The sequence below is a fragment of the Zingiber officinale genome, chromosome 9B (genome assembly GCF_018446385.1).
Source record: "Zingiber officinale cultivar Zhangliang chromosome 9B, Zo_v1.1, whole genome shotgun sequence".
Lineage (NCBI taxonomy): Eukaryota > Viridiplantae > Streptophyta > Magnoliopsida > Zingiberales > Zingiberaceae > Zingiber > Zingiber officinale.
Genome location: NC_056003.1, coordinates 111,081,886 through 111,226,064, shown reverse-complemented (window position 1 = coordinate 111,226,064; position 144,179 = coordinate 111,081,886). Strand labels below are relative to the sequence as shown.

Sequence of the window (144,179 nt, the reverse complement as noted above, 5' to 3'; positions counted from 1 at the left end):
CTAACATCTTCATGTAACGTTCTATTTTTTCATTCTACTAGTCCATTTTGTTGGGGAGTTCTAGGGCATGAGAACTCATGTTTATATCCATTAATTTTACAAAATTCAGTAAATTTATAATTTTTGAATTTTCCTCCATGATCACTTCTAATTATTTTAATTTGAGTATCTTTTTCATTTTTGATTAAATTGTAAAAAATTATTAAAGATTTTAAAAGTTTCATCTTTAGTTTTTAGAAATTTAACCCAAGTAAATTGAGTAATCGTCAATTATAACTAAGCAGTATTGGTTTATACTTAGTGACTTGACTCCATGTGAATCAAATAGATCTAAATGTAGGAGCTCAAGTTGAGTTGGTTCGATTTAAGTTTGTTGGTTTGTGAGTTGACTTAGTTTGTTTACCTTGTTGGCAAGCATTATAAACTGCATTTTCTAAGTTTTTAGTTTGGGTAAACCTCTAACTAGGCCATTTTGACTCATTTTTGAAATGAGTCTGATATGAGCATGACTCAGTCTTCTGTGCCACAACTTAGTTTTCTCTTGTTGTCTCAGAAGACACTTTAGTGAGGAGTTTGGTAGGTTAATTGTGTAAACATTATTTTTCCTAATTCCCTTAAATGTAACTTCCAGGTATTCAACATTTCTAATTATATACTCAGAGTTGGAAAAGGTAACTAAATAACCAGAGTCACACAATTGACTTATGCTAAGTAATTTAAAGTTAAATTTATCAACTAATAAGACTTTTCGAATAATAAAATTGGAACTCAGTTCGATATTACCTATTCTAATTATCTTAAGTTTTCTGTCATTGTCAAACGCAATTGACCTTAAGTTCTTAAGTTTTAGCTTAGTAAACTTCAATCTATCTCCAGTTATGTGTCTGGAGCATCCACTATCCAACGTCATTATGTTCTTACACATAAAGTATTTGATTTGGATCCAATTTTGACAGATTAAAAGATAGTTTGATTGAATTCAGCTCCTTAATTTTTCATCTCACCCAGTTTAGATTGTTAATCATGTTATACCTATGGGTGATTGTGAGATGGTTAATAATAATTTTTTTAAAGTTATTTTGATTTGAGTTTGGTTTAACTTAAGTTTAATTAAGTTTTAGTTTATTAAGTCTAAGTAATTTTAATTTAGTTTAATTTAATTAAGTTTAAGTAATTTTAATTTAGTTTATTTTTAATTAAGTTTAAGTAATTTTAATTTAGTTTATTTTTAATTAAGTTTAATTTTAATTAAGTTTAATTTAAGTAATTTTAATTTAGTTTAATTTTAATTAAGTTTAATTTAATTAAGTTTAATTTAATTAAGTTTAAGTAATCTTTGTAACGACCCGCCTCCTACTGGCTAGGCTGCGAGGCCGATCGCTACAGTTCATGCTTTGCTAAATTACTATTGCGGAAAATCTGGATTGATTAAAATTTTACTAAACTAATTACTGTAAACTGAACTTAATATTCTAGGTGTACCTAGGAGTCGTACACATGCTAGGGGAGATATTCTATGCCTTTCGGATGTCCTGCTAGCTGTAATCAGGCATTTCAATCGATCCATGGATCGATTGGGCTGTCGGATCGATCCCGTGATCGACCCAGCTGGACACTGGCACGGAAGAAGGCTCTGGATCGGTCAGCTGACCGATCCAGAAGCTGTATCACTTCTGTACGCGGCTGGATCGGTCTACCGATCGATCTAGGAGTACACTGATCGGTCGGTAGACAGATCCAGTAGCTTACTGATCGGTCGGCTGACTGATCAGTGAACCTCGGTACTCACTGTTCGCCTCTGGATCGGTCGGCTGACCGATCCATAAACTCTCTGTTCGCGCTTGGATCGGTCAGCTGACCGATCCAGCGGCACAACTCGACTCTGATCGGTCTGTAGACCGATCTGGGTTCTGATTTCACCCTGAAACTCTGATTTCAGCACTCTGGCGTGCCAAAACCTCACACAACAATTCTAAAATCAATTGGAATATATTTTAGCAACTATTAACCAGCTTTCTAACATAATTACTAACAAACTAAATAACTCTCCCATGGTTTAAACATTCTAAGGTCAAAAAATGCATGAAAGAAGAAATACTAAGAATTCAACTATTTAAGCTTGCTAAAACCCATGAGGATCTTTTGTTCCAGTTCCTGCCACACACACCATCTTTGCATTGAACTCCAGCTTCCTCTGCTAGTCCATTTTCCCTTTACCTTTATCTGCAGTATAAGGAAAGTAGAATCTGTAAGCTTAAAGCTTAGTAAGAAATCAACTACCTCACTAAAACATGCAACGATGCAAACATGCTTTTAAAGAATGCTATTTGAAAACATGTACTGGCATGACATACTATGGTTGCAAGCATAAACTGAAATAACTGAACATGTAAGCTGAAACATGGCATAGCAAGCTAATCACATAGAACAATAATAGAGAACTAAGCTAACTGAAGCCAACCTGAAGCTGAAATCAAACTCAACTAACATAACTGATTTTATGAGTTTTGAAAACTAATAGCATAGTAGATCAAAATAATAATCATGTGCTGTTGGGCCCGGCAACTGTACTTACTGTGCGCGCATCCCTAACTAAACCCGGGTTTGCAAGTCCCGAATTTAGTAGGGTTTACTAGGTTATCTGAACCTAGGGACGACTGTGGGAGTCCAACCCAATGGATATCTAATCCGGTACAGTGCCAACTGAAAAGTAAAATACTGAATATAGCTAAACTGTTTTAAATTGTTGTTTCTAGGTTATCTGAACCTAGAGCTAGGTTGTCTGAACCCAGAGGCGACTGTGGGAGCCCACCCATTGGACCGTAGTCCCATATAAGCTAGAATAAACTGATTTACTGATTTAGATGCTTCTAATGCATTCAACTGAGCTGTTAAAATGCCTAATTTGCATTTTTACTTAACTAGCTATTTTATCGAACACTTAGTGTGCCCCAACTCTCCTCTCTATTAGGGAGACCACTTCTAGGCACCCGACAACGTCTAGAGACCCCCACTGAAGAGGGATTACGTGTCCGGCCCATCTAGAAGTGCTCACTAAATCCCTAAACCTGCGAGGAGGATCAATTTCACGCTATGCGTCGATAAAAATCTGCATATAGCTAAACTAATGCGTAGAAAACCCAAACGGAGCTACTTATACTGCAGGTGAGGGGTTTCTTACCTCGTGTGCTATATTTCTTACAAATCTAAGCGCTAGTTTCCGGTGGAGAAGGTCCCTTCGTTGATCTTCTCGCGTCTACGTGTTCCTCTCGCGGAGGGGAGCGTCCTCGTGTCTGAGATGTCACCGGAAGTCACTCCTATGGCCCTAGGGATGAAACCCTAGGCTTGCTTGGGTGTTGGCGCCGAGAGAAGGAAAAGAGAAGGAGGGTTGCGACGTGGCTAGGGTGAGGTCTCGGTGGAGAATTCCCGAACCAAGGAAAAATAAACCAAACCCACTCAAGTTTTCTATTTATATTAAGTGGGTATTTTCAGCCCAACTCTAATATAAATTTAATTGATTCCTCTTTCTTTCAGCACGGGCCTGCTGGGTTCACCGGTTACTAAGGCTAACTAAAAGTTATCGGATCCGAGAGGTTCCGGGTTCGATTCCCACCTAAGCTATTTTGCGGTTCTAATTATTTTTGCTGCTTCTGCTACTCGGAAAATTCTGGAAAAATATCTAAAAATTCCAGAAAAATCATAGAATATTTATAATGCAGTTTCGAGAATTTTCGGGTGTTACAATCCCCCATACCTTATAAAAAGTTCGTCCTCGAACTTAGAATAATTCTGGGTACTTCTGTCTCATGCTGGCTTCTATCTCCCAAGTTGCCTCTTCTGCTGTGTGACTGTGCCAAATGACTTTGACTAATGGTACTTCCTTGTTCCGTAATTTCTTAATTGCTCGGTCTATTATCTGAATAGGCCGAGTATCATAGCTGAGGTCTTCGCGGATCTGTACCGACTGGGGCTCAATCACCTGGGTGGCATCTGGGGTATGCTTCTTCAGCATAGAGACGTGAAATACGTTGTGGACAGCTGACATTTCCTGGGGTAGCTCTAGCTCATATGCTACCTTGCCCACTCTTCTGCTGATAAGGTATGGTCCCACATATCTGGGACTTAGCTTGCCCTTCTTCCCAAAACGCATTACTCCCTTCATGGGAGCTACTCGAGGAACACGAATCCCATGAAAACTCTAAGGGTGCAGTGTTTGACATAAGCGCTCTCAGCGGCTCATCTCTATCCTCTGGCGGATCTGCTGTATAGCTGCTGTGGTATCTGCTACTAGATCTGTCTGAAGCTCTAGTTCTTTCTATTCACCACTCTCAAACCAGCAGATTGGAGATCTACACCTCCGCCCGTAGAGAGCCTCGTAAGGTGCCATACCGATAGTGGCCTGATAGCTGTTGTTGTATGCAAACTCTGCTAAGCTCAGATATTTGCACCAACTTCCCTTGAAGTCTAGGGCACATGCTCGGAGCATATATTCGAGTACCTGATTTACTCGCTCCGTCTGTCTGAGGATGGAAAGCTGTGCTAAACTTTAACTTCGTGCCCAAAGCTGACTGTACACACTCCCAGAAGTGTGATGTGAACCTACTGTCTCTGTCTGAAATAATGGTTCGTGGGACTCCATGCAGCCTGACGATCTCCTTGAGATACAACTGAGCTAGTTGCTCCATGGAATAGGATATTCTGATAGCTAGGAAGTGGGCTGATTTAGTCAACCTGTCGACTATCACCCAGATGGTATCAAAACCATTTGTGGTCCTGGGTAATCCCACTATGAAGTCCATGGAAATATCCTCCCACTTCCACTCTAGGATCTGGATGGGCTGCAAAACTCCTCCTGATCTCTGATGTTCTGCCTTAACCCTCTGACAGGTTAGGCAGGTGCTGACATATCGAGTGATGTCTCTCTTCATCCCAGGCCACCAAAAACGTTTCTTCAAGTCCTGGTACATTTTGGTGGAGCCAGGATGCATCGCATAAGGAGTCTTGTGAGCCTCATCTGAAATCTTCCTTCTGAGTTCCTCCTGATCTGGAACACATAATCTGTCGCCAAAATACAACACCCCACTAGCTGACACTCTAAACTCTCCACTTTCTGTTTCTGCTTGATTTTCTGAATTTCAGGATCCTGTTCCTGAGCTGTCTGGATGTCACCAAGCAAGGTCGACTCTAAGGTCATAGTAGAGAGCTGCCCAACTATGAGTTCGAGACCGAAATCTGTGATCTCTTTCTGTAGGGGTGGTGACATAGCTGCTAAAGATAATAGGGTAACGCTGGACTTTCTGCTGAGGGCGTCTGCTACCCTATTTGGTTTTCCTGGATGGTAGAGGATATCTATGTCATAGTCTTTGACCAGTTCTAGCCATTTGCGCTGTCGCATATTCAGATCCTTCTGAGTGAAGAAATACTTCAGACTCTGATGATCTGTATACACCCTGCACTGAGCTCCATACAAGTAATGTCTCCAAATTTTGAGAGCGAACACCACTGCCGCAAGCTCAAGGTCATGAGTGGGGTAGTTCCTCTCATAATCCTTGAGTTCTCTGGAGGCGTAGGCGATTACCTTGCCATCTTGCATCAGCACTGCTCCTAGTCCCAACTTAGAGGCATCACTATAAATGTCGAAGCTGTCTGTATTTTCTGGTAAAGCTAGAATAGGTGCACTGGTCAATCTCCTCTTCAGCTCGCTGAAACTGTTCTCACAGTCCTCTGTCCACTGAAATTTTCTGTTCTTTCTGGTAAGAGCTGTCAGTGGGGAGGCTATCCTGGAGAAGTCCTCTACGAATTTCCTGTAGTAACATGCTAATCCCAGGAAGCTTCTGATCTCACTGGCGTTCTTGGGTCTTTTCCAGTTACTCACAGCTTCTATCTTACCGGGGTCTACCATGATACCATCCTTTGAGATGATATGACCCAGGAAGGACACCTGATCTAACCAAAATTCACATTTTGTGAACTTGGCATATAACTGGTTCTGCTGAAGGGTCTGCAATACTGTTCTCAGGTGCTCTGCGTGTTCTTCCTGAGTTCCTGAATAGATAAGAATATCATCGATGAACACGATGACAAACTTATCTAAATATTCCCTGAATACTCTGTTCATGAGGTCCATGAAAGTAGCTGGAGCATTTGTCACGCCAAAGGGCATGACTACGAACTCATAATGTCCGTATCTGGTCCTGAATGCTGTCTTGGGTATATCCCCTTCTTTAACCTTCACTTGATGATAACCTGATCTGAGGTCTATTTTAGAGAACACTGCTGCTCCCTTTAGCTGATCGAACAAGTCATCTATTCTGGGAAGAGGATACCTGTTCTTGATTGTGACCTGGTTCAGTGCCCGGTAATCTATACACAGGCGCATGCTTCCGTCCTTCTTCTTCACGAACAATACAGGCGCTCCCCATGGTGAGTGACTAGGACGTATGAAGCCTTTGTCAAGCAGCTCCTGTAGTTGTTCATGAAGTTCCTTCAGTTCGGCGGGAGCCATGCGGTAGGGTGCTTTGGAAATAGGGTTGGTACCGGGAATGAGCTCTATCTCAAATTCAATCTCCCTGTCTAGTGCTAATCCTGGTAACTCTTCAGGGAAGACTGCTGGGTAGTCACTTACGACTCGGACTTCTGCTAGCTGTTGGTCCATGTCCTGACTGGTGCTAACTACGTGTGCTAAAAATCTCGTACACCCTGAATCCATTAATCTCTGTGCCTTCATAGCTGAGAGAAACCTCTTGGCCTTTCTTTTAGGTTCTCCGACAAATTCGAACTGTGCTTCTGCTTCAGGTTGGAATATGACTTTCTGCTTACAGCACTCGATGGAAGCACCGTATCTGATCAAGAAGTCCATTCCAAAAATGATGTCGTAGTCAATCATATTTAGCACGATCAGATCACAGAAGAGTTCTCTGTCTGCTATAATGACTGGCACTGCTCTGAGCCAGTGCGTGGATGCCATAATTTCTCCTGAAGGTAGTGTCATCAGAAACTGACTACTGAGTACCTCTGGAGGTATTGCTAACTTGTTTGCGAATGCCCTGGCTATATAAGAATGGGTTGCCCCAGTATCGAATAAGACAGTTGCTATTTGCTGAAAAATACTAATCTGACCTATAACAACTGTCGAGGCATTTGCTACGTCCTCTCTGGTGAGTGAGTAGATCCTCGCATTGGTCATAGCTGGAGGGGCTTCTAATCTGCCCTGGCTGATGTGTGGACCATCTAGAGCGGCCTGCATCTGATGCAACTGTGCTGGCTGGCCTCCGTACTGAATCGGCTGTGGCTGAGGAAGACTGGTCTTGTTTGGGCACTGCTTAGCCATGTGCCCTTCTTGTCCACATTCAAAGCATCCTCGTGTGCCCTTGCCAAACTCCAGGATGGAATTTCCCACAAGTAGCACACTTTGGATAACTGGGCTGCTTGCTGGCTGGTCCTCCTTTTGGGTAACTCCCTGGTTTGCGCTTGTTACTGGAGTTCCCTTTCCAGTTAGAGCCATGAGAGCTGTGGCCCTGCTGCTTCTGGGTACTTGAGCCTCCTTGACCCTTAGGTTCTGAGGGGATTTGCTTCTGCTGCTTGATACTATTCTGGTAGTGCCCAGTGGTCAAGGCGCTGCTGACTAGTTCTTCGGTGGTTTGCGGCCTGTGGATGCCGCCAGCCACGTTCATTGCTATTTCCGGCCTCAGCATCTTGAGCATCAACCAGACTCGTTCTTTTTCTGTGCTGACTAGTTCTGGGCATAGACGAGCCAACCTGTTGAATTTCTTCACGGCTTCCTCCACTGAAAGGTTGCCCTGACGAAACTCTGTGAACTCATCGTAGTGGCGGTTCGTGACCCGCATGTGAAAGAATTCCTCAAAGAACTCCTTCTCAAAGTCAGCCCATAACATCTGGTTCACTGGGCGCTTCGCTCTGATTCTCTCCCACCACATGCGTGCATCCCTTGTCAGGCAGAAGAAGGCACACTTCACCTTCTCGTGTTCTGACCAGTCCAGAAGCTCCATCGTACTCTCCAGTGTTTTGAACCAGGCTTGTGCATCCCATGGTTCACTAGTGCCTGAGAAATTCTCTGGCTTGACTCTCTGCCACTGGATCAGATAAGCTTCTCTCCTTGCCTTTGCTGCTGGGGCTGCTAGTGCTGGTGCTGCAGGCTGGACTGGTGGAACCTCTAAGACCACTGGAGTCGTCAGATTTGGTTCCGGGGTGACTGTGGGGGTATTCTGCTGATTAGCCCTAAGGGTGGCTATCTCCTGTTGCTGTTCAGCTAGCTGCTGCTGTAACTGAGCCACTAACGCTATAAGGTCTGGGGGAGGCACTGAACTGCCTGCCTCATGCTGGGGCTCAGTAGCTGGTGTCCTTCTAGCTGGGCGTCCTTGTGCCATTTCTAAAGACATAGAGGACAGGACATGTATAACTAATACAATTATAATTGTATAACTATTGCTATCATGTTATATACTATCACATACTAACATGCATCAGTTATCTATAAACATAAGCTATAACAAGAAAGCAAGAAACATAAACAAAGTAGAGGCATTCTTACTTGGAAGCTGCAGGTTCAATGCTGATGTGTGTGTAGGAAGTATGGAACACTGCTCTGATACCACTCTGTAACGACCCGCCTTCTACTGGCTAGGCTGCGAGGCCGATCGCTACAGTTCATGCTGTGCTAAATTACTATTGCGGAAAATCTGGATTGATTAAAATTTTACTAAACTGATTACTGTAAACTGAACTTAATATTCTAGGTGTACCTAGGAGTCGTACACATGCTAGGGGAGATATTCTATGCCTTTCGGATGTCCTGCTAGCTGTAATCAGGCATTTCAATCGATCCATGGATCGATTGGGCTGTCGGATCGATCCCGTGATCGACCCAGCTGGATACTGGCACGGAAGAAGGCTCTGGATCGGTCGGCTGACCGATCCAGAAGCTGTATCGCTTCTGTACGCGGCTGGATCGGTCTACCGACCGATCCAGGAGTACACTGATCGGTCGGTAGACCGATCCAGTAGCTTACTGATCGGTCGGCTGACCGATCAGTGAACCTCGGTACTCACTGTTCGCCTTTGGATCGGTCAGCTGACCGATCCATAAACTCTCTGTTCGCGCTTGGATCGGTCAGATGACCGATCTAGCGGCACAACTCGACTCTGATCGGTCTGTAGACCGATCTGGGTTCTGATTTCACCCTGAAACTCTGATTTCAGCACTCTGGCGTGCCAAAACCTCACACAACAATTCTAAAATCAATTGGAATATATTCTAGCAACTATTAACCAGCATTCTAACATAATTACTAACAAACTAAATAACTCTCCCATGGTTTAAACATTCTAAGGTCAAAAAATGCATGAAAGAAGAAATACTAAGAATTCAACTATTTAAGCTTGCCAAAACCCATGAGGATCTTTTATTCCAGTTCCTTCCACACACACCATCTTTGCATTGAACTCCAGCTTCCTCTGCTAGTCCATTTTCCTTTTACCTTTATCTGCAGTATAAGGAAAGTAGAATCTGTAAGCTTAAAGCTTAGTAAGAAACCAACTACCTCACTAAAACATGCAACGATGCAAACATGCTTTTAAAGAATGCTATTTGAAAACATGTACTGGCATGACATACTATGGTTTCTAGCATAAACTGAAATAACTGAACATGTAAGCTGAAACATGGCATAGCAAGCTAATCACATAGAACAATAATAGAGAACTAAGCTAACTGAAGCCAACCTGAAGCTGAAATCAAACTCAACTAACATAACTGATTTTATGAGTTTTGAAAACTAATAGCATAGTAGATCAAAATAATAATTATGTGCTGTTGGGCCCGGCAACTGTACTTACTATGCGCGCATCCCTAACTAAACCCGGGTTTGCAAGTCCCGAATTTAGTAGGGTTTACTAGGTTATCTGAACCTAGGGACGACTGTGGGAGTCCAACCCAATGGATATCTAATCCGATACTGAAAAGTAAAATACTGAATATAGCTAAACTGTTCTAAATTACTGTTTCTAGGTTATCTGAACCTAGAGCTAGGTTGTCTGAACCCAGAGGCGACTGTGGGAGCCCACCCATTGGACCGTAGTCCCATATAAGCTAGAATAAACTGATTTACTGATTTAGATGCTTCTAATGCATTCAACTGAGATGTTAAAATGCCTAATTTGCATTTTTACTTAACTAGCTATTTTATCGAACACTTAGTGTGCCCCAACTCTCCTCTCTATTAGGGAGACCACTTCTAGGCACCTGACAACGTCTAGAGACCCCCACTGAAGAGGGATTACATGTCCGGCCCATCTAGAAGTGCTCACTAAATCCCTAAACCTGCGAGGAGGATCAATTTCACGCTATGTGTCGATAAAAATCTGCATATAGCTAAACTAATGCGTAGAAAACCCAAACGGAGCTACTTATACTGCAGGTGAGGGGTTTCTTACCTCGTGTGCTAGATTTCTTACAAATCTAAGCGCTAGTTTCCGGTGGTGTAAAGCCCGAAAAATTCCTGAATTTATTTTAGAATTATTCTATGATTTTTCTGGAATTTTTAGATATTTTTCCGGAATTTTCCGAGTAGCGGAAGTAGCAAAAATAATTAGAACCCCAAAATAGCTTAGGCGGGAATCGAACCCGAGACCTATGGTGTAAGGGATAATGCTAGTAACCAGTTGAACCCAGCAGGGCCGTGCTGAAAGAAGAGGGAATCAATTATATTTATAATTAATTTTGGATGAATTAATTAGTAAATATAAATAAGGATTTAAGTGAGAAGTTTAGATTATTTTCTCACCGCAGCTTTTCCTCACCCGAAACCTAACACCACCGCCGCACCTCTCCTCTTCCCCTTTTCCTCACGCACGACACACACCAAACTAAGGGTCAAGGAAACATCTTCCGGCGACGACTCCAACACGAAAAAGGTTCTTCTCCGCGAGAGAAACGCGAGGACATAAGCGGTTCGTCGAACGGAGCAGTTTTCCGGAAAACCTAGCGGTTAGAATCGTAAGAAAACCTTGCGATTGAGGTAAGAAACCCCTCACCTGCAGTATAATTGCTCTCGCTTGTTAGTTTTGGCGTTAGTTCAGTAATTTTACAGTTTTCAGTTTTAGGGTGTGCTTTTAGTGCACACCAAGCATTCGGTAGAATGCCCAGTTCAGAAGGATGCACTAGTAGGCGTCCTAACAGCATGTAAAATGTATTAGAAACATTTTATTCAGTTTATTATCAGTTATTACAGCTATATGGATCAGATATCCATTGGGTGGGCTCCCACAGTAGCCTCTAGGTTCAGATAACCTAGCTCTAGGTTCAGATAACCTAGCTCTAGGTTCAGATAACCTAGAACAGCAAAGTAAAATAAAACAGTATTCAGTATTTTACTTTTATTCAGTTGGCACTGTACTTGGATCAGATATCCATGGGCTGGACTCCCACAGTCATCCCTAGGTTCAGATAACCTAGTAACCCTGCTAGATTCGGAACTTGCAATCCCGGGTCTCGTAGGGATGCGCGCACAGTAAGTACAGTTGTCAGGGCCCAACAACATGTTTAGTATTTTCATCTATTATATGTATAGTTTTCAAATTTGAAACTAGTGATGAGAACACTAATTTAGCTTTCAGTTCAGTTCAGGTTCAGTTTACATGATTTGAGTTCATGTACAGATTTAGATATATGTATGACTAGTTCAGTTTCATGTTCAGTTTATATGCTATGCCATGTTTCAGTTCCAGTTTATGCTTTGTATGATACCATGCCATGCCATGCTTGCATATTCAGTATGTTTCAAACAGCATGATTTAAAAACATAATAGCATCGTTGCATGTTTTAGTGAGGTAGATGGTTTCTTACTAAGCTTTAAGCTTACAGATGCTACTTTTCTTATACTGCAGATACCGGTAAAAGAAAAGTGGACTAGCGGAGGCTGGAGGGCGATGCTACGATGATGTGTGTGTGCAAGGGGTTTGGAATAAAGATCCTTGGGGATCTATACGCTTCCATTTCAGTTTTGATACTTAACATGACTAGTTTTATGACTTAGCCTTGTTGCTAGGTGTTATAGCTTAGTGAACTATGTTTTGTTTAGATTATCATGCTTAGAATGTTATTATTTACGTGCTAGAGTGTTTTCATGTATCTAGAACTTGTGTATGCGATTTTGGCACGAATCGGTCGAAATCGAAATTCGATGTCGTTTCAGACTATCGAAGCTGGATCGGTCGGAGACCTATCGATGCCATTCCTTCTCTGGATCGGTCACCGACCGATCCGGATGAATCTGATAACCTCTTGTCTCCACAGATCGGATCGGTAGGCCGATCCGACATCAAGCGAAGGCATCCAACGTTTCCAGGTGCCTGGATCGGTCTGCAGACCGATCCAGACACACCTGGATCGGTCTGCCGACCGATCTAGCCTTTGCTGGATCGGTCCGCAGACCGATCCAGCAGGGTACAAAATCGCGACAAGTTTGATCGATCCGTGGATCGATCGGCAGCTAGCTGGGAAGTTAGTTCTGAGTTCCTAGCTCAGATGGGAGGTCAAGTATCCTCCTTAGCATATGTACACCAACCGGAATGGGGCTTGAATCCTTCCTTATAACAGCATGGGTGTATCAGTTGTCAGATCAACTGAGTCAGTTAGTGAAATTTTATTTCACCCAGTTTTCCGCACAGTAGCTTCAGTAGTTAATGTAGCGATCCGGCTCACAGATTAGTACCCAGGAGTTGGGTCGTTACAGAGTGGTATCAGAGCAAGTTCCTTACTTCCTACACACACATCAGCATTGTGCCTACAGCTTCCAGGTAAGAACATCTCTCACTCAATTTTGTTTTCAGCTTTCATATCAGTTATATGTGCTTTCATGTTTGCTCTCATGTTGGTAGTTAATTAATTCATGTTTACAGTGATAGTATTTAACATGTTACCAGTAGTTAACTATAACATGCATGTGTTCTCTGCTATTTATAAAATGGTACGAGGACGTCCAGCTAAGAAAGCATCAGCGGCTGAGCCCCAGCATGAGGCAGGCAGTTCAGTGCCTCCCCCAGACCTTACAGCACTAGTGGCTCAGCTACAGCAGCAGCAGCAGGAGATAGCCTCCTTAAAGGCTAACCGCAGACTACTCCCCCAGTCACTCCAGTATCGAACCTCACGACTCCGGTAATCACGGAGGTAGTACCAGCTCAGCCTGCAGTACCGGTCCCAGTAGCGGGGCTAAGAGAGAAGCTTACCTTATCCGGTGGCGGAGAATTGCCCGAGAACTTCTCAAGCACCGGTGAACCATGGGATGCTCGGGCATGGTTTAAAACACTGGAAAGCACGATGGAGCTTCTAGGCGGCCGAGCACGAAAGGTGAAGTGTGCCTCACATTTAACAGAGACGCGCATGTGGTGGGGCGGATTAAATCGAAGTGGCCATGAAACCGGATGACATGGGCCAACTCGAGAAAGAATTCTTCGAGGAATTCTTCCACATGCAAGTCATGAACCGACACTATGACGAGTTTACAGAATTTCGGGCAACCTATCGGTTCGGGAGGCCGTGAAGAAATTCAAGCGAGTTAGCCGTCGTGTCCGAACTAGTCACCGTCGAGAAGGAACGAGTACGCTTGATCTTGAAGATGCTCGAACCGAGATCGTGATGAATGTGGTGGTGGCGTTCATAGGCCACAAACCACGAGAGGAGCTAGTGAGTAGTGCTCTAATCATCGAGCACTATCAACACAATATCACCCAGCAGGCAGGTTTCCACAGAGCCCAAGGGACAAGCTAGCTCGGTACTCACAGAAACAACAGGGACATAGCTCCAACTGGAAGGGGAAACGCAAAGGCAAGCGGTGACCCAAAAGGAGGACCACTGAAAACATTCCAGACATCCCAAATGTACTACTTGTGGGAAACATCATCCGTGAGTTTGCCGCAAGGGTACGCGAGTTGTTTTGAATGTGGACGGGAAGGGCACATGGCTAGCGATGCTCGAACAAAATCTTCCTCACCTCGGCCGATATGATATGGAGCTCACCGGCGCAACTACACGGATGTATGCGGCCTTAGATGGTCCACAGATCGGTCAAGGCGATTAGAAGCCCCCACAGCTAACACAAATGCCAAGATTTTCTCACTGACCGGAGAGGACGTAGCAAATGCCTCGACAGTTGTCAGGTCAGTCAATATTTTACTGATAATGCAACTGTCTTATTCGATCTTGGGGCAACCCACTCTTATGTATCCGGGGCATTTGAAATTAGCAACACCTCGAGGTACTCAATAGTCGTTCGACAACACTACCCTCGGGAGACATTATGGCATCTACACACTGGAGCAGTGCCGGTCATTATAGCGACAGAGAACTTTTGGTGATCCGATAGTGCTAGAAATGACGGACTACGATGTCATCTTTGGAATGGATTTTACGATCGGATACGGCGCTTCTATAGAGTGCCGTAACATAAGGTCATATTCCAACCTGAAGCAGGAGTATAGTTTGAGTACATGGGAAAACCAAAGAGAAAAGCCGGAAGTTTCTCTCAGGCACAGAGATTAATGGATTCAGGATGCATGGGATTTTTAGCAAATGTAGTCAACACCGGCCGGGACAAGAACAAAAGCTTTCAGAGGTTCGAGTCGTTTGTGACTACCAGCTTTTCCCTGAAGAGCTACCGGGCTTAGCACCAGACTGGGAGATTAAATTTGAGATAGAGCTCATTCCCGACAAATCCAATTTCCAAGGCACTGTACCGCGTGGCTCCAGCAGAACTCAAGGAACTCTCCAGGAGCTTCTTGACAAGGGTTTCATATGCCCTAGTCACTCACCATGGGAGCACCTGTGTTGTTCGTGAAGAAGAAGGATGGAAGCATGCACTTATGCATAGACTACCGTGCCTTGAACCAGGTCACAATTAAAAACAGGTACCCTCTCCCCAGGATAGATGACCTGTTTGACCAGCTAAAGGGAGCCACAGTGTTCTCTAAAATTGACCTCAGATCAGGATATCACCAGGTTAGAGTCAAGGAAGGTGATATACCTAAAACAGCTTTCAGGACCAGATACGGACATTATGAGTTCGTAGTCATGCCTTTCGGCGTGACAAATGCTCCAGCTACTTTCATGGACCTCATGAACAGAGTATTCAGATAATACTTAGACAAGTTTGTCATCGTGTTCATCGATGACATTCTTATCTATTCAGGCACTCAGGAGGACCATGCAGAGCATCTGAAGACAGTTTTGCAGATCCTTCAGCAGAACCAACTGTACGCCAAATTCACGAAATGTGAATTTTGGCTAGACCAGGTAGCCTTTCTCGGTCACATCATCTCCAAGGATGGTGTTATGGTAGATCCCAGCAAGATAGAAGCAGTAAGTAACTGGAAGAGACCCAGGAACGCCAGTGAAATCAGAAGCTTTCTGGGATTAGCAGGCTACTACAGGAAATTCGTAGAGGACTTCTCCAGGATAGCCTCCCCACTGACAGCTCTCACTAGGAAGAACAAGAAATTTCAGTGGACAGAGGACTGCGAGAACAGCTTCAGCGAACTAAAACGGAGATTGACCAGTGCTCCTATTTTAGCTATACCAGAAAACACAGACAGCTTCGACATCTACAGTGACGCCTCTAAATTGGGATTAGGAGCAGTACTGATGCAGCAGGGCAAGGTGATCGCCTATGCCTCTCGACCCCGCAACGATTACGAGAGGAACTATCCTACTCACGACCTTGAGCTTGCAGCAGTGGTGTTCGCTCTCAAGATTTGGAGACATTATTTGTACGGAGCTCGGTGCAAGTGTATACAGATCATCAAAGTCTGAAGTATTTCTTTACTCCGAAGGATCTGAATATGCGACAACGCAGATGGTTAGAGCTAGTCAAAGATTATGACATAGATATCCTCTACCATCCGGGAAAGCTAATAAGGTCAGACACACTCAGCAGGAAGTCAGTGCTATCTTATTATCTTTAGCGGCTATGTCACCACCCTTAAGGAAGGAGATTACGACCTTTAGTCTCGAGCTTATAGTCGGACACTTTCTACTATGTCCTTAGAATCTACCTTGCTTGATGATATCCAGACAGCAGGATCACGAAATCAGAAAATCAAGCAAGGTTAGCGAATCGAAAATGGAGAGTTGAGTGTCGCGGTGGGGTAGTGTCGTGGTGGCGAGACTTTGTGTTCCGGATCGAGGAACTACAGCAGATTCTAGCGAGGCTCACGGACTCCCTATGCGATGCATCCTGGTTCCACCAAAATGTATCGGGATCTAAAGCGATTTTGGTGGCACAGGATGAGCGAGATATCGCCGACATCGATCGGCTCTAACTCGGAGGGTTAAGGCGAACATCGGCGACCGGAGGAGTTGCGGTAGATCCAGTTCAGAATGGAAGTGGGAGGATATCTCTATGGACTTCATAGTGGGATTACCGAACCACGAATGGTTTTGATGCCATTTGGGTAATAGTCGACGAGTTGACTAAATCACCACTTCTTAGCTATCGAATATCCTATTCCATGGGCGGCTAGCTCGGTTGTATCTCAAGGAGATAGTCGGTGCATGGAGTCCCGAACCATTATATCAGAGAGGCAGATTTACATCACACTTACGGAAGTGTGTGCGATCACTATGAGCACCCGGTTAAAATTCAGACCTTCCATCCTCAGACGGATGGTCAGAGTAAACCGGTACTCGAAGATATGCTCCAGCTTGTGCCCTAGATTTCAAGGGAAGTTGGTGCAAATATCCGAGTCTAGCGAATTTGCATACAACAACTATCGTGCCACTATCGGCATGGCTCCTTATGAGGCACTCTATGGGCGAAGGTGCAGATCACCAATCTGCTGGTATGAGAGTGGTGAACAGAAGGAACTAGAGCTTCAGACAGATCTAGTAGCAGATACCATAGCAGCCATACAGCAGATTCGCCAGAGGATAGAGACAGCACAGAGCCGTCAGAAGAGCTATGCTGATACACGACGCAGACCCTTAGAGTTTTCGGTACAGTTTTCCTCGAGTAGCTCCCATGAAGGGAGTCATGCGTTTTGGGAAGAAGGGCAAGCTAGCTCCCAGATATGTGGGTCCATACCTTATCACGAAGAGAGTGGGCAAGGTAGCATATGAGCTAGAGCTACCTCAGGAGATGTCAGCTGTCCACAATGTATTTCATGTCTCCATGCTGAAGAAGCATATTCCGGACGCCACCCAGGTGATTGAGCCCCAGTTGGCATCAGTGATCTCATCTATGATAGTCGGCCTATTCGGATAATAGACCGAGCAAAGTGAAGAAATTACGGAACAAGGAAGTACCATTAGTCAAAGTCACCTGGCAAAATCACCAGCAGAGGCGACTTGGGAGACAGAGGCGAGCATGAGACAGAAGTACCCAGAGTTAGAGGACGAACTTTTATAAGGTATGGGGATTATAAAGCCCGAAAAATTCCTTAATTTATTTTAGAATTATTCTATGATTTTTCTGGAATTTTTAGATATTTTTCCGGAATTTTCCGAGTAGCGGAAGTAGCAAAAATAATTAGAACCCCAAAATAGCTTAGGCGGGAATCGAACCCGAGACCTATGGTGTAAGGGATAATGCTAGTAACCAGTTGAACCCAGCAGGGCCGTGCTGAAAGAAGAGGGAATCAATTATATTTATAATTAATTTTGGATGAATTAATTAGTAAATATAAATAAGGATTTAAGTGAGAAGTTTAGATTATTTTCTCACCGCAGCTTTTCCTCACCCGAAACCTAACACCACCGCCGCACCTCTCCTCTTCCCCTTTTCCTCACGCACGGCACACACCAAACTAAGGGTCAAGGGAACATCTTTCGGCGACGACTCCAACACGAAAAAGGTTCTTCTCCGCGAGAGGAACGCGAGGACATAAGCGGTTCGTCGAACGGAGCAGTTTTCCGGAAAACCTAGCGGTTAGAATCGTAAGAAAACCTTGCGATTGAGGTAAGAAACCCCTCACCTGCAGTATAATTGCTCTCGCTTGTTAGTTTTGGCGTTAGTTCAGTAATTTTACAGTTTTCAGTTTTAGGGTGTGCTTTTAGTGCACACCAAGCATTCGGTAGAATGCCCAGTTCAGAAGGATGCACTAGTAGGCGTCCTAACAGCATGTAAAATGTATTAGAAACATTTTATTCAGTTTATTATCAGTTATTACAGCTATATGGATCAGATATCCATTGGGTGGGCTCCCACAGTAGCCTCTAGGTTCAGATAACCTAGCTCTAGGTTCAGATAACCTAGAACAGCAAAGTAAAATAAAACAATATGCAGTATTTTTATTCAGTTAGCACTGTACTTGGATCAGATATCCATGGGCTGGACTCCCACAGTCGTCCCTAGGTTCAGATAACCTAGTAACCCTGCTGGATTCGGAACTTGCAATCCCGGGTCTCGTAGGGATGCGCGCACAGTAAGTACAGTTGCCAGGGCCCAACAGCATGTTTAGTATTTTCATCTATTATATGTATAGTTTTCAAATTTGAAACTAGTGATGAGAACACTAATTTAGCTTTCAGTTCAGTTCAGTTTACATGATTTGAGTTCATGTACAGATTTAGATATATGTATGACTAGTTCAGTTTCATGTTCAGTTTATATGCTATGCCATGTTTCAGTTCCAGTTTATGCTTTGTATGATACCATGCCATGCCATGCTTGCATATTCAGTATGTTTCAAACAGCATGATTTAAAAACATAATAGCATCGTTGCATGTTTTAGTGAGGTAGATGGTTTCTTACTAAGCTTTAAGCTTATAGATGCTACTTTTCTTATACTGCAAATGCCGGTAAAAGAAAAGTGGACTAGCGGAGGCTGGAGGGCGATGCTACGATGATGTGTGTGTGCAAGGGGTTTGGAATAAAGATCCTTGGGGATCTATACGCTTCCATTTCAGTTTTGATACTTAACATGACTAGTTTTATGACTTAGCCTTGTTGCTAGGTGTTATAGCTTAGTGAACTATGTTTTGTTTAGATTATCATGCTTAGAATGTTATTATTTACGTGCTAGAGTGTTTTCATGTATCTAGAACTTGTGTATGCGATTTTTGGCACGAATCGCCGGAAATCGAAATTCGATGTCGTTTGGACTATCGAGCTGGATCGGATCGGCGCAGACCGATCCGGTTCCGTGGGTCGGTCCCGACCGATCCAGATGCCTTAGAGCTCCCCATGGATCGGTCACCGACCGATCCAAAGATCGAATGTAAGGCATCCAATGCTTTCGGTGCCCGGATCGGTCCGCATCGATCAGACACACCTGGATCGTCGCCGACCGACCTTTCAGCTTTGCCGGATCGGTCCGCGACCGATCCAGGCATGTAATCGCGACAAGTTTGATCGATCCGTGGATCGATCAGCAGCTAGCTGGGAAGTTAGTTCTGAGTTCCTAGCTCAGATGGGAGGTCAAGTATCCTCCTTAGCATATGTACACCAACCGGAATGGGGCTTGAATCCTTCCTTATAACAGCATGGGTGTATCAGTTGTCAGATCAACTGAGTCAGTTAGTGAAATTTTATTTCACCTAGTTTTCCGCACAGTAGCTTCAGTAGTTAATGTAGCGATCCGGCTCACAGATTAGTACCCAGGAGTTGGGTCGTTACAGGTGGAGAAGGTCCCTTCGTCGATCTTCTCGCGTCTACGTGTTCCTCTCACGGAGGGGAGCGTCCTCGTGTCCGAGATGTCACCGGAAGGCACTCCTATGGCCCTAGGGATGAAACCCTAGGCTTGCTTGGGTGTTGGCGCCGAGAGAAGGAAAAGAGAAGGAGGGTTGCGGCGTGGCTAGGGTGAGGTCTCGGTGGAGAATTCCCGAACCAAGGAAAAATAAACCAAACCCACTCAAGTTTTCTATTTATATTAAGTGGGTATTTTCAGCCCAACTCTAATATAAATTTAATTGATTCTTCTTTCTTTCAGCATGGCCCTGCTGGGTTCACCGGTTACTAAGGCTAACTAAAAGTTATCGGATCCGAGAGGTTCCGGGTTCGATTCCCGCCTAAGCTATTTTGCGGTTCTAATTATTTTTGCTGCTTCCGCTACTCGGAAAATTCCGAAAAAATATCTAAAAATTCCAGAAAAATCATAGAATATTTATAATGTAGTTTCGAGAATTTTCGGGCATTACAATCTTAATTTAATTTAATTTAATTTTAATTAAGTTTAAGTAATTTTAATTTAGTTTAATTTTAATTAAGTTTAATTTAGTTTAATTTTAATTTAATTTTATTAAGTTTATTAAGTTGTCAACTAATTATAACCTAGATTCATCTTAACCTTTTCTAAATTTTCAATCAGGGAACCTTATAGGTTTTTGTGAGATGGTTAATTTTATGTTTACTTTATATTAAAATCTAGGGATTGTTTCACATTTGAGTTAGACTAAGATTTAACAGTTAGTTAATTAAATATCCATTTCAATAATTGGCTTTCAGGCTGTGGTGAGGCATTAGGCTTTCTTGGGTATGGATCATCAATCACTTCTAGACAAAGCCTTTTAATGAAATTGAATATTTAATTTCCTTTTTAAAAATCCGAGGTCTAACTAGTCAAGTGTGAACCAAGCATAAGTTCTTATCTACCCTAATCTAAACATGAATAATAGAGAGCAGTAGAACATACATCAAACAAATTTATCTAATGAATATGATTTTTCTATTAGCTCCCCTGGATTATAGCCTTGATAGGGTCTATCAAGGTAATGGATTTGATCTTTGGAAATCCAATATTGACCAAGCCCAACTTGATTAATCAAGTTAGACTTGGGGATCCATGCTTGGATTATTTTTCTACTTGTTCTATTCACCGGTGCTAAATAAGATCTAAACTTGTGGTTAGCCTTATATCCAAGTCCGAATCCATTGTATACGGCTCTTTGTTTTTTAATAATCAAATCAAGATTCTTGGAACCCACGGTGAACCATTCCAATGTATCTTTCAGTTCCTTAACTTGACTTTTCAGACTAAAATTTTCTTCCTCAAGCTTTTGGACTTGAGTTGAAGTCCCATCCTGAGCTGATTTTGTTAAGGAACTTGGGATAGTCACTTCCTTGAGGGCTTTGACCTCCTCTTGGAGTGACTTGACCCGGAGGTTGGAGTTCACTAACTTTCTCGATAAGTAAGAGATTAAGTTATGTGATCTAGTTAAAGAGATACTTACATTGTTTTGGGAACCTTCTAAACCGGATACAGATCCGTGGCTTCACTCGGACTCAGCTTTTGACTCTGTCTCAAACTTGGATTTAATGACTTGCTCTTGGGCCGAAAGTGCGAGGAAGCTTATTTGTTCGAGGTCTTCATCGGAGTTTTCCGATGAAGATTCATCCAACATTGCTTGTAGTGCCTTCTTTCTTCATTGCTTCTTCGCTTCCTTTTGATTTGGACAGTTGACTTTGATGTGGCCTTTCTTGTTGCGGCCATAGCAGGTGACTTCAACCTTCATTTTGGAGCTTGGGCTAGGTTGCGTTATCTTTAACTAGATTACCTTTCTGATTTCCCATTTTGTGAAGCCCTTCTTTTTCTTGTACAGTTTTCATACAAGGTTGACGAGTTCGGCGGTGATCTTATCGTCGTCCTCTGAGTCTGACTCATTTTCAGGCTCGGGTCTAATTCGACGCTTGACTTTTGGTTCCTTTGTTCTGTTTGTACCTACAACAAGAGCAATACTTTTCTCGACCAAAGGTATATTAGTCTGTTCATGTAATTTAAATTCTGAGAATAATTCATCTAATCTAATTAAGGAAAGGTCCTTAAATACCTTGTAAGCATCCACCATTGATACCCACAAGGTGTTCCTAGGAAATGTATTTAGTGCATATCTGATGAAATCGTAATTCTCCACTTTCTGACCGATTCCATGCAGGCCATTGAGAAGGTCTTGGATGTATGTGTGTAGTTGACTTGATGATTCATCATCCTGCATTTTTATATTATATAACTTATTTATAGGTAGGTCTCTTTACTTACATTAGTATCAAAGATCCCTTCGTGTAGCTCGATTAGCTTCTCCCACAAGTCTTTGGCGCTTGAGAATGGGCCAACTCTGTTCAACTCTTCTTTTGTCAGGTCGCATTGTAGAATACATGTTGCCTTGGCGTTGGCTTCGATCTTTTTCATCAAATTTGTGTCCTAGTTCTCACATGATACTGGTTTTCCGGTGTCGTCGAGTGGAAGTACCAGGCTGGTCTAGATAATCATTCACATCTCGACTTGCGTCTGGAGGTGGTACTCCATTCGACCCTTCCAGTAGTCGAAATCCTCGCCAGAGAAAAGAGGTGGACGTGCTATGTTATACCCTTCTTGGTGGGTCATTTAAGAAATAAATCTTGCACACAAAAAAAATAATGAAACTTGTTCCAAGACTTAGTCTTGGATTAGTAATGCGGGAGATAAAGAAATTACTTGAGTAATAATGCATGAATTTTGAGAAAAATACTAAAATAATAATTAAAAAAATATTATGAAAAAATTTCGTAAAATGCACTATTTCACAACTTTGGACTAATGATGAAAAAATGAAGGTGAATTTTTCAAAAAAGAAATTTGGAGGGAAAAAGACCTGCTCAATTGGTAGTTTCATCAATTTAGAACGACCTAGTTCTGATACTAATTGTAGGATCAATGATGTGTTAGGGAGGGTGAATAGCACTCGTGACTTTTTCACTCATTTTGGAAAACACAGAATAAATGCAGCGGAATAAAGGACAAGTAAAACAAAAGCAATGCCTTGATTCAGAGACTGTGATGACTCATACTCCAAGGTCCTCAATCGTTGATCACTTCCATTGGTTAATCACTATAGATCTGAAAAGGCTTTGTAAATATGAAAGTATAAGTATTAATAAAAACAAAGTATATCAACAACAAATGATTAGTAGTTCACTAATTTTCGGAGCATCAGTTAGGCGTTGTTAAGTTGTTCCGGAGTAGCATGCATGTAAGAAGATCGTTCTGAATATGTTTTTTTGGAGCTGCTAGTCAACCCTCCTTTTATATCCAAAACAAACCTGATCCAGATCCACTAATCTCGGGATCAATCTTTGACTCAAAGCTAATCGATCGACCGATCCAGATATTCGGCCAGACCTTATGTAGGATCGATGACGTGCTAGAGGAGGGGGGGGGAGGGGTAAATAGCACTCATGGCTTTTACACTCATTTCGAAAAACATAGAATAAAGGACAAGTAAAACAAAAGAAATATTAACATAATTTCTTTTACTTGGTTCGGAGCATGTGACGACTCTTACTCCAAGGCTCGCGATTATTGATTACTTTCGTTGGGCAATCACTATAGATCTGAAAAGATTATACAAATATGGAAGTACAAGTATTAACAAAAACAAAGTGTACCAACAACAAATGATTAGTAGTTCGTTGATTGTCAGAATAGCAGTTAGGCGTTGTTGAGTTGTTCTGGAGCAGTGCGCACGTAAGAAGATCATTCTGAATGTGTTTTTTAAAGTTGTTGGTCAACCCTCCTTTTATAGCCGAGCCAGACCTAATCTAGATCCACTGATCTCGGAATCAGTCTTTGACTCGAAGCTGATCGGTCAACCGATCTAGGTGTTCGGTCAACCGAACCCTCTGAACCTACCTAGCTTTTCATCCACATGCTTTTGCTCGGATAAGAGTCTTCGTTCGATCGATCAATCCCTGTGTTAAATCGACCAATCCCGCCGATGATCTCTGACTTATCTGATTTGATCAACTCGGTCCGAAGCTAATCCACATTCGGTCGACTGAACCTCCCTGTTCGGTCGACCAATCCCCAAGTCAACACTTCACCGAGAGTTGGAATCTGATCTGTTCACTCAGTGGTTCGGTTGATCGATCCAAAGGTTCAATCAACCGATCAAGGCTTCAATCGACCGATCAAGGCCGACTCTTCAACCTACAACATGTTAGTTCCCTGCAAAATAAACATTAGGAAATAGGCAGATAACATGTGAAGTAAAATCCATTTTGATAGTCACCAGACTATCCGGTTCTAACTTTCGAATTTTACCAAAAACCCTAGGTCGAGTCGAAGCCTACTGTTCCCTCTTCGGGGAACGTGTCCTCACTTAGTCCTCTCAGGAGAGCTTACCTTTTACCAGACCAGTCCTCCAAATTGTCTGGACTTTTTCTTAGCACCCGAGACTTCAAGTCTTCATGTTGGACATCCGCTCCACAACTCGTCCAGACTTTCACCTGGTCCACAACTACCAGGATTTTCACCTAGAGTCCCCGACTCTAGGATTTCGTCCAAAGTTCACTACCCGCTAAGACTTTTCTACCTAGGGTTACCACCCCCTAGGACCTAGGGTTACCTCCCCCTAGGGTCACCACCCACTAGGACCTAGGGTTACCTCCCCTAGGGTTACCTCCCCTAGGGTTTTCCACCTGCTTAGTATCCACTAGGACTTTTGCCTAAGAATACTTAGGACTTTCCTGCAAGCTCAATCACACTTGTTAGATAACAAGATAATTTAACTTTCAACCCTTTGCCATTATCAAAACATAGGTTCGATCGTCTGGTGCTCACTACACCAACACCTTATAGCAGTTAGAAACTCAGACTTTGACATAACATAAATAGAAATAAAAGTACAAATGTATTCTTTACAATTAGCTCTAGGGTTCTATAATTATAACTCACTAGACAAAGTGACTATTTTGCTGACATGGCAATTTGAGGTACCTTAATTGACTAGTGGCCTCTACTTGGATGAAGTTTGCTAACATTTGGCTGATCTAGCAGAATGGAGGTGCCTCGGTTCATTGGAGGCGCCTCGGTTCATCGGAGGCGTCTCAGTTCCAATTGAGGCATCTCAGTTCAATTGGAGGAGCCTCAGTCCGGCTGACGTGGATTTCGTTACTTATCTCTTCACCGACTATCTCTAACTCTTTTATGGTACCTATTGGTGCAACAGGGTCGGCAAGATGGGAGGGGTGAATTGCCTACAAATAAAAAATACCCTCCTCAAGACTTTTCAACTAAAAAATTAATAACAACAATAAATTGTAAAATAGCAGTAATAAAAGGGAGACAGGAAATTTAACTTGGTTACAACCCAGGGGGTTGTTTATCCAAGGTAATTGAACAGCTCTACTAGAATGTCTCCTTCACTGTAGGCGGAGAAGCCTTTTGTACACACTAAGAATGCTCAGAAGTTGCTAGGAACTTAATACAAAGTTGATTGATTTATTCCTAGCTCCAGGGGCCTTTATATAGCTCCTGGAAATTCTATCTTGGGTCTTAAAGGTGCCTCTAATGAATTTGACTAGATAAAACCTTATTTGCTTCGCAAACGACCATCTAGACTGGTCTGAGGCGCCTCCAATGCCCTTGAGGCACCTCGGACAAGGATGAGACGCCTTCATGGTAATGGAGGCGCCTCCAAGACTGCAGTCAGCGTAGGCGCCTTCAGCACTTTGTTGAAGGCGCCTCCAATTAGCTTTTTAAGCTCCTTTTGACTCCTTTTCCTCTTCCGAAGCTTTGATTGCTTGAGTGATTGTGGTCAACCGAAACAGGGCTCACCCGAACCCAATTTCCGGCCTTCTCCTCGAGCAGGCTTCCGCTCCGGGTTCTCGTCCCTCGGAATCGTCGCGTGCTTCCTTCTCGTCCGCTAGTGTACTCATCCGCAGTGTTCATCCCTCAGTCGCTCCCTGTGCCGACCTTCTCGCTAGCTACGTCTCTTGCTCCCCGAGCAATCTTCCGCTTCGGCTTCTAGTCCCTCGGAACCACCGCATGCTTCCTTCTTGTCCATCGGTGTACTCTTCCGCAGCGCCTCATCCCTCGGACGCACCACGTGTCGTCCTTCTCGCTAGCTGCGTCTTCCGCTCGACTACCTGTGCTCCTAAGCTCCTGCACACTTAGACACAAGGATCAGATAACAAACAGGACCTAACCCAATTTGGTTGATCACATCAAAACAACCATGGGATCCAACAATCTCCCCCTTTTTGATGTGCATCAACCCAAGTTTAAGTTAGGGAATAATAGACAAACAGTAATTTATAGAAATTACTAAACTAACAGTTTAAGCATAAAGATTGCAATAATAGAATTAGCAACACAAAGAAAAAGAAATTTTTAATTCTTAATTCTCCCTAATTCTTAACTCTACCTAAACTTGTAACTCTTTCTAAACTTGTTCTTATCTCTCCCCCTTTGATCACAGTAAAAAAAAAATGGGGTCATAATTTCAAGTAGAAGTTTTCTAAAGAAAAGTTCAAGTTTTTAAAAGAAAATTTTCTAACTTAGGCAATTTTTTGAAAGAGATTTTGCAAACATAACTATTTTTAAAATTTTTCTAAGTACGAGAAAATTCTAACTTAGGTAATTTTTTAAACAATTTTGAGAATTTTTCTAAGTAAGAATTTTATGCATGAAATATTTTTCTAAGTATAAAAATAATTTTGAAGAATTTTAAAAAAAAATTTGAAAAAACTTTTTAAAGCATTATTTAATTCTCATTTTAATGTTTTACAAGAAAGTTAATTAAACATTTTATTTCAATATTTTGGCCTCCAGGTCATGGCGAGGCACTAGGCCTTCTTGGTTATTGGAGCAACAACCACTTCCTTAGACAAAGCCTCATAAATAAATTTTAACATTTAATTTTCTCGCTAAAAGCTTTAACCAAAGTTTTAATTTGGATCAAATTCTAAAGTTTACATTGTGATATTTAAATTTCCATTTTGGTTTATCATAATTTCTCAAATCTAAAGCAGGGAATTTTGAACATGTAAAACATTGCATAATCTATATTTGTTCCTTTAACATGTCATTTTTTATTTTTAGTTTGTCTAAATCCTTTAATCGATAAGCTATTGCTAGAGATTCTTTTAATTCACTATTCGGTGTTTTATTTTTAATTTCTAACACACAAAAATATTTTGATAATATAATTTCTGGTTTGCAAAGATCTTTTGACAATATATTTTCTAATTCAAATTTTTTTTTTCGATAATATAACTTCTATTTTGAAAAAAATCTTATGATAATGTCTTTATTGAATTAATCAACTGGTCAGGAGGTGGAGGTCATACCTGACTCACCTTTTTGGCTATTGATTCTCCCCCTATTGATTTGTTTTCTTCTGAAGACACTCCCCCTTTATTTATGCTCATCTCAGATGAGCTTTCTTCGTCTTTAGGTGGGTCCTCAGCTATGATTGCTGTTTCGACAATTTCCTCGGTCTTGGATTCTTCTAATGACGACTCAGTGTCCATCGAAGAGTCGGCTTCTAAAGGTTTTTCGTAGAGCTTCAAGAACTTTTCCCAAAGTTCTTTTGTACTTTGGTAGTCTCCAACTCTATTGAGATCTTCATCTGGTATTACGCTTAGAAGGTGAAATTCAGCCCGAGCGTTTGCCATAGACTAGTTGCGTTGCTTATTGGTCCAGAGGTGTGTCTCGAGTTCTTCTCCATTCGTTGTCTTTGGTGTTTCATAACCAAATTTCATTATTAATAAAATATCAAAATCTGTGTTAAGATATACCTCCATTTGTTGCTTCCAAGAAACTTCCACTCGAATGCTGGTGGGTAGACGTTAGCTCCGACCATCATTTTGTTGCTTCAGTCGGCAATTAGTCCTTTTGAGGCATCCTTGCTCTGATACCACTTGTTGGTGCAGCGGGGCCGGCAAGAGGGGAGGGGTGAATTGCCTGCAAATAAAAAATACCCTCCTCAAGACTTTTCAACTCAAAAATTAATAACAACAATAAATTGTAAAATAGCAGTAATAAAAGGGAGACAGGAAATTTAACTTGGTTACAACCCAGGGGGTTGTTAATCCAAGGCAATCGAACAGCTCTACTAGAATGTCTCCTTCACTGTAGGCGGAGAAGCCTTTTTTACACACTAAGAACACTCAAAAGTTGCTAGGAACTTAATACAGGGTTGATTGATTTATTTCTAGCTCCAGGGGCCTTTATATAGCTCCTGGAAATTTTATCTTGGGTCTTGAAGGCGTCTCCAAGAGGGTTGAGGGCACCTCCAATGGATTTGATCGGATAAAATCTTATCTACTTCGCAAACGGCCATCTAGACTGGGTCTGAGGCACATCGGACAAGGATGAGGTGCCTTCAAGGTAATGGAGGCGCCTCCAAGACTGCAGTCAGCGCAGGCGCCTTCAGCACTTCGTTGAAGGTGCCTCCGGCTAGCTTTTTAAGCTCCTTTTGACTCCTTTTCCTCTTCCGAAGCTCTGATTGCTTGGGTGATTACGGCCAATCGAAATAGAGCTCATCCGAACCAAATTTATGGCCTTCTCCTTGAGCAGGATTCCGCTCTGACTTCTCGTCCCTCGGAATCATCGCGTGCTTCCTTCTCGTCCGCCAGCATACTCATCCACAGTCTTCATCCCTCGGTCGCACCCCGTGCCGACCTTCTCGCTAGCTGCGTCTCTTGCTCCCCGAGCAATCTTCGGCTCCGGTTTCTCATCCCTCGGAAACACTAAACGCTTCCTTCTCGTTCACCGGTGTAATCTTCCGCAGCACCTCATCCCTCGGACGCACATGTGTGCCAATAGGGGGAGAATGAAAGGACCTGTGAATGGGTGTAAGTTAGGCTTTCATTACCTAGAGGGAGTGTGCCCTCTTAGGGGGAGAATGAAGAGCTTAACTTATGTGTTCATTGCCTAGTGGCATGAAGATTGAGGCTATAGGATTAGCCTAACTTACATGTGGTATTGTAAGTGTTATTGTGGTATTATCAAACATCAAAAAGGGGGAGATTGTTGGTGCAACATCCCTCAGGTCAAGGTTGACCTGGTCAACCAAGCTGAGTCTTGGTTTGGGTTTAGATGTTTGACAATAAGATATTGATTGAAGAAGAGTCAAGTAGGTCAAGGATGACCGGATACTTGACTGGGAAGTCCTAACTGGGATGTTAGGCAGGAGGAAAATCCTGGTGAGTGAAGCCAGGTGAAAGACCTAGTGAGTGAAGCTAGGCAATTGGGAAGTCCTAGTTGTTGGTGCAATATCCCTCAGGTCAAGGTTGACCTGGTTAACCAAGCTGAGTCTTGGTTTGGGTTTAGATGTTTGACAATAAGATACTGAAAGAAGGAGAGTCAAGTAGGTCAAGGTTGACCGGATACTTGACTGGGAAGTCCTGACTGGGATGTTAGGCAGAAGGAAATCCTGGTGAGTGAAGCCAGGTGAAAGTCCTGACTGGGATGTTAGGCAGAAGGAAATCCTGGTGAGTGAAGCCAGGTGAAAGTCCTGACTGGGATGTTAGGCAGATGAAAATCCTAGTGAGTGAAGCTAGGTGAAAGTCCTGGTGAGTGAAGCCAGGCAAGGGAAATCCAGATGGATCAAGGATGATCGGACATCTGGTGTTGGGAAGTCCAAGTAGGTCAAGAGAGTGACCGGATACTTGGCATGAAAGAAAAGTCCAAGTAGGTCAAGAGGATTGACTGGATACTTGGCATGAGGAAATCCAGATGGGTCAAGGTTGACCAGACATCTGGTGGAAGTCCAAGTAGGTCAAGGGAGTGACCGGATACTTGGCACGACTAGAAAAGTCCAAGTGGGTCAAAGGGATTGACCAGACACTTGGTGGGAAGTCCTAGCAGGTCAAAGGAGTGACCAGATGCTAGGCATGATGTACCAACGGGTCAAGGTTGACCGGATGTTGGTTTGGGAGTCTTGGAACTTGGTTTTGGGCAAAAACCAAGTGCTGGATCGATCAGGGGATCGATCCAGCTTTCCCAATCGAGCCTTCGATCGATCCGTGGATCGATTCAGATGTCCCAATCGATCGGTGGATCGATTGGGACGCAATGTCATAAGCGCCGGATCGATTCGTGGATCGATCCGCGCGCTTCTGCACGAGGTGCTCGATCGATCCGTGGATCGATCCAAAGCCTCCCGATCGATTGGGAACATTTGAATCGATCGGGTTCCACCGTTAGCGTCGATTTAAGCCGCAGCCGATCTTCGGTATCTCTTCTCCGATTCACTCCAGATCTTTCGCCAACTTCTCCACAGCGCTCTCAAAGATCAGATCGCCAGTTCTTGAAGGATCTTGGAAGCTTTCCAAGTCAAGAGGCGGATCAAAGGAAAGAAGAGAAGCTAGGGTTAGGGTTTTTCTGTACTCATTGTAAGCTTTGCGCTTGTATTTAGTTTCCCTTTCCTTTCTTCTTGTACTGAGAGTCTTGTAGGGCTTCTCCACCCTCGGTAGTTACCGAAAAGGAGTGTTTTCATAGTGGAGGGTGCGTGCGTGGTGTGGATCCTTGGATTAGTCACCTCTTGTGAGGTGGATACCAAGTAAACCAACCTTGTTAGCGTTGTGTGTTTGTTTCTGTTATTTTCCGCTGCATATCCTTGAAGAAACAAGCCACGCCGAGCGACGAGCACGCGACGAGCTATTCACCCCCCCCCTCTAGCTACTTTTGGTCCTAACACTAGTGAGTGAAGCTAGGCAGATGGAAAGTCCTAGTGAGTGAAGCTAGGCAGATGGAAAACCCTAGTGAGTGAAACTAGGTGAAAACCCTAGTGAGTGAAACTAGGTGAAAGTCCTGGTGAGTGAAGCCAGGTGGAAATCCTGGTGAGTGAAGCCAGGTGAAAGTCCTAGTGAGTGAAGCTAGGCAGATGGAAAGTCCTAGTGAGTGAAGCTAGGCAGATGGAAAGTCCTAGTGAGTGAAACTAGGCAGATGGAAAACCCTAGTGAGTGAAACTAGGTGAAAGTCCTGGTGAGTGAAGCCAGGCAAGGGAAAATTCAGATGGATCAAGGATGATCGGACATCTGGTGTTGGGAAGTCCAAGTAGGTCAAAGGATTGACTGGATACTTGGCATGAGGAAATCCAGATGGGTCAAGGTTGACCAGACATCTGGTGGAAGTCCAAGTAGGTCAAGGGAGTGACCGGATACTTGGCAGAAAAGTCCAAGTGGGTCAAAGGATTGACCAGACACTTGGTGGGAAGTCCTAGCAGGTCAAAGGAGTGACCAGATGCTAGGCATGATGTACCAACGGGTCAAGGTTGACCGGATGTTGGTTTGGGAGTCTTGGAACTTGGTTTTGGGCAAAAACCAAGTGCTGGATCGATCAGGGGATCGATCCAGGAGCTGGATCGATCAGTGGATCGATCCAGGAGCTGGATCGATCAGTGGATCGATCCAGATGTCCCAATCGATCAGTGGATCGATTGGGACGCGGCTGCTTCGCGCGATAAGCGCTGGATCGATCCGTGGATCGATCCAGGCGTTTTTCCTAGAGCACAGAGGCGCTCTGGATCGATCTGTGGATCGATCCAAAGCCTCCCCGATCGATTGGGAACATTTGAATCGATCGGGTTCCGACCGTTGGCGTCGATTTAAGCTGCAGGCGTACGATGGCTGCGACATCTCTTCTCCGATTCACTCCAGATCTTTCGCCAACTTCTCCACAGCGCTCTCAAAGATCAGATCGCCAGTTCTTGAAGGATCTTGGAAGCTTTCCAAGTCAAGAGGCGGATCAAAGGCAAGAAGAGAAGCTAGGGTTAGGGTTTTCTGTACTCATTGTAAGCTTTGCGCTTGTATTTTGTTTCCCTTTCCTTTCTTCTTGTACTGAGAGTCTTGTAGGGCTTCTCCGCCCTCGGTAGTTACCGAAAAGGAGTGTTTTCATAGTGGAGGGTGCGTGCATGGTGTGGATCCTTGGATTAGTCACCTCTTGTGAGGTGGATACCAAGTAAACCAACCTTGTTAGCGTTGTGTGTTTGTTTCTGTTATTTTCCGCTGCATATCCTTGAAGAAACAAGCCACGCCGAGCGACGAGCACGCGACGAGCACGCGACGAGCTATTCACCCCCCCCCCCTCTAGCTACTTTTGGTCCTAACACTTTTGACTCCTTTTCCTCTTCCGAAGCTCTGATTGCTTGGGTGATTACGGCCAATCGAAATAGAGCTCATCCGAACCCAATTTATGGCCTTCTCCTTGAGCAGGATTCCGCTCTGACTTCTCGTCCCTCGGAATCATCGCGTGCTTCCTTCTCGTCCGCCAGCATACTCATCCACAGTCTTCATCCCTCGGTCGCACCCCGTGCCGACCTTCTCGCTAGCTGCGTCTCTTGCTCCCCGAGCAATCTTCGGCTCCGGTTTCTCATCCCTCGGAAACACTAAACGCTTCCTTCTCGTTCACCGGTGTAATCTTCCGCAGCGCCTCATCCCTCGGACGCACCGCGTGCCGTCCTTCTTGCTAGCTGCGTCTTCCGCTCGACTACCTGTGCTTCTAAGCTCCTGCACACTTAGACACAGGGATCAGATAACAAACAGGACCTAACTCAACTTGGTTGATCACATCAAAACAACCATGGGGTCCAACAGTACCTTGGACCATCAAAGGCGCCTCAAGTCCTGCATGCAACAATAACTTCTTTGGGTATTTGAGGTGCCTCAAACTATCCAAGGTACCTCAAGTCTTCAAGGCACCTAGGGTCATTCGAGGTGCATCAAATGGTCAACATTAGCAGTTGACTATTCTTTAATCTGCTTGCTTGGGCTGATGTTTTGGTTGTCCAGAGTTGAGATCACATAAACTCAACTCCAACCTTCTCCTCAAGAAGACTTTCTCCCGGCTTCTTATCCCTCAAATATGCTGCGTGCATCCTTCTCACTCTACCGGTGTACTCTTCCACAACTCCTCATCCCCCTGATGTACTAAGATCATCGACTCCCTTCGTGTGTCATCCTTCTCGCTCACTGTATATTTTGATTAACTTTTTATCTTCCTAAGTCCCTACATATTCAGACACAAGGGATCAAATACACATGGCTTAAATTAGCTCAGTTGATTAAGATCAAAACTAACCCGAGGTGCATACATGTATGCCAACTTAAATTGGAAAGGTAGTTAACTCAACCATAGTGAAGTTGACATTGCAGGACATTTTCAAGGTATTTTGATATTTTAAGAATGAGAATTCAAATCTTATCTTGGAATATTTTTATAATGTGCCAATCAAAATTGAGTTCTTACGTTGATCAAAATTGATAAAAAAAAAGTAGGAAAGAATTCAAAAGTCTGTCAATTATTTGAGATTTTTAGCACATTCGGGGAAGATAGGTCACTTATGTCAAATCATGTATTTAGCATAATGATTAGTTTATAACACTTAGATAAAAAATTTAGATATTTTCTTTGTGCCATAATTGTCATGCTTTGTGTGCATTATCACATGCCATGACTGTAGGGTTTATTTTAGAAAACTCTAATTCATGCTATGGCATGAGAAGAAGGATGAAGAAGAAAAGTTGGGCTAATGAGTTAGTCTAACTTAAGCATATTGTTAAATATCAAAAATGGGGAGATTGCTAGTGCAATCATCTCAATTCAAGATTGATCAGGTTGACCAAGCTCAAGTAGACTCAAGTTTGAGTTTTGATATTTGATCAATATGTTAGTAAGATGTAAAGTAGGTCAAGATTGACTGAATACTTGACGATGTCAAAAGTCCAACATGGAGTTAGCACGAGAAGTCAATTAGGTCAAGGTTAACCGATTACTTGACGATGACGGAAGTCTAATATGGCATTGGCATGAGGCGAGAAAAGTGTAGGTGATTCATGGTTGATTGGACACTTGGTGATCCGAAGACCAACAAAAAGTTGGCACAAAGATAATAAGTCCAAGTGAGTCACAATTGACTAGATATTTAGTGATTAGAAATCTAACGGAAAGTTAGCATGAGAAAAGTCCAAGTAGGAAACAGTTGATCAGACACTTAGTGATTAGAAGTTGATAACAAATATTTTGATACATTATTTTAGCTCTTATACTTAGCATTTTTTATCCTCTTGTATGTTTAATTTCGTGCTTATATCATGTTTTATGAGTATGATCTATTTTCGAGCTCATCATAATTTTTCTCTAAATTTTGGTATTATATTGTGATTTTATAGGGAATTCAAGAAGAGTCATGGATATGAGTCAAATTGATTGGACTCAATGCTAGGATTGAGGAAAATTTGTTCAAGTGTTGAAGGGGTTCCTCAATGAAGAGACCTGGTTCATCTCAATTCTGCTCAATGGGATGAGGTTCAAATCAATTGAAGCTTGGTTAAATGGAGAGTTGGGTTCATCCAACCAAATCAAGAGCCTTCTAATGGTTACAACCAAGAACCCAAATCCTCAAGCCCAATTTGACTTATGTCCGAAAAGGAGAAGTTCATAGTAAAGGAAAATCACTAGGAGTAGATTTTGGATTAGTCACCTAAGAGACAGATACTAAGTAAAATCCTGGAATTGTGCAAGTGGAGTCAAGTTTGAATCAAGGTTTCTACTATGCATTCAAACATCATGCACAAGATTGAGATGAGAAGCGATTAGAGCTATTCACTCTAGCTCTCACTGACCCTAACAATGACATCATGACATACATGAGTACCACATCTTGTCATGATATTTTTGATACATATCATATCATACATACATTATCTAAGTTATGGTAAATTTCTTGTGAAAAGTTGTGCATTTTCTGTATGTTATACTCATTATCATGTATTATTTTAATTCCATGTAATTAAGAACAAATGACATTATTTGATATCCTAGGAAGGATGATCAAATCTAGAATTCCTAGATAGAAATGTATGATCTCTTAGTTAAGGGAAGAATAATATTACATCTCAAAAAGAACCATAGGATTAATTTTTATGTGTATTAAGATATATTAGATAAAAGTGAGAAATTTGGATAATGAGCAAAGATCAAGATGTTTACTAAGTGCATCAATTTGAGATAAGTATTATCAAAACACATGGAATTTGCATGACCAATTATGGAAAAAGTTAATGTGAAAGTGATGTGCATTTAGCTCATAGATCATCGCGTGTTTTCTCTAATAGGTCTTGGGGTCAATTCCCAACAGGTAGAAAATGGCTCATTGGATGCCTTGCCTCTCTTATACAAAGGGTTGTTGAGCTAAGACAAAATGCACCCCATAATTTACTTGTCTGTATCTTGTCGTGCGATCGAGGATACTAAGCCGCTTAGGATTAATGATATCATCTTTTGCTCAAATGGTTGGAAATTAGGTTTGAAAATCACTTTGAAAAACCTTGATGAAGTATATTTATTGATAGGAATCACCATTAATTAGATTGATACAAAGTTAGAGTGAAACATTAAAATTTTTAATGATTTTTAATTTTATGTCATTCTTTGAAAATAAGATGTATTTTATAGAAAATTATTTTCCTAATACTATTTGATATAAGTAATGTCTGTATGAAATTTTATATTTTTTCAAAAATCATAGAAAATTGAAATTGCACTTTTCAGTCCATCAATCAACTAATGTCAATCATCAATCAATTGATGGCTATGTTTTTTTACTAAAATAGGGATGTTTAAGTCGACAAGCTCACTTTTAAGGATCTTTATAGTGTCCGAAAATTCTCAAATCAATTTTAGAAATATTCTATGATTTTTCCGGAATTTTAGAATATTTTTATGGAATTTTTGGAGTAGCAGAAGTAGCAAAATTAAATAAAAACGTAAAATAGCCTAAGCGGGAATTGAACCCGAGACCTAGCGAACCCTACGACTTATAGATGACTTTAGTAACCAAGGGGCCCCAGCAGGGGTGTCCTGAAAGAAGAGGAGAACAATTCTATTTAAGATTTAGTTGGGTGGTATTAATCACTTAATATAAATAGGGAATTAAGAGAGGAGTTATTATTTCCTAAACGACAACTCTCTTTTCCCTCACCCTCACCCGACGCCATCTCTCTCCTCCGCACCCTCTCGGCGCCCAAAACCCCAAGGAGACCTAGGGTTCCATCACTAGGGTCGTAGGAGCACTTTCCGGCGACATCTCGGATACGAGGGCGCTCCTCTCCGCAAGAAGAACGCATAGACGCGAGAGGATCGCCGAAGAGATCATCTTCTCCGGAAACTTAGCGATCAGATTTGTAAGAAAACTAGCGCAGGAGGTGAGTAACCCCTCACCTGTAGTATAAGTAGCTATTTGTATGCTTTTATGTTCTTAGTTCGCTTTTATACCCGTAGTGCAGCCATATGCAGAATTAGAGCATGTCAGGTGCTCGATAAAATGCCTAGTACAGTTATACGCTACAGTAGGCATTTTAGTAGTTCAGTTAAATGCTATAGTTGCATTTTTAATAGCATACATAGCCTTACTTCAGTTTATATGGGACTACGGTCCAATGGGTGGGCTCCCATAGTCGCCTCTAGGTTCAGATAACCTAGTTCTAGGTTCAGATATCCTAGTCAGAACAAGACAAAATAGTCAGATTAAAAATCAGTATTTTACTTTATCAGTGGCACTGTACTGGACTTCAGTTGTCCTTGGGTTGAGCTCCCATAGTCGTCCCTAGGTTTAGATAACCTAGTAACCCTACTAGATTTGGGACTTGCTACCTCGGGCCTAGTTAGGGATACACGCACAGCAAGTACAGTTGTCGGGCCAAACAGCAGCATGTTTATTATTTTTATCTATTTATGGAAATAGTTTTCAAACCTCACAACCAAATATGTAAATACAGCTTAGCTTCAGTTTAATTTTCTTAGTGTTATACCACATAGCCTCGTTTATGTATCAATTTAGTCAGCTTGTTGATACAATGAGTAGCCTTTTTGTTCAGTAATTGTTTAGTATGATTTAGTTGTCCATATGCCATGTTTTAGCTTTTTCAGCATGTATTGCAAATAGCATCTTTTTAAAGCATGTTTTTGTGAGGTAGATGGTTTCTTACTAAGCTTCCAAGCTTATAGTTCCTTTTTCCTTATACTGCAGATAAAGATAAAGGGAAGATGGATTAGCGGAGGCTGGAGGGCAATGCGATAAAGATGTGTGTGAGAAAGATTTAGAATAAAGACTCTTGGGGAGTAGCCCATCTAAAGACTTAGTATTTCTATTTTTGGTTACTTTTCTGCACTTTTAGAGTGTTTAAGTATCATGAATTGTGAAGGTATACACTACGCCATGCTTAGACTCCTCGTTGTCTTGATAATAGATAGTAATATGTGAGTAATGTCATGCCTAGTGGTAATGTTTATGCTTTTAGTGGTTTTCTGAAAGTTCTGTATGAGTTCGGGTGGAATTTTTGCAAAATCAGAAATCCAATCGATTGAGGAGTCCTCAATCGATCAGCCGATCGATTGGAAGAAATCCCCGCATACAGAACGTTACTAAATCAATCAGCCGATCGATTGAGGAGTCCTCAATCGATCAGCCGATTGATTGAGGAGTCCTCAATCGATCAGCCGATCGATCGGGAGTAACACCCCGCGAACAGAAGGTTGCTGAATCGATCAGCTGATCGATTGAGGAGTCCTCGATCGATCAGCCGATCGATTGGGTCGCGACCTGCGCGTACAGAGAGCTGCTGAATCGATCAGCTGATTGATCGGTCACACTGGATCGATCAGCCAATCGATTCAGATGGTTCTTCTGTGCACAGAAGCACGTTGAATCGATCCGTGGATCGATTGACATGTTTCAATCGATTGAGCCTCGACCTCAATCGATTGGGGAAGCCTGATTTCGGCTGGAAACCTCTGATTTCAGTTCCTTGACCATATGGAAAGTTTAGATTCCATTCCTTAGTATATGTACAACAATGAAAAGGTATTTTGAACATAAGTTATAGATTTTAATAGTCATTAGCAGAGTGAGATTTTAATTAGTTCAGTTTTCCGCATACAATAGTTAGACAATTTAACCCCCGGCCTTACAGTTTAGTCAGTAGAAGGCGGGGCGTTACAATCTTAAATATCCCTAACCCTCTGATATGCATCTATAAGCATTTAAAAAATAATTTCTTGATGAAAATAAAGAGGGATGTTAAAAAGAGAGAAATATGGAATTGAGAAGGAGGTTTCATTTTAAGATTGAAATTATTTAACCTCATAATTTAGATTTCGAAACTTCCTAAAAGTTTAGGAACTTCAAATCATTGTTGGTATAATGATTTAAGTTAGAGCATACTTTTAGGGGGAAATCCTTCTTAAAGATATGATTTCGATATGAAAGTAGAGAATATAAGAATTTGAGGATGAGTGAACAAATGAAGGATTGTGTGCTCATGGTTAAGTATTAAAGACAATGGAAGGTAAAAAAACCTTCATTGTGATGTTGGAATTTAGGAATGAAAGAATAGAATAAATTTTCATAAGTAGTTTTTGATGTGTGCTAAAGGGGGAGAATGTTGGTGCAATCGACTCTTGGTCAAGGTTGACCAAGCTTGAGTTGACTTGAGTTGGGTTTCGATATTTGATCAATATATTAATTGATCGAGATGTCAAGTAGGTCAAAGTTAACCAAATACTTGAAAGTCGATCAATAAGTTAATTGGTTGAGGAAGACTCAAGTAAGTTAAGGTTGATCAGATACTTGATGAGACGAAAAGTTCATGTGCGTCATAGTTGACCAGATATTTGGTGATCGGAAGTACGACATGGAGTTGACACAAGAAGAAAATCCAAGTGGGTCATGGTTGATTGGGTACTTGGCAGTCAGAAGTCCAACAGGGAGATGGTATGAAGAATAAAGTCATGGCAAGACAAGGTTAATTAAATGTTAACAATGAGTAAGTTTCAACAGATCAAGATTGACTAGATGTTAGGCAACGGGAAGTCTCGACAAATCAAGCTTGAGTGGATGTTAGACAAAAAAAAGTCCTGATAGGTTGAGGTCAATTGGATATAAGAAAAGACCAGAATTCAGCTTGATAAGGTTGAAATAGGGGTATTATCCATTGATAGAGTGAATCAATCGACAAATGGATGCAAAACCCCCAAAACTTCAAAAATTATGATTGTTACAATACTGTTACAGTGTTGCTATAGTACTAATATAATTATATAAACAATGTTTTTCTACAGTAAAATTCTACATTGCTTCTACAGTAACAATCGATCAGCCGACCAACGACTTCATAAATTGACCAGAAACTTTAGAATTTTACTATTTGACTTGACTGATGACATCAATTGACTGATGTTAATCAAAATTGAATATAAGCAAGTCAATTCGGTTGTTCGACTTGTCTATTGATATCAATTGACTGATGGTTGATATTAGTTGACTAATGTTAATCAAAATATGAACAAAAGCATGTCAATTCTATTGCTTGATTTCACTTATTTCTATTAGTTGATTGATTAGATGAATTAGTTGACTGATATTCGAATTATTGATAAAATCAGTCAGATTGAAGAAAGTTCAAAGACCATTGTTAGAACATGTATAAGATAGAGAAGGGGTGAAGAGCTTGCTTCTCTTGTTTGAACTTGATGTTGCAAAGGAAATTGGAATTAAAGTGGAGACTCCACAATGCTAACTCTGAGATTTTACTTGATATTCATCACTTTGAGGTGACTAATTCAAGGGTCTGGTTCTTTCTCATAGTTTCACTATGAAAACTTCCTTCCTAGAGGCGAAGAAGCATCATATAAACTCGAGCATGAGAATACAACAAGAAATGAAAGCAAATACATGAATCTTGCTTTCTTATTGCTTGGAAATGCTTCTTGATCAGTTGGAAATACAGCAACACTTCACTTCAAACTTCTCAAGAACTGACTTCTTCAAATGTCCATGAAAACACCTTTTCTATGATTATTTCGACGCCTCCTAATCAATTGGCCTCATACCCAATCAATAGCGACATCAACCAATCATTCAAAATCTACAGAATGCCTCTTTTTTGCCTAACTAATCGATTGATGAGTCATACCAATCGATTCAAAAGTTTCTAATCAAATTAATCGAATCGATTTAGAAGTTTTCTATTCTCGTAAAAATATTGTCTAATCGATTATCCTAATTGATTGACATAGCCTCAATTGATTGCCCAATCAATTCCAAAACTTTCTGTTTTCACTCGAAAATGTCTCCAATCGATTAGCCCAATCAATTGGTGAAGCCTGAATCAATCGTGTCAATTGATTCCAGCACTTCCTTTACTCTCGTGAAAACCTTTGCTAATCAATTGGCTCTCAATCAAATAACCAATTGATTCCGAAGCCTATTGTGCTTAGTGAAAAGCTCCCAATCGATTACCCTAATCGGTTGCTTTGGGCCAATCGATTACTCTAATCAATTGCCTAATCCTAACACCTGAAATCTAGTTTAGAATTCCTTTACCTAACATCTGGTCATCCGTGACTCGTTGGGACTTCCCTTTGCCTAGTATCCAGTTAACCTTGACCTACAAGGCTTCTTCATCAAGTGTCTGGTCAACCTTTGACCTACTTAAACTTTTCCCTTACTAACTTTTCATTAGACTTTCAATCACTAAGTGTCCAATCAGCCTTTGACCTATTAGTCCTGATACGGCCGACAAGAAGGGTGAATTTCCCTGAAATAAATTCAACACTTCCTTTTGCTTTCCAAATTTAGCAAAGATAGACAAACATTAGTTAATCAAAATAAACATAAAAGAATGTAAGAGAGAAGAATATTTTACTTGGTTACAACTGGGTAGATAGTTAGTCCAAGACTTTGAAAGCTCCACTAAAAATCTCCTTCTAGCACAGTAGCCTCTTACAGTAATTAAGTACAGAAAATAGAAAGCGGTAAACAATAAAAGCAAGTGTTTCATTTTTTAGTGTTGTCCAGAATGAAGAGTACCAGGGTTCTATTTATAACCTACTGGTCAAATATGTACATGGAAACTCTAGACGCTTGGAGTGGGTCCGGGGTCCCCAGCGATGCATTCTATCTTCTTCGCAACGTCTCTTCAACAACTACAGAATAAAATTTTATCCTCGCTCGGGCACCTGGACCAGTCCAAGCGCCTAGAGTGTTGCTATCATGGACTTCGACTTCATCCTGCTGTAATGGCTCATCAAGGTGCCCCTACTGTACCAGGGTGGTCTGGGCGCTCGAACAAGTCAACACAGAGTTGATTTGTCCAACTGCTGCTTCGCTCACTTGGGTGATTTTGCGACCATCTAGAGTTAAGCTCACCCGAACCCAACTCCGATCTTCTCTCCTCGAGCAGTCTTTCACTTGCTTCTCGTCCCTCGGAAGCATTGTGTGTGTCTTTCTCGCTCCACTGGTGTACATTTCCATAGCTTCTCGTCTCTTGGATGCATCGAGCCCGTCTACTCATTTCCCGTACCATCCTTCTCGTCCGCTGCATATTCCGCTCGGCTTCTTGTATTCCTAAGTCCCTACATATTTATACATTAGGTATCATAAATATAGATTTTAACTTAACCTGATTGATCACATCAACTCACCTGGGGTACTTACAATCTCCCCCTTTTTTATGTGTATCAACACAAATTAAGTTAGGGTAAAGAAAATAATAAAATAAGTAGTTATTGCAAGTTAATACAATAATTTGGAAATTATAACAAGTAAATAAAAATCTCAAAATTTTTACCTAAAATTCATACCTCCCCTGAAACTTAATCTCTAATTTCTCTCCCTTTGATCACATAAAAAAAATATAACAAAAATAGTTAGAAAAATAGTAAAGCTTTTTTCTATGGATGTAAGATAGAACAATCAGTTATATATCATTTTATGAAAATTAAAATAAAAAATTAATTTTTAACCAATTAATCAACTATTTTGGAAAAATAATTTAAAAATTAATTCAATGTGTCAAAAAATCTTAAACTTTTTGTTAATGATAATCATAATAATTTAAAATCATGATAAATATTTCAAGTAAAACATATTTTTATTTTAACCATAAAAAAATATTTAAAATAGATAGAGTTTTTTTAAAATAAAATTTAAAAATAGTTTTCCATGTCTAAAAGTCTAGCTTATTTTTCTCAATATTTAAAATACAATGGTAATCCTCGAAAATTTTCAAAATTAATCTCCAAAGGAATCTTAAAATTTAAATTATATACTTCAATCAAAAATTTAGAAAAACTTATAGAATCTTTGAAAAATCTCAAAAAATTTTATACTAACAGAATATTTATTTGTGCAACACAAAAATAATTTTCAACAAAAAAATATGAACAACAGGTATAAGAACTAATAAATTTTGTAAATAAAATTAAAGCATGCATAAAAATTTATTTAAACTAACCATGATTTAGGAATCCAAAATACCTTCTTACCTATTGGATTAACAATATAATATTTTAGAATATTTTTACATGTTACTTTTCTAATCTGACCCTTGTGATATCTAAATTATCAATTAAGCTCCCTATTATTTCTTAAATTTGAGATTGGCGAAAAATTCGAACATGCATCATTCTTTTTTAGTAATTTTATTTGTTCTTTTAACATTGAATTTTCCATTTTTCAATTTTTTAAAACTTTCTAGCAAACATGTATAATCTTTTTTTAGATATTTAGATCTAGTTTTACACAAAGACCTATTTAGCATTTTAATACACTCACACAGTTGACCTGGGGAAGCTTACTTACCTAACTTACCATGTTGTACTCGTCGGTAGACGCTCCCCCTTCATCAAGGCGCTCCTTGGAAGTGGCTTCATCTTTGGTAAGTATTCAACTATTAGTGTTGTGTTGGTGATATATTCGGTCTTGGATTCCTCTGAAGTGATGTCCATCGAAGAGTTAGATGACGAAGCGATGTCCATCAAAGAGTCAGATTATTCTTTTCTTAATTATTCGTGGAGTTCCAAGAGTTTTTACCAAAGTTCTTTTGTATATTTGTAGGCACTAAATCTATCAAGTTCTTAAGCAGGTAGCACACTCAAAAGATGAAACTTGGTCTTACCATTTGCCATAAATTCTTCCTGTTGCTTGTTAGTCCAATAATTTTCTTCAAGTTCTTTTCCATCTTTACTTTTGGGCACTTTAAAATGAAATTTAATTGTTAATAAAATATTAAAGTCAGTTTTGAAAAATATTTCCATGCATCTCTTCCAAAATACGAACCCCCCCCTGAACGTTGGTGGATATATGTTAGATTCGACCGTCTTTCTTTTGTTTTAGTTGGTGGTTAGTCGTTCTAAAGCGAGTCTTACTTTGATACCAATTGTTGGTTCCGGTGGGGCTGACAAGGGTGGGTGTATTACCTTGAAATAAATTCAACACTTTATTTTTCTTTTTTGAATTTAGCAAAGACATACAAATATTAGTTAATCAAAATAAACATAAAAGAAAGTAAGAGATAAGAATATTTTACTTGGTTATAACTGGGAGGTTGTTAGTCCAAGAGTTTGAAAGATCCACTCAAAATTTCCTTCTGACGGAGTAGCCTCTTACGATAATTAAGTACAGAAAATAGAAAACAATAAATAATAAAAGCAAGTGTTTTATTTTTTAGTGTTGTTCAGAATGAAGAGGACTAGTGTTCTATTTATAGTCTACTGGTCAAATATGTCTGTTGGCTGATGTGGTAGCTTCGGGGGCTTGGAATGGTCCGGATGCCGCTAGTGGTGCATTCTATGTTCTTCACAATGACTCTTTAATGGCTGCAAGATAAAATTTTACCCTCACCCGGGTGTCTGGACTGGTCCGTGCGCCTGGAGTGTTGCTGATGTGGACTTCAACGTCATCCTCACAACAACGGCTCACCGAGGCTCCCTGGTCTGCTATACCAGGGTGGTCCGAAAGCCCAGACCCTATTTGAGCACTTGGAGTTTAGGTGCCTGGACTTGGTCCAAGCGCCTAGACAAGTCAACACAGAGTTAACTTGTATAGCTTCTGCTCTGGTCGCTTGGGTAATTCTTCGACCATCCAGAGTTGAGCTCACCCGAACCTAACTCTGGTCTTCTCTCCTCGAACATTCTTACACTCTGGCTTCTCATCCCTCGGAAGCACTAGGCATGTCTTTCTCGCTCCACTGGTGTACTCTTCTGTAACTTCCCATCCTTCGAATGCACCGAGTCAAAAACATAAAGTCTAACTTAACCTAGTTGATCATATTGAAACTCACCCGGAGTACTTATATTGCCTAGCTCCACTAGGACTTCCTTTGCCTAGCTTCTCTAGAACTTCCATTGTGTAGTTCCAAGTAGGTCTTCCATTGCCTAGCCCCGCTAGAACTTCCTTTGCATAGTTTCCAACTAGATCTTCCACTATCTAATCTCGCTAGGACTTTCATTATCTAGTTCCCAACTAGATCTTTCATCGCCTAGCCCCACTAGGACTTTTTATTGTCTAACCTCCAGTTAGGACTTTCTAGTCAAGTATTTTATCCTCCATTGACCTATTTGACTTCTCTCTCATATATTGTAAAACATCAAAACTCGAGTAAATCCAAGCTTAGTTAACTTGGACAATCTTAACCCGAGAATAAGTATACCAATAATCTCTTCCTTTTTGATGTTTGATAATATATTTAAGTTAGGCTAATACATTAGCCCAACTCCCATTTTCATCCCATGTTAAAGCATAAATGAGGGTTTCCTAACTTAAATCCTATATTCTCTCCCTTTGACACACATCAAAAATCTTCTCTCAAGATTCATCTAACCATGACAATGAAGGTTCTCTACCTTCCATATTTCCAAATACTCAACCTTAAGCATTTCTCAAAATTCCTCTTATCATAATGAAGGTTCCCAACCTTCCATTGTTTTCAATGCACAACTTTGAGCATACATCCATCATCCTTCTATAGATCTCCTTTCTTATCCAAATTATGCCTTTAAGAAGAAACTCCCCCTCAAAGACATGCTCCAACTTTTATCATTGCACCAACAATGATTAAGAGTTCCTAAATCTTTAGAATCCCAAAATTAAAGTCACGAGGCTAAAAATTCAATCTTGAATCTAAACCTTCTCTTTAACTCCACATTAATCCCCTTTAATTATTCTTTTCTCATTTTCATCAAGAAAATATCCTCAAATACTTGTCCAAATATTTCATAGGATTAGGAATAGTTAAATAAGCTAAATATAACTTAATCACCTAAAATAAACTCATTTCAACCAAAATTAGTCACAACTAATCGAATGATTTCAGTTAACAATCGATTTTGGCCTGTTCTAATCGATTGGTGTTGAATACAAATCGATTCCACAAGTTTTTGTACTCATGGAAATTCATCACCAATCGATTGAACCAATCTATTGGTGTGTAGCAATCGATTAACCCAATCGATTGCTATATTTGACATTTCTGATTTCAATTTCAGACCAAAATTCATAAATTCATAAATAATTCTATAATTTTATAAAAATCATAAAATTTCATGTAGATATTATTTATATTATATACTATCAGAAAAAAATAATTTTTTATAAAAATATACATTATTTTAAAAGAATGATATAAAATTAGAAATCATTTAAAACTTCAATGTTTCACCTTAACTTTGTATCTAACTAATCATTGGTGATTTCCATCAAAATGATTTTAAAATTATTTTCAAAAATAATTTTCAGCCATGATCTTTAGGCTTAATGAACATGACTTACATATTAGCTTTCCTCATTATTGGACTTCACAAAATCTATATGTTTTGATAAAATTTAAAACTCAAATAGATGCATTAAATTAACATCTTGTGTTTTGTTAATCCTTCTAACATCTTACTTCTATCTAATATGTCTCAATACACATACAAGTCATCTTATGATCCTATGAGATGTAAAAATTAGTTTTCCCTAAATTAAGAGATCATGTATTTATATCTAGACATTTTAACTTTGATCATCCTACCTATGATGTTAATTAATGTCATTGTCCTTAATTATAAAGAATTCAAAGTTTATGCATGTAAATGAGTATGTCATATATCAAATGAACAACTTTTCAAAAGGAAATTTATCATATTCAAATGATACATGTATGACATGATATGTAACATTTTCATAATAATATGAATGTAACTGATGTCATGGCATGTGATAGGGCACACAAAACATGACAATTTTAGCACAAAATTCAATACTAACCATTATACCAAATTAATATTTTGATATAGATGGCCCTTAGCCCCTTAGAAAGTGTCAAAATCCTAACTTGGCATACAATTTGTGTTAATTTGATTAATCTCAAATCCTCAAGTTCTTATTAGCATATTTCAAACTCTTCAAAAGTAAAAGTCAACTTCTCATTTTCAAGATATCACAATATCTTGAAAATACCCTAAAATGCTAATTTCACTATGATTGGATTAACTACTCTACCAAATAAAGTTGACACACTCTAAACCTATTTAGTATGAAGAGAACACTGTTGGTGCAGCGGAGACTGGCAAGAGGGGGTGAATTGCCTGCAACTAAAAATTATACCTTTCTCAAAGCTTTCCAACTCTTAAAATAAAGCAACACTTAATAACAAAACAAAAAGACAGAAAGGAAATAAAACTCAAAACTTTAACCTGGTTACAACCAAGAGAGTTGTTAATCCAAGGCGATGAAAAGCGCAGTAAGAAAACTCCTTCTCTGAAGGCGGAGAAGCCTTTTACACTTTGAGATCACAGAGGTTGCTTAAACAGGAATTACAGAGTTACTTTTTCGTATCAATTCGTTGTTATTTAAAGCTGCCTGAGACCCTCCTTTATATAGGGGTTCTAGAGCTTATCGGATGACCTGATCTTCGGGATCAGGTTTTGACTCGAGAGGGATTGGTCGACCGATCCCCAGGTTCGGTCGACCAAACCTGTTGTACCTGCCAGGTCTTCCATCCAGGTGTAGTCTCTGAGGATAAAGCTTTTGTTTGGTCGACCGATCCTTATGTTCGGTCGACCGATCGGCCAACGGTCTTCCAGCTGAGTTGACCCGATCATCTTGCTCGACTAAGTCTCTGGATTAACTTCGGTTCGGTCGACCGATCAGGAGATTCGATCGACCGATCAGCTTCACCAACGGTCAGCTTCTGACGTGGCATTCGATGTGTCTGCTGCGGTTGGCTTCGGCTATAGAAGGGTTCGGTCGACCGATCAATAGGTTCGGTCGACCGAACCGTTGACAAGTCAACTTCTAGTTGACTTACTCCGGTTCGGCTCCTTGGGTGATTGCGACCATTCGGAATAGGGCTCACCCGAATCCAGTTCCCGGCCTTCTCCTCGAGCAGGCTTCCGTCTGACTTCTCGTCCCTCGAACGTCGCGCATGTTCTTCTCGCTCCACCGGAGTACTCTTCCGTAGCTCTCTCGTCCTTCGGACGCACCGAGCCCGTCGGCTCCCTTCCCGTGCCGTCATTCTCGCTAGCTGCGTCTTTCGCTCGACTTCCTGTGCTCCTAAATTCCTGCACACTCAGACACAGGGTTCAGACAAAATGCAGGACCTAACCAACTTGGTTGATCACATCAAAACTACCACGGGGTCCAACAAATTAAACACACTCTTAGGAACTCAAAATTTATTAGTGCTTCTTGGGTGTACTAGGTAATCACTAAGGATAACTTCCCTAAATACCTTCCTAATAACTTTTATAGACTTCTTAGAAACCTTAGTCATGCTAGTCTCCTCAAAGTCAACTCTAGGGATAACTTCCCTTATAATCTTGATTTGACTCCTAGACCTAGAGTTACTTCCATAGTTATATGGAAGTCTATGATGTGATGGCACATTCTCCTTGGCTTTAGATTTGTATCCCAAACCTTTCTTACCATTGAATGACTCTTGTCTTCATAAACCTAGGTTTTGCTTCTTGGACCCTTTGACATTATTTGTCATTTTCTCTAGGGTCTTCTCCAATTTTTCAAATCTTGATCTCAAAACTTAATTCTCAATTCTTAAATTTCCAAATTTTGATTTTTCTTTATTGTCTTTGACATTTTTCTTTTTAGGTACATATTTAAATTGTTTTGAGATCTTGTCTAAATCATTTTCTACCTTCCTATCCGTAGATAAGGTTGTTCTAGCATGGTATTCTTTATAATTCTCCTTAGGATTATCATGATTTTTATTTTCATGATAGCAAGCTCTAAAATCATAAAAATGTAAATCTAGCATGCTTTTTATCATGAAATAAAGAAGTATCATTAACTAATAGTACCTTAGCTTTGTTCTTAGAAACTCCTCCTTAATTTGAGCTTCCTCCTTTGTTCTTAGTCAGAATCCTCCTCCTTGGACATTGATTCTAATAATGTCTCTTTAAAACAAGAGAAATACACAATGTGCTCCTTGCCCTTTCGTATCTTGGGGCCAACCTCTTTTGACTTTTCCTTCATCTTAGGTGTCACTTTACCATCCTTCTTTATTAATCTTGGGCACTTGCTCTTATAATGTCCATTCTCCCTATACTCAAAATATATGATATGATTTTTATTTTTACAAATGGAAATAGTTATACCTTTATGATTTGTAGAGGTGGCACATGCTCCTTCATTGATTCCGGATGTAGACACTTCTTCTTATTATGGTGTCAATAAACTAAGCTCCCCCTCAATCCTTGAAATGGATGCATTTTGGATTGCATCCTCAGATGTTGAGTATCTCTCAACCTCCAAAATCTCTTACTCTTGATCCAATGAGTTTCCCTCTTTCAATTTGGCTTCATTTTGCATTAAGGTAGGATGTTCATGAACCTTTGGATCTTTTGACTTGCTCTTTGGTCCATTTGTTCTTTCCAAGAGGTTCTCCCTTTTTATCTTTGGGAGCTTCAAATCCTTCCATGAGAGCAAATCATTGTTCTATGTCCATCATTAAGAAATTCTCCAATCTTGATTTCCAAAGATAGAAGCTTCCTATTGTTGGTACCCCAAGGTTGTTTTGATGTGATCAAACAAGTTAGGTTAGGTCCTATTGTGTTTAACCCTGTGTCTAAGTGTGCAGGAACTTAGGAGCACAAGATGTTGAGTAAAAGACGCAACTAGCGAGAAGGACAACACGGGAGAGAGCCGACGGGCTCTATGCATCTAAGGGACGAGGTGCTGTGGAAGAGTACACTGGCGGACAAGAAGGGAGCGTGCAGTGTTTCCGAGGGATGAGAAGCTAGGAGCGGAAGATTGCTCGAGGAGCAAAAGATGCAGCTAGCGAGAAGGCTAGTACGGGAGAGAGCCGACGAGCTCGGTGCGTCCAAGGGACGAAAAGCTGTGGATGAGTATGCTGGTGTACGAGAAGGAAACACGCGGCGATTCCGAGGGACAAGAAGCCGGAGCAGAAGTTTGTCTAGAAGGCCGAAAGTTGGGTTCAGGTGAGCCCTATTCCGGATGGCCAAAATCACCCAAGTGAATGGAGCCAGAACGGAAGACCTGGATCGAAGAAAGCAGAGCTGAAGCTGGAGGCCCGGAGAAAAAGTCAACCAAAGGTTGATTTTCACCTTCGGGTCACCCGGAACCTGAATTTTATCCATAGTGATGTGGCATTGGGACGTTGCATTGGGGCTAGATTTCTATCCCATTCTAGGTGCTTGAAACCATTCCAGGTGCCTGGAACCCTTCCAGGTGCCTCGAGCATAGCTATATAAATAGCCCTGCTCTTAGAAGCTAAGTCCAACTAGAAATATCTAAACAACACTTATGCGCTTTTACTTTTCTGTTTAGTTTCGACTTTCTGTGCGTTCATTGTTGTAAAGAGGTTTCTCCACCTGAAGGAGATTTTTAGTGTGCTTTAACTTCCTTGGATTAACAACCTCCCCGGTTGTAACCAAGTAAATTCTCGGTGCATCTTTTCTTTTAGTTTCTTTATTATTCTTTTATACAAGTGTTATTTTAATCAAGTTATTTGTCCGAGAAAGGTTGTATTTGCTTGATTTGTGCAGGGGCTATTCACCTCCCCTCCCTCTCTACCCAACCGCCAAGCGTCCTAACAAGTAGAGCTAGGATGCTTCAAGAGGACTAACCACCGATCGAAACACCTAATCAATGGCCGGAGCTAGCATCTACCCACTAGTATTTGAGGGGGAGTTCGTGTTTTGGAAGCGACGAATGGAGGTATTTCTTAAAATAGATTTTAATGTTTTATTAATAATGAAATATGGTTATGAAGCACCAAATAATACAAATGGAGAAGAAATTGAAAAACACCTCTGGACCAAAAAGCAGCGTGATGACTTTACGTTAAACGGTAAGGCTGAATATCATCTAATAAGTGTACTACCAATGGAGGATCTCAACAAAATCGGCAACTACCAAACTATGAAAGAACTTTGGAAAAAGTTCTTGAAGCTCTACAAAGAACCAATTGAAGCCGAATCTAACTCCTCGATGGACACTGAGTCGTCGTTAGAGGAATCTGAGACCGAAAAATTGTCAGGACGACCCTTATAGCCGAATTTCTTCCTAAAGATATAGAAAGATCATCCCAGATGAACATCAATGAAGGGGGAGAGTCTTCAGAGGAAAGTAACTCTACAGGGGAAGCATCAAAAGTCGACAAGGTAAGTCAGATACGGTCTCTACCTCCTAACCAAATGTTTAAACTTATAAAAATATTGTTGAAAGATACTTGCAAACTAGAAATTGAAAATAAAAAATTATTAACAAAGAATAATGAGTTAAAAGGAACTCTTGCAATAGCTTGTCGATTAGAGGATTTCGACAAACTAAAAATATAAAATAAAATGTTAAAGGAACAAATACAAACTTTAAAAGTTTTTGCATGTTCAAAATTCTTTGCTTCAAATTTTAGAAATTATAATAGACTAAATTGGAAATTTAAATATCATAATGGACATATTAGAAATTTGTCAAGAAAGCATGTACCTAAAAAATTTCTTGTTAATCCAGTAGGAAGAAATCTATTTTAGATTCCAAAATCATGCTTGTATTAATTTTTTTTTCAATTAAATTTCTTTAACTACTAAATTCCTTCTGAGTTCAATTACTGTTAGAAATTAATTTGATCCTAATTTTTTTTTGAGAAAGAGGAACTCAATATTCATCTATAGAAAAATCTCATTTTTTTAACACTTGAATTTTGTTATTCAAAAATTTTTTATTTCGCAAGACTTATCCCTGCTAACTAAGAATTTTTTTTTGAGTTATTTATCTAAATACATTTTTTTTTAAAATAAAATTTTGAAATCTTGAAAATAGATTTTCTCTGTCAAAATGCATGCTCTATTTTTCAGAAAATATTTCAAGATTTCCAAAATTATCTTAAGGCTTTCACTTTCTATTTTTTTTTTTAGAGTATTCTCTTAGGCTTATATTTAAGATTCACAATTTTTTTTCCCAAGTCATTTTAACTTGATAAATTGATTTTTTTTTAAATGAAAAACTTTCTTATTTTTTAAAATTACCCTTAGATTTTTTTTTTTGGTACTCCATTTTTTATGTAATCAAAGGGGGAGAAGGGAAAATTAAGTCTAGGGGGAAGTAGCTTAACTTTCATTTCAAATTTTTGCATTTAATTACAAATTATTATCTTTACTTTATAATTGGTTTACCCAAACTTAACTTGGGTTGCTCACATAAAAAAGGGGGAGATTATTGGTACCCCTAAGGTAGTTTTGATGTGATCAAACAAGTTAGGTTATGTCCTGTTGTATTTAACTATGTGTCTAAGTGTATAGGAACTTAGGAGGATAGGATGTCGAGCAAAAGACATAACTAGTGAGAAGGACAACATGGGAGAGAGCCGACAGACTCGATGCGTCTGAGGGATGAGATGCTGCGGAATAGTACACCGGCAGATGAGAAAGGAGTGTGCGGTGTTTCTGATGGACGAGAAGTCAGGAGCAGAAGATTGCTCGAGGATCAAAAGACGCAGCTAGCGAGAAGGTCAACACAGGAGAGAACCGATGGGCTCGGTGTGTCCAAGGGACGAAAAGCTATGGAAGAGTATATTGGCGGATGAGAAGGAAGCACGCAGTGATTCTGAAGAACGAGAAGCCGGAGTGAAAGCTTGTTTGAGAAGGCCAGAAGTTGAGTTCGGATGAGCCTTATTCCAGATGGCCGAAAATACTCAAGCGAGTGGAGCCAGAGGAAAAGACCTGGACCGAAGCAAGCGGAGCTGAAGCTGGAGGCCCGGAGAGAAATTCAACAAAAGGTTGACTTTCACCTTCGGGGCGCTCGGAACCATTCCGGGCGCCCGATGCAATCCGAGGCACCCGAAACCCTTCCGAGCACCCGAAACCTAAATTTTATCCACAGCGAGATGACATTGGGATGTTGCGTTGGGGATAGATTTCTATCCCATTCCAGGCGCCTAGAAACCTTCCAGACGCCCCTAGCCGGGCTATATAAAATAGCCCTACTCTCAGAAGTTAAGTACAACTAAAAATATCCAAACAACACTTGTGCGCTTTTACTTTTCTGTTTAGCTTCATCTTTGTGTACGTTCATTATTGTAAAGATGCTTCTCTGCCTGAAGGAGATTTTTAGTATGCTTTAACTTCCTTAGATTAACAACCTTCCCGGTTGTAAATAAGTAAATTCTCGGTGCCTCTTTTCTTTTAGTTTCTTTATTATTCTTTTATGTAAGTGTTATTTTAATCAAGTTGTTTGCCCGAGAAAGGTTGTGTTTGCTTGATTTGTGCAAGGGTCATTCACCCCCCTCTAGCTGGCCGCCAAGGGTCCTATCACCTATTCCAAATGATGGAGGTGCTCAGATGTCAAATCCTAATCTATCTTGGAATTCCATTTTCGAACTTGAGCTCCTTTGATGATAAGTATTTGACATTTTGAAATTTAGGGCTCTTCTTCTTCCTCTAGCTCTTTGCTCCTTCTGGTGATTAGTCCGGTGAAGAACAGTCTCACTCTGATACCACTTGTTAGGACACGTATGAGCTAGTGAGGGAGGGGAGGGGGGGGGTCAATAGCTCGCTTCACTTCTTCGAACTTAATTTGTAGTAGAAACTTGAAGCGCAACCTCCACAATGCTAACTCTGAGATTTTACTTGGTATCCACCTCCTTGAGGTGACTAATACAAGGGTCCGACTCTCTCTCACAACTTCACTATGAAAACCTCCTTCCTAGAGGTTGAGAAGTCTCATACAAACTCGAGCACAAGAATATAACAAGAAATGAAAGCAAATATAATGAAGACAAACAACTTTATGTGAATATTACTTACTTATTGCTTGAAAATACCTCTTGATTAGTTAGAAATGTAGTAACACTTCGCTTCAAACTTCTCAAGAAATGACTTCTTCAAATGTCCATGAAAACCCCTTTTTTAGGGTACTTTTGATGCCTTCTAATTGATTGGTCTCATTCCCAATTGATTGTCATATCAGCTCAACCATTCAAAACATACAGAATAACTCTTTTTTTGCTCGGCTAATCGATTGGTGAATCATGCCAATTGATTCGGAAGCGTCTAATTGATTGCCCCAATTGATTCAAATGCTTTCCATTCTCGTAAAAATGTTGCCTAATCGATTACCCTAGTCGATTGGCATAGCCTCAATCGATTGCCCCAATTAATTACAAAGCTTTCTATTCTCACACGAAAATGCCTGCAATCAATTGGCCCAATCGATTGGTGAAGTCTGAATCCATTGTTCCAATTTATTCCAGCACTTCCTTTGCTCTCGCAAAAACCTTTGCTAATCGATTACCTCAATCAATTGGCACCCAATCAATTGACCAATCGATTCTAAAGCCTACTGTGATTAGTGAAAAGCTCTCAATTGATTATTGATTGCTTTGGGCCAATCAATTACCCAATTGCCCAACACTAACACCTGGAATCTGAGTTTAGAGTTTCTTTGCCAAACATTTGGTCATTCGTGACTCATTAAGACTTCCCATTGACCAAAATCCAGTCAACCTTGACCTGCAGAGCTTTTTCACCAAGTATCCCGTTAACCTTTGACCCACTTAAACTTTTCCCTTTCCAACTTCCCAAGTGTTTGGTCAGCCTTTAACCCAATTAAAATTTTCCATTGCCTAGTTCTGCTAGGACTTCTATTACCTAGTTCCCAACTAGGTGTTCTACTGCCAAGCCCCAGCTCGGACTTCCATTGTCTAGTTCCCAACTAGGTCTTTCACTACCTAACCTCATTAGGACTTCCTTTGCCTACTTCCCAACTAGGTCTTCGACTGTCTAACCCCATTAGGACTTCCATTGCCTAGTTCCCAACTAAGTCTTCCACTGCTTAACCCCATTAGGACTTTTCGTTGTCTAACCTCTAGTTAGGACTTTCCAATCAAGTATTTGGTTCTCCTTGGACCTACTTAACTTCTCTCTCACATAGTGTCAAATATTGACACTAAAGCTCAAGTCAATCCGAACTTAGTCAACATGGTCAACTTTTACCCGAAGACAATTTCACCAATAACAATATCAATCAATTGATGGGTGAGATCTACTAACTCAAAGATGGAAATTAGCTTCGACATAAAAGCTTTGAAAAAGGGATTTTGAGGAGATTTTCAAGGCTAATTCTTGAGGGTTTGAGGATGAAGTACTGTTGTATTTTTAAACTAATAAGAGGCAATTCCAAATAACAAGAGCATCTAAAGTCAAGTTCTCTCAAATTGTAAAGTATTTTACTTTTATTTGTATTTGTTTTCTTTATTTTATTTTATATTCCTGGTAAATGACAAGTGTACAAGAGGCTTTTTTACCTTAGGAGGTATTTGAGAAGGGGATTATTTAGTGATGGTAAATCGTTAGTACTAAACCTTAAATTATTCATTAGAGGTAAATACCAAGTAAAATTTGAAATAACACAAAATAACACTGAGTGACTTCTTGTTAACATTTCAATTAACTTTGGAAACAATATTTTTTTAATTCATATATAATGAGCAAAAAAAAAATATGCAGCAAGTATGCTTAAATTCACATTTAAGCATTAAATAGTCATTTTAATTGCGTGATGAATGAAATTGTTTAATAAAAGTTAATTAAGTTTGTAATCAACAAGCTGGAATAGCTCAGTTGGTTAGAGCGTGTGGCTGTTAACCACAAGGTCGGAGGTTCAAGCCCTCCTTCTAGCGTTTTTTGCGTTTTCACATTATAACCACATTGGTACATGTTTTATTTTACTCTCAACTTAAATCAAATTTGAAAATGCCTACTTACGCGGTGTTATTTTTTAATATCTTTCTACTTTACTCAAATTTTTTGTCTTATTATAAAATACCTCGTCCAAGTCCTCCAAGCGTTATTTCCTATTTTACAAGGTATTGATTATCTCATTTTAAAATTCCTCTTCGAAATATATTTGACACCAAAAATTATTACTTCATTTTGGATCTCTCAAAGTCTTAAAATTGATAAACTACAATGTCAGTCTTTAAACTAATATAATCGTTTCAACCTCTCCCCTTTATTTTTATGATTTTAAGCTTATTTTTTACTTAAATGTTTTCTTTTAGATTAAATGATTTTAGTTATTCAAACACTTCCTCAAATTTGATATAAACTCAATGATAAGAACATTAAGAAATTGAAATATGAGGCATGCAATATTTAAAGAAAAAAATTGGGACAACAAGCCCTAAAAAAATCAGGGATATCGATAAAAATATCCATCGAAATTCTGTCAGTAAATGATTATATCGATGAAATTCTCAATGTCGAGGGATAATTTGTCGGGAACAAGATTTCCGACGGAATTTAGTATTCCCTCGTTAATATTTTACCGACAGAATACTTTTTCCGTCGGTAACGTTGCCAGAATAGTTCTCACAAGCAGAAGTTTGTGATTTCCAGAATACCGGCGAAATCATTCTGATTCCGCCGGTAATTACCAACGGAAAAACCATGTTTTGTTGGTAATTACCTATGGAATATGGTTTTTCCGTCGGTAATATATCAAAATACCGACAGAAACAAAGAATTCCGTCGATGATTAATTTCGATAATCACCAACGGAATCCATATTCCGTCAATATTATGGAAAAAAAATTACAAGCATCAATCTATTTTCACTGCTCTGTCATATTTATAATTTCCAAATATACAACACCATCACAGACATATATGCATCATATATAATCCACACGCATAATCCACACATAAAAACACAATCCATACATCCACACATACATCATATAACAATCACATACAAACAATCACACTTATAAAATTCACACATAAAAATACAATCCATACATCCTAACAATTCATTCTTCTTCATACAATCCATCCATATAAGTACAAATAAACTAACATTTATAATAATAAAAACAATAAATCATCTAAAACAAACAAAACTAAACAATTCTACATAAATCAAAAACAAATTTCCATATATAAATCCAAGTTTACAAAATATATACCGTAATAGAAAGTACTACAAATAATACAACACCAGATAATAAAGGAATCCTGCAAAATGTCAATATCAAATGATCATGTTGATGTATAAATAAATAAATATATATATATATATATATATATAACGAATTTTAAAATAATACCTGAAAAAAATGAGCATATGATAATATGAAGAGTCAATATGTAAATAGAACCGAACGTGACTCCTGAAACATATACTAATAAAATATTTAGAAATGAGCATATTATAATATCAAAACAGAATAAAATATGTTACTACGGTCTATGTATAATAAATAAAAAATTAAATTGTAATTGAACATACCTCAAAAAAAGCTAATCATCACTATCTGATGGATCTTAAGTCTCTTGTGACTCAGAACCATGTGATATCTGGGTGAAAGAAGCCACGATCGCCCGCATTGGGGCCATGAGAGCTTCATTACTCTTGTCACGTTCGAATCTCTTATTCTCCTCACCAGCCCTCCATTGATCCATATCGGCTATCTTCTGATCCATTGATTTCAATTGAATGCGTAGTTCTTGATTTTCACGTTTTAAAGACTGTATCTCACTAGAAGAAGAGGAACTAGCACGACTCATTAGACTCCCCAAACAATCAAATGCAACTTTAGCCTGGGAGCCAAGGCCGTAGAGGGTGAAGTTTTTGGTCCTTCCACCAACAACATCATAATAAATCTCATTTAAAGCGTCGGTAGATAGAGACTGTGACTCTCCCCCCTCTGCTGATGGCTGAGATGCCTGAGTCACCCTATCTATCATTTGTTGTTGTATAAAAAAAATATAATATCCAATTTGATCATTATTACTAAATACTAATCAAGATAGAAATGAACAAATATATTAAACTTAATAATCTTATATGTAGAGTCTAAGATCGAGAATCAACAAATGACTCATCTTTCTTCTTGTGGGTCTTGAGAAATATCTCCATACATGTGGACTATCGGGCAAGTTCACGTTCCTACATACAAAATAATTTGGGATAAAATTATACAAGTTTGTTAATAAATACAAAATTTGTTACAAAGTATAAATTTAAATTATACTCACCAGATCCATGGTATGCTCAACAATAGATCTGAATCCTAACATATACCGAGCAATTTCGGTGCTCATGTCACATGGCTCTGTATTTCTATTTACTTTTATCTTTTTAGCATTTGCTTGCCATCTTTTTGCAACCCAGGTGATCGTCCATGCACTCCATATAGCCTTAAAAACATACACAATCCTAGTTCCCTTCTTTCTCATATAGTACATATGATCTCTGTAAAGTTTGGCACAGTAAGTATTTTATATAGCTTTAAATTGCTCTTCTTGCCCATCCTCCCATGTATATCTTTTCTGTAATTATAAATTAAATATTTAGTTTAAATCATAATTATATTGTAGAATATTAAATATATTAAATTTACTTATCACAAATTTATTATAATAAAATAGTTTCATCTGCTAGTCTACATGTCTCCATGTAGTACCAGACGCGTAAACTCATTCCTTGAATTTTCCAGTGATATATGTGATAACTCGATGGTCATTTAGAGTGAACCTGCACGAAATAATATTAAGTTATGAGAAATATATTATATATGAACTTGAATTATTAATATGAAAAAATACTTACGAGTCCCCAACAACTCTAAAGACCTTGTAGTCACGGGGTTACTGCTCTGCCATAATGATATCTGCAAAATAATATTGCAACACATCATAATAAAGTTTAAAAATATGATAATATAAATACAAAATAATATGGAAGCATAACTTACTTGATGAATAATAATGTTAATATTTAATTATCATTAACATCTAACTAATCAACATTAACAATTTCTATGTCATCATTATTTAGATGAGATTAGTTCAACTTCATCCTCACTGTTGGACATCTCTCCATCATCTATCTCTTCATAAGTGACATTAACATCTACAAGTAATTGAGAAGTAGATAATCATTCACTAAATCTTTTTCTCTTCATAGGATATTCAAGATAAAAAAAATTTGACTCGTTTATATCCCAAAAATAAAAGGTTCAAACTTGTTGAATATTTTGTTTGCATTAACCTCAACTAAATTATAATTTAGATGCATTCTGGTACCTATTGTTGAGGTCGGATCATACCATGAACATTTGAACAATACACACCTCTTTATAGGTAATGTAGGATATTTAATCTATATGATTTCGTCAAGTCCACCATAGTAATCAAACTCAGTGTTACTGTTGTCCATATTTCCTTTGACGCAAACACAGAATTATAAGTTGATCTCTATGACACGTGGAATTTAAGGCCATTAACATAGTAACCAGAGTACATCTTTATTTTACGGAGGGGTCCTGATGCAATATTCATTATTCTATTATCTCTCACATTTGATATTCTATGGTCTTGCACCTATAAAAATAGTTAACATATAAATTAGGACACTTCTTAATAGCATGAACTAAAATTTTCACAAATTCTCTTACATATATTTGAAACCATAATGCAAATTCAGTTTCTAATTTTGCAGCTACCTCATTTGCACCAATCGATGGATTTTGTAGATATAGTTATTGTTCGCATAAGCTGAGAAAGAAAGTAATTATATAAAAATTGGGATATCAAGCAAAATAATTAAACGGAGGATTAATGTTTGATTAGAGAAGTTAACTTACCTTATGTATGGTTTGACCTCTCACAGTTTAAGAGTATGTATGTTCTTGCAGCATGGTATTCTTCTTCAGTTAACCATCTAGAACGTGATGCACCCATTGACTTACCAGGAAACTTGAAAATAGAAAGCATCAATGGGTCTATCGGCTGACGAGCATCATCAGAATTTCTAGGGCACTTGCAATGTCTTGTTTGCACACTATCAGCAAAATAATAGGAGCAAAAAGAAGATGCTTCTTTAACCAGATAAGCATTGCATATTGACCCCTCAACTCTTGCTTTGTTACGAAATCGTTCGAATCGATACATCCATCTGTACTGCATAGGACTTGCTATTTGTGCCTCGTATGGTAAATGTACTGTAGATGTTCCATTGAATCAAAAAAACTAGGCGGAAATATACACTCCAGCTTTCATAATATGAGAGGAATGTCTGTTTCTAGACAAAGCATATCATCCATCATAATACACCTCACTGTCAAATCTCTAAAAAATAGACTTAATTCAGTGAGTGCTTGCCAAATATTTTGAGGAAGTAAGTTATCAAAAGCTACTGGAATAAGTCTTTACATGAATACATGACAGTCATGACTTTTCAATCTAAACATCTTTAATATGTTCATATCCACGCATCGAGCCATATTTGAGGCATACCCATTTGGAAATTTGATTTCTTTTAACCAACTACATAAAGCTTGCTTACCATCTTTATCCAACATATAACAAGAATTTGAAAATCTATTGGTTGTTTCATTCTGATGCAACTCTGGTCTATTGACTAGTTCTTTTAATTCCTTACGTGATTTTGCAGTGTCTTTAGTTCTTCCAGGCACGCTCATCGTAGTGTTAAAGATATTATCGAAGAAATTTTTCTCAATATGCATGACATCTAAATTATGTCAAATAAGTAGATATGTCCAATACGGTAACTCCTCAAAAATACTCCTTTTCTTCCAACCACACTTTCACATCCCGACAATATATTTATTTATCTCATCTGAACTAGATTGAGATACTGGTAGAAAACTATAACTATCTATTTGCTCAATGATTTGTTCACCTGAAACGTAGACTGGAGGAGATTTTCTGACTATAACATTTTTTAGAAAATTTTTCTTATTTCACCTGAAAGAGTGATCAAGTGATAAAAATTTACGGTGATTATCAAACCAAGATACCTTCCCACTGTAAGGTAATTGAAAATGCATCAATTGACATATGTCATCGTAACATCTTTCTAAAAAATGATGTTCTGCTTTCATATTCGATAACCTTGCAGTAGCTAATAACTGAGACTGACCAGAGGGAATGTCTTTTCACACTTCTTTTTCACTAGCCTTCAACATTTCATATAGTTACTGATATTCAGGTGTTGGTATTTTGTTGATATTGGAATAATCAACTGCAACATTCATAGCATCGTGAACCATTGATTGCATTCGAATATCATAAGTTGATGATTCAGGCACAGTAAAAGTTGTGCCAGATGAAGAATCACTAAAAGGCCCGATTGATTCATACAAATAAGGCTCTCCGTGACAGTATCAATTGTAGTATTTTGGCACAAAATCATTTCTACATATATGCATTTTTACAGTATCCTCATCACGGAAAACTCTATTTTGACATTTTTTTTGATTGCACGGACATCGTAGCTCGACACCATTCATACATTCTGGATGACTCTTATCAAAGTTCACAAATTGTTATACTTCAGCAATAAAATCATCTCTAATAAATTTTTTTTCTAATCGATTGTACATCCATGCTTTGTTTATAGACATTATCACCTAATGGGAATACAATTTAAAATACTATTAAACTTGTACAATTTAATTTAACCTTAAATAAAGTAATCAAACATAATACAGTATGAGTAGTTTCCATTTAACAACAAAATATGTTAGATCAAACATAATGTTTACTTTTATTGAACATTCAACTTAGTGAATCAAAAGAAACCTAGATTGTTTTTCTATATACTGAACATGGAGTGTCTACTAACACTAAAATCACCATATGACTATATCATGTTATATATCAAAATAGTAACTTAACTTAAATCTAAATTCAATCATGTAGATTATACCTAAATATGTGTAGTCTAAATAGAAAAGAGTAGCAGCAAATACAATATACTACAACAGAAATAAAATTTAGCCAATTTTTTTTTTAAAAAATAACATGCTAAGATAAATTCAATCGGAGCAAGCCTATGGCTACCCAACCTACGAACTAGCAGCCGGCATAGCACGCTAGCCGCGTGTTGTGCCAACCGCAGGTCACTACCGACGTCGAGAAGAGGGAGAAAGAGAGAACGTACCGAATCACCGGAGTGAGATTGGAGAAGGCCACGCGTGTAAAGGAAAAGGATTGGGCACGGGCATGCCCTAGTTCTTTTAGGCGAGATTACCGACGGAATTCATTTTACATTAGTAATCTAGTTTCCGATGGAAATAAATTCCGTCGATATGTTTGTAATCGCCGATGAAATTCATATTTCTGTTGGTAAGTTGTGCACATTACCGACAGGATGAGCTTTTTCTGTCAGAAATTCTAAATATACCGACAGAAAATTATTTCTATCTGTGATTACCGACGGAATTAAGTTTCCATCAGTAATTCCATCGGTAATACTGGTTTTTTTTGTGGTGGAACTTGCTTCAAAAATTGATCGTCCATAAGTTTGTATTAGCACTTGGGATAGATTTATCATATTTAATATCTTTATTACTTATGGTGTCCTTCTCCATCCATTCAGATTCCTCCTCTTCTTCCTCCTTTTGGAGCTACGATAGCATCCTTTCTCCGATGGGTTTGCTCCCGGGGTCTTGTCAACAAAAGCATGTCGGCTAGAGGTTGGCATTGCAGTGTGACCCTCTAACAGTGAAGTCGGTGCTGGGCCAATATGTAAATCTTGCGTGCATGCGCAAGAGAATGAAAGAGCTCAAAGAAGAAGAATAATTGTTGCGTGGGATAAGAAAAATAATGCCTTTGCTTACCTTTGTAGAGTTTTATATAGTCGTGGATGTGGAAGAACCACATAAGCTACCATGCGAGCCCTATACGAGCTACGTGTCTGACCACACAAGCAAAGTTTTGCCTGTCAACTGATTTCACGCAAGGGATATCATGCTGGAGGCAACATACGTTGGTCCATACTTCTGACACTATCAAGCAATTAGTCAGGTGTCAACCTCGCTAAGGTTAGATTGTGTCAAGGAATGTCAAAGGTTGAGGTCAAAGAGAGCCCTCTCGACAAGGGTTCTTTGTTGTCCGACAACTGTTATGGTGATATGGGTAGAAGAGGTTGCCGCTTGGTGGGGCCCATTGAGATGGAGGGTGTCGGCTAGCATATTGGGTTGAGATGGGGCTACGACTCAACTTGGTTTACCTAGGTTGCATCATATGTTCTTCTCCAAGTCAAACCGAGAAACAATATCTAATGAATTATGATTAAATGAGTAGGAGGTTGTTAGCAATGGGTTGGAATAAACTCCCCGCCCAAGGGATTCCATTGGATGAAACACATCCATCTAACCATAAGGGTGGAAAAAGGTTAATCCTGTAGGACCGTTAGAGTCGATAGAGGGGGGGGGGGTGAATATCGATTCGAAAATTTAGAGTATGAACGCAGCGGAAAAGTAAAATAGACACAAATGTTTTTTACTTCGTTCGGAGCCTGTGATGACTCCTACTCGAAGGCACGTGGTCCTTGACCACTTTCGTTGGGTAATCACTAACAATTCGAATATAATTACAAAAATGACCACAGGAACTGCTAGTGAAAATAAAGCAATACCGACAAGGAAATTAAATAAAAACCGAAGGAGCACTTTGTCGGGGCTTTGTTGGCGTCGCACTGAACGTCGAGCAGCAAGACCAGCAGTAGAAGAGTTCTCAGATTGATTGATGATTATTCTTAAGCTCCTGCCTGGGGCTTCTTTTATATGTTGTTCCGGGCGCCTGGAATGTGACGTAGCTGCTCAAACCGAGATGCTCCACGTGGTGACGACTTGGTTTGGATATAATTTGACCTCCGAGCGCCCGGACCACCTTGTTCCAGAAAACTCCTTTTTCCTGTAAAACAAAGTTAGTCCGAGGCAATATATATCCTGCAACACAGATTGTTAGCACATTTTATCATAGTAAGAATTAGCACAAATAGTATGACTTAGATTCCGTCTTTCCGAGACCGGAATCTAGTCACGATCTCGACTTAGACATCCGAAATGGATCTAAGCCGGATCGACGCCTAATGTTCCCTTCCCGGGAACGCGTCCTCGCAGTCACTCCCCTCCAGTGACTTACCTCACTTACCTGCCAGACGTCCGGTCAGCCCGTCGACCCGTCTGGACTTCTCGCCAAGCGTCCGGTCAACCCGTCGATCCGCTTGGACTTCTCGCCAAGCGTCCGGTCAGCCCGTCGACCCGCTTGGACTTCTCGCCAGCTATCTGGTCAGCCCGTCGACCTAGCTGGACTTCGTGCCTGACATCCGGTCAGCCCGTCGACCTGTCTGGACTTCTCCTGCACACTTGATCAAAGTGTCAGACAACAACAAAATTAACTTAACCTATTTGTCATTCATCAAAATCTGGGTTAGACCGTTAGTGCTACCCACACCAACAATCTCCCCCTTTTTGATGGAATGACAACTTGGTTAAGTTAGTGAAAGAACGAAAAAACCAGGTACATTGGCTTTACAGTTAGTTTCAGTGTTTTCAATTTGGTTTATCTAACTTAACCACCTAACCCTCCCCCTTTAGCATTCATCAAAAAACAAGGGTAAACAATCATAGTGTAGAGTTACTGTAAAAAAATAATCACAGCTAATCTTGAAAAAATCTGAGTTTGGTTTAAGAAAACAATTTTTAAATCCAAGGAAAAAATCAAGTTGACTTGGGGGAGACAAGTTGAATTTTGAAAAGGATAAATTTAAAGTTTTAACTTTTCAAGCGTGAAAAATTTTTAAATTAAGTTTTTCAACTTTTCAAAAGGTAAATTTTCTTTTGAGTAACATTTACTTTCAAAAGGTAAATTTTTAACTTCAATCTTTCAAAACAAAGCAAAAGTTAAACGAGTAAGATTAAATTTGCCAAAATAATTTTTAAGGCTAATTTAATAAAGGCTAAATTTGGAAAGTTTAATTTTCAATAGTCAACTTTTTAAATCAGGTTTGAAAATTAGGTGGGATTAAACTTTCAAGTTTTTCAAACACTTAGTTAAATTTAACTTTTTTGTAAATTAATGTTCAAACATAAGTTAGTTTTTAAAAAGCATTTGTCAAACACATAAAATTTTGATTAATTTCTCCCCCTGAACTTGACACTTAAAATTAAACAGCTGTCTAACCAATTAGGTACTAACTAACTATCAGAAGATAGTAGCTTTCACTTGGTTAGTCAGATTAAGTTGATTATAAGCAGTCAGTGTTTGGCTTGACTGATGAACTTAATTTGATTAATATCTGAGTTGTATTTAACGTCCAGACTTATGCTGATGCACTGAAATAAGCATCTTAAGTCCAGACAGTTAGCCTATGCATCTCACCCCTTTCTATGTTTGTCAAACACAAGCAAGGTAAGCCTAAGGTATTGGTGAGATGCTCAAAAACTAGTCCTATGGGTACATGCTTTCTAGGGATTCAAAACTAGTTTAAGGCCAAAACTATTTTTGAAAATCTAAAAATGGAAAGTTTTGAAAACACACAGTTTTAACTTATAAGTTGAAAAAAACATTATTTTAAAAATAGTTTTAAAAAAAAATCCTAGTCTATTAAGCACATCCCTAATTTTCGCCGTAAGTTGCTAAATTCAATTTCAGGGAGTGGTTTTGTAAAAATGTCAGCTAAATTTGATTTGGACTCAATGTACTTGAGTTCAATATCACCTTTAGTAACATGATCCCTGATGAAGTGGTGCCTAATTTCAATATGTTTGGTTCTTGAATGATGCACAGGATTCTTGGTTAAGTTAATTGAACTTATATTGTCAATTAATACTTTTACATTTGTGATATTTAAGTTGAAATCTTTTAGAGTATGCATCATCCATAATAATTGTGCAACACATTCGCCTATAGCTATGTATTCTGACTCAGTTGTAGATAGAGCAACACAATGTTGCTTTCTACTAAACCAGCTAACAAGTGATGAACCTAATAATTGGCATCCACCACTTGTGCTTTTGCGGTCTAATTTGCATCCAGCATAATCTGAGTCAGAATACCCTATTAGTTCAAAATTATTTGTCCTAGGATACCAAATTCCTACATTTGTTGTTCCCTTAAGATATCTAAAAATTCTTTTAACTTGTGTCAAATGGGATTCCTTAGCACAAGTTTGGTATCTAGCACACATACTAACTGCAAATAAAATAGTTAAGTACAGTAGGCTACCTATTGCACTTCTATAATGTTTTAAATCAATTGGTTTTCCATTTGGGTCACTGTCTAAGATTGTGTTTACTGCCATAGGTGTTTTTATTTCTTTTGTATTTTCCATTCCGAATTTTTTAAGTAATTCTTTGGTGTATTTATGTTGATAAATATAATTTCCTTCATTTGTTTGTTTGATTTGTAATCCTAAGAAATAGGTTAATTTTCCCACTAAGCTCATTTCAAATTCTTTTTCCATTAGACTAATAAATTCTTCTAAAAATTCTGAATTTGTTGAGCCAAATATTATATCATCTACGTATATTTGTGCAATAAATATATCTGTATTTAATGATTTAACAAACAAGGTTGGGTCAATTTGACCTTGTTTGAATCCTTTAGATGTTAAGTAAGATGTTAGCCTCTCATACCATACCCTGGGTGCTTGTTTAAGTCCATATAGTGCTTTTTTTAATTTAAAAACATAATCAGGGTGTTCTAGACTTTCAAACCCAGGAGGCTGACCTACATAAACTTCTTCTTTAATTAGTCCATTAAGAAAGACAGACTTAACATCCATTTGATATAGTTTGAATCCCTTATGGGCTGCATAACTTAGTAACATTCTAATGGATTCTAAGCTGGCTACTGGGGCATATGTTTCATCATAGTCAAGTCCTTCAACTTTACTAAACCCTTTGGCAACCAGCCTAGCCTTATTTCTAGTAATTTCCCCAGTTTCACTTAGTTTGTTTCTGAATACCCATTTTGTTTCTATTATTTTCTTATTCTTAGGTGGTGGGACTAGGTCCCAAACCTCATTACGCTTAAATTGGACTAGTTCTTCTTGCATAGCTATAATCCAATCTGGGTCTAGTAGGGATTCATCCACAGTTTTGGGTTCAATTTTTGAAATTAATGAAATTTGACTTAGGTTTCTAAAAGATGATCTGGTTTGAACTCTTAAGTCTGGGTCACCGATTATTTGATCAGTTGGATGATTTGGGTTAACCCTTATTGTTCTAGGAGGTTGACTCTCTTGATGTTGTTCCTCTTCTTCATGACTTAGAGTTTGGTTGGTTTCTGGAACAAACTCAGGTGTTTGTGTGGGTTCTATGTCTTGTTTAGTTTCTTCAAATTTTACATTAGTAGTTTCTTCAATTTTTAAGGTAACCTTATTGTAAATTCTGTAGCCTCTACTATTTAGGGAATATCCTACGAAAATTCCATTTTCAATTTTAGAGGTGAATTTTCCTAAGTGTTCTCTTGTATTTAAGATAAAACTGGCACCCAAATACTTTAAAATATTTTATATTTGGTTGTTTATTATAAAACATTTCAAGAACGTTTTGTTATGAGTTTTATTTATTGTTGTTCTGTTCTGTACATGGCAGGCTTCTGCCCAAAAGTATTTAGGTAGGTTATACTCATTTAACATTGTTCTAGAAGCTTCAAGTAAGGTTCTATTTTTTCTTTCTACAATTCCATTTTGTTGGGGGGTTTTAGGGCATGAGAACTCATGATGGTAACTGTTTTCTAGACAAAAACTGTTAAAGTTGTGATTTTTAAATTCTCCCTCGTTGTCACTCCTAATTCTTTTAATTTTAATATCTTTTTCGTTTTCAATCTGTTTGCAAAAATTTGTAAAAATTTCAAAAGTTTCATCTTTATGTTTTAAGAATTTTACCCAAGTAAACCTAGAATAATCGTCTATAATTACTAAACAATATAAGTTTCCATTTATAGATTTGACTCCATGGGAGTCAAAAAGGTCTAAATGTAGAAGTTCTAAGATTGAGTTAGTTTGTGGTTGATTTGTTTGTTTGTGGGTTGATTTAGTTTGTTTGCCTTGTTGACAAGCATTACATATGGTTGAATCTAAGTTAGGTAAGCCTTTTACAAGTCCATTTAATTTACTTATATTTCTAAAGTTGGTGTGAGACATCCTCCTATGCCATAAACACTCTAGATGTTTGATTAAACACTATGTGGATAGAAATTTGACCTTATACCTAGTATCACACAATTGACTTATACTTAGAAGATTATATTTAAAATTTTCAACAAGTAAAACATTTGTAATTATAAAGTCTAATTTTAATTCAATATTACCTATACCAATTACCTTGAGTTTGTCGTTGTTTCCAAAGGCAACTGTTCCTAGGCTTTTGTAAGTGAGTTGAGTGAACTTGGTGTGATCTCCAATCATATGTTTGGAGCAACCACTGTCCAAAATCCACTTGGTTTCCTACAGTAAGTAGGATTTAAAGTTAGTCTTTTGAGCATGCATTATTTAAGTTTAAAATTAAGATTTTGAAATTAATTTTTAAGTTTAAAATTAAAATTTTGAAATTAATTTTTAAGTTAAAAAATAAAATTTTGAAATTAATTTTTATGTTTAAAATTAAAATTTTGAAATTAATTTTTTAAGTTTTAAAATTAAAATTTTGAAATTAATTTTTAAGTTAAAAATAAAATTTTGAAATTAATTTTTAAGTTTAAAATTAAAATTTTGAAATTAATTTTTAAAGTTTAAAAAATAAAATTCTGAAATTAATTTTTAAGTTTAAAAATAAAATTTTGAAAATAATTTTTTAAGTTTTAAAATTAATGTTGAAGCCTTATTCATCTCACCCGATCTATATTTTAAATCAGGGAATCCTATGATTTCGTGAGATGAAATTGAATTTTTAATTATGGAGTTTTGGTTTAACGTGTGTTAGATTCAGATTTAGCTTTGGTTTCCATAAATAGGCATTGTTCGGATAAACTTCTAAGCTTGGTGAGTCACATGGACATCATTAGAAGTAACCAACTTTTTGTGGTTTTCCGAATAGTCCTATCCACGGAACTTAGTACTAAATCTTGGTCTAACTGGTTAGGATTCATTTAAGGGTAGCTTCGGTCAGTTCCACTTGGCCAAATGCACCAGATTGAAGCCATATCTTTCTAGACATGCGATGCCCAAGCTTCCCTAACGTACTATCATCCAAAAACTTCACCAGTACCATGATTCAAGTTAAACTTGGTCTCTAATTCTAATTACCCTGCCGGGTTAGTTTGTTTTGGGTTACCCTGTCGGGTAAGTTAGTTTTGGAGGTGCCAGCTATTCTGGAGCCTCCCCCTGAATTATTGGCCATTAATTTAAATTTTGATTTTAGGCTTGTGTCGATTCTTTTTATAGTTATGGTTAACTTGGTGATAATTTTGTTGATTTTTAGATTTTGAATTTGATTTAGGTTTGTATTTTGGATTTTGGTTTGGTTTATTCGATTTTATATAATATATTTTTTCTTTAGGTATATAATATTGATTAAGTCCTACTTGCGTGGTCAGACACGCTTTCGGAACCCAAGCTAAATTGGTTGATTTGTATTGGGTTATTAATGATTTGAAGGTTCTATTTGAATTCGACTTATATCCTAGTCCGGTTTTATTATAACATGCTTTTTGATTATTTAGGATTAAGTCTAAATTTTTTGATCTTGTTGTGAACTTTTCTAACATTTCTTTTAAATTGTTAATCTCATTTTTTAGTGATAAATTCTCCTCCTCAAGTGTTAGATCTTGAGTTGGATTTGAATTTTTGATTTGTTCCTTGAGGTTTTGATTTTCCTTAAGAAGTGATTTGTTTTCATTTTCTAATTTAGTTAATTTACTATTTAAACAGGAAATAATTCTAAAAAATTTTTTGTTTAAATTAAAATATACCTCATTCGGGCCTTCGGAAACGAGTACAGACTCGTGGCTTGTTTCGGGTTCAGACCCGTCTTCATCTTCCGACTCGTTTTCTGTTTCGGCTTCGCGGGCCATCAGTGCGAGGTGGCTCTGATGTTTCTGCTCTTCTTCCTCCGATTCGTCCGAGGAGTCGTCCCACGTTGCTTTGAGTGCCTTCTTTTTGGTTGGCTTTGGTTTGTCGAACTTCAGTTTTGGGCATTCGTTCTTGTAGTGTCCCTTTTTATTGCAGCCGTAGCAAGTCACGTTCTTTTGTTCTGAGGGAGAGCTGATCTTTTGAAGGTCCTTTTTGCTGAAGCTCCTTTTTCTCCTGGTGAACATTTTTCTTACCAAGTTCACCAGGTGTTCTTCGTCTTCGGAGTCTTGGTCAGATTCTTCTTCAAATTCAGGCTTGCTTTTCTTTTCTTTGGAGGAACCTGCAAATAAAGCTATACCTTTCTCGGCTCCAGCATTAGTTTGTTCGTGTAATTCTAATTCACAGAAAAGCTCATCTAATTTTAATTTAGAAAGATTATTAGAAATTTTGTAGGCATCCACTATTGATGCCCACAAACTATTACGTGGAAAGGCGTTTAATGCGTACCTTATTAAGTCTCTATTTTTCATCTGGTGGCCTATCGCATGAAGCCCGTTGAGGATGTCCTTGATCCTCGCGTGGAGTTGATTCGCTGTTTCTCCTTCCTGCATTTTTATATTAAAAATTTTATTTAAAAGCAGGTCTCGTTTTGTTACCTTAGCGTCGCTTGTTCCCTCGTGCAGCTCGATCAATTTGTCCCACAGTTCTTTAGCGTTTTTGTGTGGACCGACTCTGTTTAGTTCTTCTCTTGTTAGTCCACACTGTAGAGTGTTGATCGCTTTATTTTATGTTGACGCCTTCTTCTTCAAGTCAGCTGTCCAGTCTTCAGGATCCAGTATATTCCCGGAGGTGTCTGCTGGAATTTTGTAGGGTCTCGTAATGCTCATCCACTGGTCGAAGTCTGTTTTGAGGTAGACCTCCATGCGCTTCTTCCAGTATGGAAAGTCGTCCCCGTTGAAGAGTGGAGGTCGTACTGTACTGAATCCTTCTTGTTGGGACATTCTGTGCACAGGTAAATAACCGAAAAAAAATATCCCAAGACTTGGTCTTGGATTAGTAGTGCTGGAAGAGAAAAATAGTAGAAAAATCTAGATTGGTGTTGCACCAATTTAGCTCTAATTAAAAAATGATAAACCAGTTTGGAGTGTGAGTGTAAAACTGAAGACCGAAAAAAGAAAGAATTTCACCCCCAGTCTGATTGGTGGTTGCACCAAATCAGAGCGGTACCTGCTCTGATACCACTTGTAGGACCGTTAGAGTCGATAGAGGGGGGGGTGAATATCGATTCGAAAATTTAGAGTATAAACGTAGCGGAAAAGTAAAATAGACACAAATGTTTTTTACTTCGTTCGAAGCCTGTGACGACTCCTACTCGAAGGCCCGTGGTCCTTGACCACTTTCGTTGGGCAATCACTAACAATTCGAATATAATTACAAAAATGACCACAGGAACTGCTAGTGAAAATAAAGCAATACCGACAAGGAAATTAAATAAAAACCGAAGGAGCACTTTGTCGGGGCTTTGTTGGCGTCGCACTGAACGTCGAGCAGCAAGACCAGCAGTAGAAGAGTTCTCAGATTGATTGATGATTATTCTGAAGCTCCTGCCTGGGGCTTCTTTTATATGCTGTTCCGGGCGCCTGGATTCCTTCCGGGCGCCTGGAATGTGACGTAGCTGCTCAAACCGAGATGCTCCACGTGGTGACGACTTGGTTTGGATATAATTTGACCTCCGGGCACCCGGACCACCAAAAGTGTCAGCTCCTGCCTTGGACTTCTCGCCAGCTATCCGGTCAGCCCGTCGACCTAGCTGGACTTCGTGCCAGACATCCGGTCAGCTCGTCGACCTGTCTGGACTTCTCCTGCACACTTGATCAAAGTGTCAGACAACAACAAAACTAACTTAACCTATTTGTCATTCATCAAAACCTGGGTTAGACCGTTAGTGCTACCCGCACCAACAAATCCCTCCTAACCGAGGAGAGAAACTTGATTCCCTCGGTTGTGAGGGTAATAATCATAATGACAAGAATACTAGAAGTCCAATCTTGCCCTGATCTAGGAGAGAAACTAGATCCCTTGGCCATAAAAATAATAATTAGAATAACGAGAATATTAGAAGTCCAATCCAACCCCAATTGGGGAGAGGAACTCTATCCCTTGGCCGTGAAGATAATAATCAGATTGGTAAGAATACCAGAAGTTCAATCCTACCTTGATCGGGAAGAGAAACTTGATCCCTTAGCCATAAGGATTATAATCAGAATACCGAGAACACTAGAAGTCTAATCCTACCTAATCAGGGAGAGGAACTTGATCCCTTTTTTATGAGGATAATAATCAGAATAGTGAGAATACCATAAGTTCAATCATGTCTTAACCATAGAGAGAAACTTGATCCCTTTACTATAAGGATAATAATCAGAATACCAAAAATACCAAAAGTCCAATTTTACTCCAATCGGGGAGAGGAACTCGATCCCTCAGTTGTAAATATAATAATAAGATAGGCTAGAATATCATAAGTCCAATCCTACCCGACCGAGAAGAGAAACTTGATCATTTTTCCATGAGAATATTGTGGGTGCAATCGACCTAGGTTTGATTAGGTACGATCATGATTTTAATGTGTGTATCAAAGAGTTTAAGTTAGGTTTCATATATGTTTGATATGTGTGTTTGAGTCATGCAGGACTTGGTGAAACACACATGAGGAGCTTCGTGCAGCCAAGCTTGGAAAAGCTCATCCTATGGCTCAGGTCCTTGAGATCGATGACGGATGGTGCATCTGAGGGACCACCGGGTGAGGAGCAACAGAGTTGAGCCGAGGGAAGAAGACTTCAAGTCAACGCGAAGTATGCATGGAGAGGAGTCTTGGGCTTGAGGGCATCTGAGGGACGAAGACCAAGGAATACGAATTTAAAGATGACTCCGGAGAGGATGAGTGTGAGTGTGTAACCGAGACCAGTCAACTGATAGAAGTTACAGTCGACTGAGTAGTCGACTAGGAGCGAACAGAGGCGCTCTGTCCGTCCAGCCAGCAGCAACCAGTCGACTGGTAAGTGGTTGTTAGTGATCGTTGGTAGAATCCTGAATTCTACGGAGTAGCCATTGGCTACATCCAACTATAGCACCAGTCGACTGATGGTTTTGTCAGTCAACTGATGTGTAGAAAATGAGTTGATTGATGATCAACTCTTTCCACTCTATTTATAGGGAGTTTAGAGCATTGAAGGAGGTTACTAATCTTATTGATATAGTTCTAGTCTTTTGCCTCCAAGCTTCAAAAGTCTACACTCTTCTTCCTACATCTAATTCCCAATCCTGTAAAGAACAAGAGTTTCTGTGTGGGAGGTTTTGCTCCATCGAGAAGGAGCTCATTTAGCCGGAGATTGTCGGGGACTAAACCATCGAAGGATTGAGGGTTCGTCCACCTCATGGACAAGCTGTGGAGTAGGAGCAAGAAATCTCTGAACTACGTTACATCGATCTTTTTAGCATTTGTATTCTTATTTGCTTTCATTATTTTAGTTCTATTCCGCTACACAACTAATATTATAGGAAGATAAGCGATTTGGGGTGACCAAGCTATTCAACCCCCCCTTCTATCTGGCCACCAACAATCACTTATCAATTGACTGGTAAAAGTACCAGTCGACTGGTCACTGCTGGTTGGGCAAACAAAGCACCTCTGTTCACTCCCAATCGATTTCTCAGTCGACTGGACCAGTCTACTGTAACTTTCATCAGTCGACTAGTCCTAGTTAGACACTCACACTCATCCTCTCCGGAGTCACCCTTGAAGTTGTCTTCCTCGGCCTTCATCCCTCAGATGAAGTCGAGCCCGCGGCTCCTCTCCATGCATCCTTCGCATTGCCTTGAGGTTCACTTCCCTCTGCTCCATTCCGTTGCCCCTCATTCGACGGTCCCTCAGATGCACCATCCTTCACTGATCTCAAGGACTTAAGCCATAAGATGAGCTTTTCGAAGCTTGGTTGCACCAAGCTCCTCATGTGCCTTTCACCAAGTCTTGCATGACTCAAACACGCATATCAAACATATATGAAACCTAATTTAAACTCTTTGACACACACATCAAAATCATATTCATACCCGATCAAACTTAGGTCGATTGCACCCAGAATCTCTCCCATTTCGATGTGTGACAATATATTTAAGTTAAGTATAAATAACGATATGAAAATTACAATCATAGCTTGCACATGAAGCATAAAACCCAAGCTCCCCCTTAACATATGCTCTATCACTTAATTTTCATGTTTTGTACAAATATGGAGAAAATAAGTTTCTAACTTAAACTTTCTCATTTCTCCCCCTTTGACACCATCAAAACAATTGTACCCCAAACAACCATCCACAGTATGATATCAATTTTAACCTAATTTGGACCAAGTTCAAATTCTAAAAATGCACAAAAAATGTTGTGTTTGTTGACTGCCATCTGATTCAGTCGACTGGCACAAAACCAATCCGAATTTCAGCTTTTTGAAGTTAACTTCAGAAATGTATAGAAAAATCCATAAAATCATGAAATTTTGAAACAAATTTCTTATAATGGCCTCTAACCAGGAAAAATATATTTTTATGAAAATTCATTATATTTTTGAAGTTTTGACAAAAGCTCAAAAACTTTAAAAATTACTCAAGTTTGTATCAATTATAAGACTTGTTTTGAATTCATATGTTTCAAAAAAACTATACCACTATAAATAATATATAGAATTATTTTTAAAATATTTAAAATATCTAACTATGATGTATGGGCAAGATGTCCATTAATTAAATATTTTCTTTCCCCATAGTTGGTCTATGATCACTATTTTGACATATTTCATGATTCAACAATATGCCACAAGCATAAGTGAATTATGACTATCATCCTATCATCTCACATCTATATTTAGAAATGTAATGCAAGTCATTGTGAGATGAAATGAAGGTAACCTTTACTTAGCCCTTCTTATCATAAATTTCTATCAAGGCTAGGTGTTCTCCCTTAAGGTCTTAAGTCAACCATTTTTCAAGAATTTTAAATATGTCTTTAATGGTTGACTAACCCAAAAATCCTCTAACCCTTGAGGATTAACTTTGGTACCTAATAGAAGTTCTTCCTAATTAGACTAACCAAATATTCCTTAGGGATCTATTTCCTATCAATGGTCTTTATTTTTTATTACCCCCTAGAAAGTAAACAATGATAAGCTTTCTCAATTTTGGGTTCATTGTATCCTAACCCCTTTTTGTTGAAGCTAGCCCGTTGGATCCCAATGATCATGCTTAGGGTATTTGAGCAAATTTTAAAATTTTCAAGGGTTTACTAAGGTATTCTACTTTTTTCCTTAGTTCCTTATTTTCTTCTTCTAAACATGAATCATTTAAACTAGAAGAAGTATGCATAGTAGAGGGATTATTTAACTTTGAAGACATAGATTCTAATTTTGCGTCTAGAACACTAATATCATTTTTCAGAGATTTGTTTTTTCCTTTTAGCTTTAAACAAATCTTCATTTGTACTTGAAATAATTTTAATTAAGACATGAGGAGGAAAATTGTATACCTCACTTACTGTGAAGTCAAAATTGGAAGATTGTCCTCCCCCTTCACTTGAGCTCCCCTCTTCATCTTCACTTGAGCTCTTTCCTTCTTCATTTTTGGATGAGGTGGAGGCAAGGCCATCAATTGTAACGACCCAATTTTCCCTATTTCAAGTTCTAAAAGTCCATAAAAATATTTAGAAATACTTTTAAAATATTCTAGAGATTTTTAGGAATTTTTAGAGTATTTTTACGTAATTTTTGGAAGTCGTTTAGTATGTTTACAAAAAGAAAGAAGTTTTGACCAAAAATGTGGAAGTTGAGACTTGAACCCAAGATCTCCGGCCGGACCTGACCCAATCGGACGCAGCCAACCAACTGAGCTACGCAGGTTTTATTAATCAAATATGAAGAGAAATAGATTTAAGCTATAGCTGGAACGTTTAAAATAAATTGGAATAAAAGTGCGCGACAGAGGAATCGAAGCCCAAACCTTTGATTTGGTTAAAATCTGGCCAACCAACTGGGCTGCGCGTGATTTGTTAATTAAGTATGTAGCGAGATGTATTTAAGTTATTGTAAAGGGCAAAAATAAAATCTAGGTTATAAAGGGTTAAGTGTTTTCCCATGACCTAATCCCATCTCTTCTCCCGTGCGTGCGCCGATTCTGTCGAGCGGAGGAAAAACGAAGCCAACTTCGTCTCCGACGGCCGGCCGAAGGGAATTTCCACGAGCTCTTGCGGAACCGAGCTCTCCTCGTCAAGGGGAACACGCGGAAAGGAAGGAATCACCGAGATCTTCATCTTCACCCGAAACCTAGAAGCTTTAGAGTTCTCTTTTCCGGTTGTAAGTTCAAAACAGCGAGGTGAGTTGCTACTCACCTGCAGTAGGATAGCTCCGAGTTTTGTTTTCCTTGCTGCCGTGATAAAGGATTTTGGTTTTATGATTTTGCCGTGAGATAGAGTTCTGAAGCATGTGGTAGGAGGGGATTTCGGATTTTGTTCTCCTTGATTTTGAATCATGCTGTAAAGATTATGCTTGTGTCTTTTGAATTTTGAAGTATGCTGTGAAATCACTTGTGTGTTTGCTGCCGTGCACTTTAAAGAAGGGAAATAATTGTATGAACTAGGCATTCTTGTTCCTTTAGATATAGGGCAGTTGACATTGAATAGGGAAGAGTTGTAGTTTCGGGTTGCTTGTGTTGGTTGCTGACCAAGTTGTTCCCTTTGATTAGGGTTCTGTTTAATTGAAGTTTAGTAGCATGCATTCTTGGTTTTCTTCCTTTTAAATTCTGTGGCAGCTAGAATTAGTATCCTATTGCTAGATATGGGTTTTGATTTTGGAACGAAACAAGCTTTATATAGGTTCCAAGTTTCCAACAGGTTTAGTGGAAGAATTTAGCAAGTTTGATTCAAGTATCCTGTTTCAAGTATTCTATTGATGTTGCTAGTATTCTGTTCCAAGTGTTCTATTGCAAGAATTCAGCAAGCTTGATTCTTTTATGTTGCAATTTATTATGCAGTTTTTAATTGCTATAAGTTGAGCATGATCAGTTTTCTTTATTACTAGATACACATGAGCAGTTTCTTTAGTTTTCATTTGCTATTTTAATAAGCATGAACAACCATGTATTCTAGTGGGAAAATAAGAGTTCTATCAAATTCTTTTAGAAGCATTAACAAGTAAAGAGAAGGAAAAAGAAAAGAAAGAAAAGGCCAAGGCCTTAAGTAAATCCCAAAGTCAAGACTTTAGGGATTTTGGCACATAAGATGCTATTAAAATGCCAAGGCATTTAAAGAAGAAGTAATTAAGATAATAAGTATTTTACTTTTAAGAAGAGGCTAGTACCCGACTTCCAAGGTTGTCGTTAAACAAATCCAAGTTGCCCCTAGGCTCAAGGCCTAGGTATCTTAGTAGTTTCGGGATTCGCTACCCCAACCTATTAGGAACGCGCAAATTGGTACTAAGCCGGGCCCAAGAGAAGTTGATTATTATTTTCAAGTATTAAAGTATAAATTTTAAACAAGTGAAATAAAAGAATAAGTTTACAGTAAAAGAAGTAAGTTTCACTTTGTTTTAAAGATCAGCAAGTTTAGCTTTCTTTTATGCTAGCAACTTTTACATGTTTAGTTTCTTACATGTTATTTATTTGCTAGTTGATGAGCATGTTTTGCTTTATATGTTAGCATTCCAGTTAGTTTGCTTTCTTTATTAGTTTATGAGCATGAGTAGTTATACCTGTTATCTTTTCTGTTAGTTGATTTCTTTGCTATTTATGAGCATGAGTAGCTTTATATATTAGCATTCAGTTTTAGCATGTTTTTATTTGTATACATGCATATCGAGTTTTTGTGAGTTAGATAGCGCTCACTAAGCTTTACGCTTATAGACTGCACTTTCTCCTACTGCAGATAAAGAAAAAGGAAAGCTAATATGAAGGAAGGCGACAAGGAGATGCAAGAGGGGTGTGTGATGACTGCACTATGCAAGTTCTAGGGATCCTTGCGAATAAGTTGAATTATGATTTGTTCTTTGAGTTAATTAAGTTTTTATGTGTTAAGGAAATTTGATAACTGTTTATAAGGACACTTGATACTGTGTTTGCTATTTAGTTGTGGTTGTGGATTAGTTTTCCTTTATTGTTGCTGAGTTAGATTTATTATACTGCGTGGTTGTTAGTTATGTGTTCCAGCCGCTTGTGGCTGAGTATATATACTGCATGTATTGTTGAATATAGTCACCGGTACAGGGGAGATTCTGTCGAAATTTTTCGATAGGGTTTCCATGTGGTTTTTAATCACACCGGTTAAGTAGAGTTAGTAGTTAAGTAACGGTCATCTTTAGAGAATAGTAGTAGTAAGGAGGGTGGTCGTTACAGTTGGTATCAGAGCAGTCCTCATTCTCCAGCATCACACACACCTTAGCATCATCCTTGCCGTCTTCAAGTAAGAAAATATTTAAGTTTTTCCTTTTATGCTTTCTTTATTATTGCAGTATGGAATAATTGCTTATATGCGCTTTAGTAAGATAGAAGTTTTGTTTCTCTTTATTCATACATATGTATGTTTAGAAAGGATTAGGTAAGTTCAGAAAGGATAGAGAATATATCAAGTCTTTCTTTTCTTTGCATAATTAGATGTCAAGAAGAGGATGTCCCCGTACCACTCGTACTGAGGACCAGGCTCAGGAGAACGAAGAGCCCAGAGCAGCTGAACCAAATCTCTCTGAAGTTGTTGCTCAACTCCAGAGACAAGTAGCAGAGCAGCAGCAAGTGATCGTCAATCTGATGGCGAATCAGCAGCCAGTTCCTCCCACTCCTCCAACAATCACTGTGGAGACTCCAGTGGTGACTGAGGTTCCACCAGCCGTCCTGGAAGTCCCCACAGCACCTAGAAGACAAGAAGCCTACCTGATACAGTGGCTGAAACTGAAACCAGAGAGCTTCTCAGGCACGACTGAGCCCTGGGATGCCCAGCCTTGGTTCAAGACACTGGAGAGCACCATGGAGCTTCTTGACTGGCCAGAAGTTGAGAAGGTCAAGTGTGCCTCATTCTGCCTATCTGGAGATGCTCGTATGTGGTGGGAGAGAGTTAAAAGCAAGAGAGCAGTTAATCAGATGAGCTGGGCTGACTTTGAAGCAGAGTTTTATGAGGAATTCTTCCGTCAGCGGATCACCAATAAGCATTATGAGGAGTTCATAGAATTCAGATAAGGTAACCTGTCAGTGGAAGAAGCAGTAAAGAAATTCAATAGGCTAGCTCGTCTCTGCCCAGAGCTAGTAAGCACGGAGAAGGAACGAGTCAGACTGATGCTCAGGATGCTGAGGCCAGTGATAGCACTTAATGTGAGTAGTGGAGTCGTGCGACTCAAGATGGTGCCAAGACCTGAACAGTGTTGCACTAACCATAAAGATAATCGAACAACAGGAAGATCAAGTCACGGGCAAGGAAATCAGAGGAAAGAGGAATGGAAAACCTGCAAATAAGCAAGAAGGGGAGGGAAAGAAAAAGAGGAACTAGGAGGAAACGAGAAAGGAGGACCCAAACTAATGCTAAGATCCATCTCCCTCCTAAACATTGTGGAGATAAGATCATGCCATGTAAGAGATGAACACGGGCCTGAAACAGAAGAAGCTCAAGAGCCTCCTCCTAATACAATTGAGTGCATTATATATCATGGAGGCAAATCTTACTCATTATATGCCAACCTTGAAGACACTTGAATTCCAACAATGGTCCTCGAGCAGCAAGTAGGCCTCACCAAAGAAGAAGGATGCTTCTATTTTGGAACCATAACTCATTACCTAGAGTCAAGTAGTTTAAAGATCAGTACATACATACATACCCATTCTTTTGTATCCATACCTTTTGCCAAAGAATTACAGGTACCTACAGAAAACATGAACTCCAAGTTCCTGACGACCCTACCTTCTGGGGAAGTCATGGAATCCGACCAGTGGCTTCGGGCTGTACCAGTTAGAATTTTAGACCGTGAGCTATGTATAAATCTGGTGGTCCTTGCCATGCAGGATTTCGATATCATTTTGGGTATGGATTTCCTCAGCAAGTACAGTGCTTCAGTGGACTGCCGCAGAAGGAAAGTGATCTTTAGTCCAGAAGGTGAATCATCCTTTGAGTTCACAGGGGTGCCAAGAAGGAAGACCCAGAAGTTCCTTTCTTCTCTCACAGCTCACCAGATGTTAGCTAAAGGGTGTGCTGGTTTTCAGCACTGAGTACAGAAGAACAAGAAAGACCCAAGCAGGAGGAAGTTCGGGTAGTCTGTGAGTATCCAGAGGTATTCCCAGAAGAACTACCTGGACTACCTCCCAACAGAGAAGTGGAGTTTGAGATTGAACTGGTTCCTGGTACCGATCCAATTTCAAAAGCTCCATACCGCATGTCTCCAGCAGAGCTGAAAGAACTACAGGAACAACTTCAGGAGCTACTTGACAAAGGCTTCATCAGCCCTAGTCATTCACCATGGGGAGCTCCCGTGTTGTTCGTCAAGAAGAAAGACGGATCTATGCGGATGTGCATAGATTATAGAGCTCTAAATCAAGTGACAATCAAGAACAAGTACCCCCTCCCCAGGATCGACGACCTATTTGATCAGTTGAGAGGGGCGACAGTATTCTCAAAGATAGACCTGCGCTCTGGGTACCATCAGCTAAAAGTGAAAGAAAGAGACATACCCAGAACGGCTTTCAGGACCAGATACGGACACTACGAGTTCGTAGTCATGCCTTTTGGTGTGACTAATGCACCTGCAGTTTTCATGGACCTGATGAACAGAGTGTTCAGAGAATACCTTGACAAATTTGTCATTGTGTTCATCGATGACATTCTAATCTATTCCAGAACCCCAGAGGAGCATGACACGCATTTGAGGATAGTACTGCAGACTCTTCAGCAAAAGCAACTTTACGCTAAGTTCTCAAAGTGCGAGTTCTGGTTAGATCAGGTGGCATTTCTAGGTCACATAATTTCTAAAGAAGGCATTCAAGTGGATCCAGCAAAAATAGAAGCAGTCAACAACTGGAGTAGACCCAAGAACGCCATGGAGATCAGAAGCTTCCTGGGTTTAGCTGGGTACTACAGGAAATTTGTGGAGGACTTTTCCAGGATAGCCTCTCCACTAACAGCCCTCACCAGAAAGAATAAGAAGTTTGAATGGTCAGATAAATGTGAGCAGAGTTTCCAAGAGCTCAAGAAGAGCTCCCATTCTGACTGTTCCAGAAAGTGACAGGAGTTTTGACATCTACAGTGATGCTTCCAAGATGGGCTTAGGAGCTGTACTCATGCAGGAAGGAAAAGTGATAGCTTATGCTTCCAGACAACTCAAAGATTATGAAAAGAACTACCCCACTCATGATCTTGAGCTGGCAGCTGTGGTCTTTGCACTAAAACTCTGGCGACATTATTTGTATGGCGTTCAGTGCAGAATTTTCACAGACCATCAGAGTCTTAAGTACTTTTTCACTCAGAAGGACTTAAACATGAGACAGCGTAGGTGGCTAGAGTTGGTCAAAGATTATGACTGTGAAATCCTCTACCATCCAGGCAAAGCTAATAAAGTGGCAGATGCACTAAGCAGAAAATCCAGTGCATCCCTGATGTCTTTGTCATCATTAGCCCTACCACTGCAGAAGGAGTTGTCAGATTTTGGAATGGAAATTATTTATGGGCAACTCTCTACATTGACCTTAGAGTCAACCTTGCTTGAGGATATACAGAGAAAGCAAAGTGAAGATCCAAATATCCAAAAGATCAAGCAAGGGATACAAGAAGAAGGAAATTCGGAGTTTCGAGTATCAGACAGTGGAATTCTTTATCAGGGGAGCCACCTGTGTGTCCCCAATGATGAAGAGCTGAGAAAGAAAATTTTAGAAGAAGCTCATAGTACACCCTACTCCATGCATCCTGGTTCTACCAAGATGTATCAAGACGTGAAGCAGAGATTTTGGTGGTCTGGACTCAAAAGAGATGTAGCTAAATATGTCAGTACCTGCTTGACATGTCAGAGGGTCAAGGCAGAACACCAGAGACCAGGAGGAGTTCTTCAGCCTCTTCCAATACCAGAATGGAAATGGGAAGATATATCCATGGACTTCATAACAGGTCTTCCAAGAACCATAAATGGATATGATGCGATATGGGTGATAGTGGACAGATTGACCAAGTCTGCTCATTTTCTAGCCATCAAGGTGTCTCACTCTATAGAGCAGTTGTCACAGCTGTATGTTAAAGAAGTGATCAGACTTCACGGAGTTCCTAAATCTATTGTTTCTGATAGAGATGGGCGCTTCACCTCTCACTTCTGGGAGTGTGTTCAGACTGCACTAGGCACCAAACTCAAGTTTAGCACAGCCTTCCATCCTCAGACTGATGGACAGACAGAGCGAGTAAATCAGATCCTAGAAGATATGCTCAGGGCTTGTGCACTAGATTTCAAAGGAAGTTGGTGCAAGTATCTATGCTTAGCTGAGTTTGCCTACAACAACAGCTACCAAGCCACCATCAGGATGGCACCATATGAGGCGTTGTATGGCAGAAAGTGCAGATCACCTATATGCTGGCAAGAAGCAGGTGAAAGAAAGGAAATGGAAGTAGAGCTGGGCATTCAGACAGAGCTGATAGAAGAAACCACTCAGGCTATTCAGAAAATCAGACAGAGGATTGAGACTGCCCAGAGTAGACAGAAAAGCTATGCTGACACACGCCGTAGGCCACTTGAATTCCAAGTAGGGGATTCAGTCTTTCTCAAGGTCGCTCCTATGAAGGGAGTGATGAGATTTGGCAAGAAGGGCAAATTAAGTCCTCGTTATGTAGGACCTTACCTGATCACAGAAAGGATTGGGAAAGTAGCTTACAAACTGGACTTACCACAAGACATGTCAGCAATTCACAACGTGTTTCATGTCTCCATGTTAAAGAAATGCCTCCATGACCCTAGCCAAGTGATTGAGCCTCAGTCAGTGCAGATCCAAGAGGATCTTAGTTATGAGAGTAGGCCTACACAGATAGTGGACAGAGCAGTTAAGAGATTAAGAAATAAAGAAGTACCACTAGTGAAGGTCATCTGGCAGAACCAGAAGCACGAGGAAGTCACTTGGGAGCGGGAGGACAGTATGAGACAGAAGTATCCAGAACTATTCTAAGTTCGAGGACGAACTTTTTATAAGGTATGGGGAATTGTAACGACCCAATTTTCCCTATTTCAAGTTCTAAAAGTCCATAAAAATATTTAGAAATACTTTTAAAATATTCTAGAGATTTTTAGGAATTTTTAGAGTATTTTTACGTAATTTTTGGAAGTCGTTTAGTATGTTTACAAAAAGAAAGAAGTTTTGACCAAAAATGTGGAAGTTGAGACTTGAACCCAAGATCTCCGGCCGGACCTGACCCAATCGGACGCAGCCAACCAACTGAGCTACGCAGGTTTTATTAATCAAATATGAAGAGAAATAGATTTAAGCTATAGCTGGAACGTTTAAAATAAATTGGAATAAAAGTGCACGGCAGAGGAATCGAAGCCCAAACCTTTGATTTGGTTAAAATCTGGCCAACCAACTGGGCTGCGCGTGATTTGTTAATTAAGTATGTAGCGAGATGTATTTAAGTTATTGTAAAGGGCAAAAATAAAATCTAGGTTATAAAGGGTTAAGTGTTTTCCCGTGACCTAATCCCATCTCTTCTCCCGTGCGTGCGCCGATTCTGTCGAGCGGAGGAAAAACGAAGCCAACTTCGTCTCCGACGGCCGGCCGAAGGGAATTTCCACGAGCTCTTGCGGAACCGAGCTCTCCTCGTCAAGGGGAACACGCGGAAAGGAAGGAATCACCGAGATCTTCATCTTCACCCGAAACCTAGAAGCTTTAGAGTTCTCTTTTCCGGTTGTAAGTTCAAAACAGCGAGGTGAGTTGCTACTCACCTGCAGTAGGATAGCTCCGAGTTTTGTTTTCCTTGCTGCCGTGATAAAGGATTTTGGTTTTATGATTTTGCCGTGAGATAGAGTTCTGAAGCATGTGGTAGGAGGGGATTTCGGATTTTGTTCTCCTTGATTTTGAATCATGCTGTAAAGATTATGCTTGTGTCTTTTGAATTTTGAAGTATGCTGTGAAATCACTTGTGTGTTTGCTGCGTGCACTTTAAAGAAGGAAATAATTGTATGAACTAGGCATTCTTGTTCCTTTAGATATAGGGCAGTTGACATTGAATAGGGAAGAGTTGTAGTTTCGGGTTGCTTGTGTTGGTTGCTGATCATGTTGTTCCCTTTGATTAGGGTTCTGTTTAATTGAAGTTTAGTAGCATGCATTCTTGGTTTTCTTCCTTTTAAATTCTGTGGCAGCTAGAATTAGTATCCTATTGCTAGATATGGGTTTTGATTTTGGAACGAAACAAGCTTTATATAGGTTCCAAGTTTCCAACAGGTTTAGTGGAAGAATTTAGCAAGTTTGATTCAAGTATCCTGTTTCAAGTATTCTATTGATGTTGCTAGTATTCTGTTCCAAGTGTTCTGTTGCAAGAATTCAGCAAGCTTGATTCTTTTATGTTGCAATTTATTATGCAGTTTTTAATTGCTATAAGTTGAGCATGATCAGTTTTCTTTATTACTAGATACACATGAGCAGTTTCTTTAGTTTTCATTTGCTATTTTAATAAGCATGAACAACCATGTATTCTAGTGGGAAAATAAGAGTTCTATCAAATTCTTTTAGAAGCATTAACAAGTAAAGAGAAGGAAAAAGAAAAGAAAGAAAAGGCCAAGGCCTTAAGTAAATCCCAAAGTCAAGACTTTAGGGATTTTGGCACATAAGATGCTATTAAAATGCCAAGGCATTTAAAGAAGAAGTAATTAAGATAATAAGTATTTTACTTTTAAGAAGAGGCTAGTACCCGACTTCCAAGGTTGTCGTTAAACAAATCCAGGTGTCCAATTCCAAGGTCTTGTGGTAGACCAAGGTCTGCTCTTTTAGGATTGGCGGCTCGCTACCCCAACCTATTAGGGAACGCGCATAATTGGTACTAAGCCTGGGCCCAAGAGAAGTTGATTATTATTTTCAAGTATTAAAGTATAAATTTTAAACAAGTGAAATAAAAGAATAAGTTTACAGTAAAAGAAGTAAGTTTCACTTTGTTTTAAAGATCAGCAAGTTTAGCTTTCTTTTATGCTAGCAGCTTTTACATGTTTAGTTTCTTACATGTTATTTATTTGCTAGTTGATGAGCATGTTTTGCTTTATATGTTAGCATTCCAGTTAGTTTGCTTTCTTTATTAGTTTATGAGCATGAGTAGTTATACCTGTTATCTTTTCTGTTAGTTGATTTCTTTGCTATTTATGAGCATGAGTAGCTTTATATATTAGCATTCAGTTTTAGCATGTTTTTATTTGTATACATGCATATCGAGTTTTTGTGAGTTAGATAGCGCTCACTAAGCTTTACGCTTATAGACTGCACTTTCTCCTACTGCAGATAAAGAAAAAGGAAAGCTAATATGAAGGAAGGCGACAAGGAGATGCAAGAGGGGTGTGTGATGACTGCACTATGCAAGTTCTAGGGATCCTTGCGAATAAGTTGAATTATGATTTGTTCTTTGAGTTAATTAAGTTTTTATGTGTTAAGGAAATTTGATAACTGTTTATAAGGACACTTGATACTGTGTTTGCTATTTAGTTGTGGTTGTGGATTAGTTTTCCTTTATTGTTGCTGAGTTAGATTTATTATACTGCGTGGTTGTTAGTTATGTGTTCCAGCCGCTTGTGGCTGAGTATATATACTGCATGTATTGTTGAATATAGTCACCGGTACAGGGGAGATTCTGTCGAAATTTTTCGATAGGGTTTCCATGTGGTTTTTAATCACACCGGTTAAGTAGAGTTAGTAGTTAAGTAACGGTCATCTTTAGATAATAGTAGTAGTAAGGAGGGTGGTCGTTACATCAATTCCCATTAGAGAAAAATGGGGTACATGGTGTTCTTCTTCTTCCGCTGGTGATGAATATCATCCCATATTGCCTTTAGATTTTTGACTTTCTTCCCTTTTTCTTTTATCTCCTTCTTTTCTTCCTTCTTCTTCTCTTCCTTCTTCTTCAAGAGAGGACATTGATCCCTCATGTGTCCTTCTTCTTGGAAATTGTAGCAAACAACACTCCTAGTTATACTCTTTCTTCTTGAACTTTTCCTAGTATAAGATTTGTTAGTTGAAAAATTTTTAAATGCACTTCTCATTTTTCTTACTATATACGCCTCTTGATCGCTATCCATTGAGGTGCTTAATTCTGTTGGTGCGGTTAGCACTAACGATCTAACTCAGGTTTTGATGAATGACGAAGTAGGTTAAGTTAGTTTCATTGTGATCTAATGTTGTGACCAAATGTGCAGGAGAAGCCCAGCTAGGTCAACGGGCTGATGAGATAGCTGACACGAAGTCCAGACAAGTCAACGAGCTAACTGGATGTTTGGCACGAAGCCCAGCTAGGTCGACGGGCTGACCGGATAGCTGGCACGAAGTCCAGATAGGTCGACAGGCTGACCGGATGTCTGGCACGAAGTCTAGAAGGGTGGAAGAGCTGACCGGACATCTGGCAGGTAAGTTAAGGTAAGTCACTGGAGAAGAGTAACTGTCAGGATGTTTTCCCAGAAAGGGAACTTAGGCACCGATCCAACTTAGAACCATTTTGGAACTCTAAGTTGAGATCTTGACTAGATTTCGATCTTGACGAGACGGGATCTAATTACTATTCTTTTTTAAACTATGCTAACACTTTGTTTTGCAGGGTAGTTTTTCATTTTACTTCGGACTAACATTTTCTTGCAGGCTGCTGGAAAATAGAGGTCCGGGCACCCAGAAGGGATTCGAGCGTCCGGAGGTCTGAGCGCCCGTAGTGCAAATGTTATCCTCTTATCGCTTCGCCACATGGAGAACTCTGGTTGGCCGGGCTACGTCACAGTCCAGGCGCCCGGAAGGGATCCGGGCGCCCGGAGCCTCCTATATAAGGAGGGTGAGCCCTGAAGCAAAGGACAATTCACTACAACGCCTTCCAACGCTTGCTCTACTGTGTTGTTCTCCTGCTGCGAAGCTTCTCCGACAACGTGCTGCCTTTCTTCTTCATTCCTTATTGTTGTCGGTATTCCTACTTTAAAAGCATTTGTAATTTCACTTGTAATCATATTTTTCGAACTGCTAGTGGATTGCTCAATGAAAGCACTCGACGAGTGTGGGCCTTGGAGTAGGAGTCGACGAAGGCTCCGAACCAAGCAAAAAATTACTTGTGTTAGCATTGTTCTGTTTTCGATTTTATCTTTCCGCTGCGTACTCGATTTTCTACTCAAATTTCTAAATTGTTATCCCCCCTCTAGCGAATTACTCGATCCAACAAGTGGTATCAAAGCAGGTACCACTCTGATTTGGTACAACCACCAATCAAACAGGGGGTGAAATTCTTTTTTAATTTTTTCTCGATTTTCAATTTTACTTTATAAATCCAAACTGGTATCATTACCTTTTTGGAAATCTTTTCGTAGTAATTAAGCTGATCCACTAGACCCGGAACAGTGGACTCCAGACATGAGAAAGAAATCCTCGACAGACTTCAAAGCTCTTAACACACTACAATACGGGCTGACAAAGGACGAGCTGAACCGAGTGGGATCTCACCAAAATGCGAAAGAATTATGGGACAAGTTGATCGAACTACACGAAGGAACGAGCGATGCCAAGGTAACTAAGTGTGACCTTCTGTTAAATAAACTATTTAATATTAAAATGCAGGAAGGAGAAACAGTGAGTCAACTTCATGCGAGGACCAAAGACATCCTCAAAGGACTTCATGCGATAGGCCACCAAATGGAAAATCGTGACTTAATCAGGTACGCATTGAATGCTTTTCCGCGAAATACATTATGGGCATCTATCGTGGATGCCTACAAAATTTCAAAAAATCTATCTAAATTGAAACTAGATGAATTATTCTGCGAACTTAAATTGTAACGACCCAAATTTCCTCATTTTGAGCTCCAAAAGTAAATCAAAAATATTTAGAAATGCTATAGAAAAATTCTAGAGATTTTTATAAATTTTTAGAGTATTTTTACGTAATTTTTGGAGTTCGTTTGGTATTTTTACCAAGAGGAAGAAGTTTAAAAAAAAAAAAGAAAGAAAAATATTGAATCTGGGTTTTGAACCCAAGACCTCGGACTTGAACCAGATCTTAACCGGACGTAGCCAACCAACTCTGCCAACGGTCATTGGTAATCAAATATGGAAATAAATTGGTATTAAGTAGTAGTTAGGAACAGTAAAATAATAGGAAATAAAATGGTTGCAGTTGGGATTTGAACCCATGAGTTGGGCTTTAAGCAGAACGCAACCCACCAAGTGAACCAGTCGTCAGTTTTGTTTAGAAAAGGTAAGAAAATTTATTTAACAAGTTAACATAATATGGAGATTATAAAAAAGGAGAACTTACTTGTTAATTCCGGTGACCTAAAATCCCGTTTCCTTCTTCCTCTTCTGCGTGTGCGATGGCGGGATCGGGCGAAAACGAAGCCGAGAAGAGATTAAGGTTTTCTCTTCAGCGGCCGGCCAAAGGGGACTTCTCCACGAGCTCTTCTTGGATTCGAGCTCCTCTCGTCAAGAAGGAACAGTAGGCATGAGGAAGAGGGCGAGTTTGCGAGATCCTCCGCAAGCCCTAGAAGCATTGGAAGCTTTCTTCTCCGGCTGTAAGTCCAAGAAAAGCCTAAGGTAAGACGCTTACTCACCTGCGGTAAGAGTAGCTCTCGGATTTCTTGTTTTCCATGATTTCGTAGCATGTTGTAAGGATAGTTTGTTTTGTGTTGCTGCCGTAAGTCCCAAGGGAAGAAAGGGGAAGAACGGTAGAGGTTAAGTATGTGGAAAGATTCCTTTCAAGCTTTGAAATTGACATTTGTAGCTTTTGATTTGGATTTTTCTGTGTGACCGTGATAAGCATGCTTGGTTAATTTTCCCTTGCTGCCGTGAGTTTGATAAAGAAGAGGAGAAGAGATCCATTAAGTTCTTGTACTAGTATACCATGAAACAAAACAAGCTTTACATAGGTTTGAAGAGAAGATCCCAGCAGGTTTTAGCTTGAGTTGGAACTTGCTGTGCAGTTTCAGATTTTCTTTTAGCATTTAGTTTAAGTTCTGTTAAATGTATTTCAGTTTTGGTATGAGGTTTATGTCTCTAGTTCTAGTTTGTTTTTCCTTAGAAGTTTCGAAGCTTATCCATGCTTAACTCAACTTACAAAACTAGTAAATACCAGATGCATAAGAGTATGTTTGATTTCTGTTTTAAGAGTTAATTATCATGAGGTTTTAAGTGTTGTACTATGTTATTTTTAGGCACTTCAATTTAGTATGACATGCAGATTTTATTAAGTTATAATGCAGAATTTTATTAAGCATTTTTATTGAGCTTAAGTGTAGATTTCTTTTGTATTCTATACATGATTATGTGTTACATAGTTAGTTTCATTCATAGATGCATATGAAAAATGCCCTAACAGTATTTTGGGATAAAGAAAAGTGTAAGAAAGATAAAGAAAAGTATAAGAAAGATAAAGAAAAGAAAAGAAAAGGCCGAGGCCTTAAGTAGATCCCAAAGTCGAGACTTTAGGGATTTTTGGCACACAAGGTGTCTATTAAAATGCCAAGGCATTTAAAGAAGAAGTAAATAAGCTAATAAGTATTTTACTTTTAAGAAGAGGTTAGTACCCGACTTCCGAGGTTGTCGTTAAACAAATCCAGGTGTCCAATTCCGAGGTCTTGGCCCTGGTAGACCGAGGTCTGCTCTTTTAGGATTGGTGGCTCGCTACCCCAACCTATTAGGGAACGCGCATAAGATGGTACTATGCCTGGGCCCAAGAAGAAGTTGATTATTATTTTGAAGTATTATAAGTATAAGTTTTTGAACAAGTAAAACGAGTTTTACATAAACATAAAGTATTAAAGATTAAGTTTAGAACAAATGGAATAAGATTCATATAGTTCTAAAAATCAGTAAGTTTAGTTCTTTATTCTACCATGTTTATCTAGTAGATGAGTAGTTTTCATGTTTACCTATTAGATGAGCAGCATGATTAACTATTAGAATTACATGAGTAGATTCCTTAGCTTTTCTTTGCTATTAGTTTGACATGAGCAATTATGTTTATGCTTTATTTCTTTTTAGAGCATATAGTTTCTAGTTCTTTTCGTATACATGCACATTCGTGATTTTGTGAGTTAGATAGCGCTTACTAAGCAAATTTTGCTTATAGACTACACTTCCTCTTACTACAGATAAAGGAAAAGAAAAGATTTAGCAAGGAAGGTGACAAGGTGGCGCGGATGGTGTGTGATGCCAGGACTATGGAAGCCTTGGGACTTAGTTTAAGAATTTATTAAGATTGTCATTTATTAAGAATATATTAGATGAGTCATTTAGTCTTCTACTGTTAGTTAATTGTATGTTTTTATTTTGTTTCCGCTATTCATTACTTGCGTGATTTGATTTCATTAAACTGCGTGGTGATGTTATTCCTTTTTTGTGTTTGATATGTGTTCCAGCCGCCTGTGACTGTGTATATTATGTTATGTATGTCAGTTTAAGGTCACCGGTACAGGGGAGATTCTGTCAAAATTTTTCGGTAGGGTTTCTTCGAGGATTTTTAATCATACCGGTTAAGTAGAGTTAGTAGTTAAGTAACGGTCATCCTTAGAGAGTAATAGTAGTAAGAAGGGTGGTCGTTACATAAATTACACGAGCAAACTAACGTCGGAACTGAGAAAAGTATTGCTTTGTTTGCAGGTTCCTCCAAGGAAAGGAAAAAGACCAAGCCTGACCCTGAAGATAAGGCCGACCGAGATTTTGAAGACGAAGAGTACCTGGTGAACATGATAAGGAATATGTTCACTAGGAGGAAGAAGAGCTTCAGCAAAAAGGACCTACAGAAAATCAACTCCCTATCTGAACCAAGGAACATGACTTGCTTTGGGTGCAATAAGAAATGTCACTATAAGAACGACTGCCCGAGATTGAAGAGCGACAAGTCAAAGACAACCAAGAAGAAAGCTCTCAAAGCAACATGGGGTGACTCATCTTCAAAAGAATCAGAGGCCGAAGATCAGAAGCACCAGAGTCACCTCACATTGATGGCCCGTGAAGCAGAATCGGAGGACAAATCGGAAGACGGATCTGAACCCGAATTGAACCACGAGTCCATACTCATTTTTGAAGGTCCTGAAGAGGTATATCTAAATTTAAATAAGATATTTTTTAAAATAATTGCTTGTTTAGGTAAAAAATTAACTGCAATAGAAAATGAAAATAAATTGCTCCTTGAGGAAAACCAAAACCTCAAGGAACAAATCACAAATTCTAATCCAACTCAAGACCTAACACTTGAGGAGTAAAATTTAACACTAAAAACATAAAATAATAAATTAAAAAGTATTTTATAAAAATTTTCAACAAGATCTAAAAATTTAGATCTTATTTTAAATAGTCAAAAAGCAGTCTACAATAAAATCGGACTTGGCTACAGGTCAAGTTCAAATAAAATGTTTAAACACCAATAACCCAACATAAACAACAAAATAAAGCTTGAGTTTCAAAAGCGTGTTTAACCACGCAAGTAGAAATTAACCAATATTACATACCCAAAGATAAAATATACTATGTAAAATCTGATAACTCAAATTAAAACTCAAAACACAAACCTAGACTAACTAAATCAAAATCGAAATATGTTAAAACCCACCAAAAATTAGACTATCACCAAGTTAAATATAATTATAAAAGTAACAGACATAAACCTATAACTAAAACTTAAAAATATAAGCCAATAATTCAGGGGGGAGGCTCCAGAATAACTGACACCTCCAAAAATAATCTACCCAACAGGGTAACCAAAACTAACCTACCTGGCAAGGTAATTAGGATTAGAGAAAAAAGGAACAAAATTTAACTTGACCTACGGAACTGGTGATATTTTGGATTGTAGTAGGTTAGGGAAGTTTAGTCTATGCATGTCTAGGAAGATATGACTTTGACCTGGTGCATTTGGCTAAGTGGAACTAACTGAAGCTACCCCTTACAGATCCTAACTAGTTAGACCAAGATTTTGTACTAAGTTCAGTGGATAGGACTATTTGAAAAATCTTGAAGGCATGATTGCTCTAATGATGTCCAAGTGACTCACCATAGCCCAGAAATTTTTCCAAAGAATGTCTATTTGTTGAGCCCAAAGCTAAATCTGAATCTAACACAAAGTTAAACCAAATCCTAAAACTGAATCTAATTCATCGCACAAAATTATATGATTCCCTGATTGAAAATTTAGATCGGGTGAGATGGCTAAGGATTGAACTTTAAATTAAATTAAATTAAATTAATTTAAATTAAATTAAAATAATTCAAATTAAATTAAATTAATTTAAATTAAAGTAATTCAAATTAAATTAAATTATTTTATATTAAAAAAATTTTAACTTAAAATTTATTTTAAAAATTTTTTAACTTAAAATTTATTTTAAAAACTTTTTAACTTAAAATCTATTTTAAAAATCTTTTTAACTTAAAATCTATTTTAAAAATATTTTTAACTTAAAAATTTATTTTAAAAAAACTTAACTTAAAATTAAAACTTTAACTAAAACTTAAATTTAATCTTAAATTAAAACATTAAAATTAAAATTAAAATTAGATCTTAAATTTAAAATTAAAATTAAAACTTAAGTTAAAACTTAATTTTGAACTGAAATTTAAAAATTAAAAATAAAAATAAAAATATAAAATTAAACTTAAAATAAAATTTTAAAATTAAAATTAAAATTAAACTTAAAATTAAATTAACCACTAATATTAATTTAAATCTAAAATCAAAACTAAATTAAACATATGTTAATTGACATTAAACATATTTTAAAATCATTTTAAAATCCTTTTAATGATTATTTTAGAAATCCTTTTAAAGATTATTTTAAATTCATTTAAAACTTAGACACCTAACTTAAAAACTTAAATCTTAATTAATCAAAATCCAATGAAATTAAACTTTAAACTTAATTAAATAATTAATAATTAAATAACTAAAACTCAATTATGTCTAACCTTACTTGAAAACTAAGGTTGACTTGATTAGTTTCTAGATTTAACCTAATTCAAATATTAACTTTACTCTAAATTATTTTAAATCAAACTTGACTTTACATTAAAAATGTTAATTAAAATTTTAACTACTTTAATTAAATTATAATTTATCTTAATTAAAGATTAACTTAAATTGAACTTTACTTAACTTTATTTAATAACTTGAATAAATTTAACTTCGAATTAATACTCACTTTAAACTTAGTTAATCCTATTAAGTTAAATCCAAAATGAAGTAAGTGAAAAGTTAAATTATTAACCCATTTAAATTATTCAAGTATTAATTTGTTAAATTAAGTAAAAGTTAATTAATAAACTATTGATAATGATTAACTATTATTGAATTAGTAACAAACTATTTTTAACCTTAAACTAAAATTTAACTTAATACACCTGAATCTAAAGTTAATTATTTTTAGTATAATTGATTAATGATTAATCAAGCTTAAATCTCCTAAAACACTTAGGAAGAAAAATGTGTTAGGACTTTGAAATTTAACATACACAAACCTTAGTATTAAATTAAGGAGGAGTAATAAATTCAGGTGGAATAATAAAATCAGGGAGAGTAATAAAATCATCGGGAGTATCAAATTTAAAAATTCCTTAGATCCTTTTTCCTTATCAAATTTCTCTTTAAAATTACTACTCTGTTTTTAAAATATCTGTTGAAAGCCCTACCTCATTTTTTTTTAAAAAAAATAATACCTTGAAAATCTTACTTTTTTTTGTGGCAAATATGTTCAAAAGCTTTATTTTAAAATATTGTTAGATTCAGGGGAGGAACAATTCAAATTTTTATACTAAGTAACAAAATTATTTTCTTTTCTTTGAAAATATTTTTTTAAAAAAATATTATTTTCTCAAAAATATTTTTTTACTTATCTTTGAAAATTTGCTCTTATAAACTTATTTTTGCAAAGCTAACTTAATAAACCTATTTTTCAAAACTAGCTTTTATATAAACTTTGAAAATTGGATTTTGTTAGCTTTGAAAATTAAAGTTTGTAAACTTACCTTTTATAATCTAAAGATAAATTTTATACAAATTTATTTTTGAAAATTTATATAAACTTACTTTGGTAAACCTAACTCTTTCTAAACTTAATACTTGAAAATTACAATAAGTTTAAAAATTAGCTTTTTTGAGGTTACAAACTTAGCTTTAAAATTTTATAAAATGGGTTTTGGTTTGTCTTTCTTTTTGAAAATTAACCTCTAAACAAACTGATGTTTGAAAATTGCTTTCAAGCTTATTTTGAAAGTTAAGTTGATTTTTCTAAACTTAGTTATTTTGAAAACTAAAAAGAAAAAGTTTAAAATTTTTTTTTTCCAAAATGCTTCTACTTTAAACTCCCCCCAAGTCAATCTGATTTTAGTTTGGATTCTCTATTGCATTATTTTCCTTAAAACGCTTATTTTTCCTACATTCTTTTTTGATGAATGTCAAAGGGGGAGGGCTAGGTGGTTTAAGTTAGTTAGCAACGAAAAATTACTGATCCTGTCCGAAAGCTGAATCAACGGACGCTGGGCACGTGGCGCTCTCCGAGTCGCTGACGTAGATCTCCGACTGGTCGTACAAACCTCCAGTGAACCTGCACAGAAGTCGAGCCGGGAAGGGGTTCCCGGCGGCGACCCTCCGACACTCAAGTCAGGTAAGCGAACAACGAAGAAGTGGCTCCAAGTCTCCAAGAACGCGCGTACCTCCGGTGAAGGGAAAGACCCCTTATATAGAGTTGGGAAGGAGCTCATGCACACATGTCGAGGCGAATACGTGTCCCCAGCCCATACCTTAGTAAGGGCTTGTCAGAAGGCTTATCTGACACCATACTGCCACAGTCCAAGCATGTCTTCGATGGGATAGCAGAACCCCTTGTCGCCAGATTTGGAGTATGGCCTAGTCACAGAGCATGACAGCTGTCAGAAGATGTTCCTTGTCCTTCTCTCCTTACTCTATGCTGGGGCGTCCGGTCGGCCAACACTCACCTCACGTCCGACCGGCCAGCACTCACATCACGTCCGGCCATCATATGCACTGGCATGCTTAGGAGATCCTCGGTAATGTGCTCTGTAGGGACTGTTCGCAGTATGCTACCTTATGTCTTCGACCGAGCGTGCCATCCGCTCGGCCCTATGATCCTGTTCAGCGAGCGTCGGAACCCCGACTCCCGCCGGGGCGCCTTTTACCATCAGTTGGACACCGGTAGGCTGGCGGAGCGGTCGGCCAAGCCTTCTCCGGTCGGCCTATTGATCCAACCTTTTCTCGGGTGTTCGGTCGGTTCATCCTTCTCCTATCGACCACCTGGCCTTTTGACTTCCACGTGGCGTTGACTCCCTAGAACGGGGGTCCCCTGTTCTTACCGCCGGATCACTTGCCTCCCCTTCAAGTCTAGTCGAAGGAGGCGATTAGTCCGACTGACTGGACTGCGAGTCTAGCCGGGCGGCTCCTTCATGCAATTATCCTCCGCTCGGCCTCCCGCAGGGATGGCCGTAAGGTTAGTAAACAGCAACATTCCTCGAATCTCTTCGTAATCCTTGCCAATCTCAGACATTAAAGCTGAGCATGCGCTCATTAAATGTATCGAATGGCTGAATGCCACGTGGCGCACTGGCATCATCGTACGGCGGCGGCGTGGTCGAGCGACGAGATCAAGGCGGTTTGAAATGAACGGCCGGATGTGTGCTTTGGATCCCGTGACCTGGATCCGACGGTGGAGGCCGCTCGAGCTCTGCCCTATAAGAACTTCGCTTTCTCCTCCGTCGTCTCACTTCTGCTCTCGCGTGCCCCCGGTTATTCCCCGCGTTCCAAAGTTCAGGTGATCGTGTTCTCCTACCTCCGGCGATCTCCGGTGTTCTTTCTTCGGTCCCCCTCTTCCCCGTAAGGTTCTCCTCTCTTTTCTCTGGTCTTTGTGCTTTCTCTGCATTTCTTTCCCATATTCCAATCCTCGGGGCCTCTTTTCGTTTGCTGTCTTCTTTCTTCCACCTTTCTTTGCCTTTTTGATTTCTTCCGATCGGACCATGGCTAGTTCTTCTCATCCTGAAGACCAGTCACTCGGCCTATGGTACACTACCATGGAGTCACGATTCGATCATCGTGACTTTGATATTCTGACAGATAATTTTGAAATCCCCGGTGATTTTGAACTTCTTTTAGCCGATCCCTCCGCTCGACCACACAGGCCGCCGCGCGGAGCTTTCTGTGTCTTCCGCGACCAGTTTACTGCCGGTCTGCGTTCCCTGTACATCCCTTCATTATAGATGTTTGTAACTTTTTTGGTGTTCCGCTCGGCAGTCTAGTACCCAACACCTTTCGTCTTCTCTGTGGTGTTGTTGTTTTGTTCAAAATCCACAACATCCCCCTCCGACCAGAGGTCTTTTATTATTTCTATTACCCCAAGCAGTCCGAGCCGGGCACCTTCATGTTCCAAGCTCGGCCCGGCTTAGTCTTCTTCAATAAACTGCCTTCTTCCAATAAACATTGGAAGGAGTATTTCTTCTATATTCGTATGCCCGATCAGGCCAATTTCTGGAGCAAGTGGCAGGTCGACCTACCCCCCACTCCCGAGCTGAAGAAATTCAAGACCCGGCCGGACTACCTCCATGCTGCAAATATGCTAGCCGGTCTGCGTCTTGACATCAATAAGCTTCTTCATGAAGGAGTGATGTACATCTTCGGCCTGAGTCCAATACGGACTCCTCTTCCGAGCAGCTTCGGTAAGAATTTTACTTGGGCATATTCTTTAATTGCTAACTGATTTCTCTTCTTTCCTTTGCAGCGGACATCGTCATGGATTCGGTAATGGCCGGCATTTTGAAGAAAAAGGCTGCAGCGCTCGAAGCCGCGGCAGCAAAGGAGATGGAAACGCTCGGCATCCAGCCGGTCGGATCGCATGAAGGGGAAAGCGGGACTCAGGAAGAGTCGGCCGCTCAGGCCTCTCATCAGAATGTGGCAAGTGGAGCCACCCCCAGCGGAGGACCAACTGTCCAAGAGGAAGGTTCCGCTCGGGAGGAGGAGCAACCTCGACAAAAGAGGCGCCGAGTGGAGACTCCCCTGCGATCGGCTACCTCCGCAGTCCAACCATCCGAGCGGGTCACTGCAACTGCTCGCGGCAAGGCTGCCGAGGTCGAGGCCATTTCGTCCGACCGGACGCCCTCTGAATGGGACGAGCCGGCAGCCCCTATTGAGGCTATTCCAGTCAGCACCCTTTCGCCCGCTCAACCAGTCCAACGTTCAACCATCCACTCTCAGTTTTCGACGCCGGCCTCTGATCCCCTTCTGACCGCCGGTCGGACGACCCCCGGTCATGGCCGCACAGTATGGGTCTCTCTTCATCTCCCGACTGAAGAGCTGCTGCCAGAGGCCGACCGCCCAACCGCGCCCGAGCACACCATCACCTTGAAGGGGCCCCTAGCTGAGATATGGGCCGACGCTCGGACGCGCGTCGCGCTGATCCCCCTCCGAAATTTAGCCAATAGCCACATGCAGGAGGCCACGGGGGTAAGTTTGTTTTCTTCGAAGTTTGGTATGCATTATCTCCGCTCGGCCACTAACAACTTGTAATTATTTTTGTCAGAGATGGGTGGAGGAGATTGTTGTATCCAACCGTCTGGCCATGGTGGATGAAGAACTAAGGCAACTGAAGGCGGCAGGCGGTCCGTCCGGCTCTCAAGGTCCTTCGTATGCCGAGCTGCAAAAGGAGCTAAAGAAAGCGCAAGATTTGTTGGCGGCCGAGCAGAAGAAGACGGCCGATCAGGCCCACGCCTTGGCCGAGTCCGAGCGGCAAGTCAAGTCACTCGACACAAAAATAACCTTGGCCACCACTCGAAAAAACACGGCCATCTCCGATCTGGAGAAAAAGAATGTTGAGGCTCGGGGATTGGAGCAGAAAGTCAAAGAGTTGATGGAGCAGCTCGACCAAGAGAAGGAGGGTCGCGCGGCCGGTGCAATCAAGCATCAGGATGAGCTGAAAACTCTGCAGGAGTCTCTCGCCGCGTCTCAATTGGCCTTTAAAGAATACCAAGAGGCTGAGCCGAGCCGGGTTGCTGCTCTGAGACAGAATTACATCCGCTCGCCAGAATTTTCAGAAAAAGTTTGCGAGCGGATGTACACTGCTTTCGACCTTGCCATGGCGGCCACCACTACCTACTTGAAGTCCAAGGGGCAACTTCCCGAGTCCCACGTCATCCCGGCTACAGATCAAGTGGCGCTCCTTGACAATATCCCCAAGGGTCTTTATGAATATTTAGAGTAGAAGCTTAAATGTAATCTAGTCGCTCGGCTATAAACTACCCCTTTTTGTAATTGGGTTGCTCGGCCTTATTTTCTTTAATATAATCTCTTTTTGCTTGTCTTGCCTTTTTGTTAGTCAATATGTGTGATGTCCGCTCGCCTTCTACCACACTTCTAATATCTCGAAAGGGATTTTCACGAAGTATTTCGCATAGCTTGTCCGCTCGGCTTAAAATGTCCTGCTTTGGCAGAATGTTCGCTGGACGTTTAGAAGTACCTTTGGGTACTAGGCCGAGCGGAACGTAGAGGCGGTCAAACGCTTATCGATGGCGAATACCTTTGGATACTTATTTGCAAATCTTTTTTATTGCCTTTTCCGCTCGGCGGGTTTACAGACGTCGGCTCGTCTCTCGATTTTTAACGTCGGAGCTAGATGGTCTTCCGCTCGGCGGGTTTATAGACGTCGGCTCGTCTCTCGATTTTTAACGTCGGAGCTCGACGGTCTTCCACTCGGCATTATAGACGCTGGCTCGTCTCTCGATTTTTAACGTCGGAGCTCGACGATCTTCCGCTCGGCGGGTTTATAGATGCCGGCTCGTCTCTCGATTTTTAACATCGGAGCTCGACGGTCTTCCGCTCGACGGGTTTATAGACGCCGGTTCGTCTCTCGATTTTTAACGTCGAAGCTCGACGGTCTTCCGCTCGGCGGGTTTATAGACGTCGGCTCGTCTCTCGATTTTTAACGTTGGAGCTCGACGGTCTTTCGCTCGACGGGTTTATAGACGCCGGCTCGTCTCTCGATTTTTAACGTCGGAGCTCGACGGTCTTCCGCTCGGCGGGTTTATAGATGCTGGCTCGTCTCTCGATTTTTAACGTTGGAGCTCGACGGTCTTCCGCTCGGCGGGTTTATAGACGCCTGCTCGTCTCTCGATTTTTAACGTCGGAGCTCGATGGTCTTCCGCTCAGCGGGTTTATAGACGCCGGCTCGTCTCTCAATTTTTAACGTCGGAGCTCGACAGTCTTCCGCTCGGAGGGTTTATAGACGTCGGCTCGTCTCTCGATTTTTAACGTCGGAGCTCGGGCACAGAGCATGACAGCTGTCAGAAGATGTTCCTTGTCCTTCTCTCCTTACTCTATGCTGGGGCGTCCGGCCGGCCGGCACTCACATCACGTCCGGCCATCCATATGCACTGGCATGCTTAGGAGATCCTCGATAATGTGCTCTGTGGGGACTGTTCGCAGTATGCTACCTTATGTATTCGACCGAGCGTGCCATCCGCTCTGCCCTATGATCCTGTTCAGCGAGCGTCGGAACCCCGACTCCCGCCGGGGCGCCTTTTACCATCAGTTGGACACCGGTAGGCTGGCCGGGCTGTCGGCCAAGCCTTCTCCAGTCGGCCTATTGATCCAACCTTTTCTCGGGTGTCCGGTCGGTTCATCCTTCTCCTATCGACCACCTGGCCCTTTGACTTCCACGTGGCGTTGACTCCCCAGAATGGGGGTCCCCTGTTCTTACCGCCGGATCAATTACCAAAAATAAAACAAGACTAACTTAACACCATTGCTTATGCTTATTTATTGCTATTTTTTTCACTAACTTAACCAGATTGTCATTACATCAAAAAGGGAGAGATTGTTAGTGCAATTAGTACTAACGATCTAACTCAGGTTTTGATGAATGACAAACTAGGTTAAGTTAGTTTCATTGTGATTTAACGCTGTGACCAAGTGTGTAGGAGAAGCCTAGCTAGGTCGACGGGCCGACTGGATAGCTGGCATGAAGTCCAGACAGGTCGACGAGCTGACCGGATGTCTGGCACGAAGCCTAGCTAGGTCGACGGGTCGACCGGATAGCTGGCACAAAGTCCAAATAGGTCGACGGGCTGACCGTATGTCTGGCACGAAGTCCAGACGGGTTGAAGGGCTGACCGGACGTTTGACAGATAAGTTAAGGTAAGTCACTGGAGGGGAGTGACTGTGAGGGCGCGTTACCGAAAAGGGAACTTAGGCGCTGATCCAATTTAGAACCATTTCGGAACTCTAAGTTGAGATCTAGACTAAATTCCGGTCTCGGCGAGACGGAATCTAATTACTATTCATTTTTAAACTATGTTAACACTTTGTTTTGCAGGGTAATTTTGTATTTTGCTTTGGACTAACGTTTTCTTGCAGGCTGTTGGAAAACAGAGGTCCGGGTGCTCGGAAAGAGATCTGGGTGCCCGAAAGGGATCCGTGCGCCCGAAAGGGATCCGGGCGCCCGGAGGTCCGAGCGCCCGGAAGGAGTCCGAGCGCTCGGAGTGCAAATGTTATCACCTTATCGCTTCACCACGTGGAGCACTATGGTTGGTCGGGTTATGTCACACTCCAGGCACCCAGAGCCTCCTATATAAGGAGGGTGAGCCTTGAAGCAAAGGACAATTCACTACAATGCCTTCCAACACTTGCTCTGCTGTGCTGTGCTCCTGCTATGAAGTTTCTCCGACAACGTGCTGCCTTTCTTCTTCATTCCTTATTGCTGTTGGTATTTCTACTTTAAAAGCATTTGTAATTTTCTTGTAATCACATTTTTCAAACTGCTAGTGGATTGCCCAACGAAAGCACTCGACGAGTGCGAGCCTTGGAGTAGGAGTCGACGAAGGCTCCGAACCAAGTAAAAAATTACTTGTGTTAGCATTGTTCTGTTTTCAATTTTATCTTTTCACTGCGTACTCAATTTTCTAAATCACTATTCACCCCCTAGTGAATTACTCGATCCAACAAATTCTTCAGAGTCGAAGGATAGAGGAGATAGTGACTTCTTCTTCTTCCACTTTTCCTTGTTTGCCACAAAGGGCTATCTAACCCTTCAATTCGAGTCTCATGAAACTCCATGGGTGAGAAGAATTCATCTAGGGAGAACTTCTCTAGATCCTTGGAAATGTAGAATGAATTTACAATTAAGCTCCAAGTTGTGGTTCTTGGGAAGGCATTTATGGCTTTCATCATAATGTCTCGGTTGGAGAGTTTCTCACCTACACTTGTTGGTCCATTCAATATTTTTTTAATTTTAGCATTAAGTGAAGATACCTTTTCTCCTTTTTCAAGTTTGATATTGTTGAGTTGAGTTCAGAAAAGGTCTCTTCTTGCTAATTTTGCCTCCAATGTGCCTTCACGAAGCTTTTTTAGCTTTTCTCACAAATCTTTGGCACTCATGTAGTTTCCAATCCTTGTTACTTCTTATTGAGGAAGAACATTAGTAGATGATGCAAGGCCTTTGAATTTGCTAAGTGCTCTTCCTTTTGCTTCTTGCTCCATCTTGCTTTGTTGATTATTATGTTATTTTCATCCCTCGGTATCTCGAAACTATTTTCCATAATTAGCATAATATCATAATCGGTATCAAAAAATAACTCCATTCTCTTCTTCCACTAAGAGAAATCTCCTTCAAATTTGGGTGGTTGAATGTGTGAGCCAGCCATTTCGTTGAAAGTGCTCTTCTCGACGATTAGTCCATTGAAGGGCGTTATGGTTTTGATACCACTTGTTGAGAATTAGTGGCGAGCTAGAAGAGGGTTGAATAGCATGGTCACCGATCCTCAACATATAATAATCAGAATAACAGAAGTCTAATCTTATCCAGACCGTGGAAAGGAACTCGATCCCTCGAGCATGAGGATAATAATTAGAATGGTGAGAATACTAGAAGTCCAATCCTGTCTTGATCGAGGAGAGGAATTCGACTCCTCAGTCATGAGAATACCAAAAATACCAGAAGTTCAATCTTGCCCCAATCTGGGAGACGAATTTGATCCCTCAGTCGTGGGAATAATAATGAGAATATCAATAATACTTGAAGTCTAATCCTACCTAGATTAGGGAGAGGGGATCGATATCTCAATCATGAGGATAATAATGAGAATACTAAAAATACCAAAAGTTCAATCCTATCCCAACTGAGGAGAGGAACTCAATCCCTCTATCATGAGGATAATAATGATAAAGCCAAGTTTTGATAGGGTAAATCTCTCCTCGACCAGGGAGAGAAGATTGATCCCGTAGTTGTAAGGATTTTACCAAGTTTTGATAGGGCAAATGCCACCCCGATCGAGGAGAGAAGCTCGATCCCATGGTCATAAGGATTGTATGAAGTTTTGATAAGACAAATCCTACCCTAGCTGATGAGAGAATCTTAATCCCATGATCATGAGGATTGTACCAAGTTTTGATAGGACAAATCCTGCCCCGATTGGGGAGATAAGCTCGATCCCATGGTCGTAAGGATTGTACCGAGTTTTAATAGGAAAATTCCCATCCTGACCGGGGAGAAAGGTTCAATCTCACGATCATGAGGATTGTACTAAGTTTTGATAGGGCAAATCTCGCCCCAATCGGAGAGAGAAGCTTGATCCGACGGTCGTGAGGATTGTACCAAGTTTGTATAGGGTAAATCCTACCCTAACTAGGGAGAGAAACTCAATCTCACGATCGTGAGGATTGTACCAAGATTTTATAGGGAAAATCTGGTCCCGATTGGGAAGAGAATCTCAATCTCATGGTTGTGAGGATTGTACCACATTTTGATTGTGACCATAATAAAAAAACAATAACCATATAGTTGTAGATAAGCTAGAACAAGAATATAACTTACGGCTAAATACCTACGGTTAGGTCAATCGGCGAAGTTGGATGTTTGACTCGACCATAGGACTGAACCAAGCAACTGATTCGACGGATCAGGCTTTTACCTGGAATGGATTATGTTCCATAAGTTACGAGTACATCACATGTCCCCCCTTCTAGTACTGTCAAGAAGAGAAAAAAATATATAAAAGTTGAGTCACCCGTTTGGGTTACTTGACTACGTTTTGCATTCCCATTTTGGTTTATGTTTCTCGGCATGTAATTGGCACATGTTTTATTCATATCCGCTGCTTGAATTACCAACCGTCATTCACATTAATGGCAGCAACATCAGCTAACGTTATGAAGAAATGATAATTTCAACTAGTCTCATTGACTATTCCTGAGGTGATCGATCGGTCCAACGGAAGTTTTCCATCAGTCACCAGGGTAAATCGGGAAGCGCACACGGTGGCTAGCCCAAAAACCCAGTATCCTTTGATTACGTCCTCCATTTGGAGGAAAAATTTCTATAAATATGCTGTAACTGGGGTTCGAATCACAGGTACCTGAGTAACGACCTGGATATCCTACCACGAGGAACTCAGCCAAAGCTATGCTTGCATTGTTCATTGTTTGATTACAGCCATTTGACCCAATGCTTCATTTTCTCTCGCATCTAGAATCGTCACATGTGTAAACACTTTTCCTCGAGTGGCTACTACCACAATCGTTTATTGGATCTTTGGAAAGGAGGGTGAGATCCCAGTCGTCCATGTTTTTACTCGGCCGCGATTGACAGAGCTATAAAAGAAGTCCAGATCCTCAGGTATATTTTTCCTGGTTCTCTCCTCTCCTAATCCAATCCGTAATTACAGTCGAATTCCAAATTTAAAAAGGAGGCCGAGATTCCAGTCGTCCGTGTTTTTACTCGGTCGCGATGACACTATTATAAAAGGAGTCTGGATCTTCTGGTCTATTTTTTCCTTGGTCCTCTCCAAGTCTGTTTCGTAATTACAATCAAATTTCGATTATAATCTGACCATAATTGACTATGATTTCTTCATGGGTTCTTATTCCCATTCAGCTTATAGTTTGGATCAGGACAGGTGACTGTGGGCTGACAGCCGAGCTGTCGGGTGCTGAGCCAGGAACAATCTCCGACCACTTGCCTTGATCCAAAGTACAACCTGAATGGAAATTTGAACCACAGTCAAATTACAGTTAATTATAATCTGATTTCCACCGGAATCAAACTATAAATACGAAGCGTACTAAAAAAAGCAACAGATGATCTACTCTCTAAAAACATGATGTAATTTTGTAAAAACCACTCTTCCATTCACCAGCGACACTGTAGTTTCTACTTCTAACATTCGCCAGTTTCTTTCTCCTCTTTCTATAAGGCTTCCCTTTCCTGTTTTTTTTTCTTTGTGTTCAAGTTACTAGCGTTTGTTTTTCATGTTACTAAGGACGTAGTAGATCGTTCATCCAAACGAGCGTTAGGCTCGATTAGAGATTCCCGCTCGAAGATATATGACAATTGAAAGTCTCTACCCATAGATTTTCTTAATCGAGCAACCTTTTATTCTGCCCGATCAACCCATAAAACTTGACTATTTGGTTAATCAGATCATCTATTAGCACGGTTTGTATAATGTTAGAGTTGCATGATGATATGTCAAGAGCGGCCTCTGCTACTCGCCTACTCCCTCCTCTAGAAAGTTGCATCCATGGTTCGTAAGAATGGTCTTGGCAGCTCTCGTAAATTCTATCATTTCAATTCCAATATGATTTCATAGAATGGTCACGGTGTGGAAGATATATATATATAATTTATTAGATTTTTAAAATTTTAAATGAATGTTTATTACATTTTAATGAGAAAAATCGATTAGGTTTTAGAAAAACTATTTGGATTGTGCGATTTAAATTAAAAGTTGATTGAATTATAAATATATGTTTATTAATCAAAATCTCAATTTTGTTAAAAATTTGATCCTGCCCTAAACAATCGTCGTTTGCCTTCTCGCACCTTTCGTGCTTCCTACCACTATCGTTCCCCTCACCCATAAGCCGCTCGATCAAGCCACACTGGGGATCGCCTCTGACGTCGCCCTTCATCCTCCATTTCGAATAGCAATGATGCCAAGAGATGAGAGACACCAAGAAGCCAGAGCCTTTTTCTTAAATTCCTCAATTTCGTCCGTTTCGTTCCATGTCATTGTTTGGTCACTCTAATGCCCAAGAATGTCGTCCCATAGCAAGTAACCTTATTTATCATAACTTTAGCATGATACGAGGTGTTCCTGTGTCGAAATGTCCTTTCCAGCCGTTCCTAGTCCATTCTGATGAACAATGCATGGTTGCACCCCTCGCTCCCCATTTCTCTTTCAGATGATTCCTCCGTTCCTTCTTCCGAGACACATGCGAGGAGCATGCCTCCTCCCCCCGTCTCTGATCTTCCCTTGGAACCCCTCGATGTTTGTCGAGCAAGCATCTGTGCAACCTCTGCTGATGGGGCTCCCGACACTTCGGTATCAGGACCCCTAAAAGAGTTGATTTGGGAGAAACTGTGCGATTACGCGATGCAAGGGATGCCCTAGGTCAGTCCTTAAGTTTGTATTGGGACAACAAAGTTGCTTCAAAAATTAATAGTCCTTAAGTTTGTATTAGCATTACTTGGGATAGATTGATCATAATTAATGTCTTTGTTATTGATGGTGTCCTTATTAACCTGCTTGGGCTCCTCCATTCTTTCCTCCTATAGAGCTACGACAATGTCCTTTCTCCGGTGGGTCCGCTCTTAGGGTCTTACGTGCTAAAACACATTAGGTGGGGGCCAATATGACTCCTCCGATGGTCAAATCAGCATTAGGCCAATATGTGAAGCTTGTGTGCTTGCGCAAGAGTGAAAGATCTCAAAGAAGAAAAAAAAAAGGAATAACCTTCACATGAGAGAAGAAAATCATACCTTCACTTATATTCGTGGAGCTTTATATAGCTGTAGAGATGGAAGATCCACATAAGCTGCTGTGCGAGTCCTAGTTGAGCCATGTATGCAATCGCATGATCGAAACACCGCCTGCCAACAACCGCAAGGCATATCACGTGCTAGGGACGACAAATGTTGATCCGTACTTCTGGCATTGTCAAGCCGTTAGCCAGGTGTCACTCTCAAGGTAGGCAACCTCACTAGGGCTGATCTCGCGTTAGGAAATGTTAGAGGTTGAGGTCAAAGAGAGCTTGCTCAGGAAGGGTTCTTTGTTGTCTGGTAACCATTATAGTCATTCAAGTAGAAGTGACTAGGGCTTGGTGGGGCCATTGATATGGAGGGGGTCGGCCAAGTTTATCCATGCTGCATCAATTATGATAAGCAAGTTGCTCTTCACATTGCATCCAATCTTTTATTTCATGAACAAATAACAAACATTGACAATAATCGTGCTTATCTTTGGTTAAAGATGAAATATGAGATGAGTTTCGTTGGAGAATTAGAGACAAAGTTGGAAATCTCACAACATATGTGACCCAGTTAGATTATAACAAAAGGTATTTATATTCATTTCAAGCACTCCTTACAATTTGTCCCCAAATTATATGAAGAAAGATAAATTATAAGGTTAGTATATAGTTAACCATCAAATAACTAGAGGTGGGAGGAGTTTATATGTGACCTTGTTAGAGCTTTAGTACGAGAAGGTGAGACCATGTGAATATCCTCTACTGCCAAGGACAACTAATAAATATGATTACACTGTGAGTAAACAATTTTGGAAGAGTTGACGGTTTAGGATGAGCGGATAGTGTCTGAAGGTAAGGTCATCTATTTAGATCAGTTGTATCGGATTGGTCCATTTCGTCAAACAATTTAAATAGGTTTTGTTAAAATTTTATCAACCTATTTAAATGTGAGTCTAGACGGACTGATCCACTTGGGTCTGCGACCTGCATAGATTGACCCATGACGTGCTTGAGTTGACCAACGGATTGAAAAAAAAGACCAATGCAAGCTTTGAAAGATTTGAAAACGTATCTTTTGGTACCAAAAGGATATGTTCAAAGAAAATATTTCTTGTTTGAAAGAATTCACACAATAGACAAAATATGATTTCGGAAAAAAAACTCCATAGCATGTTGGATTAATGATCCTATCCAGAAAAAGTGAAGATGGTAAGCTAGAAATATGGCTTTCAAGTTGAAGCGGTGAAGACTTCATGTAGCCCTGCAATACAAAAAGGTCAGTGTCAGGCTGGGAAGGGGTTCTCAGCGTTGGCCCTCAGACGCTCAAGTCAGTCTCCGACGATCTCAAGAAATGAAGAATTGTAGCTATAGGATGCAGAAAATGAAGTTGTGCATACCTTTCCCTGTAGAGGAGAACCCCCTTTTATAGTACCACTGTAGTGCTCGTGTACACATCCCAAAGTGTAGTACATTTTCCTAGGTGTCCTAGGAAAAGACAAGTCAAAAAGTGTCTTTGGCACCCTTCTTTAAGCAGTCATGCAATTATCTGACGTGCTTGAGTTGACCAACGGATTGAAAAAAAAAGACCAATGCAAGCTTTGAAAGATTTGAAAAAGTGTCTCTGACACCATTCTTTAAGCAATCATGCAATTATCTGATGTGACAGCCTGGAAGCTTCTAAAGTACAATTACCTGCTGGACATGCCCTACTGTCAGCGGCACAAATTCCCAAAAGGATACGAAAAGATATTTTAGCTAGGTTATGTGTAGCCAACCGAAGTCCGCTCGGTTGGGCTGCCTCTGCTCAGCAATGTCCTTAGGACTTGCCAGCTCGTCTCTTTCCTTGCTTCCTAACCATCGTCGGCCCTCCCGCTTTGATTGGGAGTGGTATCGGTCGGCGACACCAGTTGTTGTTACCTTTCTTTGTGATTGGAGGGCAATTTTACCCAGCCGGGGGGAGTCCGGTTTAATTGTCTCTTACGCCATACCCAGTCCACTCGACCATAGCGAGTCCACTCGGACATGCATGGTCTAATCGGCTGACTTGGATACCTCACTTGACTCTGTCTTCCACATCAACCGATCTTCCTTACTTTGACCTATCCCTAGTAGGACCCCTCATTATTATCGGATCACAAGCCTCCTCTTTAAGTCTAGTCAAAAGAGGTTGCAAGTCTGATTGACCAGACCATTAGTATGTTCCTGAGCCTCTCTCCCTGATCAAGCTCTCTACCACTCAAGGCCGCCAATAGACTTTGTTGATGTCCTCCCATGGTTGTATAGCGTTATTTGGCTGTTGATAGTGAAGACACTTAGTTTTAAAGCCTTTGTTCGGCTGTTGATGGCGAAGACACTCAGTTTTATAGTTGTCGTTCAGCTGTTGATGGTGAAGACAGTCGGTTTCATAGCCGTTGTTCGGTTGCTGATGGCGAAGACCCTCAGTTTTATAGCCATCATTCAGCTATTGATGGCGAAGACACTCAATTTTATAGTCATTGTCCGGTTGTTGATGGCAAAGACACTCAAATTTATAGCCACCATTCAGCTTCTAATGGCGAAGTCCCTTGGTTTTATAGCCATTGTTTGGCTGTTGATAGCAAAGACAGTCGGTTTTATAGCCGTCGTTCGACTGTTGATGATGAAGAAACTCGATTTTATAGCCGTCATTCAGCTACTGATGGCGAAGACACTCGATTTTATAGCCACCGTTCAGCTCTGTCATGTGCGACACTTAGATAATTTTCTAATTCTTCGCTAAGCTATACTCCCGATGGTAATGGTTTTTAATTGCTGCTGATGTCACCCTCATTTCTCAAAAATCGTTCAAATCTTCTTCCATTCCGCCATACTCCATAATCATGCTTTCTGCTTTATCATTAATGTCACCTGTAGTAGAATGCCACATGGCGCCCCTACATGTCACTGCATGCGTGATGTGACAGACGACTATTTAGGTTTGATGTGGCCACTACCTTTTGAAATCAATGATTGCGATGAACTCCTCTTTTCCAAAGCCCTTGATCGAACGGCTGAGAGTGGCTACTCGTCAGGTTTTTAAGCCCCAGACTCATTCTCTCCCCCTCATTGTCTTCCTCGCGCTCACCGCCATCCTCTCTTCTTCTTCGTCGACGATTTTCCTCACAGTAAGCTTCTCTTTCTCTCTTTCATTGAATCTTTGATCTTCTTCCCCCTCTGTTCCTTGTGGATGAGTCTCCTCAACTCCTCGAGCCATCCCCGGGCTCCAGTATACCTCCACTGAATCCAAGTTTAATGGCGACGAGGTCAACTAGATGCAAATGACCTACCGCTCTCCTGCAGGTTATCAGATAGTCATCCCCTTTGCTTATGACCGACCTTATTTGCCTCTAGATGACTTTTTGCCCCTTTTTAAGGAGCAGTTTTATGTCAGCCTTCAATTTTCCATTTACCCCTTCTTCTCCACAGTCTATAAATATTTTCATATTTCTTTGCTTCAATTAGTACCTTTAGGTTGTTGTGCAGGGTAATCATAGTGTTCCGCCTACACGACAATCCCTTAGAGCCCCACATCTTTCATTACTTTTACTTCCCCAAGCTATCTAAACCAGACACCTTCCTATTTCGAGCACAAGTGGTCATTGTTTACTTTGAAAAAACTCCTTCCTCTAATAAGCACTGGAGAGAGCATTACTTTTATGTATGTCTCCCCGCCCGGTCTGAATTCCTGATTGACTGGCATATTGAATTGATGAATCCCCCTTCGGTCGGACTATATCGTAGCCGATTGGACTTCCTCCAAGCAGCCTCGAGTCTCACCGGTCAGAAGTGCCACATACACCGACTACTGATAGAGGGAGTTTTATATGTGTTTGGGCTAAGCCCCATCTGAACGCGACTACCCATTCGCCTAGGTATGTCCTTTTACTGCTGCTTGCTTTTGAATCTAACTAATTTTTCTTTCTATTTTGCAACACAAGTTACGTTGAGGGCACAACTGAGTAGCAAGAGCGAGCTTGCCGATGCGAGATCAATGCCCACGGCGTCGTCGAGCTAGAAAGTTGTGGCTTATTGTTGGTTGAGCACTCTGACGATCCAACCGGCGAAGCGGGAGGAAGCCACACGACCACTAGCAAAGTAGGAGGAAGCCTAACGGCGGCTAGTGATGTCACGATCGCAATAGGAGAACTGCCTCCCGAGCGTACTTCCATGGCGCTGATCGTGGTGCCTTCAGAGTCAGCCACTTCAGGTGAGGCGCTAATTCGTCACAAAAGGCAATGGGCGGAGACTTCTTCCCTCTTGGTAACTTCTGTACTGCAAGCCTTTGCACCAACTGTTGGAGCAATCCCAATGGTTTGTGTGACCATGTATTTTGGTGTTTGGGCAAAGAGTTTAAGTTAGGTTCACCCTTGTACTTGATATGTGTATTTGAGTTGTGCAGGTTTGCAGGATACACATGTGACTCAGGTTGATAGCTTCGGGTCCAGTGAAGGATGGAGCATCCGAGGGACCGTGGACAAGGTAGTGAGGACAAGGGCCGAGGGAAGCGACTTCGAGGCATACGCGAAGGATGGTATTGGGGACGAGCCGCGGGCTTGAATGCATCCAAGGGACGAGAGCCAAAGGAAGTAGGCTTGAAAGCAAGAGGTCAAAGCTGCAAATGAAGTGACAAATGAGTCATAAGGGTGAGGGTATGAGTGCATGAGAGATTGTACTCAGAATAAAATCCTAGTTTTAGGGTTTTACTGTAGCAGTACTGTAGCGCTACTGTAGTAGTACTGTAGCAGTCGACTGCATGTTTTAGCAGTCGACTGGTGCAGTCGACTGGGGCAGTCGACTGGCAGCGAACAGAATGTCTCTGTTCGTATGGAATCGAGCCGTTGAGATGTAACGGTCGAATTTCCACTGAGGGCAATCGACTGCATGTTTTGGCAGTCGACTGGTAGGCGGGGTTTTTAACCCGCAGCCTATATAACCAAAGCTTGGGAGCTTGGTTAGGGTTGATGAAATTAGTGGTGGGTAACCTCTAATTAGTAGTCAACTAGTGCCCTAGCAATCCAAGTGCTCTTGATCGAGTTGTGGCGAGGTTTCTCCACCGACAAGGAGGATTGTGCTAGCCGGAGTTTCCGGGGATTAATCCACCGACGGATTGAGGGATCGTCCACCTTACGGACACGCCGTGGAGTAGGAGCAAGTTATCTCCGAACCACGTAAACGAACGTGTCAATTGGTTTGCTTGTCTTTCTCATTCTTAGTCTTTAGCTTTCATATTTGTATTTGTATTATTTTTATTCCGCTGTGCTAACAAATACGTAGGAAGCGAGTATTTGGGGGTGTCGTCTATCCAACCCCCCTTCTAGCCGGCCGTCCGATCCCCAACAAGTGGTATCAAAGCGAGGACGCTCTCCGTTGGACTAACCGCCAAGGAAGCACAAGATGACCGGCTTGATAGAACCGCCAAAGATTGAAGGTAGAGGCTTATGGGACATCACATATTGGATGATGAAGATGGAGGTGTTCTTCAATACAGATTGAGACACCATGATGGTGGTAAAGGAACCGTTCGAGGTCCCGAAGGACAAGAAGGGAAAGAAGCTCCAACCACACGATCAAAGGCAAACGACAAGGTAATATCTATATTAATTGATATTTTGCCTAATGACGTAATGAGCCTTGTAGGAAAATACAAGAATGCTCATGATTTGTGGAGCAAGATAAAGAAGGCTCAATGGGAAGAACCTATGCTTACACAAGAAGAAGAAAAATCCGAAGAAACGAATGAAGAAGCTCAAGTAGAGGAGGAGCAACTGGAAGGTGAAGAGCACTCAACTTCCGAGGAGAAAGAGGAGAAGGATGAAGAAATGTCATCCACTAGTGTGGATGAGGAGACATCCGCAAAGGTTGAAGAAAAATCCAAGACAAGTGAAGAGAATAAAGAGGAGGTCTTGGAAGTGGTCAACCTAGTGAGCACCTCCACCGAAGCAAAATCAAGAGATTACAATATTTGCTTCGGGTGCAATGAGAAGGGACACTACAAGAGTAGATGTCCATTGGGTAAAAAGAAGGTAAATCCTAAACCCATTCAAGTTAATTTAAACACTGACAAGGGTTGTAGAAAAGAAGAAGCCCAAAGGAGGAGATTGCGCATTGTGTGCTTCACGTGTGGGGAGAAGGGTCACTACCACACCAAATGTCCCAAGAAGGGGGAAATTAAGAAGCTAGCACATCTAAAGAAATGAGAGAAGAAGAGGAGCTCGAGTAAAGGGGGAGCCTCAAGGGTAAGGGAGGTACATCCTAATTTGAAATTTAATTCGAATTTTCATTCTTCCATGCATGCTAGAAATAATGATTATCATCATGTAGCAATGCAAAATTTTGGATTTAAATATCATGATAGGAGTAGGGTAATTGTAGATCAAAACCCTAGAAGACCAATGCATGATAAACAAAGAAATAGTAGACCTAAGGAGACCCAAGGCATTAATCCCAAGAAGGGGAGACACATGCCTAGAAAGGGTAGGTCTAGGAATGTCCATGGTGGACATGTTGACTCTAGGTTAAGGAACTTAGAGAGGGAAAATCAAGCTTTGAAGGCAAAGATTGATAATTTGGAGAAAACCCTAGAAAGATTCAATGTTGGATCTAAGGGTTTAGGTATGGTGTTGGGTAGCCAAAGACCCAACAATGATAGATCGGGTTTGGGATACCGATCTAGTGGCTCCAAAGCTAAGGAAAAGTCTTATGCTAGGGTTGCATATGATTATAGCAAGGAGAAGCCAATAAATGACAAGGGAAAGCCATTTAAAGGTAAGGATAAATTAACCAAGGACAAAGTGTCCAAGGTTAAGAAAGTTAGGTTTGTAGGCCAAGTGTCACCAGAGGTGAACCAATGTGGCCTAGTCATTGTGGATGAGTCACCTAGGGAGGTGGCTATGGTTAAGGGCTCTAGGGGGAGTTCTAAGAGTCAAATTGGGACCCATGGCCAATGGATCTCAGGTGGGTTATACTTGGGAGTCTAGAGGGGTCATGGGATGTGCCAAGTGGTTTGGAGACGGACTTGAGTCTCAAACCTAGGGTTTTGGCACAATTTAGTTTTGTTTCATGCTTAGAAATATGACATTGGGGTCATATAGCATGATAATTGATTTTGGATGTATAGATGCCATATAAACCAATGCTAGAGATGCATTATGGGTTAGTATGGGCAAATACATCAAGAGGAAGCCAAAACTAGGACTTTAGGTCAAGGTTAAATTGAACCATTTAACTAGTTTTGAGTTTTGTGTCAATCTTGGGATTAGTGATAGATACATTTTTGAATGTATTTTTCCCAAGTAGACATAGGTAAAACAGATCTCTCCACAAAATTTGGGGATTTTTGGAGGTCTGTGGAATTATTGGTGCATTTCTGAAATTGGGTCAGAAATGTTGAAAAAGGCTGAAAAACTGTGCGAGTCGACTGCTAGTTTTAGCAGTCGACTGCACCAGTCGACTGCTAAAAGTTGCAGTCGACTGGCAGCGAATAGAAGTATTCTGTTCGCTCAGCTAGTGGTGACCAGTCGACTGGTACTTCTTGCAGTCGACTGATACCAGTCTGAAATTGTCTTCAGCACTGAATTTTGACCAAGTCAACTCATACAAGTGTATGAAATCCATGGGGGATAAACACACGAGTTTAGGGTCAATTGGAATGACAAGTTTTTAACAATTGGGATATTGTTGGAGGACTTTTTGGATGTTAGGCAAAGGGGGAGAAGTAAGGTTTAGTTGGGAAAATCTGAAAGTGCCTTTGCGTAGGGGGAGCCTTGGGATAGGTTCTTAAAAAAACCCGTTGTAAAAATCCTAGCTCATTGGGGAGCGTAGGTGTAGGGGAGCCTTGGGTTAGGTTCTTAAAAAGCCTATTGTGAAAATCCTAGCTCATTGGGGAGCATAGGTGTAGGGGAAGCCTTGGGATAGGTTCAAATGCATGTTGCATTATTTTTTTCCATTCGGCAGTGTAAGTCCAAGTGTGTAGCCTTGGCATTGTAAGTCCATTTGGCGTTGTTAGTCCAAGTGTGTAGCCTTGGCATCATAAGTCCATTCGGCAATGTAAGTCCAAGTGTGTAGCCTTGGTAACGTAAGTCCATTCGGCGGTGTAAGTCCAAGTGTATAGCCTTGGCAACGTAAGTCCAATTGTTTTTAGCATATTGTTTTGTTATTTGTTTTCCCTAACTTAAACGTATTGTCAAACACCAAAAAGGGGGAAATTGTTGGAGAAATCCCAATGGTCCGTGTGACCATGTGTTTTGGTATTTGGGCAAAGGGTTTAAGTTAGGTTTACCCTTGTATTTGATATGTGTATTTGAGTTGTGCAGGTTTGCAGGATACACATGTGACTCAGGTTGATAGCTTCGGGTCCGGTGAAGGATGGAGCATCCTAGGGACCGTGGACAAGGCTGCGAGGACAAGGGCCGAGGGAAGCGACTTCAAGGCATACGCGAAGGATGGCATTGGGGACGAGTCGCGGGCTCGAATGCATCCGAGGGACGAGAGCCAAAGGAAGTAGGCTTGAAGGCAAGAGGTCAAAGCTGCAAATGAAGTGTCAAATGAGTCATAAGGGTGAGGGTATGAGTGCATGAGAGATTGTACTCGGAGTAAAATCCTAGTTTTAGGGTTTTACTGTAGCAGTACTATAGCGCTACTGTAGCAGTACTGTAGCAGTCGACTGCATGTTTTAGCAGTCGACTGGCAGCGAACAGAATGTCTCTGTTCGTATGGAATCGAGCCGTTGGGATCTAACTGCCGAATTTCCACTGAGGGCAGTCGACTGCATGTTTTGGCAGTCGACTGGTAGGCGGAGTTTTCAACCCGCGGCCTATATAACCAAAGCTTGGGAGCTTGGTTAGGGTTGACGAAATTAGTGGTGGGTAACCTCTAATTAGTAGTCAACTAGTGCCCTAGCAATCCAAGTGCTCTTGATCGAGTGGCGAGGTTTCTCCACCGACAAGGAGGATTGTGCTAGCCGGAGTTTCCGGGGATTAATCCACCGACGGATTGAGGGATCGTCCACCTTACGGACACGCCGTGGAGTAGGAGCAAGTTATCTTCGAACCACGTAAACGAACGTGTCAATTGGTTTGCTTGTCTTTCTCATTCTTAGTCTTTAGCTTTCGTATTTGTATTTGTATTGTTTGTATTCCGCTGTGCTAACAAATACGTAGGAAGCGAGTATTTGGGGGCGTCGTCTATCCAACCCCTCTTCTAGCCGACAGTCCGATCCCCAACACCAACAACTTCTTGCCCACATTTCGAGCATGGCGAGACCTCATCTTCAATTATCCTGTAGAGGGAGACAACCACCCCCACTCCTCCACCCTTTGATCGGACACCCTCACTATCTGCGTTGTCGGCCGAGACCATATGCGCATAGCCAGTGGCATACATGCCACCCTTGCCAACCGGCCTAGCTGCCTAGATGTTCATAATCCTGCCCTCCCCTATGTCAAAGTCTAAGGTTTCGGCTACCTCAAAGCCATTTGATCCAAGAGGCCCTAGACATGTAACGGACATCATCCGCCTGTCGATCAACGAGTGGCATTACCCAGATGACGTCGAGCCCCACTCTCCCGAGCATGAGATCAGGATTCAAGGACCACTAGCTCAAGTATGGGAAGATGTTAAGACTCACACAGCGACCATTTCACCCGGGGAGCTCCTGGACAGCTTCACTCAGAAGTCCACAAGGGTATATATGTTTTTTACTAAGTCTTTCTTTTCCATTCTCCGATCGATACTTAGGTGGCGTTTGGTTTAGAGGTTTGGGAATGAGGGAATGGATTCATTCCCAAACCTTGTGTTTGGTTGATGGGAATGGAATCAAGATTTTGGAATGAAACCCAAAAACTTAGGTGTGGATGAAACTCACCCTCTCCCTTGGGTTTTGATAGAATGGGAATGAGAATTAAGTTTTGGACGAAAATACCCTTAGTATATTTATTCAATTTTTCTTTCATTTCACTCTCACTCCTTGTTCTCTCTCCTCATTCTATCAGCATGCTTTCTCTCTCTACTTTCTCTCTCCTCATTCTCTCTCATCACATATTCTCTATCATTTTATCTCTGTATTCTCTCTCATCACACCCTCTCTCTCATTATTTTCTCTCTCTTTATTCTCTCTTCATACTTTCTCTCTCCTCAATCTCTCTTATCATACTCTCTCCATATTTTCTCTCATCATATTTTTTCTCTCTTCATTCCCTTCCATCACACTCTCTCTCCTCATTTTCTCTCATCACACTTTTCCTCTCTTTATTTTTTCCCATCACACTTTCTCTCTCATCACATTTTCTCATCATACTTTCTCTCCTCAATCTCTCATTATACTTTCTCTCTCTTCATTTTTTCCTATCACTCTTTCTCTCTCAACACACTTTCTCTCTCATCTTACTTTTTCTCTTCTCAATATCTCTTATCATGCTCTCTCTCCTCATTTTCTCTCATCATACTTTCTCTCTCTTTATTTTTTCCAACCACACTTTCTCTCTCATCATATGTTTCTCTCACATTCAACTTTCTCTTTTATCTAATTTTTTCTCTTATTTTTCTCTAGATATGGGTTAGGTTTCACGGGTCCCCGATAAGGAAGGGAAAGGAGATAATCAAACGGAGAAGGAAGGTCAATATCGGTCGGGATACGCCTTCAGGAAGGAAGGCCAATATCAACCGGAATACGCCTTCAGGAAGGAAGGTCAATATCGGTCAGGATATACCTTCGGGAAGGAAGGCCAATATCGACCGGGATATGCCTCCAAGGAGGCAGACCCACATCAATTAGCATATACCTCAAAGGAGGTATGTTAATATTAGCCGGGATATACCTCAAAGGAGGTAGGACAATATCGATCGAAATATGCCTTCAAGAAGGAAGGCCAATATCGGTCGGGATACGTCTTTAAGGAGGTAGGCCAATATCGATCGAGACATACTTTCAGGAAGGAAAACTAATATCGGCCGGGATGTGCCTCCAAGGAGGCAGACTCATATCGATCAGCATATATCTCAAAGGAAGGTCAATATCGGCCGGGATACGTCTTTTAGGAGGTAGGCCAATGTCGATCGAGACATACTTTCAGGAAGGAAGACTAACATCGGCCGGGATGTGCCTCCAAGGAGGCAGACCCATATCAATCAGCATATATCTCAAAGGAAGGTCAATATCGGCCAGGATACGTCTTTAAGGAGGTAGACCAATATCGATCGAGACATACTTTCAGGAAGGAAGACTAACATCGGCTGGGATGTGCCTCCAAGGAGGCAGACCCATATCGAGCAGCATATATCTCAAAGAAGGTATGTTAATATCAGCCAGAATATACCCCAAAGGAGGTAGGCCAATGTCAAGCGAGATATGTCTCCAAGAAGGAAGGCCAATATCGGCCGGGATACGTCTTTAAGGAGGTAGGCCAATATCGATCTAGACATGCCTTTAAGAAGAAAAGCCAATACCGGCCGGTTGACCAATACCTTGGAAAGATACTTGATAAAATATAGTCTAGTGCTAGTTAGGATAATTAACATAGAAGGGCGCCGACAGAAGTCTCAGGAGGAATAATAATCATTAATTAAACCTAGTCATGATTAACTTCAACCGATACAAGGAACATGGGTATATTGAGCTGTCCATGATATAATAGAGGCAGGAGGGGCGGGAAGAAACGATAGAAACACTTTAAAGGGACTCAGGAGATAGGATAGAGGTAAATATTTCAAATGAGATAATTAATGAAGATATCTGCAATATGTGACTATATGACAGGTATTATATATTTTGGCGGGAAATATGTTTTTAAGATTGTTTTGCAGGTGCTAAACGACAAAAAAGGTACATCTAGGGTATAAGAAAGATTCCTTAAAAGTCATTCACCACAAGTACGCAGCTTACGTTATCTCATAACAAACTCTAACAAACCGGGGTCCACTTCATGACTACGGAGGTTATATGAAGTGGTATAAAAGGGAGAATCCTCTCCGTTGGCTAGGTAAGTTCACATCATCACGCACATTCATAACCCTAATTTTTCAACCATTATTCATCTTCTTCCTGCTTCTTCCACACCAAGAGAGATCACTAACTTGAGCATCGGAGGGCCTAGCCAGGGATTTCCACGCCGGTCTTAGGTCACTGACGGTAGTGTTGTTTGGTCTCTTGTGCGCAGGAAGCCTTGGGAGTTCCGAAGCCGGAGTTCTTCGATTGGATCTCTTCATTGTCATTGGTATCTTGCATCGAGAGGACATTCTGGGGCTTCATCTTCTTGGATCCGCTTTGGGTTTCTCGGATCGGCGTTCTCTAGGCATTATTCTCCGTCAGCAGTGGGTTTCTTCTTCCGGATCTCCGTCTTGTCCAGCTTCTTAGACAAGATCAAATTTGGCGTCGTCTGTGGGAAATTCACCTGAATCTGAGACTACTGGATGGAAGAGGCCGGAAAATCAAACCTACTCACCATTAGTCAAGAGGATCTGGATTTCCTCATCAATTCTCACGTACAAAAGGCCTTACAACAACAACAACAACAACTTCAAGCTCACACTGGAGCTACTCTACCAACAGCTCATAATCCGGTGATTTCAACTACGGAGCATCGAAAAGGAAAGGAATCGGTAGAGGAGGAACATGCGTATTTTCCCCCAGTTGTTGTTTCTCCAACAAGACATCCATGAGCCTTTCTTCGCACTCCCATGGAGCAGGGGGGTACGAGGCCTGTGTTTCAGAAATCCTCTGGCGAAGCACCAGACAGAGAAAAGCGTAAGATCAAAATGATAACTAGTGATAGCTCACCAGAGAAAGTCATCTCCCCATTCTCTCAGAGTGTACTGGATGATCCGCTTCTTAAGCGGTATCAAAATCTTCAGATCGGTGAGTATACTAGAACGACAGATCCAGAAGATCATTTATTGAAATTTGAGAATGTAGCATTATTACAACAATTCTCGGATGGGGTGAAATGTCGGATGTTCCTTACTACCCTCGGAGGAGCTGCACAACGCTGGTTCAAAAGATTGCCAGAGAAGTCTATTTGAAAATTCAAAGACTTTAAGAAAGTTTTTCTACACCATTTCTCCAGCAATAAGAGGTATCATAAGACTCCCTGGAGTCTATTTTCAATTAAGCAAGCATCCAAAGAGTCCATCCGAGCCTACATCAAAAGGTTCAATCAGGTAGCTATCGATGTACCTAATGCTACCACTGAAATTCTAGTAAGCACTTTCTCTCAGGGTTTAAATGATAATGATTTCTTTAAAGACTTAGTGAGAAATCCTCCTGTTAATTTTGATTCCTTGATTGAGCGTGCTACTGAATTCATTAATGTGGAAGAAGCTCAAGCCGCCCGTAGAAAGGAGGGTGTTACCTCTTCTCCCATCCTGGTTAAGGAGAAAGCTCTGGCCCCTGTTCCTCCACCGAGAGGGCCTAGAGCAACTCATCCGCCTCACCGTCAACCAGAATATCGTCCACAAGCCGTACAACACGTGGAGATACAGCCAGAGGCACCAAGGAGATGATGCACTTATCATAAAATTAGCAGTCATCATACTGAAGACTGTTTTATTTTAAGAAATAAACGAGCTAATAGGGAGCATTATCAGAGGCCAAATTATTATCGATAGCAATACCCCAGGCAGCAAAGCCCGCTCAAACTGGAATATCGCCCGGTCGAGCCTCGGCAGGACACATTGCCGACCCCGATCGGTACAAGCCAAGTGTCGGAAAAAGCTCCTTCTGAAGCTATGATGACTCGACAGGAAGAAAACAGGAGTAATGCTACTCGGGGCAATATCAATATGATTGCAGGCGGGCCCACTGATGGGGATTCTAATAGGGCCAGGAAAGCACATGCCCGAAGACTGGAAATTCATGCCGTAGGATATAACATGGAGCGAGCGGCTGGTCCTGAGATAAGTTTTGGGCCTAGGGATCTCGAAGGGGTAGAGATACCCCATGATGATGCCCTAATCATTAAAGCAGTAATAGCCAACTACGCTATTTCTCGTACCTTCATAGACACGGGCAGTTCTGTTAATATTATATTCAAGAAGGCTTTCGATCAATTACAGATTGACCCGAGTGAACTTCAATAGATGGTCACTCCTCTATATGGATTCACAGGCAATGAAGTGCAACCGCTGGGACAAATAAAGTTAGCCATATCTCTAGGAGAGGAGCCTCTGATGAGAACAAGGAGATCTTATTTCATGGTGGTAGACGCCCCATCCTCTTATAACGTGATACTGGGTCGACCTGCCTTGAACGAGTTCAGGGCGGTTGTTTCTACTTTCTGTCAGAAAATTAAATTCCCTGTTGATGATCAAGTTGGGGAGGTGCGAGGTGATCAGAAGATAGCCCGAAAATGTTATGTAGAAATAGTTCGGGCTGAAGCTAACACTGCCCGGAAGATTCATAAAATGAAAGTTAATGCCATTCAGGAGAAGCAACCTATTCTGGTTTATGAAGAAAAGGAAGAAGTTCAGATCCAGACCGATCGGCCTAAAGCTACTATATATTTTGCGACTGATCTTGATCCCACTCTGAAAGATGAACTGGTACAGTGCCTGAAAAAGAACAATGATGTATTTGCCTGGACGCCCAAAGAAGTCTTGGGCGTTTCTCCTGCAGTCATGGAGCATTCTTTACACATCTTCCCAGATGCTCGCCCGGTCATGCAAAGAAAGAGGAATTTTAGCGCGGAACAGAACCAAATCATCAAAGAAGAGATAACTAAACTTATGGAGGCTGGTTACATCAGGGAAGTACAATTTCCCAACTGGTTAGCTAATGTGGTGTTAGTCTCTAAACCAGGAAACAAATGGCGAGTGTGTATTGATTTCCGAGATCTCAACAAGGCTTGCCCAAAAGATTATTATCCATTACCCAGGATTGATCAATTGGTAGACACCACTGCTGGATGCGAATACATCTCTATGCTAGATGCTTATCAAGGCTATCATCAGGTTCCCTTAGCTAAAGAAGATCAAGAAAAGGTCAGTTTTATAACATCTGAAGGTACTTATTGTTATAATGTTATGCCCTTCAGACTAAAAAATGCAGGAGCAACTTATCAAAGGCTTATGAATAAGGTCTTCCAGAAGCAGATTGGTAGAAATATGGAAGTATATGTTGATGATATCTTAATTAAGTCTCTTCAAGCTGCTGATCTGTGCAGGGACGTAGAGGAGACCTGCAAGACATTGAGACAATATGGGCTCAAGTTAAATCTGAGGAAATGTTTATTCGGCGCGAAAGGAGGAAAATTCCTGGGATATATGGTGTCCAAACGGGGAATAGAGGCCAACCCGAGCGAAGTCAAGGCACTTCAGAACATGGAGCCACCACGCAACATGAGAGAAGCTCAAAGATTGACCGGCCGGATTACAACCTTGTCTAGGTTCATTTTCAGGTCGGCCGATCGTAGCTTCCATTTCTTTAAAATACTCAGAAAAGCCAATAAATTTCAATGGAATGAGGAATGTGATAAGGCTTTCCAAGAGTTGAAAGATTATTTGTCTAATCTCCCTGTATTAGCTAAGCCTATAGTAGGAGAGACTCTTTGGGTATATTTGTCGGCTAATGAAAACAATGTAGGCTCTGTATTAGTCAGACAAGAAGGAAAAGAACAACAACCTGTATATTTTTCTAGCCATTTATTAAAAGGAGCTGAGTGTAGATATACTACGCTAGAGAAATTGGCTTATGCACTAGTCTTGACCGCTCGAAGGTTGCGCCCATATTTCTTAGCACATGAGATTATTGTATTAACCAACAGTGCTCTCGGACGGGTGTTACTCAACCCAGAGGCGTCAGGTCGGTTGATCAAATGGACGACTGAACTTGGAGAATATGATATTCAATACCAACCTCGCTCGGCCATCAAAGCACAAGCTCTAGCAGACTTCATTACAGAAGTTCAAGGCCCTGAGGAAGAAAACATTTGGAAAGTTTATGTAGATGACTCCTCAACTAGGCAAGGCAGCGGAATTGGCGTTCTTCTTATATCTCCAAGGGAAGACAGACTTCAACTCTCTATTAGATTGAATTATAGAGCTACTAACAATGAAGCAAAATATGAAGCCTTGATAGCGGGATTGCAGGCCACCCGACATATAGGGGCAGCTCGAGTCCTTATCTATTTTGATTCTCAATTGGCAGCTCAACAACTATCAGGTAACTTTGAAATTAATAATGATAGGCTCAGGTTATACGCTGAGGCATTTAATAAGTTGAAGTCTCAGTTTCAAGAAGTGAATATACAAAAGGTTCCTCGATCTGAGAATCAGGTAGCAGATGAATTGGCTAAGTTGGCATCTGCTATAGTACCATGGAGTCTAGATCGGCCCGTAGAACAAACTCTGTTAATATCCTGTATCGAAAGATAGGCTGAAGCAGAAATTCAAGGTGATTGGAGGGCTTAAATCATATTGTATTTACAGCAAGGTGTTCTTCCAAGTAATACAGAACAGGCAAGGGTGTTTAAGAAGAGAGCTGCTCAATACACTATGGTAGGAGAACAGTTATATAAGAGAGTTTTTTCTAGACCTTTGCTTAAGTGTATTGGTACAGAAGATATACAAGTTATTTTACACGAAGTTCATCAAGGTTCATGTGGTAGTCATATAGGAGGAAGATCCTTGGCTCGTAAAATCTTATTAGCAGGATATTTCTGGCCTACTCTACACGAAGACGCTAACAAATTGGTAAGAACTTGTATATCTTGCCAAAAACATCAAAATATTTCATATCATCCCACACAATTGTTGAAAACCTCTATAGTCTCATGTCCCTTTGATCAGTGGAGTATGGACATAGTAGGTCCATTTCCTATGGCAACTGCACAAAGAAGGCTTTTATTGGTAGCAGTGGATTATTTCTCCAAATGGGTAGAAGCGGAACCCCTTACCCGGATTACTGAAGACGCAGTTATTAAATTTTTGTGGAAAAATATCATATGCAGATTTGGTATTCCTTATAAATTAGTCTCTGATAATGGAAGATAATTTCAAGGAGATAGAATTTTAGCTTGGTGCAAAAGTTATGGTATTACTCAAGCTTTTACCTCTGTGGCTTATCCGCAAAGTAATGGTCAAGCGGAAGTAACCAATAGAGAAATTATAAGGGGCTTAAAAACCAAACTGGATCATGTTGGAGGTAGCTGGGTAGATGAATTACCCAGCGTTCTTTGGGCATATCGTACTACACCTCGAGAAGCTACAGGAATCACACCCTTTCAATTAGTCTATGGGGGAGAAGCAATAGTTCCCATTGAGGTGGGGATAGAATCTGATAGAAGACAATTATATGATGCAGACAATGAGGGTCGGTGACTCATGGAGATGGATTTGATAGAGGAAATTAGAGATAAAGTTGTTGCTCGTCTAGTATCATACCGACAACGAATGAGACAAAATTACAATAAAAGGTCATCCCCTGATTTTTCCAAGTAGGAGATTTAGTGTGGAAGCGTGTTAAACCTGTCGGAGATGTCAGTAAGTTGGCATCGCAAGGGGGAGGACCCTACAAAGTGGTGGAAAAGCTTGCATCAGGTTCCTATTATCTCCAAGATACTGAAGGAAGAATGCTGGAACGTCCCTGGAGTGCAAATCATTTACAACCTTACCGGACTTAACCAGAGTGAGACACTTAAAATATATCAGAAGGAACAAATTATAATTAACTGAAGTAACTTCCCGATGAGAAGAAGACGAGTATTCTTATAGTTCATGTAAGCCCTTTCTTTCAATAAAAGTAATGCAAGACAAATATCACCACGGAGCTAAATGTGGTTCATACAGATTGACAAGTATTGCCAGAACTTTTATAATCTATGTTCGAGCAATCAACAGTGGGGAATCTTAAAGACCTATTCGGCCCCCCTCCCCTTCTATGAGAAATCCAGAAATTCTAAAAATCATCATAAGGTCAGTGCAATCATAATTTTACAATAGAACATAGTCGATAGGGAAATCTCATGAAGTAACTCGGACGGGTCTTCATGGGAGGAACCGGAGACTTTAAACCATCATAGAACACAGTTGATCGGGAAATCTAATGAAGTAACTCGGACGGGTCTTCATGGGAGGAACCGGAGACTTTAAACCATCTTAGAACACAGTCGATCGGGAAATCTCATGAAATAACTCGGACGGGTCTTCATGGGAGGAACCAGAGACTTTAAACCATCATAGAACACAGTCGATCGGGAAATCTCATGAAGTAACTCGGACGGGTCTTCATGGAAGGAACCGGAGACTTTAAATCATCTTAGAACACAGTCGATCAGGAAATCTCATGAAGTAACTCGGACGGGTCTTCATGGGAGGAACTGGAGACTTTAAACCATCTTTGAACACAGTCGATCGGGAAATCTCATGAAGTAACTCGGACGGGTCTTCATGGGAGGAACCGGAGACTTTAAACCATCTTAGAACACAGTCGATCGAGAAATCTCATGAAGTAACTCGGACGGGTCTTCATGGGAGGAACCAGAGACTTTAAACCATCTTAGAACACAGTCGATCGGGAAATCTCATGAAGTAACTCGGACGGGTCTTCATGGGAGGAACCGGAGACTTTAAACCATCATAGAACACAGTCGATCGGGAAATCTCATGAAGTAACTCGGACGGGTCTTCATGGGAGGAACCGGAGACTTTAAACCATCTTAGAACACAGTCGATCGTGAAATCTCATGAAGTAACTCGGACGGGTCTTCATGGGAGGAACCGGAGACTTTAAACCATCTTAAAATACAGTCGATCGGGAAATCTCATGAAGTAACTCGGACGGGTCTTCATGGGAGGAACCGGAGACTTTAAACCATCATAGAACACAGTCGATCGGGAAATCTCATGAAGTAACTCGGACGGGTCTTCATGGGAGGAACCGGAGACTTTAAACCATCTTAGAACACAGTCGATCGGGAAATCTCATGAAGTAACTCGGACGGGTCTTCATGGGAGGAACCGGAGACTTTAAACCATCTTAGAACACAGTCAATCGGGAAATCTCATGAAGTAACTCGGACGGGTCTTCATGGGAGGAACCGAAGACTTTAAACCATCTTAGAACACAGTCGATCGGGAAATCTCATGAAGTAACTCGGACGGGTCTTCATGGGAGGAACCGAAGACTTTAAACCATCTTAGAACACAGTCGATCGGGAAATCTCATGAAGTAACTCGGACGGGTCTTCATGGGAGGAACCAGAGACTTTAAACCATCATAGAACATAGTCGATCGGGAAATCCCATGAAGTAACTCGGACGGGTCTTCATGGGAAGAACCGGAAACTTCAAAGCCTAATCAACCGGGATTACATTGGCATGGTAAATATAAAGTTATGTGGATTTATTCACAAAATCGGTTGACATTTTACACTGGACCAGAAGCTAGGGTTCAAGGGGAATTCTATACATATGGTACATTTTCTATCTGGAGGTCCATTCATATGGAAATATTTATTTAAAAATCTCCCGGAGTATTATACTTAGCTCGGAACTCAGGAGTTTTATACAGTTCCTTATCTAAAATTACTCGGGATTATTCATTCTTTTGAAATATGGAGCACACTAGATATTATCTGCAGAAGGATTCATCAAGACAAGGTTTAACTTCAAGGGATGAGCAAGGAATTCTCGAATAAAATTTATACTTAATGCTCGGAAGCATTTCAAAAGAGGCATTCTCAAACCAGCACAATAGAGAAACAGGTAAGTATCAAAAATTTCCTATACATCGCAATCACTTAATTACCAAGTTTTGGTTACACTTCTTTTCATTATCACTTTTTCCATTACAAGTCTTTTATTGATAATCTTTTTAGATACATAGACATGATTAATTAAAAGGACCTTTTAAATCTGCGGGTAGTTCATCGTTAAGCCTACGACGACTTATGAAAGAAGGGGGAGGTTCCTTGGGTAGATAACCACCCTCTTTTAACTGTCGAAGAACTCCCGATACAGAATGATTTAAAGCACCCACTATCCTACGAACAAATTCTTGGGCAAACGCCGAAGACTTTAAATAAGCCAGACGCCACTCTTCCCATCGACTCTTCTCTTGCTCCTTATAACTTTGAATATCAGCTTGCAGTTTTGTGTTTTGATCTTTTAAAGCATCCTTTTCTGATTTAAGCTGCTCCAATTCCTTCTGAAGCAGTGACAACTCAACATCTTGAGCTTTCCTTTGCTCTTGTTCCTGTAGGATAATGAAATCATGAGAGGCTAGGTCTTGAGCTTGGTCAGAAAGACAGGCATTATAAAGCTTCTCTACTTTCTCTAAGATAAGACTTTTATGAGAAGTATCTAAGAGAGCTTTCTCCTTTAAAGCAATCTCCAGTCGAAGACCAGAATGTAGTCGATCCACCTGTAATTCCAAAGTTCTTCTTGCAAGCTCTTTATCTTTCAATAATTGTTGGGACTCCTCCAATTCCTGTTTCAAGGTCCCCAATTGTTGATTTTGTAAGGCCACTTTCTCTTGCAATTGAGCTAGGTCTCTATTAGAAGAAGGTAAAGTAGCATTCAATGCCTCCAGTTGAGCTTTTAATTTGTTGTTCTCCTGGTCCTTAGCCATAAGTAGCTGGTCGATATACAGACTTGAGGCAAGGAACTAAACAAAAGGATGATATAGTTAAAGATGAGGATATGAAGTTGACAACATATAACTAGAAATACTTACAGCCACTGTCTGACGACTATGGCGGTCGGCCCGGTGTGGGAGACTAAGGCCTCTTAGCTATTCTTGGCCTTGTAGCCAAGATTCGGCCAATAGGCCTTGTAGTTGTAAAGAACCATAGCTAGGTGGATCAGAGGGTTGTCCCAGTTGAGAGGGTAAACCCATAGCCTATTTAAATAAAGGACGGGGAATGGATGAAAAAGGAGGTAGAGAAGAAGAAGATGCAATGGAAGGAAAAGGAATAGTAGAAACAAGAGAAGCAGAGGAAGAACTAGATGGAATAGAGGGTGACAATGCAGGAGAGGCTGATTCAGTTATGGAAACACTAATAGCTGAAGGACTAGCACTTGGAGAAGATCTCCGGCAAGGTGTCCATTTTGCTCGAGGACCAGAAGCCAAAGGAGGCAAGGCCAATGCGAGAGGTGCAGAAGACACGGAAGGGATAATGGTCATCTCAGAAGCAGAAGCAGAAGGAGCTGAAATAATAGAAGAAGAGGGGATAAGTAGACCGGGTCTCATCATCCTAAGGGAAGGATTAGAGATAATATGGGTAGGAGTTATCGGTGCCTTACCTCTCTCGAGAGAAATGGGCGCCGGGACAAGAGGAGCTTGCACAAAAGTACCAAAGAAATCGCTAAAGGGAGAATCCTCAGTAAGCTTTGGTTTTTTAACTAAGGCAACAAAAGGCTCTTCTTCTTCCTCTTCCATGGCTACGACAGCCTCTGCCCGTTGTTCTTCTTCAGATAGCAAACCCAAGGTGGAGAAATTAGGATTAGCCCGGCGGGCGCGCAACCATTCTTCTCCAAGATTATTGACAAAGGACTTAGTCATAGCAGGACTTTTGTACATAAAGGCTGGAAGAAGAACATCAGCTGAAACACAAGAATTAAACACCGTTATATAAGAGATATATTAATCAGTAAATACGGAACGAAATGTTTATACATACCAAAAGATCCATCCAAAGGGGTGTCAATATTGCTTATCCCAAAAGGAAACATTAAACCCTCCACAATTAGGTGCGGCAAGCTGAATTTCGCTCCTCTCAGTTTAGGTAAGGCAGAAGCAACAAAGGGATCGTTAAGCAGATTATGGGTGCTAGGAAGTGGAGGTAAATCATATATCCATTGGATGGGAAATGGAGGAGTAGAAGGGAGATGCATATAGAAAAATTTGTGATACCATTCCCCTTGAGGAGGAATTTGGTTGAACAGAATAGCCTTAGGACGAAATTAAAATTTGAAAACACCAACATCTACTCGACGAGGAACGAAGAAGTGATGAAAAAGATGAGGAGACAAGGAAAAATCTAACAGTTTGGATACCCCGATAAAACTCATAAGGATAGAAAAGGATTGAGGAATAAACTGATTAAGTGGAATATTAAAATAGAGGCTAACATTATAGAAAAAAGGATGAAGAGGAAATCGAAAACCTTGTAGGACTTGATCTCGGAAGATAGATATACACCCTAAAGGAGGAAGATGCGGACCATCATGAGGAGTGGGACGGGTTATATAAGAAGGAAAACCATAGGTCGCTTGTAAATCCACTTCTTCTGTATCTATAAGGTCGGAAACACACGAGAGAAACCAAGCAGGAGGGGAACTTGCCATAGTAGAAGGAAGAGAAATCAAGGGAGAGGAAAAGAGAAGTGGGGAGGCGAAAGCGAACTTCTTAAAACCCTTGTTTTCCCTTCGGTCTTATGCTAAAACCCCCCAAACAGGGATAGCAGAAGAAAACAAGAAAAAAAAAGGTACTCAGAATTCCAATCGTCATAAACGGGTGATAACATTAAAAGATAAAATCAAGAAAGAAAGGTGAAGTTAAGTAATCTTCCTCGAAAAATGCATAAAATTTTCCTAAACACAATTCTTAAGAAAGTTTGACGGATATAAAGAAAAATTGGGTAGTTAATTATAAGCTCGGATTATTTGGCAAGAGTTGGGTACAATGTATTAGTTAATAGATAAGACTTGGTTAAATATTATTGAACGAGGCTTATAAAAATAAATCGGGCGGTCATAATAGATCGGCCGAAATAAATACCATCCAAATGTGTCGACCAAAGGCTTATCACGATAAGTCAAGTAGCATACACTATGATAAAACCATACGAAAATTTATTAATACATGAGATAACATACGTAGATATGAGCGTAGGTCGATCAAGTAAAATAAAGCGACCGATATTGAGAATATCTTAATAAAACTACACCAGATTGGACGAGACATAATGGATCTTTGAAATATCGGACGGTACTTATCAGCATTGATATATACCGTCCGGTCATGATGAAATAATCTAAAACATAATGATCTATTGGGTGAGGTTGTATGATGACCAGCCAAGCAACATTTGACATAGTTAAACAAAATAGATGACTGTCATAAGAAAGAGTGAAATTAACAATAAAAAAGGGATAATCAGCTTCACATAAGTTTGTCAGATTATCATCATAGAGTTTTGGCTCCCCTTTTTACAAGAATTAGAATTTAAGTCATACTAAAGTCAGCTGAGGGTATAGATCAGGGGGCTTGCTCTCAATGAGTTTGCGACGATTTAGGAAATTAGGAGGGTCACGAGATAAGTAGCTCTCCTCTCGTAATTGTTGAATTGCCCCTTTAGCTCCCGCAGTAAAGGCTGATAAGATGGACTTCACGATCGGCCTATTGAATTCAGGAGATTCAATCATAGCGGTGGCCCGTTCCTTGTAACGAGTATCTTCGTTCGCCTTGTAGACCATCAAAGCCGTTTGGGAAGTCTTCAGTTCATTCTCTTTGACAGAAACCTCGATTTTAACTGAATTAAGGGAGGTGTTCAAGGAAGTTATTTCATCTTCCTTTAGCTACAGGGCTTTGAGTTTTTCAGCCAATTCTGCTTCATAATCAGCCTTTAGTTCGCCAATTTTGGAAGTCAATTCTTGGTTGAGATCCATAGCCAATTTGAATTGTGCTTGAAGACTTTCAATCTGAGCTTCAAGTTGCTTCTGGGCAGTAGCAGAAAACGCGGCAGAAGACAACTCAGTAACATGTTGTCTCAGCTTATCATTCTCGGACCTTAGTTTCTTGTTCTCATTGTATAAATTGTACATCAGTCGAGATAAGCCCATGTTTTCTATCCATTGCTAGAAATATAATAAAAGGTCAGGAGATAACCACTAAGAAGTAGAGAGTAGACGTTAGTAAACATACCTGATTCTCCTTATGGGAGAAACGGTCAATTGCTTCAGAAGTATTGAGTTCTTCAAAAATGGGATGAACTTCATCCCAATCACCAGCAAAGGAACCTCCTAGCAATATGGGGAGGACAGGAATAGTAGAAGAACTAGCAGAAAAAGAGGAAGTAGGGACAAAGGGAGGAGCAAAGACTAAATAAGAAGAATGTGAGGAAGGTAAAGATCCAGAAGTTGGAATAGATAGGGGAAAAGTGAAAGAGACATCACCAGAAGTACTGGCATTAAAGAAGGGTGAGGCAAGAAAACTAAGAGAAGGGTAGAGTTCGGCCAACGTGGGCTCATCAGAAGGAGGGTCAGCAGGAACAAAACCTTCTGAAACATGTTCATTAGCCGGAAGGACAAGCCTCCTTTTTAACAGAGGAATTCTGGTAAGTTTGCGCCCTGGGCGTTTGCCGGTAACAAGTTCAGCTATTGATTTATTGGGGTTGCCAGAGGGCGTGAGTTCAATGATGGGAAGAGGGGCAGATGAGGAAGCAGCAGCAGCCACTGGTGAGGTAACAGCGGGTAAAGAAATGGCAAGGATCTCTGCAGAAGGACCTTCAGGAGCCTCAAGAGCTTCAAGAACCCCCAAAGAGCTGGATGCTTCAGCTAAAGGAGCCGGCTCTTTGATTGAAGGGGGAGGAATAATAGCAGCCAGAAGTTCGGCTTCTTTGGCATGAATTGCGTCCTCTTCCAGACGTAGTTCTTCGTCAATCAAAGTGTCATAAAAACTCTCCACTACATAGAAAAGAAAAATAGTTTAGTTAGTTAAAAGCAAGAAGAAAGAAACAAGGTATTACCTAAAGGGACTTGAGTATCAGGTTTGACGGGGCTTAAGCCAAATAGGTATAGAAGATCGACTCTCAGCCACTTGGGGATAGAAAGTCGATGACTTAACAACTTCTCACAATAAATAGGAAAAGAGGGATGAAGATGAAACTCCTTGACGTTGGGCAAGGGGGGCAAGAAGGATTTCCAGGCATGAGACCAAGGAATGGGTCCTGGAAACTTTATAAAGAAAAAATAGGATTTCCAAGCTTTGAGAGACGAGTGCATATCCTCAAAAAGAACCATTTTAGTTCGTGACTGAAACAAGAAAACACCAGGTTCCGAACACTTGGGATAAGAAAACATGAAGAAATTTTGAGGAGTAGGAGGAATATCTCGCAAACGAAATAGCATGTAAGTACCACATAGATAACGAAATGCGTTGGGGGCAAATTGTTGTAATGGAATATCAAAATACTGGCTTATTTCGATCAAGAAAGGAGGAATGGGAAACCTTAAACCTCCTATCAACTGATCCTTGAAAAAAGTCACGCAATTAGCAGGGGGACGATGAGGATGATGATTCGATGTTGGGATTATGATACCATACTCCCGGGGAATTTCATACTGCCGACGGATGGTTAGCCTAGCATTTTTATCAAAAGAAGAAGACATATGGATGTACCAAGGAGCAATTGCTTCCTCAGCCATGGACAAGAGTAGAGGCTAGTAAAACAACAGATTACTTACTGAAAACAAGAAAGAAGATCGTCAAAAAATGGTGAGCACGGGGTTTGGTTGAAGACTGCAGCGAGAAAAGAACACTAAGGAAAAGAAGAGAAAGGACAAAGTTAAAAAGAAGACGAAGGATTTAGGGTTTGAAAAACACACAACCGTCATCAGATCAAAACGCCTTTATCTCAGCAGACGCTGAGGATCATAGGAAAAAGGCAAAGGCTTATGTGACATGGTGGTGAAAGAAAGTATGTGTCATATAATCATAAAGAAACATTTATATTGATGTGACAGATCAGATCACGCTGGGTTGGTAACACCTCGTTGTACGCTTATAACATTCTCTTACTCGAACAAGAGCCAATCATCAACCAGGAAGTTTCGAAAGTAGATGTAATTAACTGGACATAAAGTGAAAAAGACTGAATTTTGACTAAGCCCAGGCTAAGGACAAAAACATTTAAGGATAGAGATTTAGGCGAACAACAGATTTTAAATTAACATCCTTATAAAATACAAACTAGTATTGATCAAAATAATTTTATAGTGACCGACATAACTTTGGTTATGCTAGACAAGTATAATATCAGTTTAAATAACATTGTTTATAATCAACGAGACAATACTGGTTGATATAATGTTGGTTGAAATAGATAAATATAACATCGACTAAGACAGTGTTATTTATGATAGATAATATAATGTTGGTTGGTATAACATTAGCTATAATATAAAAGTATTCCAACGGTTAAGATAGCCTCAGCCATGATAAATGACACATAGGATATACGAAGGGGTGATGAACACAACATCATATTTATTCTTATAAATCAAAGAAGGATTCAATAGAATCACTTAATTCAATACAAAAGCTTATTTTTACACTTAGAATCTGGTCAGGTACATAACATTACATTTCCCCTCAGAACATTAAACCTTAAACAGATAACAAAAGTTACAAACATAAGCCCTTGAGATGCTTATAAAGTTTTAGTCCCACTATAGTCAAACTTACCATGGAGCAGAAGTGGAAACATTTTACCCAGCGCAGAGGAAGCTCGTCCGAGCTTGTCAAGGCGCATAAGTGGCAATATTTTGCCCAGGATAATGAGGATTGTGGAGCAGAAAGATTCAAGGGAAAGGGGAAGGGGATAGATCTATTCAGACCATGATGGAAAAGTAGTTGAAAGAGTCTCTCCCCAAGCCCTGGAGTTCTACAACTAGACCCACCCAACTTAGCCCGTCGGTAATATGTGTTGTGCCCTTCTCGCGACATTCATGGGCTATTTAGTTGGCTCCCTATGAGTAACGAAAACCTCTTTGAAGTTTCTTGAGCCTTCAGAATCTTGGCACCTCTGGATGAAAAGTCTGGACTTTGAGAAACTTCATCTATTAAGACAATCCCTTGAACCCTAGAGTTAGCCGAAGTAAAAATTTGAATAAACTCATATATAGATCTCGCCTTGTCCGAAAAAAGTTGCCTCCAAAGAGGAGGATCCAAGACCATAACCTTAGCAATGAAAGTTAGCAAGGAAGGAAAAGAACTAAGATGGGTGGTGAACGAATAGAAGGTTGTAACCCTATTTAAAGGATCAAAGGACCCAAAGAATCACTGTACTGAAGTTCATGGGATCACTATACTTAGTTGCATCAGATAGTTGTACACAAAATCTATGAGGTCATTTCAAAATCCGGGGCAGAGTCATAGGTAGGAAGAGACAAAAGCAGACTTGTGTCTAGTCAGTCGTCTACACCTCCTTCGACTAGACTTGAAGGGAAGGCTAGTGATATGGGTTAGGTTTCACGGGTCCCCAATAAGGAAGGGAAAGGAGATAATCAAATGGAGAAGGAAGGTCAATATCGGCCGGGATACGCCTTCAGGAAGGAAGGCCAATATCGGCCGGAATACACCTTCAGAAAGGAAGGCCAATATCGGCCGGGATACACCTTCAGGAAGGAAGGCCAATATCGGCCGGGATACACCTTCGGGAAGGAAGGCCAATATCTACCGGGATATGCCTCCAAGGAGGCAGACCCACATCAATTAGCATATACATCAAAGAAGGTATGTTAATATTAGCCGGGATATACCTCAAAGGAGGTAGGACAATATCGATCGAAATATGCCTTCAAGAAGGAAGGCCAATATCGGCCGGGATACATCTTTATGGAGGTAGGCCAATATCGATCGAGACATACTTTCAGGAAGGAAGACTAACATCAGCCGGGATGTGCCTCCAAGGAGGCAGACTCATATCGATCAGCATATATCTCAAAGGAAGGCCAATATCGGCCGGGATACGTCTTTAAGGAGGTAGGCCAATGTCGATCGAGACATACTTTCAGGAAGGAAGACTAACATCGGCCGGGATGTGCCTCCAAGGAGGCAGACCCATATCAATCAGCATATATCTCAAAGGAAGGCCAATATCGGCCAGGATACGTCTTTAAGGAGGTAGGCCAATATTGATCGAGACATGCTTTCAGGAAGGAAGACTAACATCGGCTGGGATGTGCCTCCAAGGAGGCAGACCCATATCGAGCAGCATATATCGCAAAGGAGGTATGTTAATATCAGCCGGAATATACCTCAAAGGAGGTAGACCAATGTCGAGCGAGATATCCCTCCAAGAAGGAAGGCCAATATCGACCGGGATACTTCTTTAAGGAGGTAAGCCAATATCGATCTAGACATGCCTTTAAGAAGAAAAGTCAATACCGGCCGGTTGACCAATACCTTGGAAAGATACTTGATAAAATATAGCCTAGTTCTAGTTAGGATAATTAACATAGAAGGGCGCCGACAGAAGTCTCAGGAGGAATAATAATCATTAATTAAACCTAGTCATGATTAACTTCAACCGATACAAGGAACATGGGTATATTGAGCTGTCCATGATATAATAGAGGCGGGAGGGGCGGGAAGAAACGATAGAAACACTTTAAAGGGACTCAGGAGATAGGATAGAGGTAAATATTTCAAATGAGATAATTAATGAAGATATCCGCAATATGTGACTATATGACAGGTATTATATATTTTGGCGGGAAATATGTTTTTAAGATTGTTTTGCAGGTGCTAAACGATAAAAAAGGTACATCTGGGGTATAAGAAAGATTCCTTAAAAGTCATTCACCACAAGTACGCATCTTCTTCCTGCTTCTTCCACACCAAGAGAGATCACTAACTTGAGCATCGGAGGGCTTAGCCAGGGATTTTCACGCCGGTCTTAGGTCACTGACGGTAGTGTTGTTTGGTCTCTTGTGCGCAGGAAGCCTTGGGAGTTCCGAAGCCAGAGTTCTTCGATTTGATCTCTTCATTGTCATTGGTATCTTGCATCGAGAGGACATTCTGGGGCTTCATCTTCTTGGATCCACTTTGGGTTTCTCGGATAGGCGTTCTCTAGGCATTATTCTCCGTCAGCAGTGGGTTTCTTCTTCCGGATCTCCGCCTTGTCCAGCTTCTTAGACAGGATCACCTCTAATGGTAAAAAAAGAAATTTAGGTTCATTCTGATTGAAAATATTCAACTAACCAAAAATTATTTTTAAGATTAATACCCAAGCTTATACCCATTTCCATTCCATAAGACTATGATACCCATTCTCATTTTGATTCCTAGGAGAGAACCAAACGCCACCTTATTAACTTCTTCTTATTATAGTTCTGGGTGGAGAGTTTGGCCATGTATTAGAAGCTGGCATTTTTGGAGCATAAACCCCAACAGCTGCATGCTCTGATTGGGTGATCAGAAGCCTCCCAAGCCCACATCGATCAACTGATTACAGAGGTGGCCTGGTTGAAGGAAGACTTGGACTGGAGTGCCGAGTAGTTGGTGGGTTCCGAACAGGCACTCACTGTTAAGAAGAACAAGAATCATGAGCAAACCCTTCAACTTGACCAGCTGACCAAGTAGGCCCACAACTTCAAGACAAAAATAAACTCTGCCAACACTAGGAAACTTCAAGCCATCGAGGACCTCGACATCAAAAACAAGGAGGCTTGGGTTCTAGCTTAGAATCTCAAAGAGGCAGAAGTGACTCTGACGATTGAGCGAGACAACCGAACTGCCGAGTGAACGGTAAGCCAGCTTCAGTTCAATGAAAAAGATGCCAAGCTAGTTTCCCTAAAAGCTGCTCTAGAGTTATCCAAGGCCGAGCTAGAGGGATCCTGAGTAGAACTTAAAAAATTCAAAGAGGAGGAACCTGGTCGATTGGAATCCTTCAGGGTAGATTACCTCTACTCTAACACCTTCAATGACATGTTTACCAACTGGACTATCCGCCTTTTAACTAGGTCATCGATGGGACCGTCCAGCAACTCAAGGATGGCAGCTATCTCTCCCTCGATTTGACCAGCCAAATTATAAACAGGGATAAGATTACTGAGTCGCTCCCTGATGAGGTCCTTGATTACTTAGCATAGCTTCCTCTTCAAATTCCTACATAGTTTTTTATACTCCCTTCTAGACCTTTGTAAAAATTTCTAAGTGTTAATGAATGTGTGACCGTTCATCGCTTTTATAGTTCTTTAGCTATAGGGGCTTGTTTAAATTCAAAGTATCCTTTTGTGTGCCCCTGCTCGGTAATTTATGACTATCTGTTTTACCATTCCATAATCTAGTAACCTCTCATTAGTGTAGTCTTTCAAAATCTTCTAAGTACATGTGCTCCCATTCAGCGCTATAAACTCTATTTGTTATGGAATCATGCAAAGCCTAGCAACTATGGTCGAATGCCCTATTTGTTAATAACTCGCATGATCGGGTCGAGAGTCTTTCACGCTCCTGGTCTGGACCCCGTGACTATTTATCTTCATGTGTGAGAGCAACGCTCGCTTATAACTCGCCCGATCGGATAAAGAGTCTTTGATGTACCTGGCCTAGACCCCGTGGTTATTTATCTTCATGCGCGAGAACAACACTCACTTATAACTCGCCCGATCAGGTCGAGAGTCTTTGACACACCTAGTCTGGACCCCGTGGCTATTTATCTTCATGCACGAGAGCAACGCTCGTTTATAACTCACCCGATCGAGTCGAGAGTCTTTGACGCCTTTGGTCTGGACCCTGTGGCTATTTATTTTCATGTACGAGAGCAGTGCTCACTTATAACTTGCCCGATCTGGTCGAGAATCTTTAACACATCCGGTCTAGACCCCGTGATTATTTATCTTTATGCGCGAGAGCAACACTCGTTTATAACTAGTCCGATCGAGTCGAGAGTTTTTGACCCTTAGTAATTTTTCATTCAAAACTCCTTGCATTCACATAATGAACATTTTTACAGGTTACATAATTTTAGTCACAAAATTATTACCAAGTCCAATAAGGCTGCAGATGGTTCAAGCTCCATGGCCTGTTGAACTTGCTTCCATTCTCATCTTGTAGATAATAAGACTCTGAGCTGAGCTTCTGAATCACTCTGTAGGGTCCTCCCCATAGGGTCTCCAGTTTGCTGGCGTCTCCGACTGGCTTGACTTTCTTCCAGACTAAGTCGCTGACCTGGAATAACCTGGGCATCATTCATCTATTATAGCTTTTCTTCATCCTTTACCGATAAGCCATCATCTGAATGACTGCTTTGTTTCTGACTTCATCTATTAAATCTAGCTCCATAAGGTGCCACTCGGAGTTATCCTCGTCATAGAGCTACACCCGATCAGACTCAACTCCCATCTTCACTGACACCACAGCTTCTCCTCCGTATACTAAGTGGAATAGGGTAATGTTGGTGGTCTCTTGGGGCATGGTGCGGTAAGCCCACAACACTCTCAACAGTTTGTCCGCCCAGCTTCCACCGGCATGGTCAAGCCAAGTCTTAAGTCCTCGAGGATTTCTCTTTATATATTGGTAATCTCTGTCTGGCCATTGCCTTGTAGATAAGCCACTAAAGTGAACACTTGCATGATACCGTAGCTAGTAAACCATTCTCTGAGTCTCCTTCCGTGAAACTACTTCTCATTGTCGGAGACAAGTCTATGATGCACGCCGAACCGACAAATGATATTCTGCCACATAAACTTTATAACCATCTACTCAGTTATCTTAGCTATCAATTCAGCTTCTACCCACTTGGAGAAATAGTCTACCGCTACGAGGAAGAATTTCCTTTGTTTAGTTGCCATTGGGAATGACCTACAATGTACATGCCCCATTGATCAGACAGACAGAACACTGTAGATGTCTTTACCTCCTCAGTCGACATATGTGGTATGTTCTAATACTTTTGACAAGATAGGCAAGTCACCACTATCCATGCGGCGTCGACTTACAGAGTGGGCCAGAAATACCATGCTAGTAGAATTTTTATTGCCAACGATCGGCCGCCCGAGTGACTTCCGCAAGAATCTTGGTGAAATTCTTGCAAAATATACTAAACATCGTCTGATTAGATGTACTTGAGTAGAGGTCTTGAATAGGCTCTCTTGTACAGGTGGTCCCCAATTAATGTAAATCGTTCAACCCTCTTTTTTAGTAACCGAGCCTGCTCCTGGTCAACCAGCATGTTGTTGGCACAGCGGGGGCTGGCAAGAGGGGGATGAATTGCTTGCAAAATTAAAGATACCCTCCTCAAGACTTTCAACTCAAAATAAATAGCAATAATAATAAAGTAATAAGACAAAAAGAATCAGAGAAGATCAGAAGTTGACTTGGTTACAACCAAGATGGTTGTTAATCCAAGACGATGAAAAGTGCACTAACAATCTCCTTCTCTGAAGGTAGAGAAGCCTTTTACACACAAAAAACTCGGAACTATTGCTAGAAATGAATACAAAGTTGATTGCTTGAATTAATTAAAAGATCTGGACCAAGACTTTATTTATAGTCTAGGTCGGGGCGCCCTGAAGGGTTTCGGGCGCCCTGGGGGATAAAATTTTATCCCCCAACTCGATCTGGTCAAAATCCAACTCCGGGCACCCCGGGCTATTCCGGGTGCTCAGAGGTCCAGGCGCCCCAGGCTATTCCGAGCGCTTGGAGGTCCGGGCGTCCGGGATTGATCCGAGCACCCGGACATGAAAGTCAACTCAGGTTTGACTTTTGGTCTGGGCCTTCTGCTCCGTTTTCAGCTCACCTCGGTCCGGGTCTTTTCCACTCCGGCTCCATTTGCTTGGGTGATCTCCGATATCCGAAATAGGACTCACCCAAACCCATCTTCCGGTCTTTTCCTCGAGCAGGCTTCCATCCCGACTTCTCGTCCCTCGAACGCCGCACACGTTCTTCTCGTCCACCGGAGTACTCTTCCGCAGCTCTCTCATCATTCGGACGCACCGAGTCCGTCGGCTCCCTTCCCATGCCGTCCTTCTCGCTAGCTGCGTCTTCCGCTTGACTTCCTGCACTCCTAAATTCCTGCACACTTAGACATAGGGATCAAATAACAAGCATGACCTAACCTAACTTGGTTGATCACATCAAAATAACCACGGGATTCAATAATCTCCCCCTTTTTGATGTGCATCAACCCAAGTTCAAGTTAGGGTATAAAAACAAATAGTAATTTGAAAGAAATTACTAACTAACAGTTTAAGCATAAAAATTGAAAAAAGAAATTTGCAATACAAAAAAAAATTTAATTTGTCAATTTTCCTAACTCCCCCTTAACTTGTATACCTACCTCTCCCCCTTTGATCATAGCAAAAAGAATGGGGTAAAAAAGTATAAGGTAAGGGTTTTTTATGAGTACAAAATCAGGTATTTTCAAAAAGATTTCTAGGAATTTCCTTAAGATTTTGCAAAAATTCTAAGTTAATCCAAGATTTTAAGTAAAAAAAAATTCTAACTTTTAGAGGACTTTTTAACTTAGGCAAAAATAGTTTTAAAGATTTTCCAAAAAAAAATTAAGTTAAAAAAATTTCGCAGGAGAATTTCTCTAAGTATATATTTTAAAAAAAAATAGCTTAAACAAAAATATTTTCTCAAAAGATATTTTTGAAGAAAAAAAATGTTTGACGAACTTTTACAAGCATTATTTAATTCTAATTTTAATACCTTTCAAGAAAGTTAATTAAACATTTTATTTCTATATTTGGCTTCCAGGCAATGGTGAAGCACTAGGCCTTCTTGGTTATTGGAGCAACAACCACTTTCTAGTCAAAGCCTCATAAGGAAATTCACTATTTAATTTTCTCATTGAAAGCCTTTAACTTTTTAAATTTAATCTAGCAATGGTTTTGGAACCCAGTAAAGGTTTCTTCCTACTGGATTAATTAGAAACTTAGGGGGTATATAGTTTCTTGGAACTTTCCTAAGTTGTCTCTGAAGTTTTCTAATATACCAATTTAATTTTCCAAAAGTTCTTAGTTTTGATTTTGGAAATTTATTTAAGCATGCATGATTATTTTTCAACTTCTCAATTTCAATTTTTAATCTTTCATTTTCTAATTTTAAATTATCATACATTTCTAGTGGGCATGCATTTGTTAAGTTCAATTTAAATTCAGCATTTTATTTTTCTAATTTTGTTAGATCTTTGGTAAGCACTTTGATAAATTTAAAGGATTGAGTAGGGGTGAGATCTCGTACCTTACTTACCTCTCTTGGTGATGCTCCCCCTTCGTCGCAGCTTTCTTCTTCTTCTGAGGATCCTCCCCCTTCATCTATGTTAATCTCTGAGTTAGAGTCATCTTCAAAGAGATGGTTGGCCATCAGTGCTACTCTTGAGAAGGCTTCGACTTCTGATTCGGATGATGAAGAATCATCCCAAGAGACCTTCAGACTTTTGCGTTTAGTGGATATCGATCTCTTAGACTTGTCCTTTTTCTTTAATTTGGGGCAGTCATCCTTGATGTGCCCTTCCTCGTTGCAATTGTAGTAGCATCGAACTGTCTTTTTATAGTGTTGATACTTTTTCGACTGTGATCTAAATTTGTTAGTTTTGATAAATTTATTTAATTTTCTTACCAGAAGAGCCACTTCAGTTTTGTCGATCGGTGCTTCAGAATCGGGATCGTCCTTTTTGACTTATAGTGCAATATTGAGGTTCGTCTTCTCCGTTTGTTTAGGCTCTGCGATTCGAGACTTATGAAGTTTAAATGTAGAGAATAAATTTTCTAAACTACTTACCTCAAGGTCCTTAGAGATGTAGTAAGCATCTACTAAGGACGCCCACTCTGGAGTTCTTGGGAAGGCGTTGAACGCATACTGGAGAGAGTCTCGGTTCGTTACTGGTTCTTCGAGGTTGTTCAGTTGAGTTATCAACTCCTTAATTCTTGCCTGGAGTTACGCTACCTTCTCGTCGTTGTTCATCCGGAGGTTCGTTAACTGGGTCCGAAGGATGTCGCGCCTCGCTAGCTTTGCTTCTGAGGTGCCTTCATGGAGCTCCAGGAATTTATCCCAGAGGTCTTTGGCGGAGTCGTAGCTTCCGATCCGACTTACCTCCTAGGGCAGCAGAACGCTGAGCAGGTGAAATTCCGCTTTTCCGTTGGCCACGAAATCGGCCTGCTCCTTCTTCGTCCAGTTGTATTCTTCTTTGTCTTTTGGTGTTGTATATCCATATTTCATTATTAAAAGGATATCAAATTCGTTCTTAAAAAATACCTCCATTTTTCTCTTCAAAGTAGCGAAGTCTCCGTCGAATTTCGGGCGATGAATGTTCGCGCCGGCCATCGTCCTGATCTTTGTGCTTCAGTCGGCGGTTAGTCCTTCTAAGGCTGTCGGGCTCTGATACCACTTGTTGGCGTAGTGAGGGTCGGCAAGAGGGGGTGAATTGCCTGCAAAATTAAAGATACCCTCCTCAAGACTTTCAACTCAAAATAAATAGTAATAATAATAAAGTAATAAGATAAAAAGAATCAGAGAAGACCAGAAGTTGACTTGGTTACAACCAAGATGGTTGTTAATCCAAGACGATGAAAAGCGCACTAACGATTTCCTTCTCTAAAGGCGAAGAAGCCTTTTACATACTAAAAGCTCGGAACTATTACTAGAAATGAATACAGAGTTGATTGATTGAATTAATTAAAAGATCTGGACCAAGGCTTTATTTATAGCCTTGGTCGGGGCGCCCTGAAGGATTTCAGGCACCCTGGGGGGATAAAATTTTATCCCCCAACGTTCAGATCGAGTTTTGACTAGATTTGGTCAAAATCCAACTCCGAACCTCCGGGCTATTCCGTCCGGGCGCCCGGGATTGATCCGGGCACCCTAACATGAAAGTCAACTTAGGTTTGACTTTTGGTCCAGGCCTTCTGCTCCGTTTTCAGCTCGCCTCGGTTCGGGTCTTTTCCTCTCCAGCTCTGTTTGCTTGGGTGATCTCCGCTATCCGGAATAGGGCTCACCCGAACCCATCTTCCGGTCTTTTCCTCGAGCAGGCTTCCATCCCGTCTTCTTGTCCACCGAACGCCGTGCACGTTCTTCTCGTCCACCGGAGTACTTTTCCGCAGCTCTCTCATCCTTCGAACGCACCAAGCCCGTCGACTTCCTTTCCGTGTCGTCCTTCTCGCTAGCTGCATCTTCCGCTCAACTTCCTGCTCTCCTAAGTTCCTGCACACTTAGACACAGGGATCAAATAACAAGCAAAACCTAACCTAACTTGGTTGATCATATCAAAACAACCACGGGGTTCAACACATGTTACTCGATCGGAGAAACCCAATCAAAGGCATTCTCCAGTTGCTCCTCGGGTCAACCTATTGATGTGAGCTACCAACATCACTTGCTCGATTGGTCCATTCATCACCACTGGAGTTAAGGAACTTGCTAACTTTGTTAGTTCATTTGCATATTGATTCTTCACTCGGGAGATCTTTGAACAATAACTTCTTTAAATCTAGCCTTCAACATTTTGAATGCCTACGCATAAAGCCTCAGCCTTGCATTGTTTATTTCAAAAGTCCCTAAGAGCTACTGCACCGCCAATTGAGAGTCTGAGTGGATAAGGACTCATGAAGCTCCCATATACCTTGCTACTTGCAGACCGGCTATTAGCGTCTCATACTCTGCCTCGTTGTTCATAGCTCTATAGTCTAGACGAACAAACAGCTGCATCCAATTCTCGCGCGGTGATATCAGGAGTATACCCACGTCGCTCCCTTGCCGAGTGGATGACTCATCCACATAAATCTTCCAAGTTACTTCCGGCTCGGTGTTTTGTACCTTAGTCACAAAATCAGCTAAGGCTTGCGCCTTGATCACCGACTAGGGTTATTACTAGATATCAAATTCATTTAACTCCGTGGTCCATTTGATCAGCCAGCCAGATGCTTCTGAGTTAAGGAGGACTCACCTAAGGTGCTGTTAGTCAACAAAATTATTGGATGCGACAAAAGGTAAGGCCATAACCTTCGAGCGGCGAGGACCAGCCCATACTCCAGTTTCTCGAGATAGGTGTAGCGGCACTCAGCATCTTTCAATATATAACTTAAAATACACTAACTATTGTTCAGTGCCATTCTACCACACTAACGCAAAGCCAACCGCCCACTCCATGGATGACAGGTACATCTAGAGTGGCTCATCAACGATGGGCTTCACTAATACAAGTAAAGAAGTTAGATATGTCTTAAGCTCCTCTAGGGCCTTATTGCACTCGACGTGCCATTGGAATATTGTTGCTCCGTGTAGAACCTTGAAGAAATGGTGACTCCGATAAAAGGACTCCTCTAGGGCCTTGTAGAACCTTGTAGAACCTTGAAGAACCTTGATAGAGCAGTAATCCGTCCGGTCAACCGTTGTGCCTCCTTCAGATTGCATGGAAGTGACGTGTCCTAGAGCGCTTTCACTTTGTTTGGATTTACCTCGATCCCCTGCTTAGTTACTATGTAACTGAGAAAGTGCCCGCTCCTTGCTCTGAATAGCCACTTGTTTGGATTAAGTTTGATTTCATACCTCCTCAACGTTTGGCAGGTTTCTTCAATGTCTGCACAAAGGTCGTGGCTCTGAAGGATTTTATTAGATTTTTTTTGACGTATACCTCCGTGTTCCTGCCAATTTGCCTTTAGAACACCTTGTTCATCAGTCTCTGGTATGTGGCTCTGGCATTTTTTAGTCCGAACAATATCACATTACAGCAGAAGGTTCCATCGGTCATTATGAAACTGACCTTTTCTTAATCTTCTCTAGCAAGCGGGACTTGGTAGTAGCACTAGTATCTATCCAACATGCAGATCAGCTCGCAGCCTGCTGTGGAGTCCACCATTTAATTAGTGCATGGCAGCGGGTAATAGTCCTTTGGGTAGGCCTTGTTCAAATCCCGAAAGTCAAAGTAGACCCATCATTTATTGCCCAACTTGGAGACTATCACCATATTAGCTAGCTAGCTCAGGAATTGGACTTCAAGTATATGGCCAGCCTCCATCAATTTTTCTACTTCCGCTTGGATAATCTGATTTTGCTCAAAGCTGAAGTCCTTTTTTCTTTTGCTTAATTCACCTGGCATCCGGTCGGACGTGCAACTCATTTTATGCAATGGTCAATGAGATGCCCAGGAGCTTGTGTGTCACCCATGCAAACACATCGTGATTTTGCCTTAGATAGGCAACTAGCTCCTCCTTCTTTTCTACAGCTAGGTCGGTGGCTATGAAAGTGGTAGCCTCCGGTTAGTTTGGATGAACTTGGACTTCTTCTTTCTCGTCATACACTAGCGCGGGTTGTTCCTCTAAGATCACATTTACCTCTAGTCGCCGGGCCTTATGAGCGGCTTTTGACTTAATCTTAACCATCTCAACGTAGCATCGCTGAGCGACCAGCTAGCCGTCCTTCACTTTACTGATCGAGTTCTTGACGGAGAACTTGATCTTCTGGCAAAATGCGGAGATGACTGCTCGGAACTCATTCAAGCTTGGTCGGCCCAGTATGACATTATAGACAGAAGGAGCGTCTGTAGGACCCTTGGCGGCTGACTAGAGGAGGTGAATAGCTTGCACAATAATAACGAACAAAAACCTTTCTCATTCTTTACAACTTTATTAAACTAACACTTGTATAAAAAGAAACTGATTAATTAAAGAAAGAAAAGAGGCACAAAAGAAGTTATATGGTTTGTAATCAGGGTATTGCTAATCTAAGGACGTTGAAAGCTCACTAATGTCTCCTTCGGGCGGAGAAGCCTCTTACAGCATTCAAATCTCACAACTAAAAAGCTAAACTGAATTAGAATCGATTACAAGTGTTGATTTAAGCTACTGGGACCAAGGATGTATTTATAGTCCTGGTTGAGGAGCCTGGAAAGGTTCCAAGTACCTAGAGGGGGATAAAATTTTATCCCCATCGTAATGGAACGTGCCACGTTACGTTTGGCTGAATTTTCAGGTCTGGGCGCTCGGACCCAAAAGTCAGCTTCTAGTTTAGTTTTTGGTCTGGGTCTTCCGCTCTGGTTCCGCTCACTTGGATAATTTTGACCATCTGGAATAGGCCTCATCCAAACTCATTTTTCGGCCTTCGAGCAATCTTCTGCTCCAGCTTCTCGTCCCTCGAAAACATCACGCGCCTCCTTCCTGTTCGCTAGCATACTCTTCCGTAGCACCTCGTCCCTCGGATGCACTGATCCTGTCAACTCTCTTTCATGTCGTCATTCTCGCTAGCTGCGTCTTTCGCTCGACTTTCTGTGCTCCTAAGTTTCTACACACTTAGATATAAGACATCAAAACATAACAGGACCTAACTTGACTTAGTTTGATCACATCAAAACTTCCACGGGGTACTTACAATATCCTCCTTTTTGATGTGAGCAACCCCAAGTTAAGTTAGGGTAAACCAAATAAAAATAGTAATGAATTTTACAAGTCCAAAATATGAAAAAAAAAAAAAAAAATCTACCTTCCCATAGACTTCACTAATTCTTCCCCTATGATCACATTAAAATGAGGTAGTCCAAAAAGTAGAATATAAGGGTTAAAAAAAACTGACTGATATCGAAAAGATTGAACTTTTAAATTTTGGATAAATAAATTTTTTGTTTCAATTTAAAAAGTATTTTTAGACTTTAAAAAATTCTAAAAATTTTATAAC

The 144,179-nt window shown here is 40.4% G+C and overlaps 1 non-coding gene across 1 annotated transcript; it reads left to right on the top strand.

Annotated features, from left to right (window-relative positions):
• Positions 1–54,614: 54,614 nt before the first annotated feature.
• TRNAN-GUU lies at positions 54,615–54,688 on the top strand. The gene has a single exon. It is a non-coding gene; the product is annotated as a tRNA-Asn (tRNA).
• The last annotated feature ends 89,491 nt before the right edge of the window (positions 54,689–144,179 follow it).